A 112,570-nucleotide genomic window follows, 5' to 3' on the forward strand; every position below is an offset into this window, starting at 1 on the left:
CTTCTCTTACGCCACAATCTGGATGTCATGCATATTGAGAAGAACTTTTTTGAGAACATCATGAATACATTACTTAACGTTCCTGGGAAGACAAAAGATAACAAAAAGTCAAGGATGGACTTACCTGATATTTGCTCAAGAAGTGAGTTACATATCAAGAGCAATGGAAACGTTCATGTTCCCATCTTCCGGTTGTCAACAGAAGCCAAAACAACCTTGTTTGACTGGGTTGCATCAGAAGTTAAGTTTCCTGATGGTTATGTTTCAAATCTGTCAAGATGTGTTGAACGAGGTCAAAAGTTCTCCGGAATGAAGAGTCATGATTGTCATGTGTTTATGCAACGGCTACTTCCATTTTTTTTGCTGAGTTCCTTCCAGCAAATGTACATGAAGCACTTGCAGGTAATTATAATTTTATAATATATATACATATGTTATGAAATGTTATTAATTTGATTCCTTTTGCAATATACAGCCATCAGAGCATTTTTCAGAGATCTTAGCACACGTACGTTCAAGGAAGAAGTCATCGAACAACTTCATCAGAACATTCCGATCATATTGTGCAACCTGGAGAAGATATTTCCCCCTTCATTTTTTGACGTCATGGAGCATCTAGTTGTCCACCTACCGTATGAAGCATTGCTTCGTGGACCTGTTCACAACGGATGGATGTATCCGTATGAGCGACAGATGAAACATTTGAAGGGGAAAGCAAGAAATCTTGCAAAGGTGGAAGGTTCAATAGTTGCGGGGAGTTTGACAGCCGAAACATCTAACTTCACATCATACTACTTTGCTCCAACTGTTCGTACGAGAAAAAGAGTTCCTAGAAGATATGATGATGGTGGAGTACCGACATCATATCCAATTGAAAGTGTTCCTGACATTTTCTGCGAAATTGGACGGTTTGGTGGTAAAACGAAAGAAGTATGGTGGTCATGTGAAGAGGATAATCATAGTGCCCACACTTATATTCTGCTCAACTGCGAGGATGCAGTGACCTGTTACTTTGAAAGGTAAATAGTTTTGTGAATGTTAATTATATGAATTGAAGTTAATTATGTATGACTTGATTTGCAGCATGTTTGTATCTCAAGTTGAAGAAGCAATACCAGGAATATCTGCAACTGATGTGGACACACGTAAAGATAAGCACTTTGTCAAGTGGTTAAAATCACAGGTACGTAATATATCTCATACATTGATTAATTAAGTAAGTGTTTTGATACTTCAATATTAATTAAGAATATTTGTTTTTTGCAGGTTGATTATGACGATCCTTATTATCCCGTATGGTTTCACGAATTGGTTCAAGGTCCAGTTGCAAAGGTCACCACATCACCTATGTATTTCACACGAGGATTTACTTTTCACACATACGAGTATGGGAGACATCGGGCAACGAGTAACTACGGAATATGTGTAAAAGGTGAAACAGACTTTTACGGGATCTTGCAGGAGATTATTGAAGTGGAATTTCCGGGGTTATTGAAGCTAAAATGCGTCCTCTTCAAATGTGAATGGTTCGATCCTGTTGTGAACCGAGGGATTCGGTATAACAAATTTGGTGTTGTGGATGTCAATTTTGGGAGAAGATACAACAAATTTGAGCCTTTCATTTTAGCTTCACAAGCCGAGCAAGTTAGCTTCCTTCCTTATCCTCGGCTTCGAACTTCCGGGATAAACTGGTTAGCTGCTATCAAAATTACACCTCGTGGACGCATTGTCGCTGGAGAAGAACCGCCCTTGCAAGAAGAAGACGCTATCAATGAAGTTGAGGTACCAGAACAACCAACTGATGAAATCCTTTTGATCGACCCGCAAAACTTCCAATATGAAGATATTCCCGAAGATGCGACAGATGAAGCACGTGAAGACGAGTTCGAGAGAAGCGACGATGATGATTGTAATGATAGTGATGAGAACGAAAACGATTTAGAGTAACAAATGTTGTATTTCTCTATTGTAATATATGTAACAAATGTTGTATTTCTCTATTGTAATGTATGTTTAAAGAAATATTATTTTTTTACCATCTTAATGTATGTGTAACAAATATTCTTTTATATAATATGTATTTTTTTAGTTTTTAAAAAATTATTTGGAGTTTTAGGGTTTTAGAGTTTAAGTTGGAGAAAGAGAAAGAAGTAGTAGAGAAGAAGATATGATGTTAGATGATATGTGACTTTGGGGTTTAGGGATTTCATTCTCGGTGTTTAGGGTTAAGCGTTGTAAAATCGTCGTAAATGGGCTATTCCACGTAATTTCGTCGTAAATGGAAAAACGCGGGCCTGGTAACTTCGTCGTAAATGGAAAAACACGGGCCTGGTAACTTCGTCGTAAATGGAAAAACGCGAGCCTGGTAACTTCGTCGTAAACGGACGTTTCGACGTAATTTCGTTGTAAACCGAAAAACACGGGCCTGGTAACTTCGTCGTAAATGAAAAAATGCGGGCCTTCGTCGTAATTTTACGTCGCGTTTACGACGAAAGGTTTTCTATATATTGAGTCGCCGAGAACGAGGCTGCCTCGTTCATTCCTCCCAAACTCCTCTCCTCTCCCTTAAGGTACACTCCCTTTCCTCTTCTATTTTTTTTTAAAATTAGTTTAGGTGATTAATTAGTTAGGTAATTAGTTTAGGTGATTAGTTAGGTAATTAGTTTAGGTGATTAGTTAGATGGCGGAATACTATAGTTTAGGTGATTAGTTAGGTAACGGAATAATTTTTTAACTATGTCGTCATAATTGATTAGATTTATTTAAATTTTTTTTAGATGGCTCCTAGAAGGAAACCAGCAGCACCTACTTATGCCCAGTTGTTTGGCGATGGTTCCGGTACATCTTCTTCCGGTCCATCGTTTTCCGATGCAGTTCCAGACTCTCAGACTTCTCAGAGAGTTTTTTCGAGTCCTCCTCTTCCACCGCAGATGCCTCCACCTCCTCCTCCAGCGGCTGCACCTCAGCCTGTCCCAGAAGGTGCAGTTCATCCGGCTTTGCGTGTGCCTTCATATGCTCCATTCGCGAGATATACGGTGGAGGATTTGCTTGCCCAGCCTGGACGGGAGAGTTTGGATGTTTTAGACCCCGATAGACCCCGAGGAACTTATTGGTAAGTTATTAATTTTTATTACATTAAAATTTAAATTATTTTTATTTTTTAACGGCTAAATTGTTTTTTTCAGGTTTGGGGCTAACAACCGTGTTAGCCAGAGCGTTTCGGCGACGATTAAGGATTACTACGACGGGGCATATCCGAACTGGAGCAAGACACCAAATCACGTTAAGATCACATGGTTTTAATGTTTTGCGGTAAAAATTTTAAATTTAATTAAATTTTCATTTTTAAATATATATATATATATTTTTAATATTTATTATTAATTGTAATTTTTTCAAAATTTTTATGTTCAGCAAAAGTGGCATTGGTCTTTGGGAATCAACGAGAGGGTGAAGGCGGAATTCGTTGCAAAGGCAAAGATCCGCTTCTGCAACACAGTCTCTGATTGGAAGGACAAGTGGGAGATCTACGGGTATGAGGAAAACCCCACTAAGCTCACGATGGATGTGTGGGATGGCCTCATCGCCTATTGGGAGCACCCCTCTTCGATCAAAAAGGCCAATTCGTGCTCGGCTTCTCGAAGGACGAAGGATAAAGATGGTCATTTGCCCATGCTTCACAGAACCGGACAAAAACCTCATGCAGGAGTCCGTCTAGAAGCTGTAAGTTTTGTTTTAAATATATATTTTAAAATATTCAATTAATATAATTTATAATATTTAATTTAATTTTTTTTTTTAGTTCGAGAAGACGGGAGTCTTACCTTCTCTGTATGACCTATTCAAGATGACTCACACCACATCCGACGGAGTTTTTGTGGATCCTGCATCTGAGAAACTCTTCCAAACAGTGGCTGGTCGGATTGAAGAACGGGAGATGCAACTAACCCAGGAGTCTCCCGATGGATTACCAGTCACATTGTCCACCGAAGAGGTCGACAGAATCTTCGAAGAGGTACAACTTAAAATTTTTGTTTACATTATTTTAAATATTTTAACATAATTAACTATATTAATATATGTTTTGATTTTATAGGTAGCTCATAAAAAGAAGGGACGGATAGTCGGTATAGGCTATGTTAACGAAGTTGCAAGGGCAACTTCGTCATACACTTCGAGACGGGATGAAGAGACTTCTCAGATGAAGACTCGAATGGATAGCCAGCAGGTTCGTTTAGACTCTCTTGAGGATTTGCTAGACGTGATGGTCGTGGAAAACCCGGTTATGCAGAGAATGTTGAGTGAGAGACGAGCCGCTCTTGGAATGCCAGCACGAGATCCCCAAGAGTCCGATCCAACCCGTCAACAGCCGAGCAACCCCACCAACTACTTCGAGAATATGTAGTTTTTTTTATTTTTCTGTTTGTATTATGAATTTAAATATTATTGTATGACTTTTTAAAATATGTTTTTCAATTTCATATTTCGTTTTAAAATTAAAATTATTTTAAATTCTGAATATTAAATATAAATTAAAATTTATTATATACTAATTAATAATAATATAATAAGAAACGATGTAAACTCCTCGTAAACATTACACAGAGTTTACATCGAATGTTTACGAGTGACTAACATCGAAAGATTTACGAGGGTTTTACATCGAAATGTTTACGAGTGATTTACAACGAAAGTATTTACGTGTGCTTTACATCGAAATAATTACGTGGGCTTTACGACGAAAGCTTACGTGTCGTTTACGACGAATTCTTTCCCTGCGCTTTACGAGGAATATATTTCGTCGTAAACGTAACGAGTCGTTTACGACGAAACCTCTGTTACGACGGACGTTTAACAACGAAACATCTTTCGACGTTAATTCGTCGTAACACCCCGTTTACGACGAATTTACAACGAATACTGCCCTAGTAAAAAATATGTTTTCTTGTAGTGAAATCCAAAAAATCGAATTTATATACAAAAATCGTTTTGTAAAATACAAAAAATCGAATTTATATACAAAAATCGTTTTGTAAAATACAAAAATCGAATTTATACACAAAAATCGAATTTATATACAAAAATCGATTTTATAAATACAAAAATAATAAAAAATTTATACAAAAATTCTAAATCAATTCAAGAAAACAAATTATTCAACCAAATCACAATTCTAAACCTATTATACAACCAAATCACAATCCTAACCAATCACCCTAACAAAAATATATCAAATCAACACAAAAACCTAACAAATAGAACCTAAGAGAGTGGGATAGGGTCCTTACATGATTTGTGTAGGTTTAGAGAGGATTCGCCGGAGATATCGTCGGGAGAGGAGGGAGAGTCGCCGGAGAGGAGGGAGAGGAGCCAGAGAGGAAGAAGAGAGAAATGGGGAAGAATAAGTGTTTCGGCGTTATAAAACCTAGGGTCAGACGGATAGTTTCCGTCGGAATTTCCTCGGTATTTCAATTTCAATTTTCGCGAAATATTTCGCGGCTGGTTTGCCCGGTTAAATGAAAATATTCCGAGGAAATTCCGACGGACACTTAAATATCCGTCGGAATTTCCTCGGATATTTCATTAATTCGAGGAAAAAGAATATCCTATGCATGTATTTTTGTTGGTTTATATTGTTCCTCGGAATTTCCTCGGAATATTCCGAGGAAATTCCGAGGAAGACATGTTTGGGGTTTCAAAACATCAAATTTTTTTGCCCTATATCATTTCTTATACAAATGCAATGCATACCATTGATGAATCTTTGTATAGATGATCATAAACTATGAAATAACAAAATTTCAAAACGAATTGTAAGTATTCCCTTTACGGTTCATTAAAGTGTATAAGTGTTTCTCTTATGATGTGGGGATTTCGTTCATACAATCGGAAAAGTGTTTATTATAGGGTAAGGAACAAATTTTTGACTTCATAATCAGTCTAAGACACTTAATAAGGCTTATATAAGTGTTATTCAAACCGCAAAACGTTGTTTTCGGTTTAAAAACCCTACTTCCTCGGAATTTCCTCGGAAGATTCCGAGGGAATTCCGAGGAAACCCTTATCTTCCTCGGAATTCCGTCGGAATATTCCGAGGAAATTCCGAGGAAAAAGACTCTATAATCAAATCCCTAAATCGACAAGGTCTATTCCGAGGAAATTTCGAGGAAAACCTATCTTCCCTCAGAATTTCCTCAGTATTTCTATTAAAAAAAAAAGTTGATGCTAGTCTGTTTCCGAGTCATCATCACCAGATGAATCTGAATCTGGATCTTGGTGAAACTCTCCAATCACTGGTTCATCCTCTACGTGAACGACGGCTTCCTCTCCGAAGTCGGTTAAATCGACTACAAGGCCAACTCCAGCTAAATCTTCTGCTGCACTTAAGTTGCCGGATGTGATTGGTTGTAGTGGGTCTTCCAGCTCAGAACTTCCCTGAACTCGGCCTCTCGGGTTGAGTCTTGTAACAGTAACCCATGGATCATCTTTGTTCCTTACCCGGGGGTACTTTATATAACAAACCTGTAACATTAAAAAAATTATTAGTAAAATTATAAATTAATACACATGATGATGAATCATTCTGAATAATTAACATTTAATTACCTGATCGGCCTAAGAAGCAAGAATGAAAGGATCATAATATTGCAGCTTTCGCCTCGAATTTACTGATGTAACACCAAATGCATCTGTTCTCACACCTCGATCTAGAGTGTTTTCGTGCCAATCACAATAGAAAACAGTACAGCGCAATCCAACCATGCCCAAATACTTGATTTCCAAAATCTCATGTATGTGTCCGTAGTATACATCATCTCCTGATGCAGAACAAACGCCAGCATCATAAGTCGTACTCGAACGTCTCCTCTTCTGAGTTGTGAATGCATATCCTCGAGTACAAAATCTCGGATATGACTTCACAACAAAGTTTGGTCCAACGACCATCTCGCGTATCCAATCGTCAAATGTTTCACCTCTGGCCAAACCAGCAGACACCTATTTAATAGCACATATATATGTTATATCTGAATTAGTATAAATATGTGATAAATGATATTTTAATTTGTTTAAAGCACTCACATAAGTAAACATCCATCCAGAAACTTCTCTCTGCTTCATTTATTCTAATTCGTTTTGTGGTGTATCTATATTCGAACCGCTTTTCTGCCATGAAAATCCTGTACATATGATGACAATAATGTAATTAATTAAGATTTAAATTTCGACTTGTTAAAATAAAAATTTGTAAGCTAATTTATTTACCTCTCATATTGAAGAACATCTTCGCAGTTGGTGAGCAAATATGTTTGCAAATTACTGCGTTCCTGCTCAGTAAGTCGACGGTCATTTGGTTTTCCGCTAAGTCGTCCAACGTCTGTGAAAATGTCTGGAACCGTAACATGATATGTTGCCCGTTCGCCTCTATCATCATGCCGAGCAGGTCTTCTGTTTTTGGTCTGAACTTCTGCTGGAACTTCTGCTGGAAAGTAGTACTCGGCAAAGTTTGAAGTTTCTTCATTGATTATCTGTGCGACTATAAAAACTTCCACCCTACTTAAATTTTTCACCATCTTCTTCAAATGGAACATATACCGCTCATACAGATACATCCATCTATACTGCACAGGACCACCAAGTTCCAATTCTCTTGCCAGGTGAATAACAAGATGCTCCATAACATCAAAAAATGAAGGAGGAAATATCTTCTCAAGGTTGCACTGAATCACGACTATGTTAGTCTTCAAATTTTCAATACCTTCAAGAGTCACTGATCTCGTGCATAAATCGCGGAAGAAACCACTTATCCCTGCAATTGCTTCATCAACATTTCGTGGTAATAGTTCCTTGAAGGCAAGCGGAAGGAGGCGCTGCATCATTACATGGCAATCGTGGCTTTTCAAACCAGTAAACTTTCCTTCCTTTCTGTCGATACAGTTACGCAAATTAGATGCGTAACCGTCTGGAAATTCCACATCGTTTGAAATCCAATCAAAGAACGCATCTTTTCCCTCTGCATCAAGTCGGTATATGGGAAAAGGAGCCCTACCATTCTCATCAACATGAAGTTCTGAACGAGCACATATATCGACTAAATCCAGTCTTGACTTCAAATTATCCTTTGTTTTACCTTGAACATTAAGGATCGTGTTCATGCGATTGTCAAAAAAGTTCTTCTCAATATGCATGACATCTAAATTATGCCTTAGCAGATGATCCTCCCAGTATGGCAGATCCTAGAAAATACTTTTTTGTGCCAGTTATGTAGGTCTCCAACAGCATCTACCGGAAAAAGCTCATGTCCACCGACGTCTGGCGTCCTTTCTGCGCCAAAATCTCTTAGTTGTGTCTTCAAATCTTTCCCACAAATTTCCGGAGGTGGACTGTCAAATACCTTCTTGTTCTTCGTAAACAAATTCCTACTCCTACGATATGGATGATCAGGTGGTAGGAATCTCCTGTGACAGTCAAACCAACATGTTTTCCTTCCGTGTTTTAGTTGGAAAGCATCAGTGTTATCTTGACAATATGGACATGATAGCCTTCCATGCGTTGTCAATCCAGATAACATACCATATGCTGGAAAATCACTTATTGTCCACATTAGTACTGCCCGCATTTGAAAGTTTTCTTTACACGAAACATCGTATGTTTCAGCACCTTGAGCCCATAGTTGTTGCAACTCATATATTAGTAGCTGAAGAAACACATCAAGTGATCTCTTAGGATGCTCTGGTCCGGGAACGAGAATCGAGAGAAACAAAAACTCTCGTCGCAAGCACAAGTTTGGGGGTAGGTTGTATGGTGTAAGAATGACTGGTCATAGAGAATACTGTCTTCCACTCTTGCCAAACGGGCTGAAACCATCAGTACATGCACCAAGGTAGACATTTCTTCTCTCATACGCAAAGTCGGGATACTTTGATTGGAAATGCTTCCACGCTTTTGCATCTGAAGGATGTCTGATCTCACCATCTGTTGAGTGCTCCGCATGTCATCTCATGGGTTGCGCTGTGCGTTCAGACAGATACAACCTCTGCAACCTTTCCGTCAAAGGCAAATACCACATCCTTTTATATGGCATTGGAACTCTTCCACTCGTATCTTTATAACGAGGCTTTCCACAAAATTTGCATGTAACCCGCTGTTCATCCGCCCTCCAATAAATCATGCAGTTATCGCTGCATACATCTATTACCTGATACGATAAACCAAGACCAGCTACGAGTTTCTGAACCTCGTAGTATGAACCAGGAGCTACATTATCCTCGGGTAGAATACCTTTTACAAAATCAGCAATCGCATCCACACAGTCTTCAACCAAATTATAATCTGTTTTAATGCCCATCAATCTTGTAGCAGATGATAAAGCTGAATGACCATCTCTGCAACCTTCGTACAATGGTTGCTTTCCAGCATCCAACATATCATAAAATCTCCTAGCTTGTTCATTGGGTAAATCTTCCCCTCTAAAATGTTCATTTACCATCTGCTCAGTACCTGCACCATAATCTACATCCGTTCTAATTGGTTCTTCTAATCTAACCGCTGGCTGAGTTTCGCTAGTACTACCATGTTCATAATCAGTTTCCCCATTATGATACCAAATTTTGTAACTTCGTGTAAACCCACTCAAATATAGATGAGTCCAAACATCCCACTCTTTAATAACCTTTCTATTTTTATAATTAGAGCAAGGACATCTTAACATACCTATTTTTGCTTCCGGTTGTCGGTGAACTAACCCCATGAATTCGGTTATACCTCGTTGGTATTCTTCTGTAAGCAATCTCGTGTTCGAATCCAAATGAGGTCGATCGATCCAAGAACGAAAATAATTTGAAGAAGACATGTTTTTTTATGAATCAAATTCGTGTGTAAAGAGAGTAAGAGGGAGGATGAAGATATGGAGTGAATGAAGAGGAAGAGGGGTGCTTGTATTTATAGTTGAAATCCTGCCGACAGACCGAGGAAATTCCGACGGAATTCCGACGCCAACGGCTAGTTCGTCGGAATTTCCTCGGAATTTTTAAAATCCCCCAACGGCTATAATATATCCTCGGAATTCATCGGTTTTTTCCGAGGAATACATTTTTCCTCGGTATTCCATAAGAATATTCCGACGGATTGATATTTCCTCGGAATTCCGTCGGTATATTCCGAGGAAATTCCGAGGAAACCTAATTTTGTGTTTCCTCGGAAATTCTTCGGGATATTCCGAGGATTTCATTTTCTGTCGGAATGTCCGTCAGAATACCGCTGTTTTTTTGTAGTGTTGTGATTACGAATCCGGAGACACTCAAGCCTGGGAGCATCAACTGCAACAGCTGCGTCATAATCAGCACTCGAGCCAGAAAGCGTGAAGCTCAAGAGACACGCAAAACTATTGGATTTCCATAGTCTGATGATATCTTGTCCAGAGTCAAGCTTTCGAGAACCGGGCAATCGGAGATTAGCTTCTCGAAAAGGTTTGAGATAGTTTAATAACTTTGAGACAAGGCAAAGTAACATCATCATCAGGTTCAGGCAAGGCTGCATTATTAGAGAGCATTAAGGAGACCAACCTCTCGCATGTGTAGACTGTCCAAGGCATCTTCAGAAACAAACGTGGAGACGTTGAACCCTCCTGTCGACAGCCGCGTTGATCCACCGTTTGAAGTTGGCACCGCCGGGGTTGTTTTTCTTGATCCAATGGTAGATCTGTGTTGAAACGCAGAAAAGGTGACGGGAGCGTTGTAGTCGCGACCAAAATCGCTACTGTCCAAATCGAAATTCGGGACGGATCTCCAGACGGTTCTCCATCTGGTTGATAGCACGCTGGTCGTAACCACATCCTTGGTCCGGAGATTCGACAGAATCTGAAACAGCAAGGGATCTGGTAAGCTCGTCAGCCTACTCCCCCTGGCGTAGATTGAACGCGTCTCACTCCCATGTTGATCTTACTCTCCACCTACCTACCATCAAGGAATAGGCGTCTCTCTCTCTCACACACAGATATTTGAGTAGAGAATGGGCCATATATATGATATGTTAGTGGGACCATATCCACTACGCGTGTATATTGGAATATTCCTGATGCCTTTTCTTAGAAGCAACGTAAGCAGTATTGCAGTAAACTAGATTTCTAATAAAGGGACCCCAAGAACACAGACATTACTCCTCTCTGTGTTTTATTCATCAACCGTTTCTAATAAAGCTACAGACTGAATTCGTTATAGAATGTAAACATAAATAATATGACTGAAGTAACAACAATTTGATTCTTGTGAAGGAAAAAGAGTGTCTTGTAGGTAGTACTACAAACCTTATTAAATAAAGCAAAAGCAGGGATAATCTTTTATCCATAGGGAGAGAGACAGACTAGAAGCAGAAAGAAAAGAAAACAATATATATTATAGTCTGGACAAATGGAAATCATTTGAATGGGTTTTGTGGGGGGTAATGATCTTGTGTTTAGGCAGTAAACTTGTAGAAGGTGATACCCAAACATGAATATTTGAATTACTACACTGTTGCGTCAGTATTAAACTGTAGGCAAAACAAACAAACATAGAAACTATTCTAACTGGTCCTCCGAATTCAGAGGCTAGATAAAATCTATTTCAATAGGTTACTCACAATTCCAAACTTGCCATTTCTTGATACACCTACAAAAAATATTCCCTGTAACCGTCTGCGTTGTCGCAACTAAACTTAGCCAAGAACAGACAGGCAAGTAGGGCTCTCCGAAAAACTAAAGCATCAGGGAGAAGTAATAGATTAAACTCTACAATAACCATAACGTTAAGGAGACAATCTATTTATAGAAAATAGAGTTTGATCTCTCCTGCTTAAAACACATCAGCATCCACATCAGAAAATCGAGTAACCTCAAGCTGACACGTGTGCTTCTCTTGATACCTCAATAAATGCTTTTTTTTTTGTAACCAGTGTAAACCTTTAATCGAAGAGTCTTCTTCTTACCGACGAACGACATCACTGAACGTTACAAAAGTGAAATCGTTGTAATTACGGTCCTCATTAACATCACCCCTTGATTCTTTAGGGTGAATCTCCAACTATAAATAAGTGAGTTTCATTCGTTGAAATTCATCGGCTTATTTCTCTTAATTCTTACCATTTAAAAATTGTAGAGATAAAAATGGTAACTCCGCTTTTTTCCTCGCTGAATTGAAAACCGGCCTTTGTACCATCACCGTCGAGGTTTGGCTGTTCAGGTATTGGGAGGCCAGACGGTTCATATCTGAAGCAGATCCCACCACCTACGGCGCGTCTCATCACCGATTAACCTCCATCACCACGCTACAAGTTCGAAGAAACCCGAACTGCCATGATCTACAGAAGAGACACTGCAGAAGGCTTGGGTTACATGTCTCAGATCTGACCCCACCAATATGATTCGTAAAGTCGGAGACTACAAACAACACCGGTGGCCCGCTACACCTATGCCGCCTTATGAAAAGAATTTTTTTTGTTTTATCTGAATTGACATGAACGAAAAAGAAGAAGCATGACCTAGGCCTAGGGTATCAACCCTTCTCTTACCAACATATCAGAACTGGGCTTCTTCGGACCCAAACAAAAGATGATTAAGGAAGTGGGCTTTTTTAAAAAAAAATCACTATTGGATTCTGTAATACTTGGATACGTTTCTGTTAAAAAAGGAAACTTTTGCTTCTTTTAATAAAAATGCCAGTTAAAAAATGTTATAAAATAAGAGGTTAAAGAGAGTGAGACTCACTTCATTAGTATAATAAATAATATATTATATGTGTTCGAATTTAATGTGTAACTTTCAGTTAAATAGTTTGCACGCAAACGTAATATATTTCACATGTTCTGAAAATTTCACAAAATTAATTAAACTATGGGATTAATTAATGAGAATGAGAAAGAGACAACCATGTTAGAGTTTAAGATAGAATTTAACACATAGCAAAACAAATGAATTATATGAAATCACACGTCACCATTGTCATATTCCTTAACATAATTCATTTAGTATCTTTCTCTGGTTCTTTCGTTGAACAAATAAAATCATTACTCATTCTACATGTCTTAAACCAATATTAAAAAAAACCCCCGACAATCCATTGACAATTCAGAAAACAACAAAATAATTTTTACCAGTCTGAATAACAAGCACCAACAAAGCACAACATCCTCGAATCATGTAACTGACCTCACAAAGGAAGATGATCCCTTGAATCCAGCTGTAACTGGGTTGACGGCGTAAGTTGCTCTCTGCAACACAGGTCATTGAGATTGACGTTGTCAATGGTTGTGACTGCAATGTAACTAATTGCAGGTGCTCAAAAAGCTAACCAAAGGCAGTTATCGTCTAAGGAAATGTAGGAAACATCAACCACATATTACAAAGTTGTAACTTGGTGATGACTGAACTTTCCACTGTAGGCACGGTTGAAGAAGAATTGGCGACGGTGAAGTAATAAAACTTCTGGAAAATATTTAAAACCATCTTTAAATGTATAAACATTCAACTAACGATAATATATAAGAAATACAAGAGGGCCAGACAAAAAGTTATTAAACAAGCCTATTCCATTTCACGTATAAAAAATACATATTTTCAATTGTTTCAGAAAAAGCTACAAGTATTGTTACTGGAAACACAACAAATTCCTGAGCTTTGCGGAAGAAAATAAAGTCATGCAAGAAAGGAATGGATGATAGGTTCAATGTCATATAATTTGGTCAATCATCTGTCTCATTCTCTTATTTCATATTTTGGGTGGCCACTGCAACAACACTTGAAATGCGCAGAAGTGAATACAAAACATATTACCACAGTTTCCAACAAAAACACTAAACAACTACGACATAAAAACAATTAGCAAATAACAAATCTAAGAAGAAAAGTTAAAAGTTCTGCTCCCCAACGTTTTAAAATAAGCTATTACGATAACATTTTAAAATAATACATGCCTCACCCATCAGCTTCCAAGAAAATTATACACATCGCATTTGTCAACACATATCAATCACCAACGATAATAATTTACGTAAAAATTGTTAATACAAAAGTATCCCCTCTACTGGACCCATGTTCACAAAATCAATCTAACAGAACAATCAAACAAACAAAACCATACAGTTGAATACTACTAAACTGCGAATAACAAAAATCACATGTCCACATCTCGCATACTAATATAACTAATTAGATTTAATAACTAAAATCAATAATTATGTTACATATTTACCAAAAATCCCGCCTGTAGGGCGGACCGACCCTAGTGCACTATATTCATATCTTTTTTTAACCCAGAGTTCGACCTCTAAATCTATTCCAGCTAAAAGTCCAATATATCCTCCTCGCTTTGTTTGATTTGAGACCAAAGTACGTCAGAGCTTATATTTGTACATTTGATGATGTCTTGAGCAATTGTTTGAAACCGAATTTGGGAATGTTGGGTTTCTCAAAGGGTTTAGGGTTTGTCAAATCACAAGTCCATGCCTTGTAGTAGTATATGAATATCTTGTTTTTTTTTTGATTGATGCGCTTGACTTTGTTGTTTACGTAAAAATCTGATGTATTCTTCTTAGAGCAACTCCAATGGTGTTAGTAACAGCCTCCAAGACAATGGTCGGCTTTCCTGATCCAAAGATCTTGTGAAGCTACAGCCTCCAAGACAATGGTCGGCTTTCCTGATCCACATGTGTACTGTCCTTTCCAAGCGGTTGAGCAATTTTTCCACTCCCAATGCATACAGTCGATGCTTCCTATCATCCTAGGAAAACCGTGTATCTCTCCAATATCGAGTAGTCATTGAAGATCCTCTGGAGTGGGTCTCCGTAGATACTCAGCTCCAAACCACTGTATTACGCCTTCAGTGAAATTGCTTAAACACGAAAGTGATGTGCTTTCACCAAGTCGGAGATATTCGTCAACAGCGTCAGCCGCACAGCCATAAGCAAGCATATGAAGATCTGCTGTACACTTTTGTAGTGGAGATAGACCTAACCTTCCGACAGCATCCTTTTTTCTTTGACACTAGACTCTTCAAGACATTGGCTACTAAACAAAGGAGTTTCTAATGAGTCAAGGTCAACTGACCCTTGACTCGCTAAGAGGTTAACAAAACTAGGGGACCTTGCCATTTAGGAGGAACTCTCTGTGATTCTCTACTACAAACGAAGAGGATTAAATAAGAGATTCTACATTGAATCCTAGTAGAAAAATGTCATATCAGAATAGCTAGAGACAATTAAATGCAGTTTTACTTTGCAAGATGCAGTTAGGGTCAATTTAATGGTGGTTTAGTGTGCATTTATAACTACAAAGTTGGAAAGTACAAACTGCAAAGTAATTGTTTTCAAAGCATAGGAATCAAATCCGTTTTCAAACTACAAAATTACCGACAGTCCTATCCGTTTCAATTCTAACTGCTAAGTTTAAACTAGACAGTTAAAGAAGCCGGGTCAGTTTAAACACTAACCTCAGAGGACTCTCTCAAGCTCAGACACACGCATAAGCAACATCCTCACCTGGGCCTGAACAAACATCAGAGAAACCAAACAATAGGTTAGAATGACATACAAACAACTATCAATGTTTTGATTCTGATAACATATAAACTCACCTTAAGTTCCTCGCACTCTCTGAGAAGGTTCTCATGGTCGTGAACCCATTTTTTGAGCCTTTCCACCTCTTGTTGCACACTCATAATGGTTGCCTGAAATGCAGCCCGTTATTCTGCGAAAACAGAAAAAGCTTTGTCAAACAGCAATTGATCCACAGAAAATTCTTTGTCAAACAGAAATTGATCAAACAGCAAGAGACAGAACACTTCAAACCTCGTAGTCTTTGCAGATGAAGTATCTTTTCCCAGGGAGGTAGTCATATGCATCCTATTCATCTACGAATTCCTTCGTGATTGATCCACAGGGGCACAGTTGGGAAATCCCCTGTTGCGCATCTTGAAGGAAATGAAGCATGTCGTAGTGTGCTTTGCGTGCTTTCATATCTCGCAGTTCTTCCTCCAGCGAGAAGAAAAAAAATTTTAGATTCACTGGATTGTAACCATTCCAAACAGATAAGCGATTCTAAATCCACAAATAATCAAACCCAGTCGAATTTCATTCAAAAACATATAACAAGATATTATCAAATCCAGACGAAAACCCTTAATTGATTTCAACTCTATCCCGAACCTTTAATCGCGAAGATAACAACAGACAAGCGAATCGAGAAGAAGAAAATAGCAAACCCAGACGAAAACCCTAATTCGATAAAATCCCCTAAATCTATTTAAACCACACAATCGAAGCCTTAAAACTGATGAAATCAACATGCATCCACTCCAGAAGGAAAGAAATTGAACAAAGAGCTCCGATTTACCTTCAACAAAGACGCTCTCTTATCGCCTCTCTTATCGCCGCTCTATCGCCTCTCGTGTTTTTTTTAAGTTGCTCGCGAAAGTGAAAGATTTTTCTCACCCTTACGAAACACAACCCTAAACCCAAACCAATCCCGTAGTGCCAGCACATCAAGGACTTGGTCCTTAATCCCCTTAATTAAGGACTCATTCTTAACTTCCCGAATTATTTTAATATTTTTTTAATCTCTTTACCTTAAGGATTAATGTTAAGGATTCACTTAACAGCCCGCGTTGCGGGTGGTCTTACCATCGAAATCTGTCTCTCACCTTTGGTTATCTCTCTCTACTTATTTGGTGCAGAAACTTGTGAGAGCACTTGGGGTGTTTGCAGGCTGTCTGAAGAAAGAACATTTCATCGTTTTTCTATTTCTTAAGTTTGTGCCCTCTCCATAGAATTTGATGGTGGTTTATGATTCCACCATTGCGAAGCAGATATCTCAGTTCAAGATTTGCTTAAAGAAATAATTTTTACAAGTGAGACGACCGCTATTAGCTGTAATCATAACTACATTAGCGCGGATGTATTTTTAAAAGAAAATACAATGTTGTTTGTTTTTTATGTCACTATTTAAGGTTGGACAAAAAACTCGAATTCGACGAATTGAAGTGATCCAATCTTAATAAGTAATACCAAATCCGAACCAAAATTGATTAAATATCTGAATTATTCAAATCCGATCCGAACCGCAGTATTTTGGGTATCCCAAAATAGATTTATATACTATATATATTAATTATTTTTAGATTTAATATATATAAAATATTCAGAATATATATGATACTTTTTAGTTCGTTTAAATACTTGAAAATATATACAAATAATCAAACATAAATATCTAAAATAGTTAAAATATATTCAAAACTCCAAAAATACTTAAATTATTATTAATTCTCTATCCAAATATTTAAACCAACCCAATTTAAATTGATTATCCAAATCCGAACCGAATCTTCAAAGATCTGAACCGAACATGAAATCCTAAACAGACCCGAAAACGAACCCGAACGTCTACACTTAATCACTATTATATATCCTATATGTGATGTTACAAAAATATGTGTTATCATATAATTAATCGTATTTTATATGTACCATCAAATATGTTTTCTTATAATTAATAATATTTTATACGTACAATCATATAAATAATCACATATATTATATTTTTAAATTTCAGTGCGAAATATAAAATCCATAATTTAAGTTGGTGTTTGAAATTGGATATATTTTTGAAGTTGGGAATATAAAAACCATAATTTAGGTTTGTGTTTGAAAACCATGGAAAATATGTTAGTAAAAATCAAAATTTGAATATATATATATATATATATTGAATGAATTTTTGATACAAATCAATTTTACATTATTATTTTGATTAATTTGAATATATATATTAAGTAATATAAATCCATTACCTTTTAATATAATGTAATAGATTTTCAATTTTTTTAATAGCATAAAACCATTATCTTTTTTTCTAATTTACTACTATCCATGTTTACAAACGGCACAAATTTTTTTAACAGTTATTTATGTTGTCAAACAAAAGCTTAAAATCCCCTAGACTATATTTGCGAAGTGATTTTGCCATATGTCATATCAATTTCACAAAACAAATATGACATGGCTACTGAAATTGATGACATGGCTTCCGAAAAAATATAACATGGATAATTTTATTTGATGTTGATTTATATTTTTGACAAACTTATTAGAATATGGTAATAATTCATATATTACATTTAATATTGATATTTCTTTTTGATAAACTTTTTTTAAATATGGTAATAGCTCATACATCATCTATAAAATAAATATATTCATATATAACATTTCAAATTTTGAAATATTATTACTTTTATATAATTATACAATTTGTATTACCAAAGCTTTCAAAAATTTCTACAATTTTAAAAAAATTAAATATCTAATCGTAAGATCATTAGTTTCTTATATATTTACAATTTTTATAAATATTGTTTAGGCTAAATTTTTGATAATTATACAATTTTATATCATTTTATTAGTTTTATACAAATTGATTTAATATATATCAAATTTATATTAAATATTAGTAAAAAAATAGTAAAATCTATAATATTTAATAAATTTTATTTTTAAATATAAGTTAGATTTAAAAAATTTCTTACTGCACATGGTGCAGGAAAACACCTAGTAGTACTTTAATAAAATAGATACCAACACACTGGCAGTAACTTTTAATTTTACAGCAGTTACATTTTTAAACAGTCCAGTTAAAAATCTTTATCTACATTTAGTCAATTACAATTGTAACCTTAGTGTTTTTTCTTCGTAAGGCCCTAGAAGCTCGTTTCGTCTCTCCTTCGCTTTACGATGAGCACCTCCTCACAGTTTCCTCCTCCATCTCCGGCGAGTTTATTGGCATCATCGTCGATGAGGCTATGGAGACCAGCAGCTCAGCGTAATCTTAGGAACCAGTGGTCAAAGCTCTCAACTTTTCGGCAACAGGTGAAAGTTCTGAAGTTTAACTCTTTTGTCTTTCTATTCTCTGTGTGTTTTACTTCACATATTGAGTCTTTGTATGGGAACAAATGATATTATGGACCACTTGGGTTCCAAAAAATCTGAATTAGACCCATCTTTTTTTTTATTTAAATTTAAATAGAAATCTAACTAAAATAACTAAAAAAACCTAAGGACTTAAACATATTTACTAACCTATGTCATTACTATCATACCCAGAATTCGACCCGGTTTCAGACCCGAAATTCAACCCAACTTTAACCTAAAGTTTCTTCTTCTTCCCCTTTTCTTTTCCATTATTAATTCTTTCACCATAAAACAAAATCAAAATTTTCTTCAACCATCCACTAATTTTCACTTTCTTATCTCAAATCGATCAATCCATAGAAAGATTTAGTCAATTATATATTATCCAAAATCAAATTTCATCTTTTACATACGAGATTCAAGATAAAGAAGAACGCAGAGTATTACTAATACAACTAGTACAACTCCAACTAGTACAACTCCAACTAGTACAACTAGTACAACTAAAATGAGTATAACTAGTATAAATATATTAAGTATAACCTAGACGTTATTTGAGAAGTGATTTTCTTATGCGTCATCGCCATGTTCATTATCACCAAGAAAAAAGATGACACGGTTTTGAGAAATTATGAAATGACATTATAATTTCTTTTATTTATTGTTTTCAGCATATGAAAATGCTATAAAAGAAGATGATGTAGAACCAATAAGACATATTGTCAAATATATGAATAGTATATGAATAGTATATTTTTAATAATATTTGATTTGGATATTGATATGTTTACAAGTTATACTAGTTGTACTATTTTTCGGGAAAATCATCTTCATCTTTTTCTCTCGAGACCACAAAACTAGATGCGGAACCAGAAAATTCTTCAACTATGGCTCTATAATGCAATTCACCGAAAAGAAGAAGGTGAGAGCGCTGACTACGAATAAGAACGACTCACCGGCGACAAACAAAAGAAGAAGAAGAAGGGTGTGTCCTTGTCAAATCCAACCAAGCGAGCTTGGAATTGCGAAAGAGAAATAGCGACTCAACCGGACCCTCAAGGTGGTCTTTTCCCGAAACCGTCAACGGATGCACCATCTCAGCGCGGTAGTGAGCCCTATAAATCACCAAATTGACCCGAAGATCCTCTTTTTTATGAATTTTTTTAGTTAAAATTTACAGGTATTTTAGTCAATACTCAACACTAGTGTAAAACAACAATGCTTAAAACATGATACACATTTAAAACGTGATGCACATTTAAAACAATACTAAATAAAATACAATACTAAATAAAATACCAAGTAGTTGTACCAGTTTGTTAGTTATACCGGCTATAACATAGTTGTACTAGTTTTTGAGTTGTACCCGTTTGTGCATAGTTGTACATTAGCTGTGAAATTGAAAAATATTAGTTGTACCACATAATAAATAAAGGTACTTCAGTTGTACCACTTATTTATGTTTACATGTCTGTGCCCGGTTACAATGAAATAAACAATTTTGTAAAAATATATTTCATGTATGTTTTCCAAAAATTATGTGGACAAACAAGTTAACAAACCTTAAAAGTATAAGGTAGATCATGTAAACTTATGGAATTGTGCAATAATTTTCAAAAAAATAATTCCAAAACTACAAATAAATGAAGAGAAACTTGAGTACATACTAATTGTGATATTTGATTGTTTTCTAATATGGAATACCAAATTAGTTTTATTAATTTCTAAAATGTCAAAGTTGTACTAGTTTTACCAGTAATACTCGTCTAATATATATCAATTGTTTATATGTCTAGTTTTAGGGTTTTACCAATATTTTCACATCATAACTTTGTAAAAATATGTTTGATATTTGTTTATCATAATAATATAGCTAATATAGTTAACAAACCTTAAAAGTAAAAAATATATAATGTAAAATTAAGAGTGTAATGTAATAATTTAACAAAAATATGAAAAGTCTAAAATAGATGAAATTTTGTCTTCAGATACCAATTACGATATTTTCTTGTTTATTTCATATGTAAACCATGATTTATAGTCGTGTTAATTATAGTAACTACATATAATACATAAATTATAACATTTATATACTAGTTATACTAGTTATTCAATTTTTTAACATGTTTAGTTGTAAGAGTTATATTGGTTGTACCCAGTCGAATGCGAATGAAATAACAAAAATTGTGTGGCTGTGAGTTGATCACGTGGTTGAGATAAGAAAATAGAATGAGAGTGAAGGAGAGATGAGTGAAATCGATGACCAAAATTAAAACATGATGAGAAGATCAGACGGCTCATGATTAAGTTTCATTAATGGCAATCTTGTAATATTTTATCCATTATTTCCTTTCATGATCTAATGGCTCTCCTTAAAACAGAAATGATTTGATCAAAGGGTTCATATTGATCCATCATTAATGGCAAAAACGTCATTTACACATACTTGGTTCACATAGAATAATTAAGGTGGTGGGAGATTATTTTTCGGCCATTTGGTCGATATGAAATTTTTGCCCCTTTGTATGTACTTCAGAGTTCGTATCGGATCAAGCTTCTATCTTCGTACAAGGAAATGAATGGTGAGTGAGTGTGTGTGCACATGACTATCTAATATTCTTGTGAATTTGGAATCTATAAACTAATCTGTGGCAAAAAAAAAAAAAAAAAAACTACAGGTAGGTGTTGTTGTTGAGATGGTGAATGAAGCCGAGTAGCGGGTCGATTATACAGTTCTCTGGCTCTAAGGAAGATTCAGATGATGCTGGAGATTGCGGTGGCATCCCTCTGTTTTATTTTTTCAATGTCTCTGCGTTTGGTAAGATCATTAAACAAAACAAAAAGAAAAGAATAAGTAGTTATTGATTTTCCTTTCTGTTTGTTGTCTCTGAAGTTTGGTAATGTCGATATAATCACAGAGAAGATGGCCGAGGAGCTTGTGGAGATGTTCAAACGCGAAGTAATTCTAAAGGTAGGTTTACTCTCCTCCTAACTCATTTGGTATATAATCTTTAGGCTCTTAATTAGCTTCTGATTGTTTCTGCCATAATATCATATTATTATGAATAGAGATTACTTGTAATGGAACTGGTCTCTTTAAGCTGTGTGAAGTTCCTCAACCAGACAAGTTCAGTTGGTCAGCGGAGCTTTACCATGGGAGTGTATGTGAGCCAATTCTCCTCAGACGCTGAGAGAAGATAATCTCGGTATTTCTTCTACTTTTTGCATACCAACCAGCCAACCTCAGAAATTTTGCAGGTATATGGGGGGGATTTTTTACAACATCTTTTTTGGCTATGCAGATTTTACTTGACAGCTTGGCTTGCAGAGATAAACATTGACACTCATAGGTTGACTGACCACTGTCATTCTCGAATTCCACTCTTCTGATGTGCCTGTGTTGAATATTTGTTGCAGGAAAGATGAGATATTAGCAATGGTCGGGGAAGAAATTTGACTCACCTTCTAAAGTTTGAAAGCTATTCCTTAGTGTGCCGTCTGGTTAAGTTTCTGTGACTTTAAAGCTTGACTGCTTCTACAAAGCTCCAAGTGACTTAAGAGACAGATGAAGAGATTTTTAGAATCTTAGCTTTGTTGAAATTATATTGCTATGTTTTGTTTAATGGAAACCATAGGTTGTATGTAATCTTATGAGATTTTTCTGTTATGAGCAATTTTTCTTTACGAAGTATACAAAAGATTCTGACTTGCAATGATACGAATACATTAATGATTAATTCTACATGTCTAGTAGGAAATCTCCGGCTTCTTGACAATAGAGGCCTTCACAGTTCTCAGAATCCTGACCAACTACTAACTTATGCCCACCCAAAAAAATAGACATTGGATGCACGAGATACATTATGAATGGGGACTATTGGCCAAAAACAGAATAACAAGATGGATTCATCAACAGTTAGAGCGAGAGACATTGTACCCTGTCTGGAATATTCCGAGGCATTGGAGCTATAGTAACATGTCTTTGTGGGTTTAACCTAAGTGAACTCACGGTCCGGTCCGTAGATGAGGATGTTGGGTGGAACTTCGCAAAACGATTGATCACTGCAAACTTCTCTACATCCTGGACTTCGACGATCAAGCCAGCAATTGTTGATCCATTCTGTAGTCTGCAAAAGAAAAAGAAAAACAGATGTTCATGAGATCAAGCCGCCAAAACGAATACCCATTAAGAACTAAAATCAATTACTAGAGAGAGATAGGCATGGTCTTTATCAAAAAAAAAAAAAAAAAAAATAGGCATGGTCTTTTACCCTGCAAAGTTAGTTTCTAGTTTCTGTGACCTGCTAATGAAATCTTCAGCAGCTTTGGAGATGTACTGGTCACTGATTGTTTCAGTTTTCCTTTTCCCAGAGACCCTACACAAGAGTGGATAAGTTTGGGTCAATACATAATCTCAAACTCTCCAGCATTTCAAGGATAACTGTACATATCCTTACGGGTTTGATTTGTTCTGGGGCAAAAGGCATTCGTTCCTATCAGTAAAAGTGGAGCTACATGCATCTCCTAGTGCACCTCTTGCAGCAGTATATGCAACAAACTCATAGTTTGAGCTAGCAATCAAAGATATTACCCTAGCAGGAGGCGGGCGAAATAGTTGTTGCATGAGTTGTGTTGAATATATAAGCCTTCTCTTTGATCTGATTGGTGGGCCATCCTCAAGTAAATTCCCAAATTCCACCTGTAAGAACATAAGCCATCAACGTAATCAACAACATTGGATGGACAAAGAGGCAGGCGAGAAAGTATATAATGAGGAAACTAACCTTTTCAGCAAATTGATTAGTTGCTCTGGCCCAATCAACCTCGGCCTCACTGTAAAGAGTATAGTAGATTAATACGGTAATCTATATGAAAGATTAAAAATCAATATTAGTGCTCATAAGCCACACACCTGAGAGTCTTAAGCCTCTGGGAACCATGCATGACTTCTTTATTCCAAGATAGAAGCTCTGATGTGGCTGTTTTGCGCTTCTTTGGTTTATCAACCTTCAGAAGTTTATCAGTTGCACCATGAGGCAATGACTCAGATGAGGGAATCTCCGCGGAGCCTGACATTTGCTGCATATTAAACTGCTTTGGAGATTGAACATTATGTGAGCCATCAGCCGAACTCCCAACATTAGAAGATTTTTCTCCTATCTTCAAGGGGGTGAATCTTCCTGTATCATTCATGGGTTGAACCAGTCCGTTCTTGAAAGTTCCATATTGATTATACCAGGATGGAGCCATCTGAGGACTGATTTGTTGTTGATGATCTGCTCCAGCCGTGGCAGAATGATTCTTATTGGACAAACTCTGAGAAACAGTTTGGCAGAAAGGTAGCAAGTGATTCGCTGATTCCTTGTGATTCAATCCATCTCTCAGTAAACCAGCAGATCTTAAAGGTGACCGTTGCTCCTCTTTGGAAGCTACCTTTTGAAGATGAACAGAACTATCCTCGACTCTCTTCACAGTCATCTTGGGTGCGTCAGCCTCCCCATTTTCAGCCATAAGCTCATCGTGACGCATATTATCTTTCGGAAGGTTGTTTGAAGGAAAAGAGCGATCAAAGGTTTGATGATTGCTCTGCACCATTCTGTAGAACATCGAAGCAACATCAGATGTTTGTTTCGCACCCATATCTTTACCTTGCAACTCATGCATATTCATCGTGCCCCTTCCACTTAATGACGTGTCTCCTCCATTTTGAGAGGATAATTGATTTCTCTTCTCCTGCCTTGAGAAGCTGTCTTCTACGTGGCTATTGGTAACTGGATGCGGCCGTAATATATCTGGCTGAGGCTTAGATAGCTGGTTCCAAAACCGATGTTGCGGTGCTGAAATACCGGCTCGTGAGTCAGACCTCATACCAGAAGAGGAACTCTGCTGAGGCGAACTGAATCCAACCTGAGGCTGAGGAGCAGACAGCATAGGAAACCCTTCAGCTGAATCTCCTTTGTTGTTGTGGGTTGTAGGATTTAGCAGGGAAGGTGTTTGTGCTGAATAGTCGTCACTGCTTTGATCTCTTTCTTTCGCTTGAAGGGTTGACAACTCAGAGGATGAACTGACTAAATGCTTAGAAGTTAATTGTCGAGTATCAACAGGCATCGGTTGATTTTGGCGATACCCTTTGGAATATGGGAAACCAGATGCACTGTTGCTTTCTCCTTGATAAGTGGATTGCTGTGGAAAAGATTGATTAGATGCCCATGGAGTAAACCTTGATTGACTTGTTGGTCCTTTTTCAGGGGCAGCAATATGAAGTGAATTCAACGGCTGCAAAGAATTCATAGAAAACTGCACATTATCAGGTGATGGAGCTGGTTGAGATGGCGGAGCCAGCTGTAAACTAAACCCCTGAGAAGCAGATGACTGACTATGACGAAATTGACCACCATTTTCTGCAGAATGCTCCTCCGGCTGGTCCACCTTGTGAAGAAGCTCAAGCATAGTCTGCCTGCACAGGAAAAAAAGGTTCAGAAAGGCAAATTGCAAGCAAATAGTCAATGACTACAGTAAGAAAATACATCCCCAATGAAAATTTGTGAAAACAGTACTCTGCTAGTTAGTTGACAAACTAAACCTTTTCAACCCAAAGGAAAAGTACCTTGACGCATTCTTCACTTGATTACACATATCAACGCTTCTGTCGGCTGAAGCAGATGTAGTAGGTGAATTTTCTGATCCTATGCCTTGTAAAACATGTCCCTGCCATAATGAAGCCAAAAAGAATGTTCAGAGGGATTCAGATTTACTAGAACAACGCCAAAAACCAATGGATATTAATTTACCCTGTCAATTTGCATGTTCATAGGTGGCTGACTAAGAGACTTTGGCTGCCCAAGATAGCCTTGATTTCCTGCAGAGACCTGCTCCAGTGTGGGTGGCAAATGGGCAACTTTTTCTCGATAAGGCTCATCAGTGACACCAGTATTACCCATGGGATGATAGTGAAACTTGCGACTAATCTGACTGCCATCTCTATAATTCACTTGAGGGGTAGCTTTCTCCACAGAGTTATTACCCAAATGCTGTTGGTTTTCCTGGACATCCCTAGAAGCAGTTGACTTGTTTTCCGCAGTGGTAATGCCAAATCCATAGTTTGCCTTCATTTGTAGATTTTGGGTGAAGTGATTCTTCTGTTCAACAGGAGCAACTAAGTTTGGATTAGAAGCAGCCTTCCAAATACCAAATCTATCTTCAATACCCTCATTCGTTTGAATAGAGCCCGAATCACTCTGGAGTCTCTCACTTGGTGCATTTGAAGCCTTGACGCCAAGATTCTGGACCCTGTCACCAAAGCCTGCGTCATTACTGGATGTTTCTGCTACAGCAGATAGCATAAGAGCACTCCAACCCCCACCTTTCAAAGAGGGGCATGCATCATTAAGGTCAGAACTACTGGACATCAGGTTTCCTGTCAAGCTCATATCAGTGTCGTTTCCAAATGCTTCCCACAAATTGTCATCCGAACCAAACAAAATCTTTTCTTCTGTTGGATCTAAGGCTGTCGACTTCTGTGGCCCAGAAACATTTCCAGGCGCTTTTATATATGATTTTTCTGGTGGACCAGAACCCTTCATCTGATCGAGTTTCTCCTGCGCTGAAACGTTTCTCTCGCGTGGATCATCTTGCTGGAAACATTCAAAATTTGGGCTATCATTTGAACCTGGAGCTGAAGTATTTGAGAACATCGCTCTCTCCTGGTATGTGGATCTAGGTAGCATAAAACTATCAGGCTGATTGGTGAGAGTGGAACCATGCTCCGAAGATAACCTGTTCATCTGAACCGAAGAAAAGGAATTTGCCCCACCAAGAGGCATGCTGTACAAGGAAGGTTCAAACTGTAAGTTCGCCTGTCCGTGCTCAGCGCCAAGCCCACTGGATGAAACTGGTGAAATGCCGGGGTGCATCCAGTGTGTATTTCCTGACACAAGATCAGGCTGCCAACCATTACTAGACGCATCCTGAAGAGGGATGCCATTAATCAAAAGGTGTGACTGATTATCACTTGAGCGATTTCCATTTACTGCATCTGAATTCAAAGAGTTGAGCTGCCTGGCCTCCAGGTGTTTCTTATGAAGCTGTTGTTGAAGTTGATACTCGTGCATTTGCTTAACCATAACTTGCTGCTTTAGTAGTTGCATATCATTGAAAGTCATCTGCTGCCTTGGAAACGGCTGGAGCATGCCAGGCGGCTGGCTGTTTAATTGCTGTTGACCACCAAAGAAATCATAATTAACCGGAGATTCTCCTCCCATCTCAAACCTCATAGGAGTTTTATGAATGTCTGAAGTAAACCCTTTCGCTGATAAGTTATCTCTACTGGATTCTACACCCACTCCCAAAACATTTGACCCATTCTGCATTGCCATCCCATGCATGTAACCATTTGTGAGTTGCTGATTATCTTGCAATAGACCTCTGGAGTACTCAGACCTTATAGAAGGTTGCTGCTGCGTAAAATTCAAGGCATGGTGTGAATTTGAAGATTGCCATCTCTCTGGAATAAGAAAGAAGGGAACGTTTTAAATCTCCAGCATAAGCTAGATAGAAGCTAGATAGAATATAAGTGGACAAAACGCATACCAGGTTGTTGTGTGCTACTATAACTCTTCAGACTGGCAATACTGGATGGGTCTATATGCCTCTGGTTTCCAACTAAACCGTTACTGAAACTGGACCAGCTTCCATCAACAACCTGAGACTGATGGTGGTCTTGAGATAGGCCTTCTTGTCCAAAGAAATTGTGGATCCTCTCTCCATATTCGTTCCCAGGCATAGATTTTAGCTCCTAAAATATCTGGAACCTCGAAAAGAAAGAGAAAAGAGTTCAAGATTGTGGACTCCTTTGATTTTCAAATTCGGATTTAAATAGAGGAAGGAACATGTTCAACACCTCTTTCCACCGAGAGAATTCATGAGCTACCTCCAGCTAACATGCTCGTAATACTTCCTGTGAAACAAACAAAACAGTTACTGCTTACTTGAAGTTTAACACACACAACAACAAAAAATGCCCGTCAAGTGAAGACCACAGAGCATAATCCTCAACTCTGATTCACTACATAACAAAACATAGGAGTACATTTGCTAAATCAGAAAAATAAAATAAAAAAATTACAGAATTGCTTTAAAATCTCGTGAATCCATTCGAGATCAAAATCAAATCGAAGCTCTTGTATACACACTAACCAAGAATTCAACCTCAAAACAAGAGCTTTCCATACTTCAAATTCCTACCGATAAACTTCAATTATTGAGTATTCTAAATCAATCTCACTTACTAAAAATAAAAGTTTAGGGTTTCTAAAAAGGGAAAGAGAAAGATGTGAACTTACACTTTGTATCTACAACAAAGGGAAAGCCTTTCTTCCTCCAACATCGATTTTGAAAGAGTACTGCGTTAGGGTTTCCGAGCGAGAGAGAGAGAGAGAGTGATCGAAATTTTTTCAACGGCGGGGGCAGGAGCAACGACTGAGGTTCGGCTTCGGAAGCGAGTTTCGGGCTCGGGTCCAAAGCAGACGGCTCGTTTTACATTAGAAAGTCTCTTGTGGAGACAGAAGGTTATAGAGTTGGTGTAAGTGTGGGTGGGCCCCAGTGACGGACCATTGCAACCAAACCCACCTAAAACGTTGATACGTACGACATGTAGTAAACATCATCTCATAAAAGACTTTCTTCAGTCGTTTTTGTTTAGACTTTTGCCGATTTTATCTTATAAGCCACAAGAAAATTTTGGGACAACGTTATACATCAATTAAATAACGTTTCATGTTGTATAACTGATCTAGGACTTCAATGGGGAAGCTCTAGAGAAGTTTATCAAAGAGTCAAGCATTCCAGTACTTGTCACCGTCTTTGACAGTTATCCAAGCAACCGTCCATATGTTGCATCATTCTTTGACAGCTCTGCCACTAAGGTAACTTGTTATGTTTGGTTCTAGCTTTTGCATTGCTCTTAATTTTTAAACTCTTCTATGATCTTTTGGTTTTGATTGGTTGTAGTAATATTCTGAAATTCTGCTAATGATGTTTGTTAACTTCACTGGAGAATCAGCTGAATCTCTAAAATCAAAGTTCCGTAAAGTTGCTACATCTTACAAAGGACAAGGTCTTTCTTTCCTTGTTGTTGATGCTGAGGGCGGCAAAGGCGCCTTGGAGGTTAACTATTACATTATTTGTCTATATCAATCATTTTCTTATGCTATAAGTTACACATCACTAAGCATAGTTTGTTCTTTGGTATAACAGTACTTTGGAGTAGAAGAGAGCCAAGTTCCCCTTGTCATTATCCAGACTCCTGATAACAAGAAGTACTTGAAAGCAAACGTTGTGGTTGAGGAGGTTTGTTTCATTCTTTTCACCCACATTCTCGTGATTTTTTTTATTTAGAAAAGCTACGTAGAATCAATATAACCACGCCAGGATCATATATTTTGTGGGCCTTGTGCTCATATATAAAAAATCTATTAGGTGTTTTCCTACACCTTGTGCAGTAATTTTTTTTTTAATTTAACTTATATTTAAAAATAAATTTTATTAAATATTATAGATTTTACTATTTTTTACTAATATTTAATATAGATTTTATATATATTAAATCAATTTGTATAAAACTAATAAAAATGTTATAAAATTGTATAATTATCAAAAATTTAGCCTAAACAATATTTATAAAATTTGTAGATATATAAGAAACTAATGATATTACGATTAGATATTTAAATTTTTTTAAAAATTGTATAAATTTTTGAAATCTTTAGTAATACAAATTGCATAATTATACACAATAATATTATTTCGAAATTTGAAATGTTATATATGAATATATTTATTTATGAATGATGTATGAGCTATTACCATATTTAAAAAAAAATTACCAAGAAATATCAATATTAAATGTAATATATGAATTATTACCATATTCTAATAAGTTTGCCAAAAATATAAATCAACATTAAATGAAATTATCCATGTCATATTTTTCTGGAAGCAATGTCATCAATTTTAGTATTTTTCCGGAAGCCATGTCATCAATTTTAGTAGTCATGTCATATTTATTTTGTGAAATTGATTATAGAAAGAACATGTGGCAAAATCACTTCGCAAATATAGTATAGGGGATACAAAATTGTTGTTCTGTTATTGTGAATTTAAAAATAAGGACGTTAATCTATGTGTTTTTATCAAATCAGGGCCGTAAAGAAAATTTCCAAAAAATGAAAGGACCTAATGCAAATTCACTTAGAGCACATGGCACTGAATATAACCAAACTTAATGAACATGTTTCCTTTAGGTCGGGAAAGTTTCTGAGTACAAAAACATCTCAACCTATTCCAGCTGAAAACAACGAACCAGTGAAGGTTGTTGTAGCTGGCCTTGACGACATAGTTTTCAAGTCTGGAAAGAACGGTGAGCACATTTTAGAACTCTTAATATTATACCATTCGTTTCGAATTTATTACAAAACAAAAACTGATAAAAAAAACATCAAAATCTTATATGTCAGTCTTGATTTTGATGTTGCCCAAAACTATCCCCGATCTTGGACGAAGTGGCTTTGGCGTTCTAGAACGACCAAAGTATGATCATAGCAAAACTAGTAAGCTTTCTGTTTCTTTCTTGTTGTCCATGTAAAATCCACTTTGATAATGATGTGTCTTAACGACAAATGTAGGTGGTGTTGAAAAATAAACTTGATTTGGATTAAACATTATTGGGTTAATCATGTGTTGATTCAAAACTTAGCCCAAATTCTAGAAATATCATCCACCTCCTTAAAATAAAAATCTAGATATTCTTATAGAATTATCTAGATAATTAAGATAAAAGTAATCTAGATAATTAAGATAAAATAATCTAGATTTTTAAGTAGAATTTTCTAGATTTAAGATTAAAATATGTAAGATATTTTGTACTTTGGAGGCTATAAATACCTTCACTCTCTTCTCATTTTGTAATTTGTATTATCAAGAAATAATCCAAGTTTGTAAGAAACTTTCAAGTAATAAGAGTCCTCTTCTAAGTTATAAAATCTTTCTTCTTCACAAAGCTTCTTTCTCTTCAAACACTTAAACAATTTCTCCATCTTTATAAAGTTTTTCATTCCAACAAATTGGTATCAGAGCTATAAGTTCCTTTTTGAAGATGGCAAACAATGGTGTTCCCTTCCAAGTTCCATTGCTCACTAAGAGCAACTATGACAATTGGAGTCTTAGGATAATGGCTATCTTAGGAGCACATGATGTGTGGGAGATAGTCGAGAAAGGCTTCAATGAACCGGAGAATGATGGTGGTCTATCTCAAACACAAAAGGATGGTTTGAGAGATTCAAGGAAGAGAGACAAGAAGGCTCTCTGTCTAATCTATCAAGGATTAGATGAAGATACATTTGAGAAGGTTGCTGGTGCAAGGACGTTCAAAGAAGCATGGGAGAAGCTTCAGACATCTTACAAGGGAGCGGAACAAGTTAAGAAGGTACGTCTTCAAACTCTAAGAGGAGAATTTGAAGCGTTACAAATGAAGGAAGGAGAACTCATCTCAGATTACTTCTCAAGAGTCTTGACGGTTACTAATAACCTAAAAAGAAATGGTGAGAAGTTAGATGGGGTGAGAATCATGGAGAAAGTTCTTAGATCATTGGATTCAAAATTCGAGCATATCGTCACCGTGATTGAAGAGACAAAAGACTTGGAGACTATGACAATGGAGAAACTTCTTGGATCACTACAAGCTTATGAAGAAAAGAAGAAGAAGAAAGAAGATATTGTGGAGCAAGTTCTCAAGATGAGAATTGATCAAAAGGAAGAAAGTGACCGAAATCATCTGAGACGTGGTGGTGGCAATTTCCAAGGACGAGGTCGTGGTGTAAATGGACGAGGTTGGAGACCATATGAAGACAACTTCAACCAAAGAGGAGAGAATTCATCAAGAGGTCTGGAAGAGGAAACCCAAAATCAAGGTACGATAAATCAAGCATCAAATGCTATAGTTGCGGAAGTTTGGACATTATGCTTCTGAATGCAAAACTCCAAACAAAAATAGAGTTGAAAAGAAGTCCAACTATGTTGAAGAAAGGAGTAAAGGAGAAGATATGCTATTGATGGCTTACAAGAAGGATGAACCAAATGAGGTTCACAAGTGGTACCTTGATAGTGGTGAAAGCAACCACATGTGTGGGAATAGAAGCATGTTTGTGGAGCTCGATGAATCGGTGAAAACTGATGTGGCTTTAGGAGATGAATCAAAAATGGAAGTGAAAGGTAAAGGAAATATTCTCATCCGCTTGAAGAATGGAGATCATCAATTCATTTCCAACGTTTACTACATTCCAAGCATGAAGACCAACATCTTGAGCCTAGGACAACTCTTAGAGAAAGGTTATGACATTCGACTAAAAGATAATAGCCTTTCTTTAAGAGATAATGCAAATAATCTCATCACAAAGGTGCTGATATCAAGTAATAGAATGTTTGTCCTAAACATTCAACATGACATCGCAAGGTGTCTCAAGATGTGCTACAAGGAAGAGTCTTGGATTTGGCATCTTCGATTTGGGCATCTCAACTTTGGAGGCTTAGAGCTACTTTCCAAGAAAGAAATGGTGAAATGATTACCTTGCATCAATCATCCAAATCAAGTGTGTGAAGGTTGCTTACTTGGAAAGCAATTCAAGAAGAGTTTTCCAAAGGAGTCGGAGACAAGAGCAAGAAAGCCACTAGAACTCATACATACAGATGTATGTGGCCCAATTAAACCAAGTTCACTTGGTAAGAGTAACTATTTCCTTCTCTTTATTGATGACTTTTCAAGAAAAACATGGGTTTACGTTTTGAAACAAAAATCAGAAGTGTTTAAAAATTTCAAAAAGTTCAAAGCCCATGTTGAGAAGGAAAGTGGTCTTAAGATCAAGTCCATGAGATCGGATCGAGGAGGAGAATTCATGTCCAAGGAGTTTATGAAGTATTGTGAAGATAATGGTATTCGAAGACAGTTGGCGGTGCCAAGAGCCCCTCAACAAAATGGAGTAGCAGAAAGAAAGAATAGGACAATACTTGAGATGGCAAGAAGCATGCTCAAGAGTAAGAAGCTACCAAAGGAGTTGTGGGCAGAAGCAGTCGCTTGTGCGGTTTATATATCAAACCGTTCTCCAACAAAGAGTGTTTTAGAAAAGACACCACAAGAAGCTTGGAGCGGAAGGAAGTCTGGAGTCTCACACCTAAGAGTCTTTGGAAGCATTGCTCACGCTCATGTTCCAGACGCGAAGCAAACTAGATGATAAAACTGAGAAGTACATCTTCATTGGGTATGACGCTAACTCCAAAGGCTACAAACTCTACAATCCTGAAACAAAGAACACAATCATTAGTAGGAGTGTCATCTTTGATGAAGAAGGAGAATGGGATTGGAGATCAAATAATGAAAACTACAACTTCTTTCCATCCTTTGAAGAAGAGAATGTGGAGCAACCGAGAGAAGAGCCATCTACACCACCAACTTCACCAACTACAAGTTCTCAAGGAGATGAAAGTTCAAGTGAAAGGACTCCACGCTTTAGAAGTTTACAAGATATCTACGAGGTAACTGAAAATCAAGACAATCTTACTCTATTTTGTCTATTTGCGGATTGCGAGCCTATGAACTTTGAAGAAGCTAAAGAAAAGAAGTCATGGAAAAGTGCAATGGATGAAGAAATCAAGTTGATTCAAAAGAATGACACATGGGAGTTAGCTTCACTTCCAAATGGACACAAGGCAATTGATGTGAAGTGGGTGTACAAGGCAAAGAAGAACTCTAAAGGAGAAGTTGAAAGGTACAAGGCAAAATTGGTGGCAAAAGGCTATAGTCAAAGAGCCGGGATCGACTATGATGAGGTATTTGCTCCAGTTGCTCGCTTAGAAACGGTTAGACTAATCATTTCATTGGCAGCCCAAAAGAGTTGGAGGATACATCAAATGGATGTAAAATCAGCCTTTTTAAATGGAGAACTTGAGGAAGAAGTCTACATTGAGCAACCACAAGGCTACATAGTCAAAGGAGAAGAAGACAAAGTCTTAAGGCTGAAGAAGGCACTTTATGGATTAAAGCAAGCACCAAGAGCATGGAACACTCGGATTGATAAGTGCTTCAAGGAGAAAGGCTTCATCAAGTGTCCATATGAGCATGCACTTTATATCAAAACTCAAAACAATGATCTATTGATTGCATGCTTATATGTTGATGACTTGATATTCACTGGCAACAATCCGATTATGTTTGAAGATTTCAAGATGGAGATGACAAAAGAGTTCGAGATGACCGACATTGGATTGATGTCATACTACCTTGGCATTGAAGTAAAGCAAGAAGAAAATGGAATCTTCATTACTCAAGAAGGCTATGCTAAAGAGGTGCTTAAGAAGTTCAAGATGGATGACTCAAATCCAGTTTGCACGCCAATGCAATGTGGAGTCAAGTTATCAAAGGAAGAAGAAGGAGAGAGTGTGGATCCAACACTCTTTAAGAGTCTAGTTGGAAGCTTACGCTATCTAACGTGCACAAGGCCCGACATTCTACATGCAGTTGGAGTTGTGAGTCGATACATGGAGCATCCAACAACCACTCATTTCAAGGTAGCTAAGAGGATCCTATGCTATATCAAAGGTACTATCAACTTTGGTTTGTACTACTCTATCTCTGAAGATTACAGGCTTGTTTGATATAGCGATAGCGATTGGGGTGGAGATGTAGATGACCGGAAAAGCACAAGTGGCTTCGTGTTTTTCATTGGAGAAACCTCTTTCACATGGATATCAAAGAAGCAACCGATTGTCACCCTTTCTACTTGTGAAGCGGAGTATGTGGCAGCTACTTCATGTGTTTGCCATGCTATTTGGTTACGAAACTTTCTAAAGGAGTTGAACTTACCATAAGAGGAGCCAACGAAAGATCTTTGTGGATAATAAGTCGGCAATAGCATTGGCAAAGAATCCAGTCTTCCACGATCGGAGTAAGCACATCGATACTCGTTATCACTACATAAGAGAATGTGTTACCAAGATGGATGTGCAATTGGAGTATGTGAAGACAAATGATCAAGTAGCTGATATCTTCACTAAACCACTCATGCGAGAAGACTTCATCAAGATGAGGAGCTTACTCGGAGTAACCAAATCAAGTTTAAGAGGGGGTGTTGAAAAATAAACTTGATTTGGATCAAACATTATTGGGTTAATCATGTGTTGATCCAAAACTTAGCCCAAATTCTAGAAATATCATCCACCTCCTTAAAATAAAAATATAGATATTCTTATAGAATTATCTAGATAATTAAGATAAAATAATCTAGATTTTTAAGTAGAATTCTCTAGATTTAAGATTAAAATATGTAAGATATTTTGTACTTTGGAGGCTATAAATACCTGCACTCTCTTCTCATTTTGTATCATCAAGAAATAATTCAAGTTTGTAAGAAATTTTCAAGTAATAAGAGTCATTTTCTAAGTTATAAAATCTTTCTTCTTCACAAAGCTTCTTTCTTTTCAAACACTTAAACAATTTCTCCATATTTATAAAGTTTTTCATTCCAACATGTGGTTGGCACAGGACGCTACTTCAAATGATATCCCAAGTGAAACCTTTGATGCAAAAGGCATCCGGACCATTTACTTCAGATCAGTGAGTGGAAACGTTCTAGCGTATGATTGTATGAAGGAGACAGGACAAAGGAAGACTTAATAAGCTTCATTGAGAAGAACAAGCCAACAACTTCTCATGTTGAAGAGACTACTACTAGTGCTAAGATTGAGGAACCTAAGAAAACTGATGAACCTAAAAAAAACTGATGCACCGCAAAGGATGAGCTGTAACAGTCTTTTTTTTTGGAATTTGAGAAAAAGTTTTATTTAATAAAATAAAGATTATACTTTCTCCGTTTCAAAATGTATGATATTTTAGATATATGTACAATTATTAAAAAAATATTATTTTTGTCTACAAATATCATTAAAATATCAATTAAAATACGTTCAACAAATTACAAAATAAAGAATAAAATATTATTAGATACATTTAATAAAATAAAATAATTACCTAGAAAAATAAAAACATCTAACGTAATGAAATATCAAACTCTCTAAAACATAACAGAGGGAGTAGTTATTTATGCTTTGTCTTTTTCTGAGTGTCATTGGAACTAACCAGTAACAAAAGTTTGATTTATAAAGCCTATCAATCATTTAGAGGCAAAAGTTTCGCCGATAGGGGTAAAGTAAGTCTATGAGAGATGGAATTTATCAGTTTACTATTAGCAAAAAAATGATAGTACAAGAGGTGTAAGATATCAAACAAAGTTTCACATTGGAAGTTAGATGAATGAATGTCTAATATATAAAAAGATGTCCAATTCTAATTAGTACAAGACATTTTGGAAAGGAAACCAAAAGTAAATTCATGCGGGTCTGCCTAAGATCCAAAGTGGATAATATCTAACTAATCAAACAATATAAAGTTGGACATAGATTTAATAAATCTCAACATTGGTATCAGAACTAGGTTGACGAAGATCTGCAAGTAGACAAAAATATCTTTCCAGTAGGAAATGGACCCTTCAAGCCAGAAGAGGAGGTCTGTTGCAGAAACATGTCCGAATTATGGAACCTGTGAAGTTGTGGGGAATAAACATTCTCAAAGGAACGATATGTTGTGGAGACGCATTCTCAGATGAAAAAAAAAACATACGAGATTAGTGGGTTCTTAGTTTGAAGGGGAGAATGTGAGATATCAAACAAAGTCCCACAATAGAAGTTAGACGAAGTAATGTCTAATATATAAAGAGATGCCTAACTCTAATTAGTACGACGTCTTTTAAAAATGAAACTAAAAGTAAATCTATACGGACTTATCTAAGAATCAAAGTGGACAATATCATACGAATCAAACAATATAGAATTGAACATGAAATTAATATATCCAACGTGATGGAGTAGTCGGCACAATGAATAGTAATGATAATAATTGTAATACAGTATTATCCAAAGCTTTCACTATATACAAGACCACTGACCACGAGAACGATATCATATTTGGCATTATCACAGATTTAAAATAAAAAATAGTGGAAGACAAGTAAACATATGGAAAACGTTTTATAAACGAGAATTCGGCCAAAAAAAATCTGGGCTGACAAAAAAAACACCAAATTTTCATTGACTTTAGAATTAATTAACAATGTTTTCGCTGACTTGCCAATTTAGTCCGCCGTCAACAAATTTAACAGAAATATTTGACGTCTTTTATTGTTGGCGTTAAGTGAAACGACGTCGTTTTCAAATGATTTGAAATTAAAAATATGTAGACCCCTGGATTCGAACCCAGGTTGGTTGGTCAAATGGCAAGGTATTTTACCACTGAACTACTGGCACTTTCAATGTACTTATTAACATGTTTACTTTTATTTGGTACATATTAAATATAAAAAAATTCTCTAAAAACTTAATAAGATTTTTAAAATTCCAAAAAAATTAAAAAAATAAAGAAGATTTTTATAAAATTAATTTAGAAATTAAAATTTAAAATAAAATTTTATTTTTCTTTTTAAAAAATAAAAACTCTTCCAAAATTTTCTAAAAACTTAAAAAGATCTTTAAAATTCTAAAAATTTGAAAAAATAAAGAAATTTTTTATAAAATTATATTTGGCATTATCACAGATTTAAAATAAAAAATAGTGGAAGACAAGTAAACATATGGAAAACGTTTTATAAACTATTTCTTTTACTTTTTTTTCATCTCAGTTGCAACTTTAAACCCACATCACATAATTAAAGATTGAAGTCAACAGGCAGGACGGACAATATCCAGATCCGAAAAATCGAACCTAATCCGATTCCAAAGCGTCCGGATCCGAAGAGCCAAATTCTCTCTCTCTCTCTCTCTCTCTCTCTCTCTCTCTCTCCCTCCCTCTCCCTCCCCTTCCGTTCGGATTTACGATGTCTACTGACCTTCTTTTGTCAATATGTGACGTTCACAGAATTTATGTAAAAATGATAAAATATGACATTTCACTCTTAATTATTGATATCCGGTGATAATAATAGGAAGTCAGTTTAACAGTACCTTCTTTAATTTGTGTGCACGGTTGTAAAACGACAAATAAATTCGAATGGAGGGAGTATGTTTAAATTTTTAATTCAAAATGATTTAGAATTAGAATTTAACTTTGTGTAAAACTAAAGCTATATGATAGTTTCGAGGGATAAATATGTCGTCACCCTGTTAACACTAAATAAAGTTTACACCAATTCTTCGTAAACTCAGGTAAGTATGTGATTTAATCATTCTAGTTCCTTTATAGCTTAAAGTGGTCGCGTGATTCACATGTTTATAGCTTAATGAGAATTTCTCTTTTGATGGCTAAACCTTCATGTTTTTTATGAGATTGGTTGTTTGTTGAAAAGTTGTAATATTTATTTATTGTTAACCTTTCAATCATTTATGATATTTGGTCTTTTTTTTTAAACGTTAGTTTTAAAATATATTCAATTTTGAGATTTTTATTTCCTCTTCTTAAATAAATTTGAGGTATAAAAAAGTTATGGAACTACCTAGTATTCCCTCCTCCTCTTGGTGATCAGGGCCGGCTTAATGGGCAAGATAAACAGTGCACCCGCCCAGACCCACCAGCAATTTTAATATATTTGTTAACATAAAGGCCCAATTTTTTTTTCTTTTAAAACAAGATGTTTCAAAACTTTTTGTTGTATTTATTATGTTGAATTTAGACAAATATTCAAAAATGTGGCTATCTAAGTTTTTAAATTTTAAAAACACTAAAAAAACTTATAACTTTAATTAATTTGTTTTAAAATTATATATTATTTTAATAATAACTTAACAATATTATTAAAATTAATTAATAGGGTCAAAAAAATTTTGCCCAAGGCCCGCTCATCTTGTTGAGCCGGCCCTGTTGGTGATGGTCCACACTCCACTCCATGGTTCCTACTTCCTACCATTGCATTAAATCTTTGTTTCTGTGAAACTTTTTAACATCAAATCTTGACGTTATTTTTTTAGGGCATCTCCAACTCTATTCTATTTTCTACTCCAAACATCATTTTAGAGTAAAATATGCTTCAACCCCACTATATTTTCAACTCCTAAATGGAGTAATGGATATGATATTACTCCATTTTGGAGTTGAACTTTTTTTATTTATAGAATAGTCCTTTAAATTTTGAGTTTTTATTTCGTACTTAGAAAATATTTAAAAATAATACAAAATAATTATAATATTTCATAAGAGATTATTTAATAATTTAATATAAAAGTTGCATAAACTAATAAAAATACCAAAATAAACATAAAAATAGAAAATAAATATAACATAAAATAAGTGATTTAATAATCCGGTAAAACATTTATGGAATTGCAATGATCGGTGAAGTATTGCCCAAACGATGAAAATGTTCGATTTTAAAATTTTCTTTTCCAATTTAAGAAAATCAGGAATAAAGAAACTCATTATTCATTCGGAGATGCATTAGTTGAACATTTGTGAGAAAAAATATTCTAAAAATCATTATTGAATCAAAATATTTTATCTTATATATATTTTATGATTTGTTGTATTTTTAATAAGAATTTTTTAATTTAAATAAATTATATTTTATGAATTTTTTATAAACAAAAGATATTTGGGGTTAATTGGTAAGTATTTGTAAGTAGAAGGTGTAGTAACAATCTAATAAATTATATTTTATGAATTTTTTATAGAGTTACACAATATATAATACTAAAATGGAAATTATATATTTTAATAAATTGTAATGATATCAAATACATTTATAAAATGAAAAAATATATGTACAAACATGCGGGTTAAAATCTAGTTGTTCTTAAAATAAGCATTTGCGTATAATATAAAGTACTTTCTTTACTAAGTTCTTCAATTTTGACGAAAATATGCATAATCTTGGGTAATTAGTCACCAAATCAAATGTCAGTACACTTACTTGAGGTTTCTCCCTATAAAATGGCACCAACTGTCAGTGTTGAAACCACACTTCTCCAACCAACGCTACCTTTGTAATCTATCTTTCAGCAAATAATGTCAAACCATCTTCAAGTGCCCTGCCCTAAACCGGTTTCAACCAAAGAAGACCAGGAAGTCGACGAGAAAATGATTAGCTTGCATGCTGAGAGCATCCTGAACACTATAGCTTTCCCCATGGTCCTCAAAGCTGCCTTGGAGCTTGGCGTCATCGACACCCTCGCTGCTGCAGGCAACGGTACATGGAAATCACCGTCTGAGATAACGGCTAATCTCCCAATCAAACCCAAGAACCCGGAGGCGCCTAATTTGCTAGACCGGATGCTGCGATTACTCGTAAGCCACTCGATCTTGAAATGCCGTGTCATTGAAACCGGTGGAACCAGAAACACAGAGAGGGTATATGCAGCCGAACCGGTTTGCAAATTTTTCTTGAAAGATAGTGATGGTTCTGGTTCTCTTGCGTCTCTGTTCTCGTTGTGCCATACCCAAGTCCATTTCAATACTTGGTACGTACTATAAATAAGTCATATCCATTAGTTGACTGTTAGTTACGTACAAAAAAGTATACTACATAAAGATAAATGATTGAAGTTTTTCTATGTCATAGGGACAATCTTAAAGATGTAATACTAGATGGAAAAGATGCATTCATCTCAGCACAAGGCATGCCACTTTTTGAATACATTAGTTCGGACCAACAATTCTCTGAGGTGTTTCACCGGGCCATGTCAGAATCTGCCACAATGGTGATGAAGAAGGTTCTAGAGGTTTACAGAGGATTTGAAGATGTTCACACTTTGGTTGATGTAGGAGGAGCAACTGGCACCATATTAGGTTTAATCACTTCCAAGCATCCTCATATCAAGGGTATTAATTTTGACATAGCCCAGGTTTTAACCAATGCTCCATCTTATCCAGGTACAAAAAACTACTTAGTAAATTTGATTATAAGTTTTATATTGAAGTGTTAATTTTAGTAACTACCTATTATAACTTATATTTTAATTGATTTTTCTAATTGTACGTAGGAGTGGAGCATGTCTCCGGAGACATGTTTGTAGAGGTTCCAAAGGGAGATGCCGTCTTTATGAAAGTAACTTTATTATATATATATATATAAATTTATTTATTTTGTGGGTAATTAAGACCATATTTTTCAAATAAAATGATTTAATTATTGGCAGTGGATATTACATGATTGGACGGACGAACATTGTATAAAGCTTCTGAAAAATTGTTGGAAGAGTCTTCCAGAAAAAGGAAAAGTGATCCTTGTAGAGATGATTACACCAGTAGAACCAAAGCTTGACGACTTTTTCTCAAACATCGTGTTTGCCATGGACTTGTTGATGTTAACACAATGCTCAAATGGTAAAGAAAGATCTCTTTCTCAGTTTCAGAATTTAGCATTTGCTTCAGGGTTTCTACGATGTGAAGTTATTTGTCATTCCTATTCCTATTCTGTAATTGAATTCCATAAGTAGATTTGGAATTTAGGAAAATAAAAAGCATATGGAGCTTTTCAGTTCTTGATGGTTTTCTATTGCATGTAATATAGTTTCATGGTATTGGCTGCTTGTATTTTTCCTTTCAACATTGTGTGGTGTGTAATATTAACGAATTGTGATTGTGATAAGTGTTAAAGCGTGTTGTGCTTATGCTAAAACTATTTTTAACCTAAATCATGATGGCAAACCATCTACATGAACCCTTTAGCCGCTTCCCGTAAACCTAAACCATGATGTCAATGGCGCGAGATCGCGAGACGATGATATGATCTACGTACTTAACTTCTACAAAAATATAAACAACGATCAATCACTAGTTGGTGGTTCCTTAAAGCTTAAAATCCCAGTGTATTAAAAAAAACGATATCCTGATTCACGTGGTTTATGGATTCGACGGTTCTTGTTAATACACCTAATAAGAGTTCTTTAATTACAATGATCGTCTTAGTTTACAAAAAAAAAAAAAAATTACAATGATCGTCTAAAATCTAAAAAAGGAAATAACGCATTTCATGGGGTCAGGGTTTCGTTATCATTTAGTGGGCCCTAGTGTGTATTGATTATGTTTGTGTGTTGTAAATTGTAATAAAATAAGAGAGGATGACTAATCATTCGGTTCCATTCTGTTATGAACCTTCTGGCCTTCTGGTTGGGAATCGACTTTGGATGAATTATATAATGTTACATCTACGTAGTGAACAAAAAAAAAGTAACATTAACGTATAGCATTGAGTTGTTAACTATATTTAACGTTTTCATTTAATATTACAAGTTTTATTTTAACACCATATAAAATTATCATATTATATGTACTTATGCAGATAAAAAAAATATAAAAACAGAAAAAATATATACAAAGAAAAACGGGAAAACACATTTTAAACACTTAGAGTGACAGTTTCTAGCTCTTTAAACACTGAAGTTTTTTTGCTAGCACTTAAACATTTAAATTGACATTTTTATCGTAACAAACCTCATACAATGTCTTCCTATTCATAGGCGGCCGGTACTATTCATTTTACAGGTTAAAATGACGAGGTGTCGGTTTTTATTTTAATAATTAATAAAAAATAATAAAAATACATAAAAATTCAAATAAATTTTTAAAAAAAAAAATTGTGAAAAATTGTAAACAAAACTAAAACAAAATTCAAAAAAATATAAAATTTCAAAAATATAAAAAAATAAAATTTCAAACTTAAAAATAAAATAAAATATTAAAAAATCTAAAAATTCAAAAATAAGATCTAAAATTTAAATGTAAAACTTAAAATATAAGTATTAAATTTAAAAATTCTAAAAATTCAAAAATAAGTTCAAAAATATTTTTTTAAATATTTTATTTATTTGTATTTATATATCTAGGGTATAAGAGTCTTTTGCATCATTAAAGAAATATTTTGGTCATTTTCCTTTTTAGATTTTTTTTTGGGACAAAAACTCAAAATGATCCAATTGAGAGAATTATTAGCCCCGCGTGTGGCCACCATCAATTAACATGGGATGAAATCAGTGGCCTCCCGGGATGCTCTCTGTGAAGGTGTACTTAGGTGCTATATCCGAGTTATAAAAAAACGTTTTTGATGGTAGCAAGTTTGAATTTTTTGTTTAAATATTTACAATTTTTTTAAGTTTGATTTTTTAATTTTATATCTTATTTTTCAATTTTATAATTTTTAAAAAATTTTATTTTAGTTTTTAATTTTGACATTTTAATTTTAGATCTTATTTTTCAATTTTTATAATTTTAAAAATTTTATTTTAGTTTTTAAATTTGAAATTTTAATTTTAGATCTTATTTTCAATTTTTATAATTTTTAATATTTTATTTCATTTTTAAGTTTGAAATTTTAATTTTTATATTTTTGAAATTTAGATTTTTTGAATTTTTTTTTAAATTTTTTAAAAATTTTTTACAATTTTTTCTAATTTTATTCGAATTTTTATGTATTTTTTATTAATTATTTAAAAAAAAAATGACACGTCATCATTTTAACCCATAAAATGAACTGTACCGACCGCCTATGAACAGGAAAACGTTGTACGAGGCTTGTTATGATAAAAATATAATTTTGAAGATTTAAATTACTAACCAAAAAACTTTAATGTTTAAACTTTAAAGCGTTAGAAAGTGCCGGCGATTTTCCCAAAGAAAAACTATGAAAATCAGAGACAACGACAACACAAATTAGCGTAAGCATACATATATACGATCATCATGCTTAAAGTAAATATAAACACTTATCTTTCATGATCAGTTCTTCAATCCAGATCATTTTCCTTAACAATAAATAAGGCTTTGTACGTACCAAGACTATTAAACTTTTTTTAATCTTTAGAAAAAAGTTTAACTTGACACATATCATAGGTTCTTAAGAGTATCGTAAGAGTTTTTCTGAGAAATTTTTGTTGTCTCCTTCCTAATTTCTATAATTCTTTTTCTTAATTGCTTAGTTATCCACTAAGTATTTTCTGATGGAGGTGCTTTTAAGTCGAAACCAGTCAATCGTATGTCAAATCAATTTACATATTAATCCAAATGACAGGTAACATTGGACTCACTGTGGACATGTTCATTTCATCTTATCAAAATGTTCGTGGTGGAGAAAGGACACTCTTTCCCAATTTTGAGGCTTTAGCTTCGTGATCCTCCCTCTCACCGCCGTTTTCCCCTCGTTCCACACTATCTACGGTGGCTCAGTCACCGTCATCGTCGCCTGATCCTTTTATGACGGTGACTGAGCCACGAAGGCATCAAATCATGGAATGTTTCTTTTATGATCCTTTCTTCCGTAGATCACTAGTAGTCATCAATCAGTTCTCCAACGTTTGCTTTTCATTCATGTTATCCGTTGATTACAAAGTTGGATGAAATATACAAACAAACTAAAAATGGTGAAAAAGGTCCTACCGGTAGTCGAACCCAGGTCGCTGGATTCAAAGTCCAGAGTGCTAACCACTACACCATAGAACCTTAGATGTTTAATTTTCGGCATTATCTATATTTATCATTAACTGAAGATTGAGTATCTCTTTATAAGATAATCATTCACGGATAATCACATGAATTTTTTGATGAAACTTGCGTCAAAGCAGCATCAGAAGAAGTTGGAGGTATTTCTTTGGTTGCTTTGATGAACTTTAGATGATTTCTTTTTTCCTATTCTCTGCTAATACTGCTACTGAGCCATCGAAAGATAGGAGAGTAGCAAGCCTCAAAGGAGATGTTAAGGGATGCTTTTTTGCGCACACGATCAAGAATAGCTGGAAACAGCTGTCATTATAGTTGGCTTTAATGCTGGGACATCTCCTTTTGTGACCTTTTAATCTTGTTTGAATATCAGTGAGCGTCAAAGGAGACCCATATTGGTACGCCAAATAACACTCTACAACAACAATGATCAGGCCATATTTGGTACGCCAAATAAATCCTCTCATTCCACAAAACGCTCGAATTGTCTTACCTTTGGCACCTAATTCCACAACCAAATCTCTCTGTATGTTTTTTAGTATATTGTAACCTCATAAATCAAGAAAAGTCCTCTCTTTTGAAATAAGAACTACAACAAACAATTAAAATGAATTTTGGGAGAAATTAGGAACATTTCGTTGAGTTAAATAAGTTCGGAAAATGAAATTGACTTGGTTAGTTATGAAAAGTCGAGATACCAAGTGAACTATTGAAACTCAAACCAGCACAACCTGTGTGTTATTTTTCATAATATTGTTGCCGTCTAAACAAGTTTAATTCTAGACATAAGTATTCGTTTATTATTTCTATCACGAGGTTGTTATAAACATATAAATATGAGGAGGAAGAAGAAGTCTATTGTTGCGAGCATATCATGCTCCTTAGGACATTCTCTGTCTCCGACTTCTTCCAAGTCCCTGAAACATTGACCAGCAGTTGACTTAGCGTTTAAGTCGGCATATTGACATAACAAGGAAAAGACAAGAAAGTTAACAATAGGAGAAGAAGGCTTACAATGTTGTCACTTGTGTTGGTTACTTCTGACACTGATTCTTCTCCTGCAACCAAGTTTCCTTTTCAGTGAGAGAAACTTTATACAATAACCAACTCTATGCGAACGCTATTTGAACATTTCTATTCACTTATTAGACAAGGACTAGGCGAATCATTCATGTTAATGAGGCCTCCTATGTTTATGTTTCCACCAGTTGGTTTAGTAGACAATAATGACTCCAATAATTGAGGACTTTGCAACAATTTACCAGCTGTAGGATTCAATTTTGTAGGCAACTTTTTCTTCTGCTGCTTTGTTTTAACTTCAGGGACGCTGCAGAAAGCAGAGAGTATCTCGCTACATCATTACAGATGACACACAGAAAAAAAGAGCAATCAGCAGTTCAATGAAAGCTGTGGTTGATTGTAACTCACCGAGAACCAAAAGATTCCGTCTCCTTTCCCAATATTTCCTGAATAATTAAAAAAAAAAGAAACCAAACATAAATAAATGCTACAAATATTGTACTTGTGTCAAGTTCCTTTTCGTTGGATACCAAGATGTTAGCACTTGAATGATGAATTAAAGTATCCACCGAACATTCCATTTACCTGTTGCCCCATGGATTCATGGCTCAGGGTCTCCCAACTCTCGCTGTCCAAGCAAACCAATTCAACATCCCCATTATCAAAAGCAATCTGCATCAAAGCAAACACAGAAGCTCGTGGCATTTACTACAGATAGGTAAAGAACAGGGAAAAGGAAAAGCCATGCAAAGATGTATATACTATATGACCAACTTCGAGCATAAACAGCTCACTGAATCAAATGAGAATTGCTTTTAGAATAATATGGGCTTAGAAGTCACAGTGCATACCTTGTGGGAGTTGCTTTTAGAATTAAACCTTTCAACAGTGCCGTGATGGAAACTGGTAAAAACGACCAAAACAAATTACGAAAACTCCATATATTTGTTCGAAAGTCTTTAAGAAAATTTCTACCATCCATCAGCGGGGGAGAGTAATTTAATCCGCTGTCCAATGATTGCTTCGCCGTGGTTGCTGGTATCCTGTGACAATCATTAACCAGTATCACAGGAAGATAAAGAATAATTATATATAGATCCAACTTATAGTTATGAACTTACCTTTAACGTAGATACTACCCTGGAAGGTTTGGAAGATGTAACATTGTTGCTGACACTTGCTCCAGCACTCTCCTTTGAACAAGTACTGTGTCTCTCTAGCTTCTTTTTAGGAATTTCCGACTCAACTGTTCTCAAAGATACGGTGGAATCACGAGAAATGTGTCCTCCCCCTTCTACTGTTTTACACTTCTTGGAAGTAACATTCTTCATCTCTCTGGAAGTAGTAGTACTTTTTTCAGGCATACCCAAATGAGTCCGCTTTTTGCTACACCTAGTGTTGTTTTTGCTGGCTTCAGTGGAACCAGTCATTGAGGTTTCGATTTGATTTCCCAATAATAGAGGCAAATCTCCATCCTCCAAAACAACTGCTGGGGTATCTTCTTGACACTTCTGATCATGCTTGGAAAGAGTTCAAATTGGCAGAAAAACGATCAGAAAAGGATCAGGAATCAAAACATGATACAAGTAAAATGGAAAAGGGACGGTAAAACGATATACCAGAGAGATCTGTGATCGGAATATATGAACTACTCTTTCCATGAACGTTTGTTCCAAAGTATTTCGAGTATGAGACTTAGCCTTGTTCTGCAGAGTGTCAAAAACATAAAATGTAAGCTAATGTCACAAGTTGAGCATTATTGACGCAATTCAGGACTTGCCTGGCTGTCTGACATGCTAGTTTGGCCTAGTTTGTACAGCGATGATGGTAGCAAAATTGACCGTGGAGCTTGTGGGGAAGTCGCGTCAATACATTTTGATGTGTTGACAGCTGAAGAACCAATATCAGCTAGAATATGCAGCCTCTGCAGTGCAAAGTATAATCATATTAGCCTACACATGGTAAAGAAGCATATTTTTAATTCAGTGCTATCACGTCACACTTACAGGAGTTTTACAAGCATCAACAGCATCTTCAGCTCTTTTAATTGCACGTAAGATACAACACAAGAAAGGGGCTATTTCCTTGTTACTAAGTAGCACTTGTAAGATCGACAACAGAGGGCTGCCAAAGCGAAGATGTAAGAGCAAAAATTCAAATAGAAACCAATTAGAACCAATAATAGGAACTTAGCTATTACCCACAAAATCGAGCATAGACATGCTCATCCATGCAGTCTTCTGAAGGGAAATCCGGGTCATGTGCAAGAACATGGATCAGGAACACTATCATGTAAGCTGGACAATCAGTGAGCGATTCCCGTTGATCTACATCCCGACCTGCCCGAGCTTCTCTTGTAGCATTTCTGGTGAATCCATAGATATATCTAAGTGACTGAACAAAAGCAGCGAAAATCATCAGAAAACCTTAAGTGTTAAAACAACTGAAATATTCCCATTTTAGAGTGAGAAGTATTAGCAACTTACATCATTTTGCAGATCTCTGCAGGGACCAGACACGGAAAACGAAAAAGCACATGCGTATCTTCTGGGTATCATATTTTCCATTAATAGCTTCTGTAATTTGGTGAGAAAAGTCTTGGTAATAAAAGCGTTGGAGTCCTGACAGAAGACGAAGGTAAACGATCAGAAAGACAATCAAGTGCACCATAAACTCACCAAACTAATCCAACTTTCTGGACAGAGATATCATCCACTAAATGGTTAACACTACTAATAACATCCCCACTGCCACTAAATAGTTAACACTACTAATAGCATCCTTTCTTCAGAGATAGATGACCATAAACCCAAGCTAATTCCATTAGGGAAACTTATAGATATGTCCAATATGCAATGATAGATACTCTTATATAAGTTACAAAATGCAGGATTCCAGTACGTGGCTACTGTAAAAGTCAAACTCATGACTCGCCATCACTTAACACAAATTTTTTTTGAAAAACAAGCAGTTAAGATTATCCAGTTAGGATAATATTAACTTCTAAAAATTGTTTGGTTGTTATGCAAGGTGGAAGGCATTTTACCTTTCCCATCGAGATGGTAAGACGGAAAAGTTCAGGAGAAATATGAAGGTCCCATTTCCTTGAAAGCAATAAAACAGCTTTAGCAGCAGCCAGTCTAACATTAGCCCCCGTGTCATCGCTACAAATTTCAAGAGCAAGTAAGGCTTAGATCATATGAGAAGTCAACAAGGATCAGGAATTTTCTAAAAGAACATACCATGATTTGATGCCTTCGAGTCCTTGTGATCTTAGTGTTTTCTTCAAAATGTTTAACAAGTCATCGATTTTCCTTACGACTTGACCATGACGAGGCAAGAAACTTTTCACAAGTGTTTTGAGCCCATATATCTGCGAAAAATAACATGTCAAAACTCAACATGCGTGATCCTGCCAACTTTGAGAATGTTCGAACTTATCCCACATTAAAAAATCTTAAAATCTCAAGGCTTACACTTCTTTGTCTAGCTAATAAACATTCTTAACGATAATGTGATTCACATGCGGCAGCATGTTTCACGCTAAGTATATAACTGCAGCATGTTTCATGCGGCAGCATGTTTCATGCGGCAGCATGTTTCATGCGGCAGCATGTTTCACGCTAAGTATCCTAAAAATTCTGCAATGAAGCATAAAAAGGCTGAACTTCATGCTAAGTATATAACTAGAGCATGCTGAGCAGAAGCATTAACAACGGCCTACTTGTTTCACGTTGTAATTGCATGTTAAAGACGTAAACTTTCTAAGACACAAATGAACGGAATGCAATAGTGTTTCTTTCTCCAGCACTTACCTTTAGCTTGCAAGAGTTACAGCAACCAGAAGACTGATCACAAGGAGGCTGATTATCAGATGGTTCCGCCTATGACAATTTTGAAAATAGCAATAAGATGGTTACCATCAACAATAAGAAAAATACAATAAAATAATGAACCAGGTGGATATCTTCATAACAATTTTGAAAATAGCATAGCACCTCTTGCCACTTACTTGAAAAACTTGGTATACGTATCTACTGATATCTTCATATAAATTGTCAAAAGCCAAGACAGAATATTGCCCAACACATGCCAAAGATTGCAGAGTTGTTGGAATTTTCCGTCCACGCAGCAAAGAATCTCTGAGCTTCTGAGTAAAAGGAAAACAAGACAATCAATGGCGACACACAACTTTCTCTAGAAAGGAAAACTATTACTATAGATATCTGCCTAAAACAGACTATCTAAAATATATAGCTATGTTCCCTACAATCGTTGTCACATGATCACTTACAAACTCCACTTAAGCCAAGATTTAGGCTCCGGAGAACATAAAGCACAACAAAGTTATATGCTAAGAATCTTCCAAAGCTAGTTAAATAACATTCACATAAATGCATTCAATCTAAGAAATCGATATGTGATCAAGTAATGTAGAGTAAAAGAAATAAGAACATATAGAGTAAAAGAAATAAACGCAGGTTGCAGAAAAAATAACCTTGCATAACTTGGAAAAGACAGATTTTTCAGATGATCTAGCCAACGAAGCAATGGCAGAAACAGCATGTTTTGCCTGAGAACGAGTACCCTCCAGACACATCTTCTCCAGAACAGGGGAATAGTCACTGCGAAAGCAAACCAATGTCTAAAGTATGTCCAGGCCTCACTAATCCATACATAGAATATTAGTTGTCTAGGTATGCTAATTTACATAAGCCATACTCAAGAGGAACAGAGTATCTAAAACGATCACAAAGCATATAATAAATCTATAAATTTTAATTACTGTTCAGAAAAGTAGACTATATGTTTGACGAGAAACCATAGACTGCATAACGTGCCTAGACCTGAAATTTTGTATTCAGAATGTTCATTGTATATTGCCTTCTAATAATCATCTTCAATTAATTTTCCACCAGAGAACTTCTATGGGTGGAGTACACTATCAGAGTACAGAATGAAAAACAGACAGAACAGTTAAGCCCAATAGCTTGATAAGTTTATGCTATATATATCAGCACAACATATTTGCAGTGCGGGGTAAATGGAACACTAATGTCTTTAAATCAGATATCAGAGAGTAGACTCTTAAAACTTGCGCTACAAAGACGGACATTAAATTCTTTAGTTTGATCAAACAATTGGTTAATAAATTAGCTTTTCTACTTTATGTCTGAGTACGTAAACAAACTCAGTAGAAAATGCCATGTCACACATTTCTCTAGCAACACCAAAATTCTATCCAACTGGATGAACTTATCGTAAGATATCATAAAGCAGTACAGCAAGAAAGTAGCTCTAGCATTCCAGATTGTACTCTGACTACCAGGCCACTTAAATAAACTTGAATTCTACTTAAAATGATAACTTAACCTAAATCAATTGCAAGTCAAATAGTGCTGGATGGTTACCTGAAGTTGGCAGAAATATAAGGAGCTGCCTTTGACAAAGCTTCAGTTAGCTCGTCAGCGACTGAATCATCGTCCTCTAATAGCTCCAAGAACTGTTTTTCTGAACCTCTCAGGTAAGAAGGGAACATGTTGAGGATTACCTAATTCAGGAAAATCAGTAACTGTGTTTAATTTCATTTCCGAAGTTGATTTAAGCATAACACTTATGTATACTTAAAGAACGATAATATTCATAAAATAAATTTTAAATGTTTTATTGATTATAGAACATTAGTGCACAGAATACCAGCATGTTTCTCTACATTTGTTCTTACCAAAAGAAGTTTGATGAAAGGAGCCTTCAACTGCGTGTCAGAGGTGCTGCTAGAAAGCTGATCCATAAGATACCGGACATGCTCTGAGCTAAATATAGTAGGCGCACATTTTGTAGAAAGTATGCGCAGGAAGTCGAAAAGTTGATGATTAGCACCAATTCTCTCGAGAAACTTCTCCTGAAAAGAATAAAGAACAAAACTGTAGTGACGCTGAATATATCTACTATGCACATTCAAGGGTTTATCTATTTTGCTTCATTCTGAATACCAATGCCTTTCCTGTAAAATATACTCTTGCTGATAATACTAAAATAATGCAGCACAGAATTAGTCAAGAATGAAAATGAGTAGAATATTCACGATACTGTAGATGTTTCAGAGAAAAAAAAAGAGAAAACGTTACAAATTGTGTGAATTGAATTTAACATAAATTACGCATAAGTAAATCATCATAAAAGTTTGGACTTACTCTAATAGTCTGGGCTTTTGTGAATGTCAGTTCATCCAGCAGTAGAGTTAAGGCATCAAAAATTGATGCGTCATTCATTTGGTCTAATCTGTGAAAGAAATCTTCTGCCTTGGAAGCGTCTGGAAAGCCAGATGAAAGCTTTACAAAACAGCTTTTTTGTTTTCTTTTCACTTCTTCTACATTGTGATCCTGAAGCAAGCATCAGATTAAACTCAAAAAGTGAGAAACATAAGGTTTGCGAAGCCCTCGGGATCTGTGAGCACCAGACTTCAAGAAAGAGAAAAGAACATACGACCTTAGCCTCCCTCCAGAGAGTCAGGCAATGCCGCAATTCACTTTGAAACCTGGAAACATACTGAGTGAATAACAAGAAAGCCTTTTAATTTATATTTGATGGTGGATTCTTATGGCTACCTTCTTTTCTGAGATAAAATTGAACTGAGTGACTTCAAGTGAATATGGTTCATGACGACAAAACATTGAACCCAGTGCCGCATCCTCTCCTCAACTGGAAGAAGGCGAGGATAAAGATCATCTGATAGCACAAGTTCCACATTGTGGGACCTAAGTAATCCACAGAAATCTATTAGCTTGTCAGAAATATTTTCTTTTTAAAAACGCAATTCAAGGAAAGTTGGTAAATTATCCTACCATGATTCTTTACAATCTTTATCGCAGCAAAGCAACAAGATTTTGCATGGGATTTGCTCAAAATGATCATTTATTGTCATATATCCTTTTGAACACTTGTCACAGTAATCTTGATACACTTTTGACAGCTGCTGCATAGCCTTCTTCCTAACAGATATCTTTTTCAAATATGAAACAAGTGGTGAATAATCTTGAAACAGAATAGCCCCTCAGTAACGCCTCATATACTTTAACGTAAGAGTACCTTCTTATCCCGAAGTCTCTCAGTGGCCTCAGAGATCAGATTCAAAGGAGCATACTTCATATTAGACTTCATTATATCACAAGTAACAACCAAAGCCTGTGTTCTAACCCTATCATCGAAATCTAATAGGCGCTCTTGAATGGCAGCTGAGACATTAAAAAGTCAAGGAAGGACACCAGGATATTAGAGAGAGACAGAAATAAAGAACCAAGGCAAAAAGGGAAAGTGCTTTATGAATATTACTGAGAACTCCAGATGCTTTATTTCCAGAGGGATTCGCCAAGTAACACTGCTTCCCGCATTTCAATGCAGCCATTCTGACTTCTGCAGATTTATCTGAGAATCTTCTCAAGAACTCTACAAAAAGATCTCGATATATCTCCCCGGAACAGTGGTTAGGCTGTGTAAAAATCCTTCCAGCTAAGTTCAGAGCTTTTATTCTCACATCAACCTGATCAGTCTGTAGACAGAAAATAAAAACCCTGGTGAATACCCAAACAAACAAACAAACAGGAATATAAGCACTAAATAAAAACAAAAGCAATCTATAACTTTCTAAAGAATAGGAGTTAGAAAAGTAAGATCATATGTTTATTAAAGCGTAAGTGTATAATAAATACCAGTAGTTCCTGGGTGAAGTTCGGGATAATTGCTAGCAGTATCTGGGGAGCATTTAAGGAGATCATGAATATGATTTCGTGGTAAGAATCTTTGAGATTGGACTGGATAGAATCTTTCTCCATAAAACAGGATGTTAGAAAACTGCAAATTAACGGCTCAAGCGTGTCGGTACAGTTTTTAATGAGAGAACTCGCAAGGTTATTAGCAGCAGGAGTCGCATCCTGTAAACACACACGATAATAAAAATATCATAATCTGATAATTTTGCAAATCATAATCGATAGAAAACCAATATCCGCACATCCATACCTTTCCCTCCTTCACAAGATTTTCAAGAATAACACCGACAAGTGACGAACTTGCCTCTTCTTTCAGAATATCAGTCATTATCGTTAGAATGTCATTAAATAAACTTTGTTGCGCTTGCTGCGTGTTAGCCTTTCGCTGCTGCACTTTAGCGTTTTTCTGATGAGCTAAATTCTGTTGATAGTGATCTCTGTAACGAGAAGGGAATAAAATGATCATGTTAATGCAGTTTATTATTACCAACAGAATACCAGAGTAGTTTCGTAACAGTAGAAAATAAAATGTTTCATCTCTTACCTTACAACAGAGAAAAACGTGTTAAACATCTCGTGAATTAAGTCATGGCAGTCCACGTCCAGCATTAGCAGAGAGCATTTACATCGAGAAACTGTCTCCAAGATCTTTGCCCTTCTCGAGAAATAAGGGCTTACAGTATCAGATAGCTCAGAGAACTCAGCAAGAAAGAGGCCGAAGATATCCTGAAATTAGGATACGAGTACGACATGTTAAAATAGCCTAGAGTACTGACGCTGTAGCTTTCACACAAATGCAAGTATCTACTCAAACACTAACCATACATGGAGAAAAAAAAACAACTTGAAGGAAAACTAATAGAAACATGTTAATCACGGAGGAGTTAAAGGAAATGTTCACACCCTGAGATACTTGTCTTCAAAAGGTGGTTCAGGTGCCAAAATCCGAAAGATCTCACTGACGCAAACAGTGACTAATAGACTCACGTCGTTATCACGATTCTTAAGAAGGTCAAGTTTGATGATGGATTTCGTCAGTGGTCTTAGCTCTGCTCCAATCAATTTCAGAGCTTGTTTCTTGCTCACAGCTTCGGTGACTAAAGGCTGCTCTATTTGTGACAGTGTAGTAGCAGCTTCCTGCAAAGTTAGGTATAAGCCAAATTAAAGTCTCAACTAGTAGTAGAACTCAAAAACGAAAGTGGTCATGAACATAAAGATCATACACACCACTCAAGAGACCAGAGATTAGCTTACATATACGCGTAAATCAACCGGAAACAAAAACCCTAAGATCGATTTCAAATGTGCAAAGCCCGCAAAACCCTTGAGATACAAGGCAAATCCCATCACATGAAATCGAAGTCGATCAAAACAATCCCCAGATACTTACCCGTAGTGATTTCACCAGAGTGCCCTTGTTCGGACGATATGACTGAAGCAAACGAGAACCCATCTCGGAGACAATCTCCCTCGGAGTTTTCTCCATGTTCCGTACACCGATTGTCGAAATCGATATCGATATCGAAATCAAAACTTAAGAATGGAGTGAAAATACAACGGTGTGTCTGCGAGGAAGGAAGCCTTTGGGGGGGGTAGCGAGGGTTCCTTTTCCCCTTTTCTAACGCTAAGCGCGGTTTTTATCTAAAATCTATCTTTCTTTTTTTTTGAGAAATTAGGTGGTATACACACCGAGCAAAACGAAATTAGCTAAATACACAAACACTGGTCACGACACTGTTATATTTTCAATATTCCACCATTACCCCCTATAAACTTAATAACCTATGATATCCTAGATAATATACGTGTGACAGTACTCAACCCTTTTCAACACACCTAATAATTATTCATCTTTTCTCCGTCATCTTCTTCTCACCTTTAACTCTTTCTCTGATTGCAACAACGATTACATAGACATGGAGATCAATTTCTCTCCATCTTATTCTCTATCATTAACTTTTATCAATTTTTTGTCACCTCCTCTACGCCGTAAAACCGAGAGTTCGAATTTCAAATGTGTTCCTCCGACATAGCTTCAAGCGAATCCACCACACCTCCGGCGGACGAGCTCTTTTACAAAGACCAAAGCCTCGTTAATCGGTGTGAAACGGTTAAGACATACTCTTTGAAATCTTAATGTGTATGAAAGGAAGATGACGGACCCTTTGAAATCTTCAACCAGTGTGAAACGAAGAAGACAAACTGATTGAGCGGTAAGTAACCTTTGATTATTCTTAGGTATTCTAGTTGCTCTTGATCCCGAGGAAATTAATTTCATTGTATCTTGTTACCGTAATTGTATTAGTGTTAATATCTTTTTTGTTACGTGTTAACTTCTAATAGTAGATCCTAATAGACAAGTTATCTACTTTACACATGCTCCAAACATGCCTAGTCAATAACCTTTTAATTACCCTTCAACATCTGTTTATATGTTTGAGATTTATTAAAGTTATCTACTTTTTGTTACAATATATGTTTCCATCTAATTGAAAAAATATCATTATAGAATAGATTCTATAATGATATTTTTTCAATTAGATGGAAACATATATTGTAACATCTATTACTCTCCTGTTATTATACAATATGTTTAGAAATCAAATTCTTTAACTTGCTGCAATGCTACTGCTACATACGGGGTTCTGGTTATATTACTTGTTGTATCAAGTATTGATAGTTATAGATGATATCTATTTAGTTAAATGTTAACATCAATTGTAGCAGTTATTAGTAGATATAGGCTTTAAACTATAAGTTTACTATGTGATGTCTTTAATATTGTAGGTGGACACAATGTCTCTTGTAGAAGAAATTGGAGAGCCCACCCTAGCTAAAACCCATTTTTGGTCGGTAGCAAACGTGTATGACAACATGGTTTGATATATCAGCAAAGGGCAAGTTTCCAAGAAGACTATGTTTTTTTTTCTTTGAACACACAAGAAGACTATGGTTATGGACACTAATTTCATGTATTTTCTAAATGATAAATTAATGTAACTCTAACATACATGTTAGCAATTAGACCAAAATAATTCATCTAGCGTCTAATTTTTGTAACTCCCTAAACAGTAATTATTGTTCAACCAGTTAAGCCAAAGTGTAACTATTGTAGACAATACTATTTCTAACTTTCTATTTATTAATTGCTACCAAGTATATTATTAACACCATACTAATGATTCATTTAGTATTAATTGATTCTTCTTAATGTAATAACGATTATATATTATGGTTAACCTTTTGGGTGTTTAGTGAGAGTTATATTAGTCTCTATAATATGTGTTACCGATAATGTTCTGTAAGTGAATCAAATATGTATAGGAGATAGCAAATAAGGAATGCGGCTAATGTATAACTTAACAAATAATAACATTAATATATGACTAAGTATTGTGGTTTGTATTGATAATGTTAAATAATGACAATTTAAACATGTGGCTTAGAACTAACCTAGACCTCTAAGAAACCCCTAGGTGGCTACCAAATCGTACTTGGAGATTTACCAAGTCGCGAACCTCTTTCCTAACGTGGCTAGTGGCTAGTGGCAAGGACCTTTTAGGAAGTTTATACAATTATGCTACAGCGATTATTGGGTTTATCTACAAAATGGGTACTTTGCTAATTTTGGTCCAAAAATGGTATATCTACCTAATTGTTTCCTTTTTTTTTTCCATCAACATTTTATTTAATTTAAACAGACCGTAACACAAAGTTTACAAAGCCGAAGCCCAAACTACTAACCATAAAGCCCAAACCAAAGGGCAACAAAATAAACAAAAAAGCCTGAGGCCCAAACCGCTAGAAACCAGACACCTGCTTGCAGGCCCACGCGTCAAGGAGGCCGGACACGTGTTCGTATCTTCACCATCTCATCCCGTCCGCCTCGACTTGACCGTCACCACTTCGAGAGCAGCACCACTGAAACCCTCGTTTCATCGGAGCTCGTATTACCGTCGAGCTTCCATCGAATCAACTTGGAGATCTCATCCCGAGCCTCCCAAACACCCTCCCCATAGAGTTGAAACCACAAACCATCTCTCTTCATTCACGCTTTTTCTTAACATCGAAGAGCTTCATCGATTAAATCGAGATCTCATCCAGCAGATCAAAGCCGCGAACCACATGAACCATGAACCAATAACCACCCCCGATCCAGAATCGGGAACAAACCCTTACCCCACTAAAAGATTGAAACACCTAAAGCCGGCGACGCAAGACTATGAAAGCTTTCACCCCCCCCCCGGAGACAAAAGCCGGCGATGGCGGAGCTAAAGAAGCCCCCACCTCTCGGAGACTAGGCCGACGGCGACGGAGCTGGATAAGCCTCCACCTCCCGGATTCGAAACTTAAACTGACAAGCCTACTTCACCACGCCAAAACCCTCCACACGACCGCGTCGTTACTCCAGCCGCTTAGCCACCATCGATGTCGGTTCACTCCCCGAGTTGACGACGACAGTTGGGAGCTGGACCAGAGCTCAGACAAGGCGGTCGGGGATAACAGGCGAAGGAGAAGCAGAGTAAGAGCATCTTAACGAAGAACGGAGGGCTCCAGCGACGGCACCCAAAGTAGATCTACTTTCTCTCTCTGGAACTTTCTCTCTCTATCGTGTATGGAGTTGTTAGTCTATCTAAAATCTATCTATTCTATTAAAAAAAGGATCATTAGTAATAATACTAAAAGTATAATTAATGATGGAAACTCCTCTCGTTTAATTAATTTTTTTTTGTCAGTTGTCCATCTAAGCTAAATCAAATGGTGACAGACAAGTAGATCCTCCGAAAAGCATTTTCATCTGTCCAGATTTGATCTATACGAAAGAAAATATAACATTTACTCCTTATTTCCTTTGCTAATGTGTCCGCCCGACCATTTATACTCCAAAAAATATGAGAATGATAAGAAAACTCAAGTGGATAAAAACTTTCTTAAGATTCATCTGCCGTCTAACGGCTTCTTTGTCTTATACAGTACAAGATACCTAGTATTCACTAGTATTTACATATGAGTCCTCCCAATGTATTTCAATAATAAGATCCCATATTTCCCAATATAGATAGGTCATCCTCAAAGTCTTCATGTAATCTCTGGTACATCTCAATCTCTATGGCGAATGCAGGCCATTCCATAGGGTTAGTAATCATGTCCACTAGGTCAAGACCGCCTGTCTCGAACCGTACCGAGGTTATCCTCATGTCTCTCATACATGGTTGCCCAAAGTAAACTTTCCATCTCAGCATGCAGAGCTGAAAGGCTCCTACTACATGTCCGCAGTCCAAAATATTCAGAACCCATTTGATCCTTAAGACTCCATCCTAAGCCACTGACATTGCCATTACTAATCCATGATGCATCAATTTAACATGTAGGGATTCAGGATATCCAAAGGGGCACTAGAGAGTCCTCTGTAGTAGGAGGGTCGCTGTGATCTTTGTTTGCTTCCTCCTCATTAGCCTTCTTCCAACATTCTGCCTCGAGGGATGCATGTTGGAGAATGTCAATCGAGGATACGACTTTTCCATTAAAGAGTTTGTCGTTCTTTGCCTTCCAAATGTACCAACAGATCCATGGGAAGGTATCGAATTGTGGTCTCGATGGAGCCATATATTTTGTCTTCTAAAACATAAATTTCATGTTTTGGTATATAGATGTACTCGGGACGTAACCCGGAAGGGAAGGATAGTCTAATAAAGCCCAAACCTGTAGGGCTGTGGTCATTCAAAAAGAAGATGATTAATTGATTCCACTGGGCCAGCACATCTAGGACAATTCCTATCGGTGCCTAGGTGTCTATAAGTGAGTCTCTCTACCGTCACCACACATCCCGAAATACCCTGCCACAAGAAGTGCTTCATCTTACTTGGGGCATTTATCTTCCACACATGGCTCTGAAGACTCGTGATACTCGGGTTTTTATAGCCTTATCATGTGTAAGACTCAGCTTGGTCGACCAGAGTAGGTCATAACTAGTTTTAACTGAATACACTCCTGATTTGTACAGTTCCAAACATATCCATCTGGAGCAAAAGAGCGAGAAGGTTTTAACCCTAGTATCAACATAATATCCTCTTGCTGAAAGAATTCTCGTAAAAACTGCATATCCCACTCCTTGGTATCATTCATAATAAAGGACTGAACAAGAAGTTGGGGCGGTATGCATACAATGTGGTCAGCAGGTCCAGGTGGACGAGCCACTGAGCCTGGAACCCAAGGCTCACTCCAAACTCCCGTATCTCGACCCGTGCCAATTATTTTTCGTAAACCCGAAATGAGTAGAGGTTTTACTGCCATGATACTACGCCATCGATAAGATGGTAAGTATGTTCGTCAATCTTTCAAAGGGGATGAGTGATTGTAGTACCTTCCATTTAAAACACGTGCCAATAAAGAGTTCGGATAATGAATTAGTCTCCAGATTTGTTTTGAAAGAAGCGCTATATTGAAGTCATGGAGATCTCGAAAGCCTAGTCCCCCCCCCCCCCGAAATCTTTGGGGGTAGAGATATCATTCCATGCTATCCAATGTATACATCTGCTGTTTTGTTTTGAACTCCACCAAAAGTTAGAAGTTATACTCTTTAGTTTATCAATAATGCCTTGTGGAAGCAAGTAACTCGACATTATAAATGTCGGAACTGCTTGAGCCACATATTTAATTTGAACTTCTTTTCCTCTTTTGGAGAGGAGTCTTGATGACCAAGTGTTAGTTCGTCCATTGAGCTGATCTTGTACAAAGGAAAACACTTTCATCTCTGAGACACATATTTGTTCAGGTAATCCGAGGTACATCCCCATCTCTCCTTCAGAGGAGAAGCCTAAGACATTTTTTATATATTGTTTCCGAGAATACTCTACTCGGTTTCCAAAAAATATCAAGGATTTAGACGCATTAAGTCTTTGTCCTAATGCCTTCCCATATATGTCTAGATGCCTTCCCATATATGTCTAGAATTTCGATGATTTCTTTGTATTGGCTTAATTCCGCCTTGCAAAAAAAAAACTATCATCTGCAAAAAGAAGATGAGAGACCCTTGAACTCGACCTATCAACACGGAGGCCTACAATCTTCTTCTCCGCTTCTGCTCCGTTTTAGAGCGAGATCAACGCCTCCGTACATAGGATAAACAAAAAGGGAGAAAGGGGATCTACCTATCTCAAACCTCTCCTCGGTAAGATTTGCCCTCTTGGTTCGTGTGCTTAACCAAAGTGATATTGCTCTTTAATTATTATTTTTCTAGAAATAGAAAATAATGACACAAGGAGTAAAATATATCAAAATGTATCTAATTACACATATTGTATATTTACACATATTTTATATTTACACATATATCCTTAGAAAAAAGAAAAAACTAGAAAGCAATATATTTTTCAGATAGAAGTTTAATGTAGTTTTCTATTTTTTATATTGTATATTTTCTTATTATTTAGTTTTTCTTATATTGTATATTTATTCATTCTAGTTTTCTTGTTCTTATATCAACTGGTAATATTAAGATTGATGTTGAATGTAATATTTTTATTTCTTATACTGCATATTCATTTATTATTTATTTTACTATACATTTTTCAAATAGATGTTTAATATAGTTTTTTTATTTCTTATATTGTATATATATTTATTATTTATTTTTTCTTATAGTTTATATTTACTTATCTAATATTACGATAGATGTTTCATGTAATATTTCTATTTCTTATATTGTATATTTACTTATTATTTATTTTACTATACATTAATAATTTAGTTTTCCTTTTTTGTATTTTATATTTACTTATTGTTTATTTTTCTTATTTTTTAAATTTACTTATTCTAAATTTTCTTGTTTTTATATCAAATGATAATATTATGATATATGTTAAAGCAATACTTTTATTTCGAAACAGTGTCGTGAAGAATAAACTTCTAGAAGAGGAAGAGGAAGAGGAAGGAGAGGTGCAGCACTAGCAACATGTGTGATATAAGCTATATATGAAATGCAATTCAGTTTCCTACCTTGTTTTTGATAAGAACATAAAGCATCTCAAGACGTTGCAGTACAGAATAGGCAAGAAAACATGTACTCAAGCGAATACAAGCATGGGAGATATTTGCACGTGGTCAGCCAATACACCTAATTAGTAGCATTGAGGATGGTACTATGATGGTGGAAAGAGAGACGTATATGGTGATCTTGATTCTCTTCACCATCTCCTCCTTCATCAAAACGATCATGAGGAAGCTTGAATGATCCTGGTTCTTCGTCCTCGTTTGTTGATAGTGTAGACCAATCCCAATTTTTCTTCTCGTCGAAGATTACGTTTCTACTAACAACTACCTGCTTCGCGACCGGATCATAGAGCCTGTAAGCTTTTGATCCGGGCTCTATGCCTAGGTTGATCACCTTCCTTGATCGATCATCCAGCTTCTTAGGACGAGGACCATTGATTTTTGCTAAAGCTACACACCCAAAGACCCTTAGATGCTCAATGTTCGGTTTTTTTTAACATACAAGTCTTCGTATGGAGTCTTGTTTTCCAAAGCCTTTGTAGCAATGCGGTTGATGAGATATGTTGAATGATGTACTGCTTCTACCCATAGCTGATTAGGTATCTTCATAGCTTTCATAAAACTTCTAGTCATCTCCATTAATGTTCTATTTCTTCTCTCGACCACGCCATTTTGTTGTGGCATATATGGCACTTTGAGATGTCTAGTCACTCCCTTTCGTTCATAAAAACGAATGAACTCAGAAGATGTGAACTCTCCTCCTCTATCGGTGCGAAAAGTTTTGAGTTTTGATTTCATTTGATTCTCCACATACTCCTTGAACTTTTTAAACCGATTGAACGCTTCACTTTTCTCTCTTTGTAGCATCGTCCATATATATCTCGAGTAGTCATCTATTAGGACGGATACATATCTGTTGTTTGATGATGTTGGTGGTGATATTGGTCCACACAAGTCACCGTGTACCAACTCCAATGCGTGAGCTGTTCGATATTTTTCCTTAGGCGGGAAAGACTTTCGAGTTTGCTTCCCAATTAAGCAAGCGCTGCAAACATCTTTCTTGTGTAATACCTGAGGCATCCCTACTACCATCTCCTTGTCTACCATATTCTTCATGACTCCAAAGTTCACATGTCCAAGCCGTGCATGCCATGTCGATGTAGTATCAGTTTCTTTTATTTGAAGGCATCTAGGATATTCAATTTCCATTGGCGTCTTGTACAGTCGGTTCGGTGACCTTGCGACTTGTACTAATAGTCTTCCACGAGGATCCTTCAGCATTAGTAAGTCTTCTTTCATATTAACCTCACAACCCAGCTCAGTTGCTTGTCCAAGACTTATGATATTGTGTTTAAGACTTGGGATGTAGTAGATATCTTTGAGCACTCTTCTCTCCCCTGTTTTCCCAACAAAAGTAATCACACCTCTCCCGACAATTTCGACGTATGAACCGTCGCTGAACTTAACTTTGCCTCTGATACTCTCTCTTGCTTTTCATATGGTTACATGCACCATTATCAATATACCATATACCAGTATTTCCATCGCACTCGTCAAATCTTTTAGGGATCACTCTCTGTTCGTTGAGGAATACAACATTGTGCATATATAATGCATCTGCTTCTTGTGTTTCCGTTAGATTTGTTTCTTCTCTTGGTCGTAGGACAGTGTGACACAAAGTATCCCATCTTGTCGCATCTACAGCATTTAACCTTAGAGTAGTCCTTCTTGGTCTTGTCCAAAGCTTCTCCTCCTTTCTTATGACCATCAGAACCATTAGACCTTCCTCGTCCTCTTCTTCTTCCATCATAACCCTTGCATATGCCTCTTTCTCGCGAGTTGTTATGGCTTCAGCGGTTTTTTTGTCATCTTTTCCAAACATAAGTTTGCTATGATCTTCTTCTTGGGTTTCTTCTTTTATACTCTCTTCGAAAGCTTTTAATCTCCCAACAGTGTCTTCGAAACCCGCTGAATTTAGATCAAGGACTTGCTCTAAAGAAGCTACGATGTGTATGAATTTGCTCCTTGGAAGACAGTTTAGAAATTTCTTTACCATCTTCTATTATTCCATGATTTCACCTAACATGGCTGATCTCGATGCTAGGCATGAAAGTTTTCATGTGTAGTCATCCACTGTGTCTGTGTCTGTGATGTCATCTTGAGCTTGTCGAACTCAGACATCAAAGTCTGTAACCTCGCTTCTCTCACATGATCGGCACCTAGGTTACGTGATTTGATAGCTTCCAAAATCTTCTTTGATGTATCATGTTCTCCTATCTGAAGAATCAACGCCTTTAGAACTGACTGAAAGATTAGAGAAATCGCCATATTGTTCTTCTTTGAATCGTCATTCCCTGGCTCGATAGTATCCCATACTTCGTATAAGCAAAACCTAACTTTCATTCTCATCGACCACACCGTATAGTTAGTCGATGATAGCATAGGACATTATATGTCCTTCTTCATCTCAAGACCTCTGTCTCGTGCTTGAGAATTGTTATCGTCTCCCATGTTTGATCGGGTTACAACTCCCCTTGTAAAAGATTTCGAAACCTGGAAGCTCTGATACCAATTAAAGTTGCAAGAACACAAATATTATAAGAACTGCTCTTCTTATTAGATTTAGAAATTCTCTCAAAACTAAACATCTCAATGTGTTTTTCTTATGGAACAACTCTCCATGAAAACTCTTTATATAGGACTAAGCTACTCTTTAACCTAATAATAATATGGAAGCATAAATCCTAAGCTCGACATGTTTTCCTTTTTCCTTAACCCACTAAACTTCACTTTAATGAGTTAACTTGCTCCTTAAGTTAATTGGAATTATCCAACAGTATATGACATCTGAAACTGAAGGATAGAGAAAATATAAAAGCAGTGATGACCACTCTTTTCAGGTTTTACAAGACACACACACACACACACACACACACACACAGAGAGAGAGAGAGAGAGAGAGAGAGAGAGAGAGAGGTATCATCATGTTACCGGAGGAAGAAATACTGTTAAACGTGTGATTATGGAGTACAAGCAATTACGTGAAAAAATTACATGATGATGAGAAGGTGATTACTGCTGCAGATGTGAAAGAAATATAATTTTAGATTGCAAAATGAGGAGAATGAAAAAGATGGTGCACAAGTATTCATGTACTACGCCAGCGATATGGAACAACACATTCAGGAACTTCATTCCAAGTCATGTGTTTGTACTTTTCGGTTTGTTTATGTTTTTGGTTTGTTTCAGGCACATCCAGTGGAGTCTCAGACATCCCAAACTCGTTCCATTCATTATCTAAATTGGCACCATAAACTGTGCCACCTATAATTCGTATGCGGTAACTAAAAATGTTATGTGGGTGCCTTTATATGGTGAGTAGTGCTCGTTAATTTTTTTTTTAAACTTGGTTGAATCCACAGGAGTCGAAAGCCCGCAGATGGATTCCTTCTCTATGACATTCAAATGGATCCTAAAGCATAGACCCATATTCGTATTAGGTGAACAAAACAATGTGACTTAGTTTCGCATATGAGGAGAATCGAATCTGAAACGTGTTTGCGTTCCAGGTTTGTCCACTACCACTTGACCACAATGCTCGTTCTAGTGTTCATTAATTTTTGTCCATATTTGTTTTTGTAGATGTCATTCCTTCTCTTCTTTGCTAATTGGATAATTGTTAGGCTGTTAAATATGTCAAAATCAGTGTCATAAACTTAATTTTTATTTTCATTTTGATTATTGAGAAAATTAACCCAAAAATCTATGCAAGAGATACGATTGAGAGAAATGCAACCATAAATGAGGGCCATATTGAAATTAATTAAACCTTAGGGACCTAAAAGAAAAGTAATCGAAGAAAGAAATCGTCCGCGGGAATTGAAGAAAGAATTTGATTTGCTAGAACCCTAGACCCGCCGGAAACTACCTCCGATTTTCCCACTCTGCATTCTACCTTCCGCCTGCTCTTTCTAGTTTCGGCGATGGAAGCTTAGCCTCAAAGTGATTTAGCTTCGACGGAAGCAGAAACTGCTGTTAAGCGCTACTTGCTTCAATGGCTTCTAACGCCGGTAAGCCCTTATGGATGAAACACGCCGAAGTCGCCAAAATCAAAGAGGAAGACGCCGCTGCAAAAGCAGCTTTTGACGCCACTTTCAAAGGCTCCGACCAACCTACGCCGTTGATTGAACCTCCTCCCTCGTCCACGGGTCCGGAATACGAATCTGATTACTTATCCAAGAAACCAATCAGTCCTGTGGATCCGAGTAAGTCCACTGCTTCCGGAGCTGGGATCGGTGGAGGAACGGCTTGGGCACCGTCGACGTTTATAGTTACAACGAAGGACTCTGATGGAAGAAAAGTTAGCTTTGATAAGGGTTAAAGTGTCTCCTGGTGTAGGTGTACATCAAGAAGGTGTGGTGAAAGATATCGGAGATGGGTGTAATTATGCTGTTACCTACGTTGTGCCCAAGTTAGGTAACTATACGGTGAGCATTGAGTGCAATGGGGTTGCTATCATGGGAAGTCCTTTCTCTGTCTTCTTTAGCCAAGGTAAGGTCTTGATCTCACTAATCTTGATTTATAGACTCTTGGTTTAATGGTAAAGGTTTTGTCTTTATCAAAAACTGCTGTAGCTGCAACAACAAATCAGCTACCTTCTGCTGCACCAATGGCTGTTGCTCAGCCTATTGTCGCGAAAACCCTTCAAGCTCCTGCTTCTCAGATGCAAGCACAAGCTCCATCAAACAAAGGCTCTTTAGGTAATTTTTTCCTTTCATTCTTGGTCTCTCTCTCTCTCTATAATATGCACTCGATTTTGGTTTGGGTCCCTTGTGGAATCGTATATATGATTACATAGAAATTTAGTTTCTGCTTCCTGTTAGGATACTCGTGAGTACAGTAGTTATTTGTACTATAACTGATTCAAAGGATCTTGCTTATATAGAATACGGGAAGACCGAAGAACCTACCGCTGCTTCGAATGTTGAGATTGCGAGATCGCTTCCTCGAAAACCATCTTCCAATAACTCTTCTCCATTCGCACTACCAATGATGATGCAACAGGCCGTCGTCGCGATGCAGCAGGCGGCAAAGAGGGCTGCCACCGAGCTTGCAGCAGCTAGAGCTGCAGAGATAAGCAGGAAACTGAATCCTGACCAGAAACCTAGGTGGGCTTCCATGACTTGTGGCTTGCTCCTTTCTTCTTTTAATTACATTCTCAGATTTATTATTTGAGAGCTGAACTGATAGTCAGCTAGTTACAGGAGAAGGCGGAGATCTCCGTCTTACTCACCACCACCCTTTCGTCGAAGTCATAGGTCAAGATCACCGTATAGATTTCACAGGCAATCAACCTATGAGGGGAGAAGGCGGTCATATAGAGATTCGTGGGATATTTCTGAAAGTAGGAGTGTAAGCCCCAAGAAGAGAACGTCCAAGCAGGATGATTCAGAGCTGTCAAGACATCGACGACCTAGCTCATCTCGTGGTGATAAGAAATCATCTCGTGCTGGTTCACGATCGCCAAGGCGAGATAAGGAAACTAAGTCAACACGAAGAGATGATGAAGAAACCAAACACAAACGTAGAACACGTTCAAGATCTAGTTCAATGGAAGATTCTGCAGATAAGAAGGATGAAGGTACAGATCAGGAACTGAAACATCACAGAAACCGGCCAAGGTCAAGATCTCGTGAAGATCTTAGAAAAACCAGAGATGCATCCCCAAGTTCTGATGATACTAACCGTAAACACAGAAGAAAGTCCAGGTCTAAATCATTGGAAATCAACAACGGTTCTCATGAGTATGTTGCTGAAGACGATGACTACAATATGAAGGAGGAGAGGAGAGGAAGGTCTAAGTCTAGATCATTGGAAACTAAGCATAGGTCTTCTAGGAGAAGTGAGCTGGTTGAAGATAGAAACACAGGAGGATCACGTAGAAGGAGGTCCAGGTCAAAATCTGTGGAAGGTAAACGTAGTCATCTCACCAAGGAGACTCAGAGCAGGGACAAAAAGTCTAAGCGTCGTAGTGGAAGACGGTCGAGGTCAGTGTCTTCTGAGGGTAGCCATAGGAGAGAGAGAAGGTCGTCCCCTGATGAAAAGAAATCATCAAGACATAAGGGACACTCGAGGAGGTCGATATCTAGAGAGAAGAGGAACAGTTCAAGAGATAAAAGATCAAAACGTCATGAAAGATTGTGATCAGCTTCTCCTGGTGACGACAAAGGACGAGGCCGTAGATGTCTCCTGTTAGTTCTGATTCTGAATGATCAATTGTTTAAAAAGCAGACTGTCCTTTGGCCTTTTCTCCAATTGAAACGTTCTACTTTTTCTAATTTGTCTATGCCACTTTCGATAAACTGTTGAAAGATTATCAAAACTGTTTCTGCTTCACTTCCATAGCAGCTTTCAGATTAAAGAGGTAAGGTCAATTTTATTACGGTCTCTTTCAGGAAGACGGCCTTAGTTTTCGTTCTCTTCCAGGAAGACAGCCTCAATAAGAGCTAGTTCAAGTATGAGCATAGTTTTCTTAGCCAAAGGATTCTCTTGAAAATCTTCATTTTGCTTCTTGATCCTTATGATTTTCTGATCCGCATATAATCTCTGCTTTTTTTTTTTAGCGGGGGAGGGGAGGAGGGGGGATTAAATACAAATTCAACAACTGACCAACACACACACCTTTGCGATTAATGACCTCAGTGTAATAATAGTTGACTCGAATAGAATAATATTATATAACCGATCAAAGATCATATTCCATTATGATGATATAATCAACATGTTTGTTTTTTTTTTTTTTGAACGATTTCTATAATCAACATGTTCCTCTTGCAGTTTTACATCAGTTTCAAAAGAAGCATCAGTTCCATATGTTCGATAGGATCCAGGTTTGTCTTCTTCAAGGGTCATTGCTTGTAGAGTTCTTTGATACAACTTGGAAGTGGATAGTGAATAGAGTCCACAATGCTTTTGCTATGAGCTTAATCAGGAGTTAATGGAGAACAATAATAAATACTTTGGTTTCATTTGGCTATGTAATTCATACCTTCAACAAGACTTGAAATAAAATATACAAGAAGAATTTAGTAAAGAGTTGAGTCGTGCTTACTTTATAAAATAAAGTCGAGTCTAGTATGTATAGAAAATGTTTTTTTTAATTATCTTATGTTTTTCATATTTTCCTATAGTTCAAAATTACATTTACCATTCTTATTTACTCAGTTTTATTTTATTGTGGTTTCAACCGTTAGCTCACTTGGGGGATTTGACAATTAGTGTGATTGTGGGATCTGATTTCGACTTCGCTCCATACTTATCTACTTGAGAGTTCACTTGAGTGATTGCGTTTACATCGCTCCAATCTGAAAAAATAGTATCGAATCCAAATTAAAATTAGTTAAATATCTAAACAAATTCAAAATTTCGGTATCTAAATAACCTAAACCGAATCCGATCCGAACCAATATATTTTAGGTATCAGAATATATTTGAATCAGATTTATATACTTGTGAATATATAAGCTATTTATAGATTTCATATTAAAAAATATCCAAAATGTATAAGATATTATAAAGTCTAAATATTTAAAAATATAGACAAATAATTAAAAGTAAATATTTGAAATAGTTAAATAATACTTAAAACACCAAAAATAGTTAAACTATAAGTTAATTCTCCATCAAAATATTCAACAAAACCAATTTTTATATTAAATTGATATTTTAGCATACATTATTCAAATTTATATATTTTTATATTTTGGCAGAGACACATATTCATGCCTAAGTAGAGGTTTTGGGAATGTTAAAAAGGATGTTTTCTTTGGACCCAACTTTCTTGTGAACGTACCATAAAAGATGTTGTGACTATTGAACTAATATAGTAATCAATTGACCATCGAAAAAACAACATGAAATTACCACATGCTGATGTTTAGTGAGGTGCTAAATTACCTCCTTGGTTTTCCATTTCCTTATGCTCGTAGGGTCAAAATGAGCCAAACGCAACGAGCTGACGTTATAGCTAGGATGATCGTAAGCACTTATAATAATAGTGAAAAGTCACCAATTCAAGCATTCATAATAATTAGTAGACAAAAGTCACTGGAGATTCATTTTCTGATCGAAATGGAACCACAAAGAAAGGCAATTATAAACAAGTGTTTTTTTTTTTTAAATAGAGCAACTAAGCGATTTCCACTTCCCATCTTGAAAAGCGCCAAGTCGCTGTTAAGATTTCTCGTGCTTCAACGTTGTTATCTGCAAGTGACTTGTCATCTCTCAAAACTCCAACTGATTTTCCCCTTAACTTGAGATACTTGGAAGGAATTTGAATCACTTTCACTATTTTCTCCTTCAGACTCGCCACTTTTCCCCCAAAAAACGACTCCACTATGATCTCAATGATCACCCTTCCATCCAATGTTGGAACACAAACCTTGATACTAGAAGGACCCTGAAAACAAAAGCTAATTAGATACAAATTAGCACACACAAACAACCAAGTTCGAAAGAAAAAAATATTACCTCCTCCTGAACATTTGCTGGTGAGGTCTGATCACGAAAGTACACTCGAGAGGTCTGATCATGAAAAGGGTACACATGTGCTTGGTGGTCAATCAGAGAGTTCCGAAGCAAAGGGTTCACATATGCTTGGCGGCTCCCCATTTTATGATAAAACTCTTCATCCTCCATCTGAGCAAAAGAGTCTACACACTCCACAAAAGAATACAAATCATCCAAATCCTTCGGCTCATCCTTTTCCTCATCCCAAAGAGACTGGAAATATCTTTGAAGAACGATATCCGCCGTATAAACTAGTTCAAAATTCTTCAACACTTTGGAATAGACCTTAACAACCATGTTATAACAAGGGAACCCGCAATCACTTGGGTCCAGAAAGCTAAAAAGTGGATTCCTACCCACTTTTTCCATCAATTCACATGCGATGCGTTTTCCATACCGCGCCACAAACAAAGCCGTGAGCTTAATAATTCCAAGCACCTCGGGTGAGACAAAAAAGATAGTAGACCAAGATGGAAACGGAGCGGACAGGGGCGTTCTCAGAGTATGCCCTAGCTGCGCTATCATCACGGAACGGCGTTGAGGTCGAGGCATGACATCAGAGTAGCCAACAAAGTCCATGTAGGCAAAGTAGTCTACACCACCAGTAAAAGCGTCCACTTCCATCACTGTCCTGCTCCCTCCCATTTTCACATTCTTCAGCTGAAGAAGGTGGAAAAACAACTCGAGTGCCTTGCCCATAAAATCGCAACTTCTATACACCACTTCAGAAGGCTTCACTATTGAGGTGTAGACGCCCACAAAATTGAAAAAAAGACGCCTCCAGATATGATTAAGATTCAGAAACGCAAACTCAGTAGACGCTATCTTCTTCAAAGCCTTTCTAAAACCCATCCCATACCGGGTTACAAACAGCGCTGTGAGCTTAATAGTACAAAGGTCATTGGGGCTGATACCTTGAGGAAATCCGAAGGCAATGGGGTTACACGCACGCCTAAACAAGAGACCGTGGTCAACAACATACCGAGTCATCTTCTTTTTCTACAAAAGACATAAGAATTTTGAATTCAGATATAGATTACAAGGAATAATGGTACTAATAAGAAGAACCTAATTGACTACACTAAGGTGTTTTGATACGATAAAACATTAGGAGAAGAAACAGAATCGAATTGACTACACTTAGAGTTTGTGAAAAAAACTGTACCTCCATCCGAAGTAGAAAGGTGATACCAAAAGGATCTTTCATCATCACCCTTTTGTTTTCTGTAGAGCTTGTTCGATCAATTTCAACAAATCTTTTGTCCTCTCTTATCCTTCGAATAGAGTTGAGGTCTGTAGGTAGTTCTAAGAAAGAATCTGAACTACCACTAGCACTAACCCACGGAGTAATAAGTACATAGGAATTGAGGATCTTCAGTTGAACACTTTGGTCTTCGTAGCTATCGTCGACTAACTTTGCTTGAAAAGCTTCAGCGTATAATTTGAGGGCTTCAGGTACTTTGCCAGGTTCTAGAGTAAGATATTGCATTGCTTTCTCAGTGCAGCAATCATACCCGCCAAACTGCGTCATTCTCTTTTTCTACAAAAGAGATAAAAATCAGTTTTAACCTAAAATTAAAATTATCAAATCTACTCAACTTAGGGTTTCTATTCAGATATTGATCACCACCTAAAATTATCAAATCTATTCAGATCGGTTACGAGGAATAATAGTAATAATAAGAAAAATCGAATTGATTAAACTTATATTATGAAACAGCATACCTCAGAGACAACCACTTTAGCGTCGATGCGACCTAACCGCCTGTAAATCGACGCGGGAGACGATGGAGGCACCTCGTCTTTAGTGTATTGTGTTCGCTTTTATAGACGAAAATAATGGGCCTTTTACTAAACGATTCGACCGCCTTTTACTAATTGGGCTTATAATTTTCAGATTATGCTGCGCTTGGATAAAGGTTTTTATACATGTGGGTGGGTTTATTCATCCAATACCCATTCAGCCCATTTACGTCACCATAAATAATGAAACTTTCAATTTGCCTCGTCACATATTCCTTTAGGTGGGATAGTGGATCTAGAAGTTTGATGAAATCTGAAGGAATTATAGTTTTCATTAAATTCTACTGTTATTCAATTATTGATTTCTTCATTTCTTTTAAATTCTTATGTTATTAGATTAAAAATTTGTAATCAACTTTTTAATTAATTTAAATTCTAGTGTTATCCAAAATCAAGTATATTTTATAATAATGGTATTTCAAAAAAAAATGAATGGAAAATGTATAGTAAAAATGTGAAAACCCAATTCTCTACCCTTATCATGAGATTTGTCATCATCATAAGAAAACACAACATATTATTGGACGTGAATTAGTTGACGATCACTTTGGACCTCCATTTGTTTCAAAAGTTTTTGTTGATAATGATCATTATCACACCATGTTTGTACCATTATCGCACTATCCTAAGAAAACACAACAACTACATCATCTCTATTTCTCTGCTTTTCATTTGTTCCAAAACTATGGCAAAGAATGGTGACGATCAATCTGGACCTCCATGACATCCGTCATATAATTTCTAGCTCAACCGTCCTCACCTACGTTCTTTCCACAAATATGGTCTTATCATCGACGAGATGGCTTACAAGGTGATTCAGCACATAGGGGTAATTCTACAACCACCTTACCGTCCTTGACATACCCGTATTTTGAACTCCCTACAAAATAATACTTATCAAAAATTCTAATTACAAAATTTCAAGTTGTTGTTGATAATATATTTTAATAAATAATATATCATAAAATCTTTAAAAAAATAGTACCTATCGTTTTTCTGAATGAGTTTTTGTTAGATCCTCTTCTATATATTCTAGTCCACCCTATATCAAAAAATCTCAAATCCATATAAAATTATTCGTATTTACCTTTTTTAAAAAGTTTTTAGATTGCTTCACCTATATATAGTAGTCGTAATTGTATTTTCCTTTCAGTTTTATGATTAAAATAATCTTCTTTATCTTTTCAATATACAAAGATTTCAAAGTTTCACAGATTTAGAGAAATTGATATTTTATCAAATTTATGTACATTCAATTAAAATTCATAAGAAAAGTAAACAAAAGAAAATTATAAATGCATTAAAGTCTCATCAAATCTTTTAAACTACTGCAAAAATTCTTATTTATGAATTCAATCAAATTCTATTAAATTCCTACGATCGAATACATACCACCCCCTTTAGTTAACACAAAAATTTTACGGGGCTATTCATGTTTGTGGATCCCACCAGCTCAACTCTATTTCGTTATTGTTTTTTTTTTTTTTTTATTTCCAACTATCCCACGTATGGGGTCCAGCGCCCCAACGGAAGAGATGTTAAATCCGTTGTGGCCAAGGCTCGAACCCGAGTAGCGGGCAGTACAGCTGTATCTCCTTTACCACCAAGCCACGAGCGCTTGGTTCTATTGCGTTATTGTTTCCAAATGCTATTTCACCTCCTCACCTTCTGCCTCTTCTCTGTCGTGCTTCTCCGCCGATCAAGTATGAGGAGTGTCAGTTACCTCTGAGATGCAGATATGAATCGCTGGTGTTCCCGGCCATCACTTACCCATTTTGGGGGAACTGCATCGGGTATGGTTTTTAAATATATATATGATTTAAAACCCCGTCATAATATTATATATACTCACAATAGTGATATATTGGAATTGGTTTTGTGTCCTAAAAATAAAATTGAAATTGGTTTATTCATGTTATGCAAATATCTATTCTAGCTATAATAATCTTTGAAAAGAAATAGTTCTAAAGGTTAAAATATATACTCCATACGCTTCAGATTACTTGTCGTTTTACACTTCGGCATATAGATTAAGAAAATATTTAATTTGTACATTTACTAGATAAAAACATCATTACCAATACACCTAAACACATTTCAACCAATTGAAAATAGATTAAAATATAAAATCAATAAATTTTGCATTAAAATTATAAACACTTATTTTGAAAAAAAAATTTTACCCTACAACGATAAGTAATCCGAAACGGATGAAATATTTTTTTTAAAAAATATCAAAAGTTCAGTGCAATATTTTCCTGATATTTTCTTTTTTCATTTGCCTCAGCTAACGTGGTGGGATAATCAAAAGGTAAAAGCATCCTCTATATATTAATTGAGGATCTTTAAAAAAATTAGAAACTTAATTTTGTATTAATTAAAAAAATTCATCCTATGTGGTATTTCTAAATGCCTTCTAAATCTTATTTCTAAGAATTCTAAAGCTGTTGTAATTAGAAGATTGAAGACTGAATAGTTCTGTGTATTTCATTAATGAATAAGACATCCCTTATATAAGGGTTACAAGATAGAGATAAAATGAAAGAGTACAAATCCTAATCCAACTAGATTTATGATAACTACTAAATACATAAATGGAAAGATTACATATACAAGGAAAAGGAAATAGGGTTTCCTTTTTTCTAAAGCTTGTGGCCGCCTCTATCTCTCCTCTAAGGCATGCGGCCGCCTCTCTCTCCTCTCTCTAGTGTTTCGGCTATGTCTCTTTCTTCTAGGATTTGGGCCGGTTATGGACCGGGCCGGTTATGGACCGGGCCGGTTATGGACCGAGCCGCTTATGGACATTCATCACTTGATTTATAACACTCCCCCTTGGATGCCATAACCATACATGATTGTTATATGCTTCACGTTGCCTCATTAAAACCTTATCAGGAAAACCCAGTGGGACAAAACCATGATGAAGAAAAAAGAGTACAACACGTACTATCCCCCTGATGTGAACCTCAGTGGAAGTTCTTTAGTCTACGCATCTGATGCGTGATCTTCTTGAACGTGCAGGTGGGAAGTAAACAAATCGGTCAAGTTATTACCGAACCGTAATTGGTCCACTTCGACCTCTTCAGCCTTTTCTCATGTCCTTTGACATCGTGTGTCTTAGTAAAGTAGATGTATTGAGTAATGCGGATTGCATTGTACTCGAAGATCACTGTCGGTTCTTTGCAAACTCATGTGTGCATGAGTCTTTGCAAATCGTGTGTATATGGACAATATACCGAGCATGGTTCCATGAATTAATAATCTCAGGTTGTAAACCTATGGTCCGGTGTATCTTCTACACGGATGATAAAGTGCGGACTACCATCAACCATACTATATTCTGATCGATTCATGTTTTGAATTATAGACATTGTCTATATATGTCCGCAACTCGTTCCATGAGTGTCCAAGATCATTGCTGCAAGGATTTTACAGTCTTATCAAACTATGGCTCTGCGGCCAAATACATTCGTGGACCTCGGTTATCAATCTCTTTTGCATTCGGTAATGCGATATATATCAGACATTGCAGTCATTTATCCATATCTTGATGGCGTCCCATGACCTCTCTGTCATGGATCATATCACACACTGAATATACATTAGGTCATGGACTTCGATCACACATTCTTATGGACTGCAACCTATTGGTATCCGATCGAGAAGGATAGATTAAATGTCTCCTCTCAGCCTCACAGCAGTAGCAGACTGTTCTGCTATGCCGGATCCTTATTTGAGGGATCTGATGTTGGATAGGTCTATCCGGAGAACATGCTATCCGAGGTAGCAAGCTGAGGCAATCCGAATTACCTTTTTTTGGGCTGATCTTTCTTTTCCACCAGCCCGTACTACAATCTAGTCGGTCTATGCTGTCACAGATCTGTATAAACTTTTTAACCTCTCTTTAGGTTGGTTTAGTATTATAAACACAAGGAATTCAAATTTCTTTATTAATTTACATATGGACTGAATTTGATCGTTCTTATAGAACTCCTTTACTAGTATTACATACTATATGCAGCTGCTTTGTTTCAGTCCATGAACAACTTAGGAACAATGCTGTTCTTTATCCAGTGATCCATATGCTGTTTACTACATCTTTATATGTCAATCTAATTTCTTTCTTATGACCAGACCTTTGTCAATTTCGAAATTGTGTAGCAGCATCCACCACATAGGAGTTTATATCCTTATAATCTGTTCAATGGTCTCTGTGAGCATCCTTGTGTAACAAGCTATGATCGAATGTTGTTAGTAGGAAACATGAACACCTTTAGACCTCGTGATCATGTACCATATCTCACGGTTTCTCTTCCCTCACAAGACCCATCTATTTCACTGGTTTATATCATATGGCATTTCTGTATATATGTATGTGGCCAATACGCCTATATTTCTCTATAGATACTTTAAACCTCACGTTTATCTTTTCAATCTAATCTTTATTATTTATGAGTACTCTTTCATGGGTTCTGATCCTCGTTTATATCTTTATGTTCAAGTGCTACTCTCTTATGTACAAATATATCTTTATGTGTCGACACTTATATATGGTTCCATTGTGTTCCAGACATGATCTAATCGATTTGAGATTTCATTATCCAGGACCTTTGTTACCTAGTAGCTTGGCGTCCCAAACTACATGGTTTGGTACTTTAGATGTTTAGCTGCACAGCATTTTCTCAATGTCTGGTCTGGTTTCCTTATGACCTCGGATTTGTATTCTATGCACCTTTCTCTTTTTCTTTCCGAGGTTCCTTATCTTATGGAACACTTTGGTCTATCTTGTATAGACTCTGTAGCAACTTGACTGTGTCTCTTTCTAGGACATCAGATTTCGTTTGGTGCTAAGCTGGTTATGACTTAGTCATTCTTTTCTTTTCTTTTCGGGTCAGTGTCTGGCATCTCGATTAGCTAGCTATGTATAATCTTTTATTTCTTTGGACGTCTATAATTCTAATCCGAGGATCTTTGCCAAGACAATGATGTTTGATACCATTCTGTTTCTTATCATTCTTTACTCTTTACCAGCTTATAGCTTTCTCTTTTTAATGTTGGATAGTCGGATTCATTGATCATGCAATCCGTGTACCTGGCCACTTTCTGATCACCCATATTTGGCTCAAGGTCTCTTAGAAGTCGTGGGAGAAAGTCATACTCTTATCCAACATATATTCTCAATCCTCTTCTGAGGTTCCATCTTAGACGGCACATATGTCTGTGGTGGTTTATTCAAAGTCTCTTAAGATGGTGTGTGTCAGGTTTATGACCCGTATTCAATCTGAGATGGGAATATCTATGCTCACTTATATGGCATGATATATTTCCACTTTATATACATGTAAATCCATGATGTCCCTAAGCTTTAGGATGGATATCCGATCCTTATAGGTAATGGACTGCACGGCCAAGCCGTTTATATCATGGTCATAGACCATGGTTCACGAATTTGTTCACGAATTTGTAGTATTGATCATGTATCACGGGTTTATCCTCTCTCCCCCTCATGAACATACTATAATTTCGTGATGCTTAGGACAATAAAGCCTAATGAGTTTTCCTTTGTGTATATGTTTCACAACGTGAGATCTTATGGGATAACTCTTTGTGCCTTCTCAATATCAATCTTTGCATCAAGTTTAGACTAGGATGGCTAATCCGGTCTTGCCATAAAGTGTATAATTTTTGTGGGATATATCAGTATGATCACCACGGCTCTTGCCTCTTATCATACTGATCTGTAGCATAGTTTTGATCAGTAGATTACATAGGTATAGTCTTGACCACTTTCTTAAAAGGGGCTTAGGCGTTTTCTTTCTTTCTTAAATCTGAAGGAACTTTTTCCTTTTGTCCATTGTTTCTATTTGGAAACCATATTAACTCAATGGGTCCTACATTCTTGGGTGTATATAATGCCCTTTAGGCAATGCCTTAGCCATAAATTTCTTACTAGGCTACTATACCGTACCATAATGCCTTTTAGGCGATTTCTTTATCAATCATTCACATTATCAAGTAAGATCAGGCAAGATATAATAGTAATGAACTCAAATCAATTCTATTATTATATATAAAATCGTGAATGACAATTAGGTTTAAAGCAAAACACAAATCAAAGACTTAAAACACAATTAGCATGTCGAGATCTTTCTTTAGTCAATAGACATGCCGGCCACACCATCAGTTACATTGGACACGGCTGCCTTGGATTCATCCTGATCCATATCAGTCTTATTTGCTTCAGGATATCTCATCTTACTGCTTCTCTTTAGCAACTTATCATTCTCAATTACGGTTAGGCAAGAGATCAGGTCATTATAGGTGGTGAAACCTCTTTCTATATAGATATGTTTTGATAACAGATTTCCTGGATGGGATGTGGAGTATATCTTGAAGAGTAAATCATCATCTGTTACCACTTCACCACATAGTCTCAGTTTGTAAACGACTCCGGACAAAGCGAAGTGATACTCGGCCACAGACTCAAAGTCTTGGAATCTGAGACTCATTCATTCATGCCTGACCTTTGGTAATAATACCATTGCGTATCAGGACTTTAATTATGTCCAAAGGTCACGAGGATTCTCAATATATATAGATACTGATTTCTCAGATCCTCAATGAGATGATGGCGCATAATTGTTATGGCTCTTAACTTTTCACTTCTAGTTGCATAATCACCCTGAATGATACTCCTTCCGAGTCCTCTTGATTTCAGGACAACTAAAGTGTTCATTGCCCATTCTAGATAATTTTCTCCAGAGGGATTTAGAATGACATAATCCAAAGGCTCAAATCTCGGCATCTGAAACCATATTATCAATCAATTCATGATTTAGGATGCAACCAATTCAAAATAATCAGTGCATATGATTTCATAAGTCTCTCGACCAAAACACTTTACTACTCAATCATGGTGCGAAACAAGTCGAGAATGCTAGGTCTATATGTGATGCTTAGGCCACACGGCCATGTAATGTGATACAACGATCCTAGAGATCGGTTCATGAGATATGCAAGCAAGGTCACACGACCATTCAGATATGGTGTATCTCTAGGCCACACGGCCAAGCTATGATGCATTAAGCCACACGGCTTTCAATCACATTATGCAAACAATGTGATCTATCAAGGGCACAAGGCCGCAAGTATGAACAATGCATCGGAATGGTAAGGCCACACGGCCGTTCGGTATGGTTTATAGCAAAATCACACGGCCACAACAGAATATAATGCAAACAAGGATAATCAATTTAGATGCATTCAATCTTATCATTCAGTTGCATATCAATTAGGGTTTACCAATTTCAAGGTTGGTAATATGCAGCAAGATTTTAGGGTTTCAGAATCAGAGTAATCTAGCAACCTAACTCTCATGCAATATGTAATCAATCCTAAAACTCAAATCAATCATTCAAATTTTAAGCAATATGAGATTTAAGGTTTCAAGGCCTTTAGGAATTTAAAACGAGATTTAGGGTTTTAAACATTTATGTGGCCGATTTTATCAACATGAGGTTAAGGGTTTCAAGGCTTTAAGATTTTAGTTTCGAGATTCAATCAATCTATTAATCTTAAAACTCAGATCACCAATCATTCAATCAAGCAAGAACAATTTGAAATCGATTTTAAGCTTTAGGCTTTTAGGGTTTTCGATTCCAAGATTTAGGGTTTTCATAATTCAGATCAGAACAATCAATCAACAAGTTCTAATGGAATCAATTTCAATCTAGTGATTATAAGATGATCAGTTTTAGGTTACACCAATTTTTAGGGTTTATCAAGAACATTAATTTCCATAATAATGGATTAGGGTTTTAGGGTTTGATCATTATGTTCTTAGATTAATCGGTATACCTTTGTTTGTAGGGTTGAAACCGGACCACCAAAGAGAATGGATGAACCTCGACCTGCACACGGTCGGACGCGAGCTGGCTGTCGTCGGATGCGAGCTGAACGGGATGGGACGCGTCTGCTTCCTATCGGGTTCGCAAGCGGGTGATCGGGATTGCGAGCTGTTTGATCGGGAACACGAGCTGGCTGTGATGCGAACGGAAGCTGAGGTCGTCTAGGATCAGGACCACCTTAGGGATGGAGCTGATCGGTTGCTGACGAGCTGGAACGCGAGCTAGGACGAATTAGGGTTCGTCGCGATTAGGTTAAAGTCGCTGGGTAGGTTAGGTTTAAGGGATTGGCGATTTTAGCTTAGATTGCAGAGAACAATCGTGCTAATAACGTGTTGTAATTAGAAGACTGAAGACTGAATAGTTCTGTGTATTTCATTAATGAATAAGACATCTCTTATATAAGGATTACAAGATAGAGATAAAAGGAAAGAGTACAAATCCTAATCCAACTAGATTTAGGATAACTACTAAATACATAAATGGAAAGATTACATATACAAGGAAAAGGAAATAGGGTTTCCTATTCTCTAAATCTTGTGGCCGCCTCTCTCTCTCCTCTAAGGCATGAGGCCGCCTCTCTCTCTCCTCTCTCTAGGGTTTCGGCTATGTCTCTTTCTTCTAGGGTTTGAGCCGGTTATGGACCGGGCCGATTATGGACATTCATCACTTGATTTATAACAAAAGCACATAATATAAACCATAGTTTAATATAGTGTTGTCACATATTTCTATAATATAATGCTATCTATTCTTTGAAACCAACGGAATTACAAAATGTGATTAAAATATATATGACAATCAATGATTTTAAATAATAAGATTCGATAACAATCTGTATATTTTTTATCATTTTTGTTTATTTCTTTATTATTAAAATAAATAACACAATTACATTAATCAAATAAAAAAAATCTAGATATTTTTGTATATGTTGTATTTTGAATTTTTCAAAACGAGTGTAAATTACTAAAACTGTTAAAAGTCTCACATAAACTTTTGCGATCAATGTTTGAATTTTTTTTCTATATTAAGATATAATGATTATAAGAACATATGAATAAATAATTTTATTTTAGTAGGTTTTTATGTTAATATATATATATTTCATTTCCTATAAATTAAACTATACATCAAATGAAAATACATACTTATATTTTGATATTTTCATTAAACATATATTGAAAAGTTAATATTTTAATTTTGAAATCTTCATTGTTTTTATTAAATGATTATAAATTATTGAAACTACTAAACATTCCACATTAAAAAAAAATCGTAGGTGTGTAATTTTGTTATACAAATATGCAAATAATCATAAAATCATTTAAGTAGAAACTCATTTAATAAATATTCATATTAAAAGTATAATACATATCTATGTTAATATCATTAAAATTTAATTATATATCATATACGATAGATAAGATTGATCTATTGATTTATTTACCCTAAAATAATTTCGAATAAACAAAAATGATCGTTTGATTTATATGCACACGCTAATTTATTACATAATAGTAACTGATTTCTTAGTTATTTAGTATATATACTTATTATTTTATTATTTCATAATATGCAGAAAACATAAAATAAGTAATAAATATAAAATATTTATTATGCAAAAAGTGCGGATCTTAACCTAAGTCTGTATCTCTTTGATAATTTTAAATCTTAAACATTTTCTAAATCTCAGACCAAAATAAACAAACGAAATGAGAATAAACTCCAAAATAAATATTTATATCGAACAATAACCAAAATGAAAAAAATACAAAAAAAAAATTGAAGATACATTAAATTGGCACGTGAACGTAAATTTCTCATGACCGTAATTAACTTTTAAATTTCTAAATCATGATATAAAACTGAGCTGACATAGTTTCATTGTAACCAAATAGTAGACCTGAAATTCTTCGGCCTAAACGTTAAGAACGTTTTTATGCGATAAATGATTTTTTTGACTTAAAACATTTTTTAAAATGAGATCAGCTCATCTTTATATAAATTATTTATTTAACAAAAAGTTCAAAAAAAAATTAAGGGACAAAATATTAATTCGATCAAGAGTATAAATTTATTTTTCCATACAAAATTTCTTAAATAATTTTCATATCAATTTCCTAGTAAATAATTATGTTGTAGTAAAAGTATATATAATTATGTTGCCTAGACATTTAATACACTACTAGAATTTGACCCGTGCGCCCGCACGGGTATTTGTTTTCTTAATAAGTTGATCTTTTTTTGTGTGAACATTATATATTTTAGATGTGTCATCATATCGTAATGCAATAGTATGGCGGTATTAATTTATATTTTTTTATAAATATTTTTTTTTTCATTTTAAGTGTTCCATTACAGATATATCATATATTTGTCATAATTTATCTATCATATTGAAATTAATGTTTATTTTTTATTGAATAACAATATTACATAAAACTTTTCCAATTTTATATAAACAAAATCTATATCTCACAAGTGAATTTAATTTTTGTACAGAAATTATTTTTTTAAAATATATAATTTATTTTCATAAATCATTTCTCTAAAGAAAATAATAATCACAATATCAATGAAAATGAAATTATAACCGTGATTTGGGCTAAGACGTTTTAATTTTTATTTGGGCCAAGATAATGTATGATTAATAAAAGGCCCATTAGGTTTCTGTTTCTTTTTTTCCGCGAACAAACGGTGAAAGTAAACAAAGTTTTTTTTCTATCAAAACAAAGATAAGATTTCGACTTCTTTGTTCTCTCCGGCATCTGGGACATAGAGACCGACATCTTATGATTCTCAATCAATACTAAGAATATGTATGGAGATCGTTAGTGAAAAACAGCAGCATATAAAGGTTTGGAGATTTTTTGTTTTTATTTTCAATCGATTTCTGATAATTATGATCTGTAGGTTTTGTTTTATTTCTTATATAACATGGGTGTGGATCTAAATCACGTAGAACGGGAGCACGAGTCATCGCAGACGAAACTAACTATTGAAAATCTGCTTCTAAAACTCATATCCTAACACACCGGCTTCGGAGGAGAAGACGAACAGTGAATATAAAGAGGAAAATATTTTTTTTATAATTATTCAATTACTTATAGAATTTGGTAGCTGTATAGTCATGTGGTAATGATGTTTCTTGTCCAATTTCATTTTGTGTGAACAGCATTGATTCAGATATTGGAGTCGCCTTGTTGAATCTGTCCTTGCTAGGAGGATAGTTCATGTATGGGAAGAGGTGATTTTCTGATTTTAGTTATTTAATTCCTTAGTTGCTTTGTGTGTATATTGATTGGAATTGGTGTAACAGCTTCTCTATAAATACAGCGAACATAGAATCAGTTTATTGGAGCTGTAGTGAAGTTGATAGATCGGGAAGTTCCATCAGAGGAGTTTCATGAGGTTGCTTTTACAGAGTATTGTCTCTTTGGCAAGCCAGTGGAGGTGGAAGACAGTGATGTTCGTGATAAGAGCATTGTTGAAAATAAGTAAGCACCACTGAATTTTTTAGGTGTTTCTACTTATTTATCAAAGTTTGAGAGATTACTCTATGCAAATGGACAAAGATTTGTACTTTTCTAGTGTATTGAACGGTGGTTGTATTTTGTTTATATTCAGAACATGTGGGAGAATGACCCACCACAAGTTGAGCGGAAAGAAGTTACTCTCCCACGCTGAGACAGAGAAAGTAAACAACAACTCAAGGTTAGTAACTTGATTACTTAGCTGAGATGAAAGCAATGTAGTATCATGTGGATTTAGGATTAAGATTGAACCATTGCCTTACATAGTACTATATGCTTTAGTATTGGTTGAATAATGATTCATATCTAGGTTGTTGTGAATGAATGTGTTATAACTAACAAATCAATTCAAAATTATAACACAAAAAAACACTAATTAAAAAGAAACGTAATTTATCTAAAATTAAAGCATATCCACTCTATAAGTATTACTTTAACAGCTTCATGAAAAACACTTTAAAACTAAAACCACCATCTTCTGAACCATGTTTCCTGAACTCCATGCTTGAAAAACCATCATGCTTGTCTGAATAATGAAAGTAAAAGAAATTGTATTAACGGATCAAACAATTTCTGGTTGTGCACAAATAAGAGATATGATTACAAAACTACTGTTACCTTTACAGATTGTAAAAGACAATCCACATCACTCTTTCACTTCAAAATAGGAAATATCTGACACTTTAACAGCAACGATAGTTGAACCTGCATGTACCTTTACAGATTGTAAAAGACAATCCACATCACTCTTTCACTTCAAAATAGGAAATATCTGACACTTTAACAGCAACGATAGTTGAACCTGCATGTACCAAAAATAGTTCCAAGGGTTAAAATATTTTTATATCTACAACAATAGAAAACAGAAAAAAATCATAAACGTGGATTATAAGAAGTTTACCTTACGAATACCTTATCACTACTACTCTTCGAGGTTATTAAAAACCTCTTTGAAAACAACATTAGTAGTTTTTTTCTTAGGTTTGCCATCTTTGTCAACAATCAGAATTTTCAATCCTTTATTTGAAGTGACTCTAGAAACAGCGACATATAGCTGTCCATGTGAAAACACAGGTCTTGGTAGAAATAGACCAACTTCAGTTAGTGATTGCCCTTGACTTTTGTTAATTGTTATTGCGAAAGCCACAGCCAAAGGCAATTGCCTTCTGTGCATTTTAAAAGGCAATCTAGTGTCTGTTGGTGTTATCATCAATCTAGGAATATATACTGTATCCCCGACCTTTTCTCCTGTAATGATCTGAGCTTTAACCATAAAATCCATAAGCTGAGTGATCTGTAGTCTTGTTCCATTCATCAACCCAGCTGTAGGATTTATGTTTCTTAGAACCATAACAGGACATCCGACCTTGAGTCTAAGGCTATGGTTTGGCAAACCAGAAACCTTTATTTTGTTGAGAAAATCAGGACCAAGAGCTTCATCATTCAATGAACTTTTATCAATTGGGTCAATACTATCTGCACTGATATAAATCTTTTCTTCACCTGAAATTTTATTAAACACTTAATTAGTAAACAATTATGAATATAAGTGAGCTATAAATTTAAAACAGAATTTATGAAATTACCATCAAGCTTATCCAACATGTAATCATTGACCATATTGACATCCTCGTTGGTAGGACATAGAATAGCTCTTTCTTGGAAGAATTTTGGTTCTTTGTTTTCTTGTAATGATAAATAATCACCGTACACGGCTTTGCTGATAGCTTCTATGGGATCTTCAGAGTTGGTAATCAAAAATTCTGAAGGAATATCAATCTCAGCTTCACCATCATTAGGTTCTGCGAGTTTGCCTTCTCCCATTTTTAATATCCACTCTGAGAAGTCCTTAAGATCCTTTGCCTCTTCAGGTGTCAAACAACCAGATAACAATCGCATGTTCTTTGTCAGTTTTAGAACTTTACAGTGCTCCCATAGATAAGAAGAATTTAATGTTGCCAAAACAATCTCGGCTCTACCAGCTCCATTTATTACAGGTAGAACCTGTCTAAAATCACCTCCAAAAACAACAACTTTTCCACCAAAAGGTTTGTTTCTGTGTTTCCCAACAATATCAGACAAACTTCTATCCAAAGCTTCGAAACAATGTTTGTTCATCATGGGTACTTCATCCCATATAATCAGTGATGCCTCTTTCACTAAATTAGCTTGATCTGTTCCATGAGCAATAGTACATGATGAAAACTCATCAGGATTAAGAGGTATCCCAAATCTCGAATGAGCAGTCCTACCACCAGGTAACAACAAAGAAGCGATTCCACTCGATGCAACATTAAGAACAATATCTCCTTTAACTCTAATAGCTGCTGATAGTAACTTCCATAGGAAAGTTTTACCAGTCCCACCAAATCCATAAACAAAAAATGTTCCTCCTGTTCCTGTACTGACAGCTCTAAGAATCTCATCAAAAATTTTCCTTTGTTCATCTGTCATCTTTGGAACATCTCTGTCAAGGGTTTCCAACAATGATTCACGCGGATAACTACGCTCATCTAATATAAAGACATTCGAATCGTTAATACTTGATTCTAGGACCTTTGGCATTGAAGTAAATCTCTCAAGCGAATCACCATTACGCCTCAACAGCTTTTCAATCTCTTGTAGAGCATATTTTTTCTTGTCCTCATCACTTAACACAAGTCCTAGACAAATAAACACAAACTGATGTTAACAACAGAAACAACTAACTTACGAAACAAAATGTATATATATATATATATATATAATCTTTAGAAATTTTAAATAAGTTTTCGCAGTGAAGACAAACCTGGTCGGTTGAAATATATTCTCTGGTTATACTCAATATCATCTGATAGACATTCCCACGTATGTTCCCAAACATTTTCCGGTGACTCTAAACTATCATTATTAAGCATCATAGCAAACACCTGCCGTAGATCACTTGCTGAGCTATCGTAACTTCTCCTCAGCAGATCATCAATATACTCGTGATCATCATCTAATACGCCACGTGCAAAACATGTTTTTTTGTAGCTTCCATGAAGAACACCTTCAAAATTTTTTATGTATTCGTAACTGGTAGGATCTTTGACATAGTTCAACAACACACGAAGATAGTAAGCATCTTCCTGTTTACGTGGAGCATAGTTAATCCTCCCAATGCTAAATCCCCTTTTCCTTCTTTTGAATTTCTTTTTACTCTTATCGAAAGTAAAGAAGTTGGGAATTTGAGCATATGTGATTGTTCTAGCCAGTGAATCGATCTTACACAACTCAAACCAAGCTAAGAACATTGTGTTCTCAATGAGTTTACGACTAACCACTACCTCCATCTTATCGTTACCTCTGAATATAACATGTTGTTTTCCAGGCAGATGAAAACTAAGCTTTTCTACTGCAGTGGATCTGTAATGAATTGAAAAACTGTAAGTTCTCCATCCAGCTTCGCACGCGGAAACATATCTACAACAAAAAAAAAAAGAAAATGTAAATCCGATGCCATAAAATATATAAGCATATATATTGAACCGGTTCTATAAAAAATGAAACGAAATCATGTTAATTACCTACAATCGAAGAAATCTTTGAATTCATTTCTTTTTGTCTCGACACTTCCATCGACACTTCCCAACTGGTTCGTAACAACATGCTCAGGAGGTTCTACAGCCATAGTGACACGATCTTGCCCTTTATTAATATACTTAAATAAGTATTTAATTGAGCCGGCTTGGTTGCACCATTCCACATTAATGTGAGCTCGGTACCGAAGAGAGAGAGTTCTTTATTGTAAGGAATAACCCACTGATTATCATATTTGACACCACTCTTTTCAACATAATTCTCCACTTGCTCACGCCTTCTGTATATAGGAAACCCATCTCTATTAATCGTAGTCCTTTCAGCATATGGTTTAGGATATCCTTTAGAGCATAATCCATTCTCTATACATGGAGAATTCTTATTCGCAGCCCCACATGGTCCATGCATCATCATATCTTTAACAACATCATAAAGATCAGGTTCTGCTGATTTATTAGGGATTTCCGCACAAATGATCTTGTCTATATCGTCTGTTGTGGGAAGCTTGTAATTGGGATGCATGAACAGAAGAATGTGTGCATGAGGTAGACCACGTTTCTGAAACTCTATTGTATACATAGCTGCAAATAAACATTCTTAGTAAGTATAATATTGAATTCAAAATATTAAATAGACAAAATATAGTTGGGTTAACTCACATGAGACTGTCTTCCCAAGAATGTGCTTTTTAGTTAAATCATCCATCATCCATCAACGATTCAAGTTTCATTTTGAACATCCTACAAATCACTTCCGGTCTGTCTTCTGGGTTCAACTTTCTAGTCTTAAGGAATTTGGTGAGCTCTGGCCATTTAGGATTGCATGTAAAAGTGATGAAAAGATCAGGAAATCCGAAATGCTTACAAATGGTCATAGCATCCAAATAATTGTTCTTCATGTATCTAGGACCACCAGTGAAAGAAGCTGGCAATACAAACTCTGTCCCTTGTTCATTCATATTAGTCTTGCCAGCACTTTCTGACTCTTTAATAGAATCAAAACTATCAGATCGCAATGTAGATTGATCCAACTTAAGATAGTGCAGACGATTAGACTCTATAGTGGTATAGGCATCAACCAAAAACTGCTGAAATAAACGTCTAGCATGAAGGAGATGGCCTGACTCATGCTTCCGTTCGTGAAGACGGTATGCAAAGAATTGCCTCATACTAATCGTAGCTTTCTTCTGTTTTTTGGTAGCTTCAGTAACACCTTTCTTAATCCCAAGTCTGAAACCATCTTCTCCATACGCAAACAATAGAGGATACTGTAGTGCTAGATAGGAAGCATGAATTTCATTAATTCTCTTAAGCTTTCCTGAATGTTGCTGAACCACTATATCCCTTTTATCCATATCAAGATTAAAATCTCCATGAATTAATGCAGCAACTTCAGATGCCGTGGGTGTATTATATGTCCTTCCATCTCTGAGCCTATCACTAATAATCCTCATGTGAAATGCATCCTCTGGATTTGTATCAAATCTTTCTCTCGCTGATCGAAAATTCTTAACATAGGGATTCACTTCATTTAACATGTCCACCAAAGCCTTAATGATTTCTTCCCTCAAAGTATCACTTTTTTTTACTTGTCCAGCCAGGCGACTATTGCTGCAAAATCATTGATATTAATGTGAGGCACATTAGAACAGTAGATGAATTTTATATCTCAAATCATAAAACGATCAACGGTTGAAAGCATATATGGTTACCTCAAACAATTGGCTCGGTTTTTCACTTCATTTTCAGTGTCAGCTATGTATAACTGACCAAATTTGGCGCTATTACCATCTGGTGGTCTTAAACTTCCCAGTAGATGGTAATTTTCTCCGTGCAACTGAAACATATCTGGACCAAGTCCCTTCTTCACTGATCTTTCAACTTTGCCTCCAAGCGAAGTAAAAGAGAAAACCATATTATAAGGTCTTAGATTTTTCTGAAAATGTTTGCTTTGCTTGTCCTCTCCATAAATTAATCCCTTCAGTACTTCTGGTGGTTCTTTTAGAAAGGGAAGCACGACTTGACCTTGCCCAGAACATAGACTAAATGAAGGAGTACGTGTATTTCTGCGTCTGTTAATCCGTTCTCCATACCACATAATAGCACCACAATGAGAACATGTGTAAGATGGATCGCCCTCATCTATATAATCTGTCTATGTTAAAAAAAACGCAAAGTACTTTTTAATAAGATAACAAATATAATCATAATGGAAATCGCGTCAACATTAAATTAATCGTGTACCTCTTGATTTACATTTAGAACTCTTTGTAGGAGGTTTTGTTTTTCTACTGACTTCTTTTGCGCAATGATTTTTTATTTCCCCAATAGAGGCATCTAACTCGACATCATCATTCTCAGAATCTGTGCTTTCCTGCGAGCTAACATCAAACTCTAGCTCAGCATCAATTTCTTCAATTATTCCTGTTCACAGCAAATAGATGAAGTTAGGACATAGAAAATGATAATCTGTCACATGAATATATTAAATGCTAAATTAAGTAATCACCTTCAATATCAACATCACAATCAGCCATTTCTTCTTCATCATATTCAGTGTGATCAACCCCAATTTGATCTGACGTATTTTCAGAGGTTTCAACAGTATGATATGTGAAAGTCTCATCTACATTAGTAATGTCATTTCCAACTGATGTTTTGCTTTTTTGCTGCTTCCTCTGGTTTGGGACATGGGTGTTTTCTTTCTCTGTTGACCTCAAATCTTGGGCTAGAAAATCAATAAAACATGAGTTGTTTGACTACAAATAACATCCCAATAGATAAAATGAATACATATATCTTCTTACATGCGAAAGCAGTCAAAAAACTTCTCGGTTCAGGAGTATTTTTAGTTAGGTTTGACGCTGAAGACACACCTGCAACCATTATGTTATAAGTTTATTTATTATCTATATGGGCATGGCTTATTGCCAAAATTCATGTAGAAAAATGATTATGTAGTTTTCTAAAACATTACCGAGAACACATCTACGTTTGGTACTTGGTGTTTTTGGTGTGCTTGTACATAGATGATCTCGGGCATTGCTATTATTACTAATAGGTGTTTGATATATATTGGTAATGTCATCGAGAATTCGTCTTTTGTTCTTCCGCTGTAGACACTGGTTTGGAAAGTGAACTGGGTTTATTTCTGTTGACCTCAAATCTTGAGCTACACAATAAAGAAAACATTACATATAATATTTTGATATAATGTTGTGTTCTCAAATATAGCTTAACAGATCTTCTAGTGAAACATATATTGAATTACATGATAAAACTGACACACAGCTTCTCTGTTGAGGAGTAATTTGAAACAGGTTTGACACCAAATCCACACCTTCAATAAAGAGAATGATATGAACCAGTTAAATTCAATGAAGATTGCTCATGTATTATAAATATATTTTAAAGATCAATTTCAATAATTTTGAAAGAAATGGGTACCTAGAACACATCTGCGTTTCTGTACTGGGTTTTTTGGTGTGCTGGTAGTGAGACCTTCTTGCACATTAGTGTTTTTAGAAATAGGTTGTTGACCAAGACAAGCAAAAATCCTTTTAAAAACAGAAGGGACAGCAACATATGATTGAACATTCATTTGTTGTATGGCCTTATTTGCTGACAGGGATTGACGTTCTTGACTAACAGAGTGTTTGAAGTGACGAATTTCGTGTTGATGACCGGTTCTCTCATTCGCGTTGTGAGAGAGTTTTTTGGGAACCTCTGTTTTTCTTTTCATAGTTGGTAATACAGAAAAACACAAGACTGCTACTCTGAACTATTGGTCATTGAAATGACGTTTGATGAAGATTTAGAAGATATTATCTACGGCATTATTAGCATAAATATAGTTGTTAGTTAATTACTTTTATTTAACTTATGGTAACAGAATATCTTTGATGAGAATCTCGATTTTCTTAGGATTTGTTTGTTCTTTGTAAACAATGATTTATTTTCTTAATTATATCTGAACATTTAACTTTATTGTTTGGTTTTGATTAGGAAAATTTAGATGAGCATTGAAATGCGAGTTGCAAGATAGAGCTGAAGGGATGGCGATTACATCGGCGATATTGGCTTTCCAAGCAGCATAAATAGGTATTTTCGAAACGATCTGAGATATTAAACTATTGTAGTATAAAATAGGTTATAGTGCGAGTGTTACATGTTAAGTTGCTGGCTAGGTTCTTATGCAGACTATTTGTACATCACAATAGCTGTAGGTTAACTTTTGACATGATTATTTTCAAAAGCCAAGTTTATTGATTAAAAATAGGATTTAAATGAAAGTACTAAAAACAAAACCCAATGCAAAAACAAACGGGAAATTCCAAAAACAACAAAAAAAAAACAAAAACTTCAAATTCAGCATATGTAAGGCCATCTCCCTCGCATAACTAATCTTCCTTTGTCTTCTCCATTTTGATGTTCTTAGCACATAACTTCTTAGATGTAGAATTCATGTCATTAAGCTCAGCATCTCCTTCCTTACGCTTAGAGAAAGGTGTTGTAACATCTTCAGATGAACTCTCTTTGTTATGATCAATGCACAGAACCTAAGTGTACAAAAAATTTTTAGGTCCAAACAATCTCAATCATATATTAGTCAGGTTATAAAATAACAAACTTCTTACCTCACTGGTAGATAGAGTAGATGAACTGGACCCAATTAGAGATACTGGTTCTGAGAGTGATTCGATTCTATGAATATGATCCCCAGACCAGACCTCAGCTACCTTAAAAGTAGTTGATCCGTTGGATACATTATCACTTGTGATGGAAAGACCAAAACAAAACGATTTTCCAACCAAATTTTTGATAGGAATAGGTAGAATCTCTGGGTCTTCAATCTGTGAGATAATAAGGCTTGTTAATAGAAAATTTTGAAACAATGATAGAAAAATATTTATCTTAGGACATCACTATAATTACTTCATAGCATATGAGCCATCCCAAAGTTCCTCCGCTTTATTACCAATAATAGTTGTCGCCACAGTATCAAGCAACATTAACTCAGATTCACCAGTGTCATCTTTCACAAACACATGAAGCTTATACCTGCAGGTTTAGAAAATGTAAAACCAAAGTAAATAAATACGATTTAAATTTGCTATGTTTTCATTACAATCGATGAAAATTTAAATAACAGTCAAGCAACATCACACATACTTGGGTTCGACAACCAATGTGTTTGAATGACACACTTCACAATAGAATTGTGGCTTGTCAGATTGGACCATCTTCTGACCGCCTTTCCTACCAACCTTGGTCACACGTCGGTTGTGTCTCTTACATCCAAAATAGTACCAACCCCAATCTGTGTTGATAGCTTCGATTGTACAAATGATTTTACCAGACCCGACCTTGATGATTAGACGATAAATTATTGTTAACAAATAAAAATAGGATAGACTAAAGTTGTAAAGAAATAAGGGTGTGTTCTGTTACCTCATCTGAAATCAAAATCTCAGAAATACACTTAATGTCAACCTCATTCCAAGCAACCTTTACTTGCTTTATAATCTTTTTTTCATCACTGTTACCCAAAAGAGCTAAGGGAAGATCAACTTGCATCATCCTGGAAATAAATATAGTCACGTTTATTTGTGTAAAAATAGAAAAGAACTTGTTTCAGATTAAAGCAAAATAATTTACTTCGGTTTAAAATCATTACAACTTCGATTAGATCAAACTAAAGCAACTTACTTCTGTTTAAAATCAATAGCTTCCTCCATTGTTGGGTTGAGCATCAAAAGTGAAGCATCATACGCGTTGGTGATTTGCAACTCACCTATGTAATTATCACAATGTATAAACACGATTTTTTAATAGATACAAACATACACCATTTTAATTTTAACTTTTATAATCGAGTATATACCTCTAAATTCACTGATTTTGGCAAAGCGGATCAAGCATATAATAGTATCATCTTTGGATTCTGAAATATGGGATTCAATTTGCTCAGCGTATTGTCCCCATAAGCAACATGCTACTTCATTACCACTGTTTTTAAATAATTACAACAAACAGAAAAAGGTTTAGGAGACAAATAAATACAGTCCAAAGTTATAGTGATATATAATTCAGGGTCGAGCCGAACAATACCTTGTATCACGCAAACGAAACAGAACTCTCTTCCTCTCCTCGCCCTTAACTTCAACCGTCATGATTCTTCCAAGTTTGACCACTTGTCCAAGAATATCTGTTTCAATAACATAACAAATTCACTTTAATCTAAAACGCAAATCAAATAAATAGACAGTAAAGTAAGTCTCGTTTTGTGTACATACCAATTAGAAAATACGTTTTCAGGTTTTCAGTTCCAATTTCCTCGTATCTCGCCGGCGAAAGGAAGTGATTATCATTACGATAATCAGTACGGATTATGGTTGTGTCTCCAAGGATGGTCATTTTGTATTGAAGTTTTGTTGGTCTGTATTGACCTCCAGTACCGCTTATCTTAAAATTTTCAACCACTCTCCATTCTCCTACAGGTAGATCTCGTTGAACACGATACATCAGTGATCTTCTGCAAGATGCATGAATTTTTTGACCCTGTAAAAAAGCAGTATTAGATTCAGCATAGTTGACATCACACATATCTATAAATTATAAAACTTAAGCTCTTACTGTCTCGTCTGCAAGGATTAACTCAAGAGTCTCCCCGCCGAAATTCGTTTTCGATGGTTTCCACGAATGAAGAAGTTTGACACGGACTCGCCATTCGTCTTTGAAAGGTTTGAGATCGTCGATCAAAACCATATTTCTTGCGCCAGTCATGTTTTCTTGGAGTTGTTAATGGATGTTAGGTACGTACTAATCGTTTGTATATATAGGGAGGTGAATAATCTAGGTTATATAGAGTTATTGCGTGCGGAGATATTGTGAGTATATTCTTAACTTTTAATTTTTTATGGGATATAAAATCTTTTTAAAATATATTTCTATTGTAATATCTTTTTTGTTATAATTGTTGCGCTGATTTAGGTAACTAATTATTCTGGCATTCGACGGCTTTTAAGGTGATTGGGGAAGCGATCTTAAGAGGGCTTGGAGATATTTAGCTGGGAGAAATTTTAGACGTGGGAAAGAAGTTTAATTTTGAAAAGAAGGGCCAGCTTTATTGCGAAGATTTCACCGAGAATCCAGGCAATTACGTCTAACATACATTTTCCAAACTCAATATATTTTTAAGATATTTTCAGATATAAAATAATATTATGTTTCTTTAATTGTTTGATTAATTAATATCCACTTGGGTAGCCGATAATCGGGGTAAGGAAACTGGTAACCGTTGTAAATTGTTTGATTTCAATTTTGGTTAATAGCTTATGTTAATCAAATTACGAAAATGACATTAATTATCCGTGTTTACAAACACTTTTCCATTAGTCTACTATTCAAGTTTCCAAACAACTCCAATGTGTACTTCAGTTTTAATAATATAGATGTGCATCATGATAGTGCTTCTTTCGTTAAACTCTAAGAAATCATGTAATTCATAAATACATATATTATAATAAAAATTGCTTAGTTTCGTGAGATGCCATTTAATATCAGATTAATTATTGGTTGGTTGTTTGTTTCTTTTAAATTGATTAATAACAAAAATTAACATAATTAACGTAATGTTCCTTTTTTTTTACCAACGTAATGTTCCTTATAAATAGGAGTACTGTATATATTTTGATTAAAGAAAATATTAAATAAAACACATTATTAACGAAGGGGTCTAGCAACTTTGCATAAATAGATTTTTGTAAAATCTTTCTCTTCTAATAGTATAGAATTTTTTTTTATTAAACTTTGGTGCATGAATAATTAAAAATAGCAAGAGTACAGTATGATTGTGACTCTAGAAAGAGGCACAATCACGGTAGTAACTAAAACCCATGAAAACGAAACCTAAACCCATTAAAAGATTAGGTTGTAATGTGATTTATGAAAGAAGCTCAAATTCAGAATTAAAGACGTTTAGTGTTCTTCGTTCTTGTTGATCGAGCGAGGAAGAGTGTTTAGAGAGAGAACTACAGTTATGCAAGCTGATGATTCCAGTGGGTTTTCTTGTCTGAAAGATTGGATCATATTCCTGACTGTGAGGTCAACAGTTGCAGTGATTGTCTCTGGAGAGGAGAATCGATGGCGGTGGAGTCTGTGATTTCTTTCACGCCACAGTTCATAAATCGTGGCCTGTCATGCTACTATGCTAGGATACTAAGATACCAGCGATGCCTATCTCCTGTGAGAGAAATCAAGATGTTTTGAGTGTCAGAGCAATCAAGAGTGCTGTTGAGACGAAGCTTTAAAGCTAGTGGTCCCCAAATCAGAGAAGAGAAGGGGCATCCGAAGAAGATATGATCACGCGACTCATGGAATGAGTTACAGAGAAGACACATCGGATCCGTTTCAATATCCCAGGTAATCAGTTCAACATCTATTTAGAGTAAAAAAGCTAAGTTTGCATTCTGTGTTTCGGGATTCCACGCTTCAATTAGACGATACTACTCCTGGAACAAATGGCTTTATTTCTCGGAGTAGATTGTAAATCTGACTTGAGACAAAAATTTTGTTTACAGGCACGTGAGGACCAGATGCATTCCATCCGGCTCGTTGGAGAGAACCAGAGCAGTCAAGTGGATATGGAGAGCTTCCATTTACAATGATCTGGCTGGTGATAACCTCCAAGAATGGCCATTCCATAGAGAGGCTAGAGTGGCCGAGAGCGGAATACCTAATTGTCTCGGACCTTGGGGTCATATGAAGCTGGTCAGAGTGCCAAAAGGGGACCACGGGGTTGTCCAAAACCGACTGGAACTTCCATTACCAGGTATGATCCTCTTAATCATTGAGAAGCTTTTGCTTAAAGATCCAAGTGTGAGATTGATCCTCTTTTAAATCCCAGAAGGATGAGTCTTTTATTACGTTGTTTTGGATCCATGCTATCCATATTGACTCTGGTTTGAAGAAAAGCGTCCAAAGGAGCTGGAGGAGACATGTTCTGTTCCAGACTCAAATATTTTTGAGGCCTAACCCACCTTCTGATTTAGGACTAGTAACAGAGTCTCAGGCTACTCTAGCATTGTATCTACCATCCAGTGATCCCTTCCAAAGGTATGCAGCGCATAATGAGTTTATTTGGTTAATACATTCCACCGGCAGAACAAAAGAGGCACACCAAAAGTTAATTACCCCTGAGATAACTGAGCTGATCATCTGTAACCTTCCAGCAAATGAAAGATATTTTGCCGTCCAGATATTAATTTTTGACTTAATATTTTGCAGGAGAGGCTCACAATTGAGTAGGAAAAGTTTCTTTGTGTTTAGAGGGAGACCCAAATATCTTATGGGGAGGAAACCTTGAGCAATACGTGAGGAGGTGATAAGGACAGAAGTTTCATCAATATTGAGACCAGCTGAGAAGAAACAAGATTTTCCACGCTTATTGCAAGGCCTGAGATCGCTTGGAACTCTGAGAGAACCGTCAGGATCCCTTGAATTGATGGCAATGATTCGTTGGTGAAGATAAGGATATCATCCGCAAAGCACAAATGCGTAAGTTTTGAGGTTATGCATCTTGTATGGTATCCAAAAATCCTCCTTCTGCTGACTTGTTGAGTTTGTGAGATAGAACGTTCATTGCCAGACCAAAGATATATGGACTGAGCGGATCACCCTGACGGATGCCACGAGTACCTCGAAAGAAACCATGGAGGGATCCATAAATGCCCACTGAGTATGCGGTGGAAGTGAGACACTCCTTTATTTGTGCAACGAAAGAGTGAGGCATGTTCAAAGAGTTCAAGCAAGCTATTATGAAATCCCACTTTATGGAATCAAATGCCTTGGCAATATCCACCTTCAAGATAAGTCTCTTTGGCCCTATGTTTTTTTGGTCTCCACTGATTATTTCGGATGATAGTAGGCAATTCTCCATAAGTAATCTGCCCTTGATGAAAGCTGACTGGTTAGGTAAAATGATTGCTGGGATAATCGGTTTTAGACGACTCACTAGCATTTTGGCTATCCCTTTATATAGTGTATTGCAACATGATATTGGCCTATAATCCTTGATTATAGTTGCTCCTGGGAATTTAGGAATGAGGGTGAGAATAGCCGAATTTGTAGCTGTTGGCATAGAGGTTTCTTTAAAAAAATTCAGAATGGTCGTAGTAACCTCATTCCCAATTACTGTCCATGAACAGCTGTAGAATCTTGAAGTAAAACCATCTGGTAATGGGCTTTTATTAGGATTTAGCTTGAATAGCGTTCTCATAATTTCATCTGTTGTTGGCAGGACATAAAGAGACGATCTTTCAAGGTCAGAACAACTGAATGGAGATAAAGCTTGGACAGATTCTAGGAGACCAGGCACAATCAGGGAGAGCGGAGGACTAAGAATAAGCCTGAAGTGATGCACTGCTAAGAAACATACAGCTTTAGGGGAAGTTATAGTGATGTCGTTGAGGTCAGTGAGAGCATGGATTGCATTGTAAAAACTCCTAGTGACTGAGACTTTGAAGAAGTAGCTTGTGTTTTGATTGCCCAGATTAAGCCACTGGATTCGAGATTTCTGATGGAAATACACATCCTCAACCTTTTCAGCATATTCAGTTTCTCTTTACACAACTTTTCTTCAAAAGAAGTCGCTTCAGTGGGGTTTGAGAAGGAGATAACTTGAAGGACCTTCAGATGTTCCATAGTTTCACCAACTCGTTTTTGTATCCATGAGAAATTATCTTTGTTGAGACTTCTCAAGGTTTGTTTTAGCACCTTCTGCATTTTGCTGAGGCGAGATAAAGACCAGCCAGCTGGGTCAGAAGATTCCCATCCAGAGATGACCGAGTGCAGTAAGCCTGGATGACTCGTTAGATAGTTGAAGAACTTAAACGGCTTCGAGCCAGCAATAGGCAAGGCACAGTTTAAGTTCACAAGCCCTGGAGAATGATCAAAGAAGTCTGTTGCAAGAAAGTGAGCTAGACTTGCCGGAAAAGAAAGAATCCAAGATTCATTTGAGAGGATTTTGTCCAGCTTCTTAGCAGTGGGGGCCAAAGGCCGCTTGTTAGACCATGTAAAGATGGGACCATGGTATCGAAGATCCCGGATTTAAAGATCATCCAAGCATTGTCTAAATTCGATCACGGGAGGATAAATGCCATCGAAGGCTGGAGATGAATTCTCTGCGTGGTGGATGATTTCATTAAAGTCACCCCCAAAAATCCAAGGCAAGGCAAGGAGTGAAGCGAGTGCCCATTTAGCATGTGCCCATTTAGCATGAGGGCATCTTGCTTCTAAATGACAGAGTTGCTTGCAGCAAGTGCAAGAAGGAGGAACCCAAGGATAAGTTACCGATATTGGTATAATTGAGCCATCATCCCTGAGCAGCTCAACCAGTGGAGGGAGAGGCTTTGTGCAGTATGCACGCACTTTAAGATGGGCTACGTCCAAGCTGATCATACGAATAGTAAATTCATTTGCTTCTACTGGTGTCCTATCAAACCAGCCACAAGGCTGAGCCCTTCTCTGGTATAGAGATCAAAAGGAACACCTCTTACATGAGCCCATAGGGGAATAGAGTCCATGGTAGGAGGAGAGATGGCCAGATCAGCACTCTATTAAGCAACGTAGAACATAGATGATCTAATGTGCCTTATTTCATGTTCTACTATTCTGGCTCAAAGGTCAAAAGAAAGGATCTTGACCAATTTACCACAATAACAATATTGGATAGAGGCATACAAACTTTTATTTGTTGATTTCATGTGGGTCAGTTGACCCCCATGCCTCCAACGTGGCTCCGCCACTGGATGCACTGATGGTGGACATGCCTTTGATACTTGTTGTCTCGAAATTGAAGTCAAAGGCTGATGATATGCTTCAGAAGTTTGATAAGTATTGGGCTGGTATGAAGAACATCAATAAGATGTTGATTGTAGCAACGGTATTTGATCCTAGGAAAAATATGCAGTTTGCAAAAATGTGTTTTGAGAAGCTCTATGGGAAAGAGAGTTCAGATGCTAAGGAGATGTATCAGTCTCTGGTTGATGTTTTGCGCTTCATGTTTAAGGAGTACAGTGCAAGGTTTGACAGAGGTGAAGCATTTCAAGCGTCTCAAACCACTCCAGCTGCATCTTTTGGTAGCCAAGAAGCCTCTTTCGAAAGAATCAATTTGATCAACAATGAGATCGGGTATGAAAGGATGGATTTCATGTATGAGGAGTTGGTTGGAGAAATCGAAGATCGAGAATCTAAGGGTGAGTTGGATACTTATCTAAGGGGGAGTGTTGTCAATCCGAGAACCATGCTTGGAGTTGAGTATGATGTTTTGTCTTGGTGGAAGTTCAATGCCAAAGTTCCCGGTTCTTGCAGAAATTGCAAAAGATGTACTTGCAATGCAAGTCTCGTCAGTTGCTTCTGAGAGTGCTTTTAGCACTTCTGGTCGTATCATTGATTCATACAGGAGCTGTCTCACTCATTACATGGTCGAAGTATTGATGTGCTCAGAGCAATGGCTAAAGGCAGACATTCGATGTGGTGATGCAAGGCTGGTGACAATGGAATAGATTCTCAGTGACTTTGAATATGAAGACAAGCTTAAGAAAGGTAGTTTCTCTTCCCTAATCTTATATGTTTATTTTTTTTTATCTGTTTACTAACTACATTTATTTATGTCAGAGTATGATAATCTGAGCTTGCAAGAAGACTAAGAAAGTGTGCACTGTGTGGTCCCTGTGTCTTCGGTTTCAAGGTATACTCAACTTAAGATAGTTTCTCACTTTCTGGTTTGAATTTTGAAGTTGATAATTGCTTATATAAGTTTCTCTTCCCTTGTTGAAGGATATTTTCGGAGTGTGGTGAAGTTTTTTCTGGTCAAGTTTGGATGGTGAAGTTCTTTCTGCTGAAGTTTGGATGGTGAAGGCTTTTGTTTTTTCTAGGTTCGGTCTGAGTCTGAGACATTAGTTCTCTGTGTTTCTTTGTTTTTTTTATGTCATTGTTGAACACAATTTTTCTCTGAATGTTGTTGTTCTCAATTTATATTATCGGAAATGGAATGTTGTTTGTTTTTCAGCTCTTAAACTCGGCTTTATATTCATGTTTACTCATGTTCTTCATTTTCAACTCATCTTTTCATTTTCAACTCATTTTAGTTACTTGTGAGTTTAGACTTTATGCACAATAGATTTGATTAATTATACACAACTCATTTTCAAATCATATAACTTTGGATATTCAGATCAAAAACAAGCAGGTTTGGTTACTTTGGATCTATATATCCGGATCCGATCCGTGTGTAATGGGTAACCGGTAATTTTTGGATTTTTTTTTAATATCCATACCCACCCGGAACCGAGAGGATCCGACTCGAATCCGACCCGAGTTTTTAGAATATCCGAATTGGACATTTTTTCAAAATCCGAATAACCCGATACCCAAATTACCCGACCCGAACCCGAAAGGGTATCCGAATACCCAGGCCTAATAGAGACGATGAAGAGGTTTAAGGATTTGGGTAAGATGTTTTTTTCTTGTCTTAACAATCTAGAAGTCGACCGATCCGGTTATTGAATTGGGTTTTGTCAAACCAGATAGATTCTGATTAAGTCTATAATAGTTGTGCCAAGTTATCTGCTAGCGGGCCTATGCTACCATTTTACTCTTGTAAGTTAGAACGAAGTCAAAACTCACTATCACATGCAAACCAAACCAGTGTTGATGTTGCATATAACTTGATTATAATATTTGTGTTGTTTGGATACCAAAATGTGTACATTATGTGAGGATTCATGTGTTTGTCCAAGAAGATCAATACTATTTTGAACATTCATTAAAAGAAAAAAAAACTTATGTTTAGGTTTTTCACAACCTCGATCTACATAGTCGATGCTAATAATATTTCATATTCCAGTGATATACATGAATATTCCTTATCATTCACAACTTATAAAAATACTATTCTGAAGTATGTGCAACTGCTAAGAGTTGAAGATCATAGTCTGTATTGAATGGCTTTCAAGCAAGTTTAATTTTTGAAAAACAGTATTCTAAATATTGGATTTAAACAAAACAATTACTTCCCCTTGGGGATTAGTCTGGGCTTCTCCATGGGTCTGAGATACCCCCAGGTTAATCAAAAAAAAAAATCTATTTAGGCATTAAAAAAAAGTTTTAAAAAGGTGTCTAACTACTGCATTCCGATTATTTAAACACTAAAAGATGTTTATAAACGTTGTTTCTGTACCTGATATCCAAAATTGCATGAAATTCTCTTAGACCAAAATCTCCGTTCTAAAGTATTTCTCACACTTAAAAAAGTTATTTTCACATTATTTGAAATAAGAAAATGCTTCACAGTGGTTTAATAGTACTATCACCAATTCAATGTTTAAAACTAATATGTAACCAGAGGCATATGCACTTGGTGATGAATGATGTATAGATAGTTAACTAAAATCTTGGTTGTTTTTAAGAAATGTGTTTATGATTCAATTTTTGGTAAATTACTTTCTTTGATGATCAATTTATTGTATTGTTATTATTCATTATGAACAATTTTAGTTTCTATTTATTAGATATTCTCTTTTTCTCTAAAAGATAGTTTTGTGTATAAAATATGAAACAATATTTAGCGATATGTTTGGATTATAAACGTTCAGTCAGCAAATTTTTCTATCTTAAAATAAAATTTCAAACTTAATATAAATATACCAAAAATCATTAATTTTATATGCTTCTTTTTTGTTTTATGATAAAAACTAAATGGGAAAATTTGGAGAAATACACTACAATAAGATTTTAATTTGAAAACTACACCATTGTGTAAGTTTTTTTTGAAAAAATACACTTATGTATATATAAATTTACTAAATTGTCCAATCTGAATATTTCTCAATTCCTAATTTATTTTTAATTTAAAGTAAAAAAATTTCAAAAAAAAATTGTTTAAAAAAGAAAAAATTATCTTAAACTATTATTTTTTTTGAGAAAAAAATGAAAGCAACCTTCTCTGTATCCTCCATTTCACAAGTCAAATTACCCAGTTTTAAACAAAAGTATAAAATTTAGAATTACATGATACAAGATTAATTTTCATTTTTTGAATGTTAACAGTTATTATTTTCATTATAATTTCTACACATATGTCATATATCTCAAACATGTTGGAAATATTTGTATTTCCATAAGTTAGTTATTTAGCTGCATAAGTATTTAATTTTATTTAAATTTATCATTTTCATAAATTATCTTACTTATTTTTTTTAATTTAATAAAATATTTTAATATTTTTATAGAAAATAAAAAATAAAACAAAACAAAATTTAAGTATATTTTTATAAAAATATAATTTAATTAATTAGTAATTTGAAAATTATTATATAAATCTATTTTTAAGTAATAACAGTCTTTCATCCAATTCTAACTAATATTTTAAAATTTATAAATTTAGATATAATAATTTTAAAAGATTAATATTTAAGACTAATATTTATTTGTAGAACAGAAATAAACTTAGTGATAAATATTATCATTATATACATGATTGTCACATCATTTAAATATTTAAGTTTAATAATTATAATATATATATATATATATATATATATATATATATATATATATATTTATTAGAAATGCAAATGAAATATTAATTACGCCTTCTATTTATTGTTTTGAAAAATACACTTTATTCATTGTGAATTGATATTTTTATCCATATTATATACTTCAATAATTAAAAATGAAGTATCTAATATGGATAAAATATCAATTCACATTGAATAAAGTGTAATTTTCAAAAAAATAAATAGAAGGTGTAATTTCAAATTTCAAACTATTAATAGAGTAATTTACAAATTACCTTTCTACTCATTTCAGTTTATTAAATATATTTGAATTACACAAGTAACTATTAATATTTCATTTGCATTTCTAATAAATTTATATATATATATATATTATAATTATTAAAATTAAATATTTAAATGATGTGACAAACATGTATATAATGATAATATTTATCACTAAGTTTATTTCTGTTCTACAAATAAATATTAATCTTAAATATTAATCATTTAAAACTAGTATATCTAAATTTATAAATTTTAAAATATCAGTTAGAATTGGATGAAAGACTGTTATTACTTAAAAATAGTTTTCTATAACAATTTCCAAATTATGAATTAATTAAATTATATTTTTATAAAAATGTACTTAAATTTTTTTTTTGTTTTATTTTTTATTTTCTAGAAAAATATTAAATATTTTCTTAAATTATTAAAAAAAGTAAGATAATTTATGAAAATGATAAATTTAAATAAATTTAAATACTTATGCAGCTAAATAACTAACATATGGAAATACAAATATTTCCAACATGTTTGAGATATATGAAATATGTGTAGAAATTAAAATGAAAATAATAACTGTTAACATTTAAAAAATGAACATTAATCTTGTATCATATAATTCTAAATTTTATACTTTTCTTTAAAACTGTGTAATCTTAACTGTTATAATTTTCCCAATTTTATGATTTTTTTAATTTTTTTTCAAAATCTTTGGATTTCTTACATTGGTAAGACATCATTTATATTCTTTTTGTCTTTAGTTAAAAAAAAAATTGGAAATTAAAAATTTTGTGTAGAATTTTCAGATATTATATCAATTATTTTTAAATTATTTTATTTGTTAATTTAAATTTTGTTATTGATTTTCATTTTTTCGAAAAAATAATTCTCATAAAACCTATTGGAAAGAAATAAAACTTGTGGAACTCTTAACAGCTCATCTATAATAGTTGATTTGGCCTAAAAATTCTAATAGTGGTTTGAGATTAATAGGATTAGGTTATTATGTATTTGCTTTTAGAATTAATATAATGCATGTCTATTCTCTCCGTAGCAAAAATATTCTTACTTCTCGAAGCACAAAAATAATTCCGCCTCATCACTTCAAACTTCAAAGACACATTTTGTATTCCACATGTTTCTCTATTACTGAGCTGTACATGAAAATGCCATAAATAAATATAAGAATAAATTACTGCAGAAATTTTTTAAAGACACAGCTCATTAAACTTTGAAACATGGCTGGAACATTAGTAAGGCTGAATGGCATCACTAAATATTTTTATATAATCTATGAGTTTCAAAACATGTTTTATTAATATCACTTGTATCCATCATCACTTAGTGGTTGTTCACTCTAAAATTGATCTTCGAATATAGTTTAGAACTTCTAAACTTATCCATCATATTCTCCATTAGCTAAATTAATATAAATTTTTTTTCTTCAAAAACCTTTATTAGTTTAACTATTTAATGGAACATTGCCACATTGGTGGTTTTAAATTATAATGAATACATTTAATGGGATATAGGTGGTGATTGATTCGACTGTGGCGGTAAGAATTTAGCTGTAAAAATTTATCTGTAGGTAAGTTGGTTGTAGTTGTAAAGTTGTTACCAATGTTCTAAAAATCGCTAGAAGGTAACTAGGCGCTTTATAGAGGACTAGCGACTAGGCGGATTATTCGGGGCCTAGGCGAGGCCTAGGCGTTAGCAAATTGTTGATTTATTTTATATATTTTATACATTTGTATAACATATTTTAGTTTTTAAGTTTAATTATAAAATTATTGTGATGAATTATTAAAATTAGATATACAAAACAGAAGAAAGTAGACAAATTTGTAGATTTGTAATAATATTATTGCTTTATTTAACATATATAGACAATTTTAGATCGATTTTAACCAATTTATACTGATTTAGAACAGTATAAACCAATTTGAATCATATAAATCGGTATAAATCAGATTTTAAGAAAATCGTTTCGGATAGGACCGAGTTGCTGCCTAGGCAGGGGGCCTAGGCGCCGCCTAGACCGATTTTTAGAACCCTGGTTGTTACTGTAGATTTTCTTGAAGAGACTTTTGTTATAGTTAAATTTGTTATAGCTGTAAGTTATAAATATTTCAAAATAAAATATGTGATGTATATATAAAATAATTACTTTTTGTCAACTAAAATAATTTATATTAATGATTATTATAAATTATCAAAGTTTACTGTTATTTAAAATATGATATGTAAATAATATTTATGTTATTTAATTTTTTTGATAATTTTAAAAATACCCTGAATTAAAATAAAATATTTATAGATGTTTTTATTATGATTATCTAATTTATTTGATATTTTAGATAGTTTTTTCATTGTACAGTTTCTTTAGCCTATAAAACAAAGATGTAAATTTTTTGCCCAAAATATATAAGCTAAAACATGATTGGTAAAAGTTAATAGAAATTTTTTGTAGGCTTTAACTTTTAAAAATAAAGCTATAACATGATTGGTAAAATTAAGTGGTTTAAAAATAAATAAAGCTAAAGTAAGGAGAGAAAGCCCAAACAATCATTCCAATAACCACGAGTTTGGAAATCATATATGTTTTAAAATACTCTTTAACATATATATTTTAAATTTATGTAGTTTCTTCAAATCTTGCATCATTTAAAATTTTGCATTTTAAGAAATATTTTCTGTTGATTATATTATATCATGAATTTTCAAATGTTTAGTATATATTAAGTGAATTTATTTTCGAGGATTTTTTAATTTTTTTATTGTACCTTATTTTATATTGATACGTGTTTATTTTGATGTTGTTAATTTACCATTTTTTTTTATTAATTTTCATTTTTTGAAATAAATATATTTTTGAATTTTTAATATTTTAAAATATTTAATAAGATACTGATTTTGTGTATTTTTATTGATAATTTTAAATTCTATGTGAAAACAAATATATTGTAATGATTTCAAGTATATACGATTTTATATATGGACTTCAAATGATTTCAAGTATATACGACACTGAATGAACTTTCTTCTCTTGGTGATCTTCGAACACTGACTCTTGCACCACTCTCAGTCCGTAAATACCTCGGCATTCCATTAGTTTGAAATACATCTTCGGACTCGTCCAAGCTTTCTTCAAATCCTAAAAGAGGTCATATAAACCAACGCGCCAAATCATGAAAGATCTCAATTTAGATCGTACCAAATTCAATGGACCCACCGTATCTTCTTCTGATTTCTTGTGGTGCTAGGGAACAGAAACACGTCAGAGGAATCTGGAGAAACTTGCATTTTAAGAAAGCTCGTTTTGTCTTCATTTATTGTCAGCCAAAAGTGGTCTTAGCAAAGGATATGCTCACAGATCCTGCAGGCTGATTATAAGTGAGCGTTGAAGCTGCGTTGTTATCTTTTCTCTTCTTTGTCCCAGCCAATGTGAATCCGCTTGCCGGCGTCGTGGTTTGAGATAAACCGGTGTACCGAAACTCGCTTCAAGTAGTCCGCTTGAGATGTCTCTGATAGCGTATGGAAAATGATTTCTGTCTCGGCTTCCTTCGATAACAATGAACCAAATCACTAATAAGGAACCGGGGTTTGGAAGCATCAGTTTATTCCGGTCTATTTGTAATTGTAGCTTTGATACAATAAATATTGTTGAGGGTAGCTTGTTGTATTACATACCTGTTGGGTTGGTAACTTGTTTAGATTTGTAAGCTCTTTGATTGTTCTACATAATTTCTCCGTTTCCTTGAAAACCAAGTTATATCTTTTTTTTACACCTTACTTTCTCTGGCAAAACAAATATTATGATCTCCAAAGTCTCAACATATAATCACAGAGACACAAATTTATACAGATCTTATGAAAATCGATTGAAACCCTCGTTGAAGTTCTCCACGGTACTTAGCATCCATTTCACTGTTAGGAGGAAACTTAGGTAATGTCGATGTATCACAAGCATAAGGTTTTGTGTTAAAGTACTACAATAATAGCAAAGCCGCAGAGAAGACCAAAACACTGTCAGTATAAAGTTTCGGGTTCTTTTTTCTTTACCTCTTACATGAGAGCATAAGAGGCAGTTCCTCGTTTGTCTGGATCAACAGATGATAGAATCTCCTGAAGATCAGCTGATGTTATCGGAAACTTCTTGATGTTAATAGATTCTCAGACAACACTCATATTGATGTTGTGGTCTAAACATCTTAGTTTGAGAATGAAGCTTGTTATTTCCCAGAATTCTTCATCCGGTGAACCAAAGAGTTTATAAATTATGTGAAGTTGTTCAATCTACACAGAATAAACACACAAAAAAACTCATTAAAAAACTCTATCTGGAATGAGCTTGGTTTAAAATGGCGAGTGGCGACCCCTGGCGACGAAGTGGTTGAGTGTCGCCTAGCGCCATGGCGACCAGAAGCGAGCGCCATGTGTATGCTCTGACAAAAAGTAATCAAAGCCCTACATACTCATGTTAAAAGCTCTATGCACTCATGTTACGATCTAATAGCTTTAGAAACTTATTTTAAAAACCAAAAACATCAAATCCACTATAATTTAATGTAAAAGTTTTGTACAGCATTACATATTTTTAAGTCTAAATAGCAAGATCACCAAACTTAATGGCAAAACACCAACTAAAATTACCAAATCACAAACCAAATCCAAACACTGATTCCTAAAGCTTTAGTACTCAGATTTTGAATCATTTTCTTCGTTCTCTAACTCTTTAGTGGAAGATAATTAGGGTTTGCATATAAAATTTACATACGGTTTGACGATAAACTCATGTCCACGTCAAATACTCTTACTAAACCAGTTTAAATCAAACAAACTTCTATACTAGTTTCAAAGAAACCAACTAGTTTGCCTACTTGCACCAAAGCGTCGCCAAGAGCGCTTTAGGAAAATCATAAAAGCTAGGGAAAGCGAGGGAAAGCTATCGCTTTATGTAACTCGCCTGGCCAAGTGGTGTTGAGGCGATGAGGTCATCGCCAGGGGTCGCCTAGCGCCATGGCGACGGAGGCGCGCGCCATGGCGACGGAGGCGCGCGCCATGGCGACGGAGGCGCGCGCCATGGCGACGGAGGCGCTCGCCATTTTAAACCAAGGGAATGAGTAATTTTGATATATTGCTTTGGTCTTTTTCTCACCTCTGTTCTTCCTTTTAAGAAGTGGTCTTCCGGTAAGAATCTCAGCGAAAAAAACAGCCGATGATCCAAAGATCAACTGAGACACTGTAACACATAATGAATCAAAGATTTTTTGGATATAAACAATTTCGTCTTATTATTTTGAACCCGAACAAAACAAAAAGAACTAAAAAGTGAGAATGGATGATTTAAGGAACAGCAGAACCAAATCAGAAAAGCCACAAACAGAAACGGAAGTCTTGAAGACGCTCCCACAGTACAACATTCTTTGACTCTCTGACATCGACATCTTGCTCTTGATTTGCTTGTAAAACAGTCCCCTGTCGTAAAGAGAGTAGTGAGTTGTCTTTAATATTGGAATCAAATCTTAGGGAAGCAACTAATCTTATCTGAAATTAGTTTTCATACCTGCTCATCGATGAGAAGCAGTTCTAAACCAACTAAGCATGTCCCCCTTCAGCTGTGTTTCTTCCTTCTCACAAATGAATCAAACAGAAATGCAGCCCTGAATAACTAAGCCAGGGGGACGTCTTTAAGAAATTGAGCGATTGGACCTTACCGGTTGGGTTCGCCGATTTGGTCGCCATTGCCTGATGTGCTTTGATGGGTTTCGTGAATTTTGCGAAGAGAAGAGATTCGCTGGGTTTATATAAGGTGGAGAACAGAGGGATTTGGAACGGTGGAATAGCCTACCATTGAAGGATTAAATTTGGGTTTAATGAGAAAATATGGTGGAATCTGCCGTTACCGATCAGAAAAACAGAAGGTAGAAAAACGGTAGAAGTGGAAGAGTGTGTTTGAAAGTCTTTACTGGCGAGAAATTGATTGGGTCAACAAATGGCCTGGTTTACAAAGTGGACCGCAACATTTCTAAGGCCCTGTTCGTTTACGTGTCGCGCGACCTGCGACCTGCGACATGCGACTAAGATTGCGTTCGTTTACGTTTCGCGCGACCTGCGACTTGCGACCTGCGACTAAACATGCGACCTGCGACTAAAACTATGTTCGTTTACGTGTCGCGCGACCTGCGATCTGCGACCTTCGATCTGCGACCAGTCGCGCGATCAAAATTTTCTTAATTTTTAGTCGCTTTTTCCCGGGTGACTTGAATGGGAATCTGCGACTGGTCGTGCGATCAGTCGCGCGACATCAAAACAAACAACAACCTGCGACTTGCGACATGCGACTTGCGACATGCGACCAATCGCATGTCGCATGTTACGCGACAGCAAAACGAACAACAACATGCGACCTGTGACCTGCGATTAGTCGCAGGTCGCATGTCGAGTCGCATGTCGCAGGTCGTAGGTCGCGCGATAGGTAAACGAACAGGGCCTAACTATACGGATGTTTTGTGCGTGAAATATAAGGTGGCGTGGCAGATCAGAACATCCTGATTGGTGGATTTAATTAAATGACGTGGACACTCCATTCTTTGAGTATTATGAGCTTTTAGTAGTGTACTAGGTGATTTTCCCGTGCTCATGCACGGATATAAATATTTATAAAGTAAATACACTATATAATTGATTGATATTTAGGTTTAAATAAATTTATAATTTATATTAATAATACTAAATTACTTTAATTAGACATATGATTTTAGGTATGTCATATTTAGTCGTTTTTGTTATTTTACAGTCGATTTAGTTATCATTTCGATATATTGGATTACATCTATTTCTAAGAATTTAACTATAATATTTGTTATTCTAAATATATTAAAATTTTTATTAATTTTCTTATTTGTATTTAAGTTGGTTGTTGTCTTAGATATGTAAATACATTTTAATAAGATTACTAGATTAAGACCCGCGCCTTGCGCGGGATAAACATTATATATAAAAATTATTTTATGTATTATATGTTCTTACATATTATGAAATAATAAATATATATTGAATAATTAAAAATCAGTAACTATTACATATATAATTAAATTGGTGCGAACGTATAAATCAATTTTATTAATCCAAAAAAATTTTAAAAAATTTTGATAGGATATGTAATTAAATTTAAATGATATTAACATACATAGTATATTTTTAATATTAATGTCTATTAAATGATGATTTCTACTCATATGTTTTTTTGATCACGTGTATCTTTAATAGCAAAAACTTTAAATTACTGATAACAAAATTTTCATTGTGGGATTAATAATTTTAGTAATTTATAATTTAAAAAAACAATTATCAATGTTAGTTCAAAACTTTTATCAAAAAAATTATTCAAAGTAAATGTTGAAATTAAAATATTTATTTATTCAATATGGTTTATAGTTTAATTTAGAATGATATATACACATATATATTTTAAATCTTAATGATTAATTAAATTATACTTTTATTTATATGATTTTGTAATCATTTGTATTTTGTCATAACAAAAATTTTAAACCATGGATCGCAAAATTTGAATGTGAGACTTTTAACAGTTTTAGTAATTTATAGCCGTTTTTAAAAATTCAAAATATAACATATACAGAAAAATCTAAATTTTTATAATATGGTTATTGTGATTTTTTTAAATTATTTTAACAGTTTAAAATTAAAAAAATTTGATAGAAGATACATTATTTTTATCAGATCTTTATTATTCAAAATCATTAATTGCCATATATACTTTAGCCACATTAGACAATTCTGTAATCTTTATTTAAGGAAATAATAAATTTCATTAATAATGAATTTATTGTTAGTTTAATAAAAAGCTTATTATATAAGTAGATGGACTAACATATTTCTCTAATAATTCTAAGAATCATCCTAGTGATGACACGTGACTACAAAAAGAAGTTGTAATGTTTCACAAATAATATATAGGGGATGTATGACTTAAGATATATTGTGATTAGAATGAAATAACAAAAATAAACTAAAGTTTGTGATTCTAAATTACATAAACTAATATAAAGATAATATTCTGAAGTTTTATGGATATGCATAAATTTTACAAAAAAACTAAATTGTAACAGTTGGTTAATATTTTATTTTCATTTATTGATATGTTTTGACTCAACCTATAATTTATATTTATAAAATAAATAAATTATTATTCCAAAATTATATTTTCTTATTGTAGTTAAAAGAATAATATTATTGTATTGTTTAAAATTATGTTTTAAAAGAAATAATATTATTTTTCTAGTGTCAAAAATTATCTGTGTGAAGTTTTATTATGAGATCACATTATATAAAAATATATTTTTTTCATCAAAGTAAATATATATATAAAAAAGTATTTTATTAATTCAAATTATATTTATGTTGTTTAAAAATATGTCTTAAATGAAATATTACTATTTCGTAAACTTTCCTTTTTAATGAAAACATATTATAAATACATATATTTTCGTTTTAAAAATTTATAAATGTTTTCTTTTTATTATATATGTTATTTGGAAATTTTTTAAAAGGAAACAAAATAAAAAAAATTATTACTAGTATTTAAATAGAATATTTTTAATTCATTAGGGTATCTTGGTAATAAACCATCGTTAGAATTTAACGTTAGCACGACACGTATGGACTTGTCAAATAATACTAGGTAACTTTTCCGTGGTCATTCACGGATATAAATATTTCTAAAGTAAATATACTATAATAATTGATTGCTATTTACTTTTAATTTTAAATTAATTTATAATTTGTGTGCATCATTTATATTAATAATATTATTTTACTTTAATTATACATATGATTTAATATATGTTATATCTAATCGGTTTTGTTGTTTTTACAGTCGATTTAAATATCATTTGGGTAAATTAGATTGCATCTCCGAATTCAAAAGTAATACTTTTTATTCTATATATTAAAATTTTGATTAATTTCTTATTTTCATTTAGCTGGTTGTGTTCTTAGATATGTAAATATATCTTTTGAATATTATGTATAACTTAAGATATATTGTGCTTAGAATGAAATATAAAGTATCTGATTCCAAATTATATAAATTAATATAACGATAATATTCTGAAGTCTCATGCATATATATAAATTTACAAAAGAACTAAATTGTAACAGTTGGTTAATATTTTATTTTCATTTTAATATATTTTGAGTTGTCCTATGATATATATTTATAAAATAAATTACTATTCTTATAAAATTTTATATTCTTATCGTAGTTAAATCTATGATTTTAGATATAAGTTGGATTAGTCGAGTGACTGATGTTGTGAGTATATTGACTTACATATATTCTTTCAAATTCAAAATGAAGTATAATTATTTTTATTATAATTAAGTCAAATCAAATCAATTTTATTTATCGTTTAAATGTGCATGTATTTTCATAATATTTATCAAATTATATGTTGATGTTTTAAAAAAAACATTAGAAAATAAAGCGATGATCAATAGAAAGTTACATGCATAAGTAACTGAAATTGAAACTGATATGAAAAACATTATAAATTATAAATAACTTTATGCCTTTGATTTATTGAATGGAAACTGAAATTTATTTTAAATAATCTTAAAATTGAGAATTCAGATTTTCTTTGGTATTTTGATTATGGTTCTATTAAGTTCCACAAACATAAAAACATAAAATTAAAAATCAAATTTAATATTAAGAAAACAAATAACTTTAATAATGATAAAGTATAATATATCTACCTCACTAAACTATTTTGTAACTATTGGATCAAACGATGTTTATTTTTAAATTTTATTTTTAGTTTTTTTTTAATATTTTTTTAAAATTACGACTAAACAAAATTTTGATTTTATTTGAAAATAATATTATATAAGTAAAATATAATTTATCGATATTTTTTACTGTAATTGAAAGATATTATATTCAACTAAATATATGAAAAATAAATAAACATTTCAATAATACTAATTATAAACTATATTTAGTCAATTAAAATATATCAGTTTATGTTACTTAATTATTTTATGTAATCATCTAAGAAAATAGATATATATATACAAATATTTCTATTACTTTG

The 112,570-nt window shown here is 35.1% G+C and overlaps 7 protein-coding genes, 4 long non-coding RNA genes, 1 other non-coding gene and 2 pseudogenes across 15 annotated transcripts; 6 read left to right on the forward strand and 8 right to left on the reverse strand.

The window, feature by feature from the left end:
- Positions 1-11,608: 11,608 nt before the first annotated feature.
- On the reverse strand, positions 11,609-18,054 carry LOC125582077. The gene is made up of 2 exons (XR_007319930.1): positions 12,116-18,054; positions 11,609-11,976 (listed from the first exon to the last, which is right to left on the reverse strand). It is a non-coding gene; the product is annotated as an uncharacterized LOC125582077 (long non-coding RNA).
- Positions 18,055-18,531: 477 nt separating this feature from the next.
- Positions 18,532-22,683, forward strand: LOC106389608. Of its 2 annotated transcripts, none has more exons than XR_007319038.1 (5): positions 18,532-21,515; positions 21,612-21,751; positions 21,852-21,904; positions 22,003-22,139; positions 22,236-22,683. It is a non-coding gene; the product is annotated as an uncharacterized LOC106389608 (long non-coding RNA). The 2 variants fall into 2 exon arrangements; XR_007319037.1 differs by having other exon boundaries at positions 18,535-21,515; positions 22,003-22,191; positions 22,351-22,615.
- LOC106389607 lies at positions 22,623-28,657 on the reverse strand. The gene is made up of 10 exons (XM_013829911.3): positions 28,275-28,657; positions 27,833-27,889; positions 27,523-27,736; positions 25,725-27,436; positions 25,541-25,641; positions 23,846-25,390; positions 23,718-23,766; positions 23,391-23,632; positions 23,205-23,309; positions 22,623-23,060 (listed from the first exon to the last, which is right to left on the reverse strand). The coding sequence occupies exons 3-10, from the start codon at positions 27,713-27,715 to the stop codon at positions 22,850-22,852; spliced, it is 4,158 nt and encodes a 1,385-aa protein (XP_013685365.2). The 5' UTR covers positions 27,716-27,736; positions 27,833-27,889; positions 28,275-28,657; the 3' UTR covers positions 22,623-22,849.
- Positions 28,658-31,084: 2,427 nt separating this feature from the next.
- LOC125582302 lies at positions 31,085-32,549 on the forward strand. Its single transcript, XM_048748923.1, has 2 exons — positions 31,085-31,898; positions 32,011-32,549. Exons 1-2 carry the CDS (start codon positions 31,085-31,087, stop codon positions 32,547-32,549), a joined length of 1,353 nt encoding a protein of 450 aa, XP_048604880.1.
- A 7,306-nt stretch (positions 32,550-39,855) lies between these two features.
- On the forward strand, positions 39,856-41,606 carry LOC106384547 (indole glucosinolate O-methyltransferase 4-like). Its single transcript, XM_048746867.1, has 4 exons — positions 39,856-40,476; positions 40,578-40,888; positions 40,999-41,063; positions 41,155-41,606. The coding sequence occupies exons 1-4, from the start codon at positions 40,025-40,027 to the stop codon at positions 41,452-41,454; spliced, it is 1,128 nt and encodes a 375-aa protein (XP_048602824.1). The 5' UTR covers positions 39,856-40,024; the 3' UTR covers positions 41,455-41,606.
- Positions 41,607-44,380: 2,774 nt separating this feature from the next.
- TRNAQ-UUG lies at positions 44,381-44,452 on the reverse strand. The gene has a single exon. It is a non-coding gene; the product is annotated as a tRNA-Gln (tRNA).
- A 692-nt stretch (positions 44,453-45,144) lies between these two features.
- Positions 45,145-54,920, reverse strand: LOC106389606 (sister chromatid cohesion protein PDS5 homolog B). Of its 3 annotated transcripts, none has more exons than XM_048746883.1 (31): positions 54,629-54,920; positions 54,142-54,375; positions 53,783-53,964; positions 53,489-53,675; positions 53,179-53,400; positions 52,802-53,018; positions 52,559-52,704; positions 52,315-52,472; positions 52,078-52,227; positions 51,959-52,007; positions 51,664-51,852; positions 51,195-51,371; positions 50,881-51,020; positions 49,968-50,094; positions 49,482-49,619; positions 49,285-49,353; positions 48,712-48,842; positions 48,516-48,633; positions 47,956-48,090; positions 47,670-47,863; positions 47,476-47,593; positions 47,250-47,393; positions 47,089-47,175; positions 46,591-46,980; positions 46,445-46,512; positions 46,321-46,372; positions 46,055-46,141; positions 45,878-45,915; positions 45,712-45,776; positions 45,464-45,507; positions 45,145-45,366 (listed from the first exon to the last, which is right to left on the reverse strand). In XM_048746883.1, the coding sequence occupies exons 1-31, from the start codon at positions 54,722-54,724 to the stop codon at positions 45,331-45,333; spliced, it is 4,188 nt and encodes a 1,395-aa protein (XP_048602840.1). In that variant the 5' UTR covers positions 54,725-54,920; the 3' UTR covers positions 45,145-45,330. The 3 variants fall into 3 exon arrangements, with proteins under 3 accessions (XP_048602840.1, XP_048602839.1, XP_048602838.1); XM_048746882.1 differs by having other exon boundaries at positions 46,591-46,989; positions 49,482-49,616; positions 54,629-54,919; XM_048746881.1 differs by having other exon boundaries at positions 46,591-46,989; positions 54,629-54,919.
- Positions 54,921-55,012: 92 nt separating this feature from the next.
- On the forward strand, positions 55,013-56,384 carry LOC111202944. Its single transcript, XR_002655862.2, has 2 exons — positions 55,013-55,451; positions 56,026-56,384. It is a non-coding gene; the product is annotated as an uncharacterized LOC111202944 (long non-coding RNA).
- A 7,614-nt stretch (positions 56,385-63,998) lies between these two features.
- On the forward strand, positions 63,999-67,626 carry LOC125581787 (annotated as a pseudogene).
- A 1,655-nt stretch (positions 67,627-69,281) lies between these two features.
- LOC106388631 lies at positions 69,282-71,646 on the reverse strand. Its single transcript, XM_013828749.3, has 4 exons — positions 71,524-71,646; positions 70,964-71,338; positions 69,760-70,797; positions 69,282-69,688 (listed from the first exon to the last, which is right to left on the reverse strand). The coding sequence occupies exons 2-4, from the start codon at positions 71,327-71,329 to the stop codon at positions 69,419-69,421; spliced, it is 1,674 nt and encodes a 557-aa protein (XP_013684203.2). The 5' UTR covers positions 71,330-71,338; positions 71,524-71,646; the 3' UTR covers positions 69,282-69,418.
- Positions 71,647-83,978: 12,332 nt separating this feature from the next.
- LOC106423301 lies at positions 83,979-89,138 on the reverse strand (annotated as a pseudogene).
- Positions 89,139-90,994: 1,856 nt separating this feature from the next.
- Positions 90,995-91,541, reverse strand: LOC125582303. The gene is made up of 3 exons (XM_048748924.1): positions 91,537-91,541; positions 91,239-91,470; positions 90,995-91,160 (listed from the first exon to the last, which is right to left on the reverse strand). Exons 1-3 carry the CDS (start codon positions 91,539-91,541, stop codon positions 91,002-91,004), a joined length of 396 nt encoding a protein of 131 aa, XP_048604881.1. The 3' UTR covers positions 90,995-91,001.
- Positions 91,542-92,306: 765 nt separating this feature from the next.
- LOC125582304 (replication protein A 70 kDa DNA-binding subunit A-like) lies at positions 92,307-93,387 on the reverse strand. Its single transcript, XM_048748925.1, has 5 exons — positions 93,238-93,387; positions 92,898-93,162; positions 92,713-92,809; positions 92,486-92,610; positions 92,307-92,395 (listed from the first exon to the last, which is right to left on the reverse strand). The coding sequence occupies exons 1-5, from the start codon at positions 93,385-93,387 to the stop codon at positions 92,307-92,309; spliced, it is 726 nt and encodes a 241-aa protein (XP_048604882.1).
- A 2,060-nt stretch (positions 93,388-95,447) lies between these two features.
- LOC106388642 lies at positions 95,448-99,667 on the forward strand. Its single transcript, XR_007319221.1, has 5 exons — positions 95,448-95,718; positions 95,890-96,159; positions 96,236-99,207; positions 99,280-99,352; positions 99,442-99,667. It is a non-coding gene; the product is annotated as an uncharacterized LOC106388642 (long non-coding RNA).
- The last annotated feature ends 12,903 nt before the right edge of the window (positions 99,668-112,570 follow it).

Source organism: Brassica napus, chromosome C2, assembly GCF_020379485.1.
Source record: "Brassica napus cultivar Da-Ae chromosome C2, Da-Ae, whole genome shotgun sequence".
Classification (NCBI taxonomy): Eukaryota; Viridiplantae; Streptophyta; class Magnoliopsida; order Brassicales; family Brassicaceae; genus Brassica; species Brassica napus.

What these genes read in the sequence shown, in the direction of transcription:
- LOC106389607 (XM_013829911.3), bottom strand. Translation starts at nt 27,715, where the DNA reads ATGCCTGGGAACGAATATGGAGAGAGGATCCACAATTTCTTTGGACAA. An exon ending in TAGTAGCACACAACAACCTG is followed by an intron (nt 27,437 to 27,522) that starts GTATGCGTTTTG and finishes TTCTTATTCCAG; the next exon opens with AGAGATGGCAATCTTCAAAT. An exon ending in TGAACATGCAAATTGACAGG is followed by an intron (nt 25,642 to 25,724) that starts GTAAATTAATAT and finishes TCATTATGGCAG; the next exon opens with GGACATGTTTTACAAGGCAT.
- LOC125582302 (XM_048748923.1), top strand. Translation starts at nt 31,085, where the DNA reads ATGGCAAACAATGGTGTTCCCTTCCAAGTTCCATTGCTCACTAAGAGC. An exon ending in AGAGGAAACCCAAAATCAAG is followed by an intron (nt 31,899 to 32,010) that starts GTACGATAAATC and finishes ACTATGTTGAAG; the next exon opens with AAAGGAGTAAAGGAGAAGAT.
- LOC106384547 (XM_048746867.1), top strand. Translation starts at nt 40,025, where the DNA reads ATGTCAAACCATCTTCAAGTGCCCTGCCCTAAACCGGTTTCAACCAAA. An exon ending in CAATGCTCCATCTTATCCAG is followed by an intron (nt 40,889 to 40,998) that starts GTACAAAAAACT and finishes AATTGTACGTAG; the next exon opens with GAGTGGAGCATGTCTCCGGA. An exon ending in GAGATGCCGTCTTTATGAAA is followed by an intron (nt 41,064 to 41,154) that starts GTAACTTTATTA and finishes AATTATTGGCAG; the next exon opens with TGGATATTACATGATTGGAC.
- LOC106389606 (XM_048746881.1), bottom strand. Translation starts at nt 54,724, where the DNA reads ATGGAGAAAACTCCGAGGGAGATTGTCTCCGAGATGGGTTCTCGTTTG. An exon ending in CTAGCATGTCAGACAGCCAG is followed by an intron (nt 47,176 to 47,249) that starts GCAAGTCCTGAA and finishes GACACTCTGCAG; the next exon opens with AACAAGGCTAAGTCTCATAC. An exon ending in CTAAAAGCAACTCCCACAAG is followed by an intron (nt 46,142 to 46,320) that starts GTATGCACTGTG and finishes GCTTTGATGCAG; the next exon opens with ATTGCTTTTGATAATGGGGA.
- LOC106388631 (XM_013828749.3), bottom strand. Translation starts at nt 71,329, where the DNA reads ATGACGCAGTTTGGCGGGTATGATTGCTGCACTGAGAAAGCAATGCAA. An exon ending in CCTTTCTACTTCGGATGGAG is followed by an intron (nt 70,798 to 70,963) that starts GTACAGTTTTTT and finishes TGTCTTTTGTAG; the next exon opens with AAAAAGAAGATGACTCGGTA. An exon ending in CAGCAAATGTTCAGGAGGAG is followed by an intron (nt 69,689 to 69,759) that starts GTAATATTTTTT and finishes TTTTGTTTTCAG; the next exon opens with GGTCCTTCTAGTATCAAGGT.
- LOC125582303 (XM_048748924.1), bottom strand. An exon ending in CTACTCTATCTACCAGTGAG is followed by an intron (nt 91,161 to 91,238) that starts GTAAGAAGTTTG and finishes TTGTACACTTAG; the next exon opens with GTTCTGTGCATTGATCATAA.
- LOC125582304 (XM_048748925.1), bottom strand. Translation starts at nt 93,387, where the DNA reads ATGACTGGCGCAAGAAATATGGTTTTGATCGACGATCTCAAACCTTTC. An exon ending in TAATCCTTGCAGACGAGACA is followed by an intron (nt 93,163 to 93,237) that starts GTAAGAGCTTAA and finishes GCTTTTTTACAG; the next exon opens with GGTCAAAAAATTCATGCATC. An exon ending in TTTCGTTTGCGTGATACAAG is followed by an intron (nt 92,611 to 92,712) that starts GTATTGTTCGGC and finishes ATTTAAAAACAG; the next exon opens with TGGTAATGAAGTAGCATGTT.